Source organism: Canis lupus, chromosome 3 (assembly GCF_048164855.1).
Source record: "Canis lupus baileyi chromosome 3, mCanLup2.hap1, whole genome shotgun sequence".
Taxonomy (NCBI): domain Eukaryota; kingdom Metazoa; phylum Chordata; class Mammalia; order Carnivora; family Canidae; genus Canis; species Canis lupus.
The window spans coordinates 37,741,823-37,856,880 of NC_132840.1; the positions used below are offsets into that span (position 1 = coordinate 37,741,823).

The 115,058-nt window shown below is 38.2% G+C and overlaps 1 protein-coding gene and 1 long non-coding RNA gene across 4 annotated transcripts; both read right to left on the minus strand.

The window, feature by feature from the left end:
- Nucleotides 1–21,929: 21,929 nt before the first annotated feature.
- On the minus strand, nt 21,930–24,937 carry LOC140630381 (uncharacterized). The gene is made up of 2 exons (XR_012028148.1): nt 24,797–24,937; nt 21,930–22,954 (listed from the first exon to the last, which is right to left on the minus strand). It is a non-coding gene; the product is annotated as an uncharacterized lncRNA (long non-coding RNA).
- Nucleotides 24,938–35,158: 10,221 nt separating this feature from the next.
- On the minus strand, nt 35,159–107,008 carry OMA1 (OMA1 zinc metallopeptidase). Of its 3 annotated transcripts, XM_072820426.1 has the most exons (10): nt 106,905–106,962; nt 105,590–105,681; nt 97,139–97,657; nt 93,464–93,692; nt 90,581–90,754; nt 90,373–90,480; nt 87,362–87,490; nt 82,466–82,540; nt 53,716–53,865; nt 35,159–35,611 (listed from the first exon to the last, which is right to left on the minus strand). In XM_072820426.1, the coding sequence occupies exons 3-10, from the start codon at nt 97,636–97,638 to the stop codon at nt 35,399–35,401; spliced, it is 1,578 nt and encodes a 525-aa protein (XP_072676527.1). In that variant the 5' UTR covers nt 97,639–97,657; nt 105,590–105,681; nt 106,905–106,962; the 3' UTR covers nt 35,159–35,398. The 3 variants fall into 3 exon arrangements, with proteins under 3 accessions (XP_072676527.1, XP_072676526.1, XP_072676528.1); XM_072820425.1 differs by lacking the exon at nt 105,590–105,681 and having other exon boundaries at nt 106,905–107,008; XM_072820427.1 differs by lacking the exon at nt 105,590–105,681 and having other exon boundaries at nt 97,380–97,657; nt 106,905–106,963.
- Between the last annotated feature and the right edge of the window lie 8,050 nt (nt 107,009–115,058).

Consider the following 115,058-nt stretch of genomic DNA (forward strand, 5'->3'; position numbering starts at 1 on the left):
CTTATTCCCTAAGTAAACAAACTTTTCCATCATTGGCAAGGCTTTCCTTTACCTAAAATTCAGTTAAACCTGGACTGTATCCTAGAATAAAGGACATTAGTGGAAAAAACTGGTGAGACCTGAAAAAAGTCTAGAGTTTAGTTAACAGTGATGTTCCAATAGTTTTGTCAAACATACCATGGTAATGTAAGATGTTAACATTAGGGAGAGCTAGTAAAGGTATATGAAGACTCCCTGTACTGTCTTTGCAACTTCTCTGTAAACCTAAAGATGTTCTAAAATAAAACGTTTATTTTTTAAAAATTCAAAGTATAGAATAGTGGATGTGGTATGAAACACTTGTATAAATAAATGTTTCCTCTTCTAAAAAATTTGTAACCACCATTTTCCATTGTTTAAAGATAGTAATCATAGTTATTTTCCATTGCAAAATATTTCATCCTGAAATATCTCATTTTTGTTTCCTTCTGACTCTGCTACCACTTACTGCTTGTGAAGTTTTATTTCACCTCTTTTGTTTGCCTCTATTTCCACATCTGTATAATCAAGATTATCATAATTTCCAGATGTATTGTGAAGAGTAATAAGTAAGATAATGCAATGCCAGGCAACAGTAAGTGCTGACTTAGTGTTGTTATCATTCTTCTGTATTAGCTTTTACTCCAGCTCCTAAACTGAATCCCCATGGAATCTGAAAAACCTGTGAAGTATCTCTGGACTTTGTTTCCTGTCACTCTATTGTGACAGCATTAGCGCCCTTGATAATGGGTTGTCATACTCCCAATTGAGGCAGGGTAAAGCAGGAGACATAAAAATAAATGTTTTTTTAAAAGCCCACTTAACCATGTGCCAAACTGTTACAAGAGCTTTACAAGCATTATGCATTTAATCCTCACATTAATACTATGAGGTAGGCTTATCCTTTTTAAAGATGAGGGAACTAAGACTCAGAGAGGTTAAATAACTCATTCAGGATCACACAGTCATTCATGGCAGAGTTGGGCTTGGCCAAGTGGGCTGGCATCAAATTTTGTGCTCTTAGCCCTGCTAGGTAGGGACAGCTGTGAGCTATTAGCACTCCAGCTGTCACAGCAGCTGCAGGGTGAGCATACCAGCCAGAAAAAAAAAGGGACCTGGGAAAAACCCTACCAGCATCTACTGCAAGGAATGTGGAGGGCTGCTTACTGATCCTTACATTTCTTCCCTGAAGTGATGTGTATCACTTCCAATCACATTCCATTGGTCAAAACAAGTCATTTGGTCACATCTATCATCAAAGGTTCTGGGTCCAGAAGAAAGAAGACTACAAATACTGGTGAGTAGCACTAATGTCTGGAGAGCATTATTAATATGATGGGAAAACAGTCTTTTTAAAAGTCTAGTAGGACTTGGTTCATATTGAAAAGGAAATTGATAGAATAATTAATATATGATTATATTAAAATATAAAAATTATCATAGCAATAACTACATGAATATCCAGTAGGAAAAAGACAGTCTTTTCAATAAATAATGTTGGGGAAACTGGACAGCAACATGCAGAAGAATGAAACTGGGCCACTTTCTTACACCACACACAAAAATAAACTCAAAATGGATCAAAGACCTAAATGTGAAATCTGAAACCGTAAAAATCCTAGAAGAGAGCACAGGCAGTAATTTCTCTGACATTGGCTGTGGCAATATTCCTCTAGAAATGTCTTCTGAAGCAAGGGAAATAAAAGCAAAAATAAACTATTGGGACTACATCAAAATAAAAAGCTTCTGCACAGCAAAGAAAACAACAAAACTAAAAGGCAACCTACTGAATGGGAGAAGATATTTGCAAATGACATATCTTATAAAGGGTTAGTATCCAAAATATATAAAGAACTGATAGAACTGAATACCCAAAACAACCCAATTTAAAAATAGACAGAAGACATGAACAGACATTTCTCCAAAGAAGACATGCAGATGGCCAATCGACACATGAAAAGATGTTCAACATCAGTTATCATTGGGGAAATGCAAATCAAAACCACAACGAGATATCACCTCATACCTGTCAGAATGGCTAAAACCAAAACACAAGAAATAAGTGTTAGCAAGGATGTGGAGAAAAAGGAACCCTCATGCACTGTTGGTGGGAATGTCAAGTGGTGCATCTACTGTGAAAAACAGTAGGGGAATTCCTCAAAAAACTAAAAACAGAACTACCCTATGATCCAGAAATCACACTACTCAGTATTTAATCCAAGAATACAAAAACGCTAATTGAAAGGGATACATGCACCCCTATGTTTATAGCAGCATTGTTTATAATAGCCAAATGATGGAAGCAGTCCAAGTGTCCATCAATAGATGAAAAGATAAAGAAGTGATATATATATATATATATCACTTTTATGTGATATATATATATATCACTTTTATGTGATGTGATAAATATATATATATTATAATGGAATACTATTCAGCTGTAAAAAGAATGAAATCTTGCCATTTAAAACAACATGGATGGATCTAGAAAATATAATGCTAAGTCATATAAGTCAGAGAAAGACAAATACCATATGTCTCACTCATATGTGGAATTTAAGAAACAAAACAAACCAACAAAGAAAAAAAAAGAGAGAAACAAGAAACAGACTCAACTTTAGATAACAAACTGATGGTTACCAGAGGGGAGGGGGTGAGGAGGGTGGAGAAATAGGGGATGGAGATTAAAGAGTACACTTATCATGATAAAAAATAAATAAAATGAAACGAAAATGCCTAGGGAAGGCTGGGTGGCTCAGTGGTTTAGCATCTGCCTTCGACTCAGGTCATGATCCTGGAGTCCTGGGATCGAGTCCCACATCCAGCTCCCTGCAGGGAGACTGCTTTTCCCTCTGCCTGTGTTTCTGCCTCTCCCTCTGTTTCTTATGAATAAATAAATAAAATCCTAAAAAACAAAAGTCTAGAAGTACTTGGTTTATATTGAGATGGAGGTTGATATAATAATGATTATATGATTATATAAAAAACAAATAATAACTATATCAATAATTTTTGCTATAATTTTTAACAGTCTTAACAATTCTCTTCCCTGAAATATCTTAAAGTTCCATCACTTATTAGTTGTGTGACTGTCTAACATGACAACTATTCCAAGTTTCCCAGGACTGAGAGTTTCCAAAGAGAGGGGACTTGGCATGCTGAAATTAGAAAAGTCCTGGGCAAACCAGGACACTTAGTCATCCTACCTTGGACAAGTCTCTTAACCTCTCTAAGCCCACTTTTTACATTTGTATTATGGAAGACAATAATCAAGCCTATATATGTAAAGACATAGCACAATTCCTTGGCATGGTAAATTCATTACATTCCAGCAATATTATTTGTTGTCGTTGTTATTAAATTCCCAATAGCTAGTTGAAATAAACATCATTATTTCTGCTTTATAGATGAAGACACTGAACTCCCCCAGCAGGCAATGAGTCACTCATGGTGCACAAGTGCATATGCAAGATAGTTCTTTAGGGTGCAGGACTCCGCACTGCCCTCCAGCCCTCCTCAGGGTCCTGCCAGGGGGAAGATGCTGTTGGGCTCAAGCCCCTCCCAGACCCTGGGGTGAAGCGTTTTCCTGGGCATCATTATGGTCTCCCCCTCACCCTCTGTGATTCATGCCTCCCACACACGCTCCTGTTTTTGCATCTGTGGGAAATGCCTCTTGCTGTTGGATTTAGAAACTTGGATGTGTGGCTAGTGGCATTCTCTGAAAACCTTCCCCAAGAGGAATCACTACCTTCAGGTAGGGATGATTATAGTTCCCCTGGAAGGAAGAGTCACCCCTGACTCTTAGGAAGCCCAAGTGCCTGGCACAGGCCTTCCATTGTAATTATTCCACTGTTACTCCCAACAACCCATGAAGAGCAGAAGAGTCACACCCCCATCCCCTTCATTCCAGATAGGGAAGCTCAGGCCCAGGGAGTGAGGCAACTCCAGAAAAGACGTCTCCACCCTACCAGAGTTCTCTCAAAGTCAGATCGACAGAGTGTACCTCAGAAATCACATTCTGTTAGGGGGACCAACCACCCTGATTTGCCTGACACTGTGTCCCAGTTTGGGAAGTTAAAATCATGAATCACAGTTCACCTCCTGTCCTGGGCAAACCAGGATGGTTGGTCCACAGCTTCTCTGAGAGCTCCAAACTACCTTCCTTATCCTGTTAATGTAAATTTGTATGCATCCGGTGTTTCCCTTTTGTAGCACTCATCACGGCTGTAATTAAGCAATCAATCGGGAAATTTGTTATTTAATTTTGTCTTGTCCACTGAACTATAGCTTTAGGCAGGCATCGATCAAATCTGCACCCCTTGCTCCTAACCCATTAGATTATGCAGAATAGTCTCTCAATGGATCTTTCTCAAATAAATGAATGATTACACGAATAAATGAATTCATGAATTAATTAATTAATTAATTACTCAGTAAATATTATGTAAGAATAACTAGTAACCACCCTTGCTCAGATTAGCATTTCCCAAAATGTCTACCTTCTAGGAGTTGTTAAGAATAGTCACAAAAAAATAATGGTTTCCTGGATGAAATAAGCACCAGAATTGTGGGTTAATCAAAATTAATAAGGTTTTCTTATTTTTCAGGGACCTTTGTATTTACTGAGTGAAGTACATACTATGTTTTCCAAATAGTTTAACCATGAATGAACCCTTTTAGCAAAAAGCATTCAGGGGACTTAGGCTCTGCAGAACCTCTTTTGAGAAATGCTGGACTAGATAACTAAGCACAGATACTTGCCGCCAGCTCCAGTTCTAATATCCTCTGAGACTCCAGTTATTACTGTTGTCATTAATGACATTGTCGTTCCTTGTTCATGGTTAAGAGAAAGTGGAGGATAAGCCCTGCCTCTCTCATTACGAGCTTTCATTCTCCAAACGCCCATACTTTCACTCTACAAGGCAAACTAATACTTCATAAAAATAAATCACTATGCTGTGCTAGCTTGTTTCCCCAAAATACTCGTGAGGGTTGGCAAAGCTATTCCAGCTTTCTTTTCCCAAAGCCCCCATATCTCTCTCCAATCACAAGCCCCATGATCCTTACTGGATCATGGAAGGCAACTCTTTGGATATCCTGTTAGGGTGGTGTTGGTGACAAAACTAGCTAAGAGCTGAGCGCTCAGTGCAAGGCAGCCAGATTCCTACATGGATCAGCAGCCTCCCGGGCCATTATTCACAAGTAATGACTGCTCAGTCTCCTGGAGCCTACAGAGAAAAATCAAAGAAGGGGTTTGCTTAGCTATCATGAATACTAAAAATCCAGTATCAAGAAGGGAGATTGGGGTGCTTCTGAGGGGGTGAAATAAAGATGTATTTCAAAGTATATTTAAAATTGTTTTGAAATACATCAACCAATGATTGGGTACGAAGTTATTTGTTAAAATGAAAAATAAGGAGTTAATCAACTTTTCAATCTCAGAACAGGCATGAAGGTAGACTTTCCTGCTACATGCCAGTTCTGTTCTACATATGTTCATATGTTAATTTCTTCTTTCATTCGACAGATATTTATTGAGGATTGATTATATGTTGGGCACTATGCTAGCCATAGGCGACACAATGATCAAAAAAAAGGAACAGCATCTCTGCCTTCACAAAGCCCAGAGAGTAGTGAAGGATAGTGTAAATAATCAAGTAAACAGAGACTTTGTCATGAAGAAAAATAAGAAAAGATACATGCTGCTAGTGACTAATGTATGAGAGAGTGATATGACTTATGACAAGCAATCAGGGAAGGCTTTCTTGAGGAGGTGACATTTGGGCTGAGACCTAAAGGGTGAGCAAAAGTTTTCTCATTTAAACCTTAGAAGATAGGAATTACAATACCACATATCAGGATGATTTGGGCTGTGAGTAGCAAAACTCAACTAAAAATGACAAGTGAAGGGGAATTTATCTTGAACAATAAATAAACTGAAGGAAGCACACTTTCTGGGTTGCTCGATGAAGTGGCTAAACCATATCATCCAGAACTAGGCTTTCCTATCTTTCTGCCCTGCCATCTTCCTCAGGGTGTGGGTTTGTCCTTTTGTATACTATACAGTCTCCTACAATGGCCATCTCAGCTCCAAGCATCACATGAGAGACAACATTTTGAGGCAGAAATGTGAGTATTACTTTCTCTGATGCTCTTTTTCCATTGAAGAAATCCATTCCCAAAGCCCCCAGAAGACATCCCCCTTATACCTCATTGACCAGAATTTCATCCCATGCCCTCTCCTAAAACAATTGCTGGCAAGAGGAAAGGAATTACCCCCATCAGCTTCAACCAACCTTAACCCACTGAAGGTTTTAGTTTCCTCCCTAGAAATTTGTGATTGCTTAACATCTGAACAAAACCGGTATTCTATTAGCAAGGTGGTAGGTAGGAATTTTGCCCATAATCAATTTTACAACTAGAAAATTGATATTGAAGAGTTAAACAACTTGTCTAACAATATTTTATTTTGAAGCACAGGTAAATCTGATCCCAAATTCATGTTTTATTTTGTTTTATGTTTTTTTTTTCCTCCATCTTAAAAGGCACAATGAGGAGCAGACCAGATAGATCCAGGTCAGAGGTGATAGGAGGTTTGATACTGTGCCCAAGTCGTGGGGCTGGTCCTGGTGTTAAGTCTATAGATGAAGGATCCCCAATTATGAGAAAGGACAAGCAACTGGGAACAGGAGGGCCAGACACATTTCAATGGGAGAAACTTGGGGACAGAAAACATGAACAGAAGAAATTACTATAACAGGGTCTCAGAAATGAGGTCAAGTCACAGCTATTAGAATGGAGGCACTAGCAGCCAAGCTAGGTGTCTGAGTAGAACCCCATGTAATTACCCCATCTCAGTGTTGGACTGCATGGCTGCCTCAGCTGTGAGGACAAGAGGGCTAAAAGAGGAGGGAGCAGAACAGACCATGAGAACAGTTCAAAGGTGAATCATACACACACTAAAGAGAAAGAGAATCCATCCAAAGAAAACAGAAAAGGAGGGGCACCTATGTGGCTCAGTCTGTTAAGAATCTGCCGTTGGCTCAGGTCATGATCCCAGGGTCCTGAGACTAAGCTCATCATCAGGCTCCCTGCTCAGTAGGGTGTCTGCGTCTCCCTCTCCCCCTTCCCTTGCTTGTTCTCTTTTTCTCAATCTCTCTCTGTCGAATGAATAAAATCTTAAAAACTAAAACAAAAAACAGAAGGCAATGCTTAGGTTGAAAAAGAATATGAATAGTGTAGGGAGCAAAGCAAGACTTTCATAGGAAAGCAACAGTCAAATCAAGGCCCAGCATTAAGTATGAGTAGAATACACATGGATGTATCCATGCATGCATGAATGAATAAACGACTAACTGAATGAATGATCAAATATAGGAAAAAGGCCAGATAAAATGTAAGATCTGTATGTATCAGAGGATGAATACAGAGGCTCTGAGTTCCCAGGGGTTGGGATCCAAAGGAGATGGAATATCATTGAAGATGAATGATAAATCTCAGCACTTTGTTCCTCTTGAATATAAACATCAGGAATCAGGAATCTAGGAATCAGGTTACTCCCCTACTCCCACCCCATTTTCCAGATACAACTGCAGAGGCAGGTTCTGTTGCCTTCCAATCCTTTACAGATGGCAGGTGAGCCCTGTGACAGACTAGCCAGGCTCCTTGGAGCAAAGCCAACATTTTTTAAAATGATAGAACAGCAAGCAGACAGAACCCACCAGGATGAGTAAGAATCAGATAGAAGAGACCATCAAATATCAATTTTCTAAACTAAGGCGTTATCTTGGAGGAGTCTTATGTTCCATCCTAGGATTGTTTTCAGTCACATGCCTGTCCTGAAATCCTAGGAATGCCAAGGTTGAAGACAAAGGACTTCACTTCTTCAAACATGCTCCCTTCATCTCCCAATCTCATGCTTTAGTTTATGCTGTCCTTTTAAAGTGAAATGTTTGCAGACCTCAGACTCATCTAGCTCCAAATAAGATAACTTCCCGAAGCCATGCTGTCTTCTTTTTTTTTTAAGATTTTATTCATTTATTCATGAGAGACAGAGAAAGAGAGAGAGGCAGAGACATAGACACAGGGAGAAGTGGTTCCCTGTGGGGAGGCCAATGTGGGACTGATCCCAGACCCCAGGATCACGACCTGGGCCAAAGGCAGATGCTCAACCACTGAACCACCCAGGTGCCCCCAGGCTGTCTTCTTTTAGATTCCCTCATTTAAGGCAGTTGTTGTTCCCACAACTCATCCCACTCTAATTGTATTTATTTGGTAATCTACTTTCTCTCTAGCCCAAGATTATTTTCAGACAGAAACTATATTTCATATCTGTGCCTGCAGTGACTTGCATAGCACTTGAGTAAAATAAGTGCTTAAAACAGGTGTATTGATTGAAATGTATATGACTTATGAACAAATAAGTAATAATGAAAGAATTAACAAATGAGGGATAAGCAAATGAGTGAATGGGAGTGAGTGAAGGAATTATTGAATAAAAAGTAAATGAGTGGTTTCTGGTTCCCATCAAAATGAAGCATGCACCCTCTACTCAGCCTCACTCCTGGTGAAAGTAACAGAAACACTAGAAAGCAAGCATGGAGCAGCTCTCTTGAGAACTCTGAAAAGTAAATGGTAGTAGGCAAATCTGCAAAGGAACACCAAACTGGTGCTGAATTGATTTCTCCTCCAGTCTTTCCCTGCTCAGACTAAAAGGCAGTCCAAAATTTAGAACCATGCATTGGATAAACATAGAAGCAGCTCCTTCTAATTCTGGTTCAAAGAGTGGTTTCCCACTGCAGGAGCTAGAGTTTAATTCCTCTCCCCTAGAGGATGGGCTGGCTTTAGTGACTCATTTCCAAAGAACAGAGTATAGAAAGGAAAGCAAACAAGAAAACTTGACAGTGGAGGAATCTGGCAGACAATACTGTAACTAAGTGATCAAGGCTGACATGGGCAGTAAACCCAGAAAAAAGAAAGTCAGTTTGACTGCATGTAAACTTCTATAATAATAGTAATAAATGTATTCATATTTCCAAGTGCTCCCCTCTCAGACTTTTTCCTTCCTCCAAGCCTATCTGAATCTACAGCCATTTCCTCTGGTTACCTTGGATCTCACCGCTCAAGATTCCTGACCTTGTGCATCTCAGCTGTCCCTGCAACCAGAGGCACACTGCAGAGACTTTAGGAAGACTGGGTATAATTGGCCACCCTGGAGCCAGCCTCTTCTCAACTCCCTCAGGTGGCTCTCCAAGGCTACTATGTGTCAGTATGGCAGCTCTCCTCATGCTCTGTTTTCATCAAGACTCTTGATGATGGGAAAGAGAAATGCACTGGAGCCAGCCAGGCTAAAAGGGTCTGGAGGATTGTTCTCAGAGGTCTCAGAGAACCTGACAGGAAATCAAGCAGTCCTCAGGGAAACCGAGGTGTGGCCTCCAGTTCATGGGGCCTACAAGACTCTGCTTTCCTAAGTGGGTCTGTCCCCGTATCCACACCCTTCCTGCTTTCTTCTGCTTACACATCAGCTGGTATGTGCTCCCTTAATCCTCCAGCTGTAGGTCCATAGGACCTTCCAGCTCCAAGGCCTGCCACATACTAGCAGCAGTCTCTTTAAGTTTCCAACTCCAAACTTGGGTGAAATGAATCAATTGGCTCCACTCTTTAAGTCGGCCACACAATTCTAGGCTGGGATTACGCTCCCCCCACTGGCTCAGGAAGCAGTTGGGTGAAGTACAGGGTCAAATGAACCATGAGCTACTCCTTCCAAGGGCAGACACTTTGAAAAGTGCCACTTGAAGTCATGGGCAATGATGTCGAGCTGTTAATATGCGACAGCCTCGCAGACACAAAGTCAAAAACCCATGCATCCAGTAGTTTAGGGACAGCCAAGGAAGCCTCAGTATTTAGACACATTGTCTAGCTGCCTGACTGGTGACCAGAAATACCTTTCAGGTCAGAGCCAGAGGAAGATTCAGGGAGGGGTAGCCCAGGAGGCCTGCTGGTGCCAAAGGAGACCTGGAAGAGTCGCTGACCCAGACTTGAAGTTCACCTTGAGCAAAGGCCTCCAGGGCAACAACAACACAGAACAGCTTTGCTGACAGATGAAGGGGCAGGTTAGGGGAGGGAGCAGGAGGGTGCATCTGTGAAGGGCAAGCAGGCGCTGGGGCAGGAAAGGAGAGGAAACCAGAGTTTGAGGGGCACATCTCCTGCCTTCTGGGTGTCAGCCTCCTCCTCCCCACTACCTCAGGACCCTCCCTCCTCACCCAAGTCCTGATGGAGAGGCTGCTGCCTTTCATGTCTGGTACAGACCTGTCTGAGACTTCCTTCTTTCTGCTCTCAGACACAGCAATCCTCCAGACCCAGTTTGTGACAATAAAGTGCTGTCCTCCTTTCTGAGGATAGGAGATATTTTATCATACACTCTTCCTACCTTCAAATATTAGTTTATTCTGTAAAACTCAAATTCCTCTCTTTCTTTAAACCACCTCACTATTGATATCCAAAAGTGGGAATGAATGCTTTTATATTTAATTCTTCATCAGTTTGCTGGGAAATCTCAGGCTGGTCACTCGACCATTCTATTCCCTCCTACCTGTCTTTCCAAAAAAAAAAAAAAAAAAAGCCACAGATATATCCCCTAATTTGATATCTGTCACCAAACAAAGCTGGCTCAGAAGCTGTGGTTAAACAAGTGGGTGGATGTGGGTATCTCCTTTCTCCCTGCTCCACACCATAGGTATCCCTCCCAGAGCTGTGAGGTCGATCAAAGCAGAAGAACGTCCCCAAAGCGACGGCCCTTGTTCTTACATCAGAAGCCCACAGCATGGATTCTGGAGTCAGACAGACCCTGACTACTCACTACATGATTTTGGTCAGGTTAAATAACTTTTCTGTGCCTTGCATCTGTCTTCTGCAAAATAGGCATATGTATCTTGCTTGCTTTGGGGGAGACAAAATGACATAGGCATGGAAAATATTCCACATTATGGTTAGTATTTATATTGTTCAATTTTCTTTCCTTCTCCTCAAAAGGGCAACACTGTAAGAGGGTTGTGCAGAGGAGAAAAACTGATTTCAAACAAAGATTGGGATCCTTGGGTCCCTAGTAATCAGATGAAGGAAGTGAACACAGAAAGGTTTAAGAAATCATCCAAGGCCACAGTTTATAAATAGCTCAGCTGGGATTAGAACCCAGTGTGGCACCAGAGTCTATGTTCATAATCATAGTGTCTTCCTGATTCATCTAAGAATGAATCCTGGAAGTGGGAAGATAATTTAAGAGGCTCCTAAAGAATCCAGAAGTGCACTAATGATGGTCCAGAGCACTCCAGCTGTGGGGATGGAGGGTCCTGAGGACTAGGGAAAAGGGAGGAAGGATGGGAGAAGGAGGTATTGATGGGGATTTGTATTTCACATGCCTGGGGCTAGTTTTTGGCATTGTAATTTAGGGCCAGACAGCCAGGTTTGGAGAAAGAGGTGACACAAGTGATCTTACAAATATCCACTGAATCACCAAATACTAAGCTTCTGCTTTCTACGAACCCCCTCCCCCAATTAGGCCATAAGTATGATTTAAGTATGATTCAGAAGCACCTGAGCAGCCAATTTTTTTCAACCCCAGCACTTCAGACCTCACCACAGACAATTAAGTCATATCTCTGGGGGTGAGGCTGTAGACGCTGTTATTTTTTAAAAGCACCCCAGGTGATTCTATTATGCAGCCAGGGTTGAGACCACTAGAATTCATTACCTCATCTAATCCTCACAGCATTCCTTTCAGATTCTATTATTATTGTCCCAGAGAGGCTAAGTAACAGCTAAGGAGCAGAGCCAGGGTTCAAACCTTAGTTTATGTAGCTTCAAAGTCCAAACTTTTAGCTACTATGTAAACTTAGAGCTTAGAGAGATTGTCAGGATTGCCACGTCCAATCCTCTCCCATTTTGCAGAGTGGAAAATTGAGGTTCAGGGATGGGAAGTGAATTGCCGGAGGTCAGCCACACTAGTGCTATCAGAGTCCAGACTAGCTATGTTTCCAGACCCCTGGCCCAGAGCTCACTGTGCTCCCAGCCATGCCTCATTCTGTTTTACACCTAGAATATTGATCTAGAGAAGAAGTAGCAAGGAGGGGGAAAAAAACAACAACAATAACCCAGTGCTGGGTCAGAGTGTCAGACGGTGCTCTCTCGCTCCCAAGACTGGAAAGACAGATGCTGCATTACAGAGAGGTAACCAGGAAGGGAGTCCCACCAGGCCACTCTCACCCCACCATCTCTTCACGTCTGCACAACAGCTCCTTCTCAGTGACAGCCAAACCCCTTATTAAGCGGCCTGTGCATCTTGTCTCCTGCCCTTGCTGAACTTACACCACTCATGTTGTAGGGATTAGGGGAAAAAATCCCTCCACCCTGAGGCAGAACAGTAACAACATGGGAGCTGACTGGGAAGGCAGTTCATCGTGTTGGCTTGAAAAATAACGAAGGTGACATTTAGGGGGCTGCTCTGGCCTCCCTGTCACTGAGCCTCATCATTAATTTAACCATCTCTGTTACAGACAAACTTTCTAGTCAGCCTTGGAGGGATGAGGAGAGGGCTTCCTGTCCTCTGTGGCCCATTAGAGATGTAGGGGCCTTCTCTCCCTCAGCCCCCTCAGTCACCTGAAATCTAGTCTCTGTCCAATTCCTGGCTCAAATGACATTTCTGCAGGAGAGCATAATTGGCTGCTGTTGATGAGGGGAGAAAAAGGTGAGAAGCACACAGGCAGGAGGGGTCTGCTAAACATCAATGTTCTGCCCAGCTGATAGATACTATTTATCAAATGCCCGCAATGGACTATTCACTCATTTGTTCATCCATTTTTTCATTCAACAATTAACTACAGGTGCCTCTTTGTGTCAGACACTGTGATAAGTGCTGAATATGCTATGGTGAGCCAAATAGGCATGGTCCCCACCTTTCTAGAGATTACAGTTTGGTACTATGCTGTCCAGTATGGTGGCCACTTACCATAGCGGCTACTTGAATATAAACCATATTAATTAAATACAATGAAAAATAGAATACCTCATTTCTATTAGCCAGATTTCAAGTGCTCAACAGATGCATGTGGCTAGTGGCTACCATAATGGATAGACAGGGAACACTTTCAGACAGTTCTATTGGACAGCACTGGTTTAGTGGAACAGGTGGACGCTTTGCATATATTCTTGCATCTAGCCCCCATAGAACCTTTTGAGGTGGATGTTCTTTCCCCTATTTTAGAGAAGAGGAAACAGTGATCACCTGGTGAGTTATGGAATCAGGGACTCTCCTCCCCTAAAATCTGTAAGTAAGTGAAAGGAACCAGGATCAAAGTTGTGTATAGAAAGGCAAAGTAGTTTAGAGCATATGGCTTGTAGTGTGACCTGTCAGTGTTTAAATACTAATGTGGGCCAGGTTTTTTGTTTTTTTTTTAACCTCCCTGAGCTTTGGTTTACTCATCATGTGGGAATAGTCAAATGGCCACTTTATATGCTAGTAGAGATGAATGGCAGGATAATAGAGGTATGCACATCCTTAGAATGGGATGGATGCTCAATATTTGGTAGCTGTTGTTGTTTTAGATGAGGAAACTGAGCTCTATAAACATGAGAGGAAATAATAATGGTTTGGCACCAGAAATGGGAAATAAATTCAGAAATCATTTGTTTTCAAAAACTCAAGAAAGCAAAAATTAAAGTCAGTGAGGAACAAAGGAAGTGGGCCCAGGATTTTGAATATTTTATTATTTACCTTTTTCTGTGTAACAGATTACCCAAAAACTTGGTGCCTTAAAACAACAAATATTATTATCTTCTAGTTTTTGAGTGTCATGAATGTGGAAGCAGTTGAGCTAGATGGCTCTGGCTCAGGATCTCTTACAAGATTGCAGCCAAGCTATTGGCTGAAGGCTTGACCAGGACAGGAGAATCAACTTGTAAAAAGATTTAGTCACAAGGCTGTTGGCAGAAGGCCTTGGTTTCTCTCTGGCTGTTGACTGGTCATATTGGATATTTACCACATGGGCCTCTACACAAGGCTCCCTCAGTGCTCTTAAGACATGGAAGCTAGTTTTCCTCATGGCAATTACCCTAAAGAGAGAGATACTAAATGAGGGAGAATCACAGTTTTTTAAATAATCCAATCCCATGAATGACAAACCGTCACTCTTCCATATTGTATCTTATTAAAATCAAGTCTCTAGATCCAGCCCACACTGGACCAAGAGATGAACTAAGCTCCACAACTTAAAGAGAAATATCAAAGAATTTGTGGATATATGTTAAAACTACCACAAATGTGAACTGGGCTTAGTATCCAGAGCTCCTTTCAAGCAGAATGCATGGATAGATCAACCAGAGTTAAAGACACAAAATCTATATACACAAATACCACTTTACCATCCAGGAGCTTGAGTCAGGTCAAGGAGGGTAGCAAAAGCCTAACATTATATGTATATATTTGGGGCAAGGACAGGAAGGGCACATCATCTGTATTAGAATATGAACTTATTGTTCAGGTCTTTCTCCTAATTGGGACATTGTGTATGGACAGCACCAGAAACACCCACACAGAAACACTTCCAAAATTGCATTGTTTTATTTCTGGCCAAAATATCTTCCCTGAATCCATCTCCTTTCTTTCATTTGGCCTCAAACTGAGTAGCAGAGAAGGAGAAGGAAGGAATTAATATTCATTGAACATCTACTATGCCATTTTATTTATTTCTCACAACTATCCCAGCAGATAGGTGTCAAAGATAGATTATTAAAATATGGTGCCCTCCCACTTGAGTGTGTAGCTGTCCATAGTCCTCAATCTCATTGTTCTCTAGCCCAGTGGTCTCCAAAATGAGGTTGACCTACACAGGCAGCATGCACAATGATTCATGGAAGCTTTGGAGGAAAACATATTAGCCCTCTATTTATATATTTAAATGTAAAATAAGTAAAACATTAAGGTTTACTAAGATGTAACATACAGATGGACACTGAAGCTCTGATACTCTATTTGTTACCTACTCTTTGTGAGGGATCCTGAGGAAACTGTGTCTTACAATGCAGAAGAGCTACCATGGAGTCATTCAGTTTTTGGTTTTCAATATTTCATAGTTTATTATATTTGGCAAATGTACAGTTAAGTGGATTTACAGAGTATATTATCTGAAATGCTAGATCTGAGTGAAGATAATGAAAATCTTCTATACCAAATAGAGATTCACTAGTCATCACAAAGCTAAGTATTTAAAAGAGTTGTCTAAAGTAAAGATGAGATATGCAATGGTTTTTCAAAAATTCAAGAGTTCGCAACATTTTTGCAAACATCTTCTGTGATGAAACCAGCTGTTGGTAGTCTCTTACAACTAATACGATCAAATTCAACCTCTGATATAAATTGAACATTGGACTTTGATATAACTATCTCAGAAAGTGTTAAACCAAGATTTTCAAAAACGTATTATTTTAGTGTGAGCAAATATTTTTGTCTCGTTAATAAATCATTTTAAAATTATTGTTTATTTTTATTTCACACTTTTTTTTTAAAGCACTGTCTTAGAAATCTCCATTTGTTGGGACGCCTGAATGGCGGTTGAGTGCTCAGCACTCAGCAGTTGAGTGCTTGCCTTTGGCTCAGGGCATGATCTCGGATTCCCAGGTTCGAGTCTCACATCGGGCTCCTTGCATGGAGCCTCTTCTCCTTCTGCCTGTGTCTCTGCCTCTCTCTCTCTGTGTGTCTCTCATGAATAAATAAATAAAATCTTAAAAAAAGAAACCTCCATTTGTGTATATCTTATCCATAAAATGCTAGTAGGGAAGTAACAATATACTTTATAAACAGATAAATATGCATACATTGGTACTAGATGTACCAATGTATCAAAATTCCAAGACCAATAGAGACTCAAGATCAAAAAAGATTAACCTAGAAACCAGTTATTTCTCCTGACATGGTTGAGACTTGCACTTATCCTTCTGAAACAATTCTAAGTAAGAAAAAGGCAAGATGGGTGAGAAAGAAGAGAGCAAGGATGGAGACACACCACCGATGGAGGCTTTGGAAAGCCAGAGCTACTCAGGGATTGGCAAGGAGAAAGTAAGATTTACTCTAAAGTTGTTTTCACGTAAGCACAATAACTTGAGGATGAAAACCACAACTGACTCTTGTTAAACTACTAAATAGCTGAAAGAGTCGAAGGTGTCCATCAAGGGACACAGAGGCAGGCAATTATCGATGAAACAATGGGAGCCTCAACAGAGTGCTTGTGAAGAGAATGAAGTCTCTCTGCAGCTGAGTTATTCCAAAGAGCTCCTGGTTTTTCTCTGTTCTTATTTTCCATCTTGTGAGAAATGTGCTGATTTCCACAGTGTCTCAGGACAAATAGAGTTTTGATATACAGTTTGCAATTTATGTAACTGATTTCATATACTTCTGCTGGCTGTATCATGTTTCTGACAATTACAAATACTGCTTTCCTCACATGGAGGTGTCATAGGGCTTCTGTGATCACTCTGCTATGCTACAGTGATGGGTGCTATCGTACCCATCTGACACTGCAGCAAAGTGAACCAAAACTCAGACAAGTATGTTACTTGCCCAAGGACACACAAGGGGTAAATGGCAGAGGCAGAATTTGAACCCAAGTCAATCCTAGGAAGGAAGTACCTGAACTAAATTCTCTCCCATATCTCAGGTGTCTCCAGCCTGGACCTGACCCCCCTCAATCCCCAGGCATCTTAATCAGTAGCAATGTTTTGGAGGTTCAGGGTATCCCCAAGCTATTTTCAAAACTTCAAAAGTCTCAGAGAAATGGCATAAGATAAGCTATTTCTTAATGACTACAGAGTTTTGTAATGAATAAGATCTTTTAAGGGTGGAGTTGGGGATGTATGAAAATTCTATATATGGTCTTTGGTGGTCGGAGCACAGGAGGTCATTGCTTTAGATTTTTACCCAAAAGACAAATACCCTGTGCCAAGTCCCTTTAACTGCATACAGCATCTGATGGAGCCAGACTGCTTACCAAGTTGGTGACCTCAGTCTGTTCATATGACCTTCCTGTGCTTTAACTTCTTCTCTGTAAAATAGGGATGAAGACAGACCTACCTCTTAGTATTATTGTAAGAATTTTTAAAAATTGAAACATACAAAATATTTAGAACAAGGTCCTGACACACAATAGTAGGAAGTCAGTGGTAGCTGTTGTTGCTGCTTTGGCCTCACTGTCCTCATCTATAAAATGGACTTAACCATTTTTTACCACCTTTCCCATAGGCTTATCGTGAGACTCAAATGAAATTGTACACAAGTGCCTTACAAGCCATCACACTCTCAGAAGATAGGAGCATGTGTTGTAATTTTTACTTATGACTCACACATGAAACAAGTCTAAGAACAGCATATCCCAGCCAGGAAATTAAAAGCTTTGTTCCTTCAGAGTCAGAATGTGTCCCTGTATAGATCAATGTTGCTGAAGCGAAGTGAGAGATTTAATTACCTCAAGCCTTAGCACCTTCCCCGCTGAGAGCAGAAGAGTGCCTGGTGAGAGGAGTGGCTGAATGTGGAGGTGACAGGCCAGTGTGTGGCCCCTGGGGAATCCCGGACCACAAGTTCTGGCTCTGTTCCTAAGGCCAGACAACCTGGCAAAGGCAGAGCTGGCCCCAAGAAGGAGGTGTGAGCCTGTATCTTCCATGCTGTGATGGAATCTTCCTTGGGGGGAGGAGGCTAAGGCTGCCTTCCTTGTCCTTCCATGCATGTGTGTCTCCACATACATGGAGCTGTATCTGCATACACTGGTGTTCACATACTGAGGGGCATGTGTGCCACAGACTCGGTCTCAAATGCACATGGTTATGTGAACACCTGTGTACACTTGCATCTGGTGGGTTTGTACATGGGCTCTTTGCCCCCAAGGGCACAAGTGCACGCCTCTGTCTCTGCTCTTGGCCCAGTGGACATGAATATGTGTGGCCGGGTGGACCCATCTGTGTAAGTCCCTGGCTTCACAGATATAAATGAGTCTCAGTAGTGTCCAAGAATCTGAAACAGGGCAGACTGTGGGGTTGCCCATGGGACATCTGAGGAACTGGCTCTGGGAGATTCTGGGTGAATGCCTCCAAAGCTGGGAAGAGGAAAGTTTAGAAGAAAGAAACTGGGTCCCCAGCTGGAGGGGTCAAGGAAGTTGTGGATACTAAGTGAGAGGAGATGCAGAGCCTGGGCTGTGGAGAGGGGAGAATGGGAAAGAACGCTATGCAGAAACGGGGAAGCAGAGCACCTGGCTAACAAATCCATAGCCCCTGGCAGGCACAGACAGGAGAACTGGGTTTTGTTTTTATAAACAGAGTTGTCTCCTTAAAAGTGTCATACCAGCTGCACCATGCATATGCATAGAAGGTATCAGATTGAGTGCTGTCACACCCACATGGGGTCTGTATCTGCACAGGGCTTTTCTAGTTTGACATATGATGGGATTGCATCTCAAGTATGTTGGCTTTTACTCAGACAGCACTTAGACAGTGCCTACTGTGTACATGAGGTGTTTGGGAGGAACTAGAATGAAGTGGAATCATGTTCTTATATTACAAATGGAGGAATGAAATATGCAATGCAGAGAAAAGAATACAAGCAGTATAAGGAAAGTGGGTAGGAATTCCACTTTCTAGATTTGTGTTCAAGTCTGAACTCTGTGGTCTTGGGAAAGTTATTAACCTCTCTGAGTTTCATTTCCCTCATTGATAAGATGAGATGATAACACGAACATCACTAGGTAGTTGGGAGAGTTACAGGAAATAAGGTATATAAAGGCAACTATAAAGCATGAAACAAATGTGGTATGTGGGCTTGGTCAGGCAGCCTCCCTGGCAGAGGAGGGAGCTGACCAGGGGGATGAACAAGGCTCACCTTTGCCCAGGAGAGGACATGAGTGGTCCTAAATTCCACCTGGGGCAGCTCCTGTTCTCACACCTTAATAAGATCCAAACACCTGCTCCCACAAATCCTTAAATGTCAGAGCAGAAGAGTTCCTTAGAAGAACACAAATGAAACCCCTCATATTACACAGGCAGAAATAGACTCAGAAGGGCTTATCCAGAAGTTTCTAGAAGGAGAGCTGACACGTTGTGAGGCACTGCACCATACTCTTGTACACATTCTGAGCCCTACTGATTGGCAGAGCTTCTGTTAGTTGACACAGAACCTTTTTCAAACAAGAAAAGGGCTGTCCTCTGGGTAGGTGCAGCTCAATGATGCCCAGCTTAGTGATCTGTCAGCAACTCTGTGTGAATGCAAATTAGAACACCGTGCCCCCTTTGGGCAGACACAGCACCCCTGAGCACTGAGCTCAGCATCTAGAGCATGAGCAGGATGGCAGCCTGGCTCCCCTCTCAGGTAGATGTCCTGGGAGACCAGGCCGTATGGCCTGTGTCTGAGCCGGGCAAGGGCTGGGACCAGCCAGCATGCCAAGCTCTGAAGATGCAGCAGCAGGCAGGACACTGTCCCCACCCCATAGGAACTCTCAGTGTAGCAGAGGAAATGACAGAAATGACAAAACTGCAACCAGACATTGTGAAAAGTTCCATGGGAGAGGAGGCTTCAGGATCAGAGGACCCCAAACTGAGCCTCATGGTCAGGAGAGCTTTGCAGATATATGGGCAAAGAGCTAAGGACAGAGTGAAGCTCCAGTGTGTCTGGCACACAGCATTTGTAGGGGTACTTGGGTTTTTACATTTTGAGGCAGCCCTGTCAAACTGATGCACTGAAACACCCTCTGAATCAAAATGGCTCCACTCAAATAATGGATAATGCTTATTAAGCACTTAGCATGTATTTTAATTCATCTACTCCTACAACAATCCTATGAGATAGGAAGTGCTATCATCCACAGTTTCAGATGAGGTAACTGGGGGGCTGAGGTACCCAGATGGTAAGTGGCAGAGCTGGGGGTGGCTCCAAGCGACACTCCTCAGCACCACCTTACACCACCTCTGGTCAGATGTGTTTTCCCTGCTGCAATTCAGAAATAGGAGGCCAAGGGACGAGCCAGGCTTTGGGATGAAAAACCTAGGACCGCAAGGCGGGTGGCCTCAAGACATGCCTCTTGGATGTCCAACCTCAGAGTGTGTAACTGACCATTGGTCCCACCAACTGCTCTCTGAAACCCAGCACCACCTTTGTGCCATGCTGGCCCCTGACCTCTCCCAACCAGGGGCAGAGCCAGGCAGGGCCACTCACGTTGGGGTAGCTCCTGGGGGACTCGGGTCTCTCATGGGAACCTTTATCTCAAGAACTCCAGGGAGCCTTGTCAAACCTAGCACTGTCTAAGACATTCCCAGCCAACCTTCCTTCCCTCTCTCCCTCCCTCGGGATCAGACTGACATCACGGACTACAGCTCCCCCAGCCACACAGGCAGTAACCTTCTGCGCGTGTAATCCAGTCTCAGTTTCTGCTCTCTGCTATCTCGGAGGACCTGGCCTAACACAGTTGGGGTGGGTAGGTCTTAGTAGAAGCAAAGTGGGTGCCCAGGGAAGGTCCCTGAAGCCCAGGATCCTGCCCCTGGAGGGCAGACAAAAGGGATACTCAGGGAGGATTCCCAGATGGTTGTCATTTAAAGTTGTCATTTACTTTATTTTCCTATCTTCAGACCTTAGAGAGGCTATTCTTTCTTGAAGGAATAATTTCCCTCCCCTGTCACACACTCTCTCTTGCCTTCACCTGACTCTTCCTGGGTCTTATCCGGAGGTCATTTTTCTAGGAAGACTTGACACCTTCTCTGGGTGATGCACCACTGCCCCCTAACCTTCCCCTATCATGCAACACCCCCTACGGCACCGGCAACCTGATTATGCCTCTGTATGCCCCGCTGGGTGGGGGGCTTTTTGAGGGGCAGTCTGAGGCTGTGCCGTTTATCACTGTATTCTGGTGCCTGGTGCAGCGCTGCCTGCAAGGTAGGAGAGTTGAATAAATGAACCCATTAATAAATGGAAGACTTGGCATGCCTTGTGCAAAACAAACACATTACCAGGATGCAGAGTCCCACGGTGGACAACTGAGATCACAAAGGTTTTTGTATGAAGCCAGTTCTGCTAATTAGCAGCTGGGAGGCTCTGGAGGGTCTCAGTTTCACCAAGCTTCAGTTTCTTTATCTGTAAAAAGGGGTGATGATTCCCAACTCTCCAAGGGGGGGCAGATTAAGAATAAAACCCATGAAGACTTTAATAAAGTGGCCGGAGTAGAGTAGTAGGAACTCAAATATGTCAGGCCCTCCAACCCGGCCCCTGAGACACCTCACTGCACACCTGCTGCACACATGTGGTGGTGCTCAGACGGAGGTGCAAGCTCTGCCTCCCTGGCTATGCTGAAGCACTTAGTTCTTTATGCTCTGCCGTCTGCTCTCCCCGCCTTCTCTTTTTACAATCCCATTTTCTTATCTCTTGATTATTAAAAACTGAGTGGGAAAAATTAGAGAGGGAGACAAATCATGAGAGACTCCTAACTCTGGGAAACTAACAAAGGGTTGCGGAAGGGGAGCATGGTGGGGGGATGGAGTAACTGGGTGACGGGCACTGAGGAAGGCACTTGATGGGATGAGCACTGGGTGTTACACTCTATGTTGGCAAATTCAATTTAAATTTTAAAAATGTAAAAAAAAATCTAAAAAAAAAAATGAAAACGTACACATATTGCTCCCCTGCTACTGTCATAGCCACTGGGGATTCAGAACTAAGGATTTGAGAGTCTTCTTTCTTAGAGCTCATGGTCCAGCAAGAGTCTGGGAAAGGGAGAGAGTAGACACAAGCACAAAAATAACTAACTACTGCTCACACAAGGAACAGACACAATAGACTAAGACCCAGCTGCTGGCATGTGACAACACAGATCCAAGATTTTCCACTAAAGCCAGTTCCAAATCATTTTAACATTTTTTTTAAAAGAGGCACTTTGTTGGGTATGATTCAATATGTATTAATTTTTTATGGAATACTTCAGGCATATAAAAAGCATAAGTACAATGCACAACTGTGTACCAACTCTCCAGCTCAAAATAGAAAACCTGGTTGCATTCTCCTTTCTTTTCTATCCCCAGTGGTAACCTCTCTCCTGAATTTGATGCTTACCATTCCCTGGTGTGTTTTTATACTTTTATTACATGTATGTGTATCTACAAACAATGTATCACATTGCTTTACGCATTTTCTTCTTTGCCCTCCAGGTATTTATTTCCATCATTTGCCTTTTTTTCAAATGAAGTTCTCCCACACATTTTAAAACTTTGTATATAAATGTTACATACTGTACGTATCACTCTGTGCCATTTTTTGGTTTTTGCTCAACATTATATTTTTGAGCTGTCTCCATGTTGATACCTATATCTCTAATTCATTCACTTTCACTCCTCTATAGTATTCCATTCTATAACAATATCACCATATTGATCTGTTTCCTGGCAGTAAACAGTGAGTTGGGGAAATAGTATCACTAAGTCTGTCCCTTAGAGTCCTCCAAGAAGCAGACATGAAGACGGCATTAGATGTACAAGAGAGTCATTGGAAAAACACATGAGTGATGGGGGGGGCAGGAGTAGGCAGGAGAGCCTTGAGACCACCGTGAAGGTCTGACACATACATGTGCAAAGGGAGTGGGGAGGAAGGAGGATTGAATCAGAAGAGCTTCTGACTGTAGCACAGTTCTAAGAGACTCAGTAAGGCCAACAGGAAGCCCCTGAGCAAAAGTCATCCTCATGTGAGGCAGGAGTGGCTCAACCCAGCCCTGGCACCCCTGCTGTGCTCAGACACTGGCTGAGGTAGTCCATGGTGGATCTGGTGGTATGACGGCCGGAGCATTGGTCACCGATGTTCTCCACAGGTTTTCTTGAAGCAGGGAGGGGGGTTCTGAATGGTGCCACATTTTGTGTGACTGCCATACTATAAATAAACGAGAGAAGGTAAGTTCTTACTCTGTCTGGCAGACTTTAGTTCATTCATTCATTCATTCATCCTCTACCTCTGGGGAAAAAAAAATGAGATGTTTGAGAAGGCCATCATAGAAAGAGTGATTAAAGATGGGTCCTAAGGGACTGTTTCAAGCATCACTGCTGGAGCCAGAAGTCTCAGTAACCCAGTTCCATTTATTTTTTGGTGGCTACGCAGAGCTCAGCTGTCAGGAATCTACAGTTAAGGTTCCAAGAGGCTCTGTGTTAAGGTTCTAGAGACAAAGAGACCTGCATTTCATTCTTCCCTCTGCCATTTATACAAGTCATCTCACTGCTATAGGTCTCTCACATTTTTCTTCTGTAAAATGAGGATAACCAGACCTATCTCACAGAATTGTTATGGGACTAAAAGAGATAATATAAGCATAATGTTTGATACACATAGTAGGTGTTTTCAAAACCATTAGTTTCTTCCTCTGTCCCTCTAGATCATTGTTAGGGATCATTTTTGGATGCAATATTTTTTCTTGAACTGAGAAATGTTTAAAAACTTAGAACCCTAGTTCTGTAAACTGCAGCTATCTATAGCAATTGGGGTAAATCGAAATGATGTCCACTGAACCTTCTTATTCATACCCATCACTCTTTCTAAAGCAGCATTTGTGATTAATCTCACTCTAGGGCTAAATCGGTCCCAAGCGTTTCCAAGGCACTTGATAAAGAAGCTCTCTGATTTATAGCAAACACCATTATTGAGCGGTGGCAGAGAGAGGCCATTGGGGGATTTGTCTTGCTGGAAACTCTGTCTGTTGGAGTCATTTCTTCTATTTTCCTGGATAAGAGCTCAATTTATTTCAAAATAGATGAATGAGGTCCTTTTTTTGTTCCTTTGGTGGGGTACGAAGGAGAGAGAAGTTGCACATATTTTAAAAATAAAGAAGAATACTTAATATTTAAATTTGGAAAGTTCTTTACAGCTTACACAGACATCAGGATTCAATAGAAGGCTAAGCACATAGTAGGTCCTCAATAAATGTTTGTGGAAGTGTATGGTCATCTCCTTTAATCCTCATAGTGGCCCTGTGAAGTACACCAAGTCCATTCTTCCTGTTCAGCAAAGGAGGAAGCTGAAGTTCACAGCTAAGAAACAGCACAACTAGGACTCTGATGTAGACTCACCTGAGCTTTACCCCTCACCCACCCACTCATGACACCGTGACCCCCCACGGCCCAGGAGCAGAGCTATCTATCATGCCCATTCTTTGAGCACAAATGCCTGACAAGCCACTTCCTCAGAGAGAAAACCTGGTCAGCCAAGGCTGCAACTTATTTTTCACCTGGTTTTTGGGTTCATTTGGTTCTATTCCAGAACACATTTATGGAACATTTGCCTCTTACTGAGAGTCCATCTTCCTTACTTTGTCTGCTCAGAGCCTGACTCTCCTCCCCAACAACCCTTATAGATGGTCATCTTGGCTTGAACATTTCCAGGGACAGAGACCTCCCTACCCAGTGGAGCTGTCTGCTGTTGAGAGCTCTTCTTATTTGATTAGGCCAGCATATTGCTCTGGAATGTAATTCCCTAGACCTTAGTCTTGGCTCCAGGCAGAAGAGTAGCAGAAAGAAAAAGCTTAGGCTCAGGCAGACATGGCTTAAAGCATAGCCAGGCCACTTACTATCTCTGTGACATTGATATTTAACTTGCAAAATGTATTATTTAACTGATAAAATGGAAAGTGGAACCAGTAATATTTTATCAGCAGGAATTCTTCTGAGTGCAAGTAAAAGAAGACTCAATTAATAGTGGCATAAACAATAAAGACAATTATCTCACTTCACAAAGAGTTTCAAGGGAGGCAGTGCCAATGTTGGCTCAGCAACAAGGTAATATTAGGGTTCTTGGTTGGCATCTTCATGATTCTCAGGTTCATGAGAAGGCCACAGCAGTAACACACATCATATCTTAACACAGCACCTGCAAAGCAGAAATAGAAGTCAGAAGTTACAAAAAAAAAAAAAAAAAGAGTTTTATATAGGGAGGGACGTACTTGCCATCTCTGGAAAATATTACATGTTCCTTTATGCCTCATTGACCAGATCTGGTCACATGCCTAACTCCTATATCAATCACTGTCTTTGATGGATAACGTTGCCTTGGTTGCCTTAAATGGGCAGGACACAGCCACCTAAACAGAACAAAGTTTTGCTGGAAAAGAAGAGGAATAATGGCTATTGGCTGGGCAGCAACGGTATTGTAGTTGAGGGTAAAAGGGAACATATGCAAAGTGTTTAGTAGAGTCTCTGACACGTTTTACTCTGTGTTGACTATTACAATTGCCTCTTATTGTTATAAAAGCTAATAAAAGTATCCAACTTCTCTCTGACCATCTCCTCTCCCGGCAAGAACTTGAGTTCATTGTTAAATTATGCTCTACCTTGATGATCATGCTCCCTGGCAGAAAGGATAAAGGGGTCATAGGTAGGGCTGCCTTGTTACACAACTATCCTGGGTGTTATCTACATTGTTATGCCAGTGAATGGTGCCCCCTGGAGGGTGCAGTTTATACCTTGTGTGACCATTAAACTTGGTCCTAATAGGAGTAAAATAATTATTTCTGTGTCATCTGTCTTCACCATACTATCTTCTCCCAGAAGTGTTTCCCTCCTGTCCTTGGAATATTTGGTCCCAACATAATCTTTAGATTCAGGGTTTGTCCTTTTAATTTTAACTTTTAGCTTTTTTAGTTTTTTTATATTTATCATTATTACTTTTCCTAAATCTCACTTTGAAAATTAGCCTGAATCAATAACTTACCAACAAAAAGAGGGAGAAAGTCAGTGGCCAGTCATGAGCTTGACCATGGGAGCTCTGTCTGCCCTCTTTGTATGTCAGTGACGCCTAGCCTAGGGTGAGGAGGGCTTTCTGGCTCTGCTGGGACATTTGAAATAGTTCAAGGAGAGAGATGTCACCAGCAGAGGGCAGAGAAACCAGAGCAGGTAATGTCTGATTAATACCCAATGTTACCTTGAGTAGAAAACAAATGATTTTGTTGAAAAATATTCTTATGTTTGTTTCTTGACATACTCTGACTTACCAAAACAACAACAACAACAACAACAACAAAAATCTCCTAATTTGAGGCCTGGCCTCAAAGAAATGAATCTCCTCCTCTCAGATTTTGGTCCCAAACTTTCCTTTGAAAATCATCTTTGAGGGTAGCCTGGGTGGCTCAGCGGTTTAGTGCCGACTTCAGCCCAGGGCATGATCCTGGAGACCTGGAATTGAGTCCCACGTCAGGCTCTGCATGGAGCCTGCTTCTCCCTCTGCCTGTGTCTCTGCCTCTCCCTCTCTGTGTGTGTGTGTGTGTGTGTCTCTCATGAATAAATAAATAAATAAAATCTTTAAAAAAAAATGAACATCATCTTTGGAAGTGGACTACAAGCCACAAAGTTGAGAGGGAAAAATACTACATGCATAAACCCACTGCCTTCTTACAGGTGCTCTGGAGGTAGATATTACCAAATATTTGGGAGGAGTGAAATTAGTCCTGGGAAAGTAAAATAATTAATCTAAGGTCATCTGATTTGAAAGATATTTTTCTACATTACACTGTGTGTTCATGCATTATATACCAACCAACCAACCAACCAACCAACCAAAAAGCCAATATACTGACACCTAACACCTCCAGGTAGCATTAATCTGGGGCCCAAAAGCTCAGGTAGTCCAAACCATGATGTCTGCACCAGGTCACTGAGGCTCCCTGGGCTCTGATTTCTTCATTCATATATAAAGCGGGGCAATCATAGCCACCTCACAGAACTGTTGCAGGAATCAAATAAATATGTCAAGTGCTTTTGGGGCCTGGTTTGTATGAGGTCTCAGTAATGAATGGTGACTCTTATTATTGCTCTGATTACTGATCTTATTGTCAGTAACTTGATCTTGCTGAGCCCTAGTGACCACATCTCCAGAACAATCCAACCCAAATGTCCTCTCCAGAATAAGTTTGAATGCTGCTAAGCAGGCTCCTCAAGACTGGTTTGTCTTCCCAGCCTGCCTTTCCTTCACGTTTCGACTCCTGACAGATTTCTGTGCTCTGGACGAGGCCATTGAGTGGTGACTCTGCAATCTGTTCCGGCTGTTAAATAAACTTCTCCTGCTCCCAGACGAGCTGTCACATTTGTGTAAATACCACTTTTTGCTTGGACTATGATTTCCAAGTCAAAACTCCCACTGCATGGGTGGCTATTAGGGTCACTCTAGATCCAGAGCCCATGAATCACAGATAATAGGTTCAAACTGAGAGGCTGCTCTGGGAATTGACTGTGTGGCCTGAAGGAGAGATGATTAGCTATTGTACTTAGGCATGTTTATGGCTACTCTGGGTATCTGAGCATCACTGTCCATGTCACTACCATTAGAAGAGGTAGCACTATGAAGGGACAATAAGCAACTCATGCCAATACTACTGTTTACAAGGCCGATTTATATCTCATAGACTTTTGACTTCCCCAAAACAATCCCCAGAGATAGGGATTATTAGAACTATTTGCAGTGAAGACACCTGGGTGACTCAGCAGTTGAGTGTCTGCCTTCAGCTGGGGGGCGTGATCCCAGAGTCTCAGGATCGAGTCCCGCATTGGGCTCCCTGTATGGAGACTGCTTCTCCCTCTGCCTGTGTCTCTGCCTCTCTCTCTATCTCTCTGTCTCTCTCTCTCTCTCTCTCTCTCTCATGAATAAATAATTTTTTTTTGAAAGAACTATTTGCAGTGGAACTATGGGCCAGTTACTTCACCTCTCTGAACTTGAGTTTCTCTTCTGTTAAGTGGAGTTGTTATGGGGATTCAATAATAACAAGTTTGATAGTGACCTTCACAGTTTGGTTTCCCTTCAAAGCAGGCCCTGAGGTAGGCACTAAGGTAGGGTAGGTGGGCACCAGGTCATTTGGTAGCGATTGCTGGGAAGCACATGTGGAGAAGTAAATGAAGAGAGTGGTAAGGAAGAGAAGCTTATACAGAGTATGTATCAATGAGCAGGTTAAAGTTCTGGGTAACGGGGGTCCCAGTCCCACCTACTGGCAAACTGTGGAACATACCCTAGAATCATCCCAAAGTATGAGACATTTATCCACTGACACTGATCCCCTGGATGTGAGACATTCTGCAGGAGTTAAATGCCCTGTTCTTCTGAGATGCCCCTGCTGGTGGCTGAACAAAATCAGGAGGTGCCAGAGAAACCCCTCAGCAGAGAAGGAAGCAGCAGGGTGAGAAAGGTACTGGAAACTCTCCACCCCAGCTGCAGATGATCTTGGGTGGCCTGAGGGCCCTCACAGGTGGTCCTATGTACTCTTGATGCACATATCCTCTACATGCTGAGGAAATGGCTGAGCTCCAAGCATATGTTTAGGCCTCCCACCCACCACCATGAAACCCCAACTATTACCACCTCCAGTTTCCAGAGGAAGAAAATTGAGTCTTACAGAATAAAGTAATTCACTTAGAATGAGCCAGCCTCATCTGGCTTTCATTGTAGATGCTGAGCTCTTAAGGGCAAGCCTAAGGAGAATATTAGCCTGCTTGATAGAATGGGGAGACTCACAGTGAAGAGTTTGCTCAACAACTTTGAAAAGCAATGCTAGCCACTATTATATTCTTAAATTGATTGAAGAGATGCATCTTGAGCAGTGCTTTGGATCAAGAGTAAGAAAAAAAAAAAAAAAGAGTAAGTAAGAAAGATGACTGCAACAGAGCTCCAACCCCCAGGTGGCTCCCAGGTGGAGGGTGGGCTTGCCGTGCAATGTGGCAGACATGATCTGTCTCCACGACATTCCAGTGAGGATGAGCAGAGGCTCTGAGAGGCATAGTGGCTTATTCCATCATAGAGCTTGTAAGGAAGACAGGCTCTGAAGCCCAATCTTCAGACCTCAAATGCTCAGTGGTTTCCTAAACTAGTTCCTTTGACAAGAAAGAGTTGGGTATTTGTGATCAGCTCAGATCAAAGCTAGCGACCCAAATAACTTTGGGTAGTTGTTGAGTCAAATAAGTCTATGATTTCAGACAGGGATAAGTGCTATGAAGATAAATAAAGCAGAGAATAGGGTTAGTGAATGAGTGAGTGGAAGGTAGAGAACTGGTAGGATTTTTCTTTTTTTTTTTAAAGATTTTATTTATTTATTCATGAGAAACAGAGAGGAGAGAGAGAGAGGCAGAGGGAGAAGCAGCCTCCATGCAGGGAGCCTGACGTGGGACTCGATCCTAGGTCTCCAGGATCATACCCTGGGCTGAAGGCAGCACTAAACCTCTGAGCCACCCGGGCTGCCCTGGTAGGATTTTTCTGCACCTGCTATGGAGTGTTTGTGGGAAGCTGGGTTCTGGGAGGAGGTGATATACCCTGGCACATGGGTGAGGCTTTCCCCTCACTGCCTTATAAAGTTCACCCCAAAACTGCCTCAAGCATTCAGATAACCCCTATTGCTCACTTGTCTGTATTCATTCATATGTATCCATTCATTCTTTCTTTCGGTCTTTGGACTTGTCAGTGAGCACTTACTATGTGCTGATTTGCATTCCTGAGGGCTTCTGTGCCCTTGTAATGAACTTGTTTCATTCAGCTGGTTGGCTCACTGCACGCGTTGAAAGATGGTGTTGAGAGGGGAGACCATGGAAAGTGTCAGGGATTATGGAGCAAGAGAAAAGATTTGGGCCCTAGAACAAAGGAGGACCCCAAATAAATGTTTCCTGCATTGCCCTAACAGTCGCTCTCATTTACTTTGTGCGAGACAAAGCAAGTCAAAGTCAGTAAAAGCTTCTGTGTATCATAAACCTAGTTAAATTCCTAGGCTATCTGTGTGACCTTGGCCAAGTTACACAGTCCTGTGAGCTTCCATTTCCCTGTTAATTGGTAAAATAACCCATGCCTTGAAGAGGTGCTGTGAGGATTAAAGGGAGAGAAAGGATATGGGGTCTTGTCCTTAGCAGGACTCGCCAAACATGAATCCTCATTCTCTCAGTTCATCATCTGAAGAGTGGGCTGGCCAGAAAGACGTTGACTTAAGCATCAGAAAGTAGAAATTGATGGAAACCAGTTACACTCTCTAGACAAAGATCATTATAGGATTAATAGAATAACTGGGTTAAATACACACACACACACACACACACTCATAAGTTGGACTAAAACAAAACATGGTATAAATAGGCTTCCCTTTGTCTTACATATCTTCAATTTTGTGTTGTACTAGATCAGGCCAATGGCCATCCTTTTGGAAATGATCTCTCCTAACTAATAATCTTACAGCCCAGACTAAAACAATGTTAGAATATAAGAATCAGCAGAAGTATAGCAGTTTGGATACTGTACAAAGTATACACACATAACTATATTCAAAATCCATAATAATCCTGGGAAGTAATCAGGGCAGATGTTACTATCTCATGTCCTCCCCCCTCCCCCAATCCCTGCAGAAACAAGACTAGTCATATTGTCCTTGATTCTCTCAAGGCTACTATAGCATCAGAGGAATAGTTGTAGAAAAAATAAAATTCAACTTGTTGGTTTCTGTACAAAAACAGTAATTACTTTAAAGACATCCTTAAATATAGACCTTTAGGTAGATCATCCATTATTCCTAACCCACAAAAATATAGTTCTACTTTAATATATTGGTCAAAATTAATACATGTCAATTTTACTTTCTTTTATAGTCTAAAGAAAAAAAAAGCAATCGGACTTTAGATCCCTGTTGACCAGGATGAGGTCCCAGGCCCCTTGTGGTCCTCACTGATGGCACTGGGACTCTGCCAGCTATGCTTAATATTTCAGAGAGCCTAACTAAAAATTTTATATTTTCTCTCACATAATTAGGCCACCCAGACTAATTAAAATCACAAATTTTTCTTTTGGCTGGAATTTTGATAATACCAGAGATCACATGACAATCAGAGGTCCTGATTGGTCTTTGATGATATCACAGAAATTCTGAGACACGGGGGCAGGACCACACTGTGACTTACACCCCATGCCCAACTAACTCAACCCCTAAACAGCTGGCACCCCAAGAAGCCTTGGTCTTGAATCTAGACTCTCCACCTCTTCAAGACAGAACTCTGTGCTGTCAAAATCCATGCAGTCAGGTCAGGTGAAAGGAGTCCTTGATGATTGAAACGCTGGGAGTCACTGGCCTACCTCTGAAGGCTACTGGTTTTCTGTTAGAAGTTAGGGGCTCTACACTGACATAGTTCTTTCCAGTAATAAAGTGAGAGGTATTTCTCGGCACAGATTAAGGAGCTCTCCAGACCCTAATAAAAACATGTCATAAGATGATTCACAGGAATTGTATCCCTCATATATATCAATACTCTTAAAATGAATATTTTTACCACCTGTCATAGAGTATTAAAATGAATGCTTTTAAGAGAAAGGAGGGTATTGGCCCTACGGTTCACAAGTGAGGGGTGAAGGGAAATGAGCAGTTTTCATTGCCACTTCCTTTATGAGATCTGCCAACTAAAGTGGTAGTAACTGGATGTAGAGCACAGGTTTGGGGGTCAGAAGATGAGGGTTTGAATCTCAGTTCTGCCATTATGAGCTGAGTAGTGCTGGGCACACAGTTGCTTAGTATCTCTGAGCTTCCAGATAAAAAATGTAGGTAATACCTCCCTCTCCAAAGAATTTGGTATTGCTCAAGGAGCACTGGATTACAAATCAAGAATCCTTTCCTTCTCATCCCAGTCCAGCCATCGACTTGAGGTGCATCTTGGATAACTTGCATAATCCTTCCAAGCTTGAGTCTTCTCCTTCCTAAGTAAATACCACCACTAATCCTTCCAGTTTCATAGGGTGGTTTGGAGGGTAGGAGATACTTCAGGTTGTAAATGATAAAGCCCATATTCTAATGCAGATTTACTACCATGTCAACATAAAACTTATGTTACCTTGTTTTTGCTCAGATTAAATATGATTTTGGACCAAATCTACAAAGAATGATCTTGTTTCTGTGCCTGCTGAAAAAGGATAAATGTTGGCACTGACTGTAACCATCCTCAGCTCCAGCCAGGCAGGATCACCCCATCCCCTGTGGTTGCTTCTGAGTTGCTCTTTAGAGGGTGCAGTTAGTATTGAGGGTTCTGTTTCAGTATTTGCAAGGTGAGCCACTCTTCTCAACGGGATGTGAATGAAGCATGTAACTCTGGCAGCTGCACAGCTATCTTGACACCAGCAGAGAAGAGTGAAGCCAGAGCTGAGAAAAATTGCAGAGGAAAAGAACCATTGCTCTGATATCATGATCCTTTGGACTAAATCATGTCCAAAGCTAGTGTACTTCTGGGCTTTTTTGTTAGGTAAGGCAATAAATTTTCTTGAGTTTCTTGAGTTGGTTTTTTTTTTTTTTTTTTTTCTGTTCTTGGAAGTAAAATAATCTTAAATACATCGAGTAACATTGAACAAATTTCATTAACCCTCTAAACTTCAGATTCCTGGAGTATAATGGGGGGTAATAGACTACCTATCACAAATAGGGCTGCAGTGAGGTTCAACAGTGTTTGAAAAATGCTTAGCACCGTGCTTGGTACAAAATAAGCATTCAATAAATCATGGCTATTTTTATTGTTTGGAGCTCTACACATTATGCTAAATGCTTTCAGTACATCATTTGCCTTCATCATTTCAGTCTATGAGGTAAGATTTCTTATCCCCATTTACAAATGAATAAGTGAGGGTCAGAGGTGAAATGTTTTGCCCAGGGTCCCATGGCTACAAAGAGACAGATTTCATAAGGTGTCTTTTCTTTCCTTTTCTCTTTCTTCTTTCTTTTTTCTTTCTTTTCTTTCTTTTTTCTTTCTTTCTTCTTTCTTTCTTTCTTTCTTTCTTTCTTTCTTTCTTTCTTTCTCTTCTTTCTTTCTCTTTCTTTCTTTCTTTCTTTTTCTTTCTTTCTTTTTCTTTTCTTTCTTTCTTTCTTTCTTTTTCTTTCTTTCTTTCTTTCTTTTTCTTTTCTTTCTTTCTTTCTTTCTTTCTTTCTTTCCTTTCTTTCTTTCTTTCTTTTCTTTCTTCTTTCTTCTTCTTTCCTTCTTCTTTCTTTTCTTGTTTTTCACTATTCTTTGACCAGATGATGTTGAGTGTACAGTATCAGTAAAATACTAATTGAATACCCACAGTGCGCCAAAAATTATTAGGTATTAGGGACATAGCAGTAAATATATATATTGTTCTTTCGTTTGGTTTCAGAGGACAGTTGTACAACTGCCCAGGTTCTAGAGAGATTAGATTGAATTTGTGCCCTGTATTTATTGGCATCATGCTCCTAACAACTGAGCAACTAGCCAATGACACCTAAATCCTCTGGGTATATGAAAAGCCCTGACAGTAATGGTATGCAACTAAATGCAGAACTTAGGTCTTTTCCATATACAACTTAGACCTTGCGTATACATATTATATTACATTTCAACTGCTATTTAAGTTCTCCTAAAACCCTGAGCTGAAATGTAACATTTCTTTTACATTTATTGATCCCATGGGTTAAAAAAATATATCTTTTTTATATTCCCTATAAGGTATTCTCTATATATTTTGTGCTCTGTCAACTTGTATATGTTTCCTGGAAAGTCTGAACAGTACAATTAGATGTGATAATGGGATGGAAGGAAAAATAGACTAGGGCCTCCACTACACTATTTTCTTAGGAAATCTACAGGGAAATCTAACGGTGTGTTTTACTGTTTACCTCTAGGTGACATTCTCCAAATGACTTTACATGTTATGGAGAGCCTCTGACAGAACTGCAATCATGGTCAGAGTGTGAACAACGACCAGAAGAACAGTTAATCTGAATCTCCTCCTTGCAAGTGTTGTCTTATGTACAGATCAAGACATTCCTTACCAGGAATCTCTGGTAATTTAAAGAGCCCCTGAAATTCTCTTAACAGCTAGGTACCTATTTTGTCTAAGGAAATGTGTCAGGACACATCCCAAATGAGGAGTCACCAGCTTCTACAGGCAGAGGGAGAGATTCTTATCTGCTAACCTGCCTCACCCAGGCTCTTCATGTACAGTTTTTGGTAGAAGGGTCTGAGAAGGAACACCTGAAATGACATCTTGCAGAGAAGTGATCCTGATTTTATAATTAGATTTTTACCTGACTGAAGCCATACATGAGGAAGCTAACACACACCTGGAGATGGTGCCTGTTTCTCTGATAGCTTAGTTTTAGGTACCTGCGAGTTGTGAAGATGGACAGATGTGCAGTCAGATAATCTAGGTTTGCTCTTTCTAGGTGAGAGACACCGGGTATACTACATAACCTCTCCAAGCCTGGTTCTCACCGTGAAAGGAGACCGCTGCAACCTCCTTCATGGGTCCCAGCTCATAGTACACAGTCAATAAAAGATAGTTTCTTTCCCTTTTAATTCTCCAATAAACTACTTAATATAACGTGTTTCAAGAATAATGTCCCTCTTGTGAATAGAAACTTAACATCACTAGACTTCACCAGTTTGGGAGTACAGATAATTTTATACAAATAATAATACATTTTAGAAACTTATTTCCAGACTTCTGTAACAGTAATTTCTGAGCACTGCTAGGGCTGTGCCTTGTGCTCCCTGCCCCATCTTCTTCCAGCCCTTAGGTGATGTCTGCTGCCCAGGGAGATCAACTTGGGGGCTGCACCTTCTCCTGCCCCTCCTGGGTATTCCCTCAATGAGAACGGGGTCACTGGCTTCTCTGAGAACCCCTGAGATTCCCAAATCATACTATTGTAAAGGAGCCAAGATGATACAACTTTCTGTTAGGACTTTGGACTGTCAGTGGCACACTATGTTTGCAAGGAAGCGACCCTCTCTTGCCATTTTGTTTCTCACTCTGTCACTTGGACCACAAAGGTCACTACTTTTCCCTCCTGTGGAAACAGTTTAGCTTCTGCCTAGATAGCCCTTTTCCCCTCAGAGTCCATAAGCGAGGGCCAGGAAATTCTCCATCCCAAGGTCCCCTATTCCACATAATCCTATCCTAGTGCAAGTCAATTTCTGCAAACGGATACTTCAGATGGTCAGTTTCCCAGTTCATCATAACCACCCAGACTCTGAATCCCAGTTTATGCTCGGCCATAACTCTCTCTACATTAAGAATTACTGCACATTCTGATTTTTCATCCACTAGAGGTCTGCCTTCCAAATGAAAAGCAAGTATGAGACAGAGTAAAATGTGGAATATAAATTTATTCTGTGACATTTTCCTCATTGAAGATATTTTAAAATAGATTAAAATACATCAATATTTCATGAAAATACCTTGAAGAATTTAGATAATACTTGTAATATACATGATTTGACCCTGAATATACATTTTTTTATCTCAAACATCATTTTTTAAAAAGTAACATAAAAATGGTAAGAGTTGATACATTCTTCATATATCCTGTGTCTCATAAATTTTAATTCAACTGCCAGTTCTTTTCTCAACTATGTATGTTAAGGGTATTTGCTTCTGTTGTTGAATGGTAAGAGTATCCATTTTCTGTTTCTCAGCAGTGATTTTTAGGTTTTCTTTCTCCGATTCTTCCAGAAAATGCTTCATGCTGAGTTTGAATAGTAATCGAGGGTCTGGTCCTGAAAGTGGTGGGCAATTACAGATCTCTCTAATTTTAAGAGCCTAGAAATAATACAAAAATATACATACATAAATGTATTAAAATTTTTCCAGTAATTCCTAATATGCTCTTTGTAATACAATGAAATATAAGAAAACATTCTGTATTTTTTGGAATAAAAGGTGTCTTAATTACAATACATGAAAGAGAACCATACAGAAATTCAAGAAACATAGTTACATTTTCATTATTTGTTCACACAGTAATGAATATCTGAAGTGACTGACTGATGTCCTATTGGAATAAACAAGACTTCTTATGTGTCTATGATTTTAGTCAAGCTAGGCCTGATCGTAAGAACATCCATCCAGATTTTAAAAGAGCTGAAGACTCAGAAAAGAAAACAATGCATGTAGAAATGTGAACATACTCAAAGAAGATACACATAACTAGGGCAGTCGAGGGAGCACTGATGCTAATAACCTAGGAAAGTAAACAAATCAAAATAATGATAGTTTTTAATTCCAGGAAAAATAAAATGCTATAGGAAAAGTAGTCACAGTATACAACATGGCTCAGCTGTGAGGGGCGTTTAACAGTTTTAAAAACACCGAAGCTTGACCTATCCAAAATCACAACTAAATACTGGGAAGAGGGAAAGCTGACAGCTGACCATGTGTGTATGTGCATGGGGTATGCCCCAATGGTAAGGGGAAGCTTAGTTCTCATCCCCTACAGAGTAAGTAAACTGGTAATGCCTAAAACTGAAAAGTTAGGAAGTAGCAATATAAGTATGTTTGTTATATAGTTATGGTGGGAAATACCAAAAGTATCATTTAAGAGAGCTGAAAATGGTTACCCTTAAAAAATTTAGGGCAAGGTAGAGGGACTGCAGCTTTAAATAACTAGACTTGGAGATCTATGTGATTCTTTAAAGTGGATACATAAATGACCTTAAGATATAAAAACTCTGGTTTCATTCATACAGGGAATATAAAAAATAGTGAAAGGGATTATAGGGGAAAGGAGAGAAAATGAGTGGGAAATATCAGAGAGGGTGACAACATGAGAGGCTCCTAACTCTGGGAAACAAACAAGGGGTAGTGAAGGGGAGGTGGGCAGGGGAATGGGGTGACTGGGTGATGGGCACTGAGGGCAGCACTTGATGGGATGAGCACTTGGGTGTTATACTATATATTGGCAAATCGAACTCCAATAAAAAAAATATACCAAAAAAGACATAAAAACTAAAATAGAATTTTTTTTTTCTAAAATAGAAAATTTTTAAGGAAAAAACATTTTATATCTAATGGGGGTTAAAAGAAAGATATTTAGGGGAGGGACCTAGTTTAGTTTTTTATTCTAACTTTTTATAGTGATGCATGTTAAGGGAAGTAAGTAAAGCAGGGAAGGAGACAGTCAGTATTTGGGGGTTAGTAAAATTTTGGAAAGATTAGCCCGGTGAGGTTTCACTGATAAAATAATGATGGCAGTGGGGAGGGGGTGCTGCTTGTAGGGGTGGTGCAGCGAGGAGGGAGGGAGACCTGAAGGACATGAGGGAAGAGGTCACATGGGTACTTGGAAGAAGAGCATTCCAAGAGGCAGCAGCAGGAAGTGTGAAGATCTGAAATGGGAGCATGCCTGGACTGTTCTGGAACAATGAGGAAGCCAGCGCAGCTGCAGTGAGCAGGGTAGGGGCAAGAGCAGATTATGTATGATCTCATGTGTCATGGTAAGGATTCTAGGTTTTACTATGAGTGGGCCTGCCCCTGATATCTGTGGGATTCATGGCAAGAATGTAACTGGACGCTCAAATATCATGCTTAAATATTGAAAGCGGTAAGTCAAGCTAATAAACTACTACAAAAAATATGTTCTATTCTCCTACTTTGAAGAATATACATTGAAAGTAACCCTGAAAAGCAGGGTTGAATTCTGCAACATATAAGGTTGCAGGGAGCCTGGCCATCCTCCTGCCACTGACCTGCCATCCATTCCCTTCTTCTCCCATCCCTGGTTTAGCAGGCACTGTGAGGGGTCTTGTGTACATGTATCCAAGGGAAGAGAGCCTAGGAGCAAGCTCAAAAGGGTTTGAGTGAGGAATTCCATCATCCCAAACACCCAGAGTGCCACGTGGTAGGAGCACAGGTTCTTAAAAGAGTATTCCTTTAAGTTCCAAGGGAGAGAAAGGCATGAAGCCAGAGGCAAACCAAAAAAAAATTGATGAGGCCAGGGCAGAAGCTTGGACCTAGGAACACTTCTGATTCCAAAGGACTATGAGTTACCAAAATAAACTAAAGAGGAAAAAGCATTAAAGTGAAATTCTGTGGTGACTGGGCCTTATCTGAATTTTCTTTGTATCTCACAATCATATACTGAGCATTAAAAAAAAAAAATGTTTATTAAAGTAAACCGAACTGAAAAATTAAGCAAATGTTTCACAACAAAAAGACAGACCCTCAGCTAAATGGTGCCCTGCTGTCTGAACCCAGCCACCTGTAAGAGTGGAAGATTCTATTACGATTTGCAGTGAGACCTCAAGCACAGACTGAGACTGCCCTGGCAAAATGGGGACACACGGTCTACTCCTTTCCAACCACGGTGATGTCCTTTTCCAAGTGAGAAGCCACTACATTATGGCTGCTATATCACATGCCTAAGACATTCACTGGGGTCAGTAAAGGGGCAAGTATGGAGTCCAGCAGGTAAGAGCTGGTAACAGCTGAGTGAAGCCATGAGAGAGGTGAAGCAGCAAATGAAAGGAAAAGCAGAATGCCATATAATCTTTTATATTCAGTGAAAGGTCTTCTCTCTCCCCTAAGTTCTTTTTCAGCATTTTCACATTCAGCCAATATTTGGAACACCACATTGAGTGAGGTGCTAAGCACATATCAGTCTGAATAGTCATGGCCCCTGCCCTCACACAATTTACCCTGCATTTCCCCATTACAGGGTACTTGAATTGTTTCCATAGGTTTTTTTGTTTTGTTTTGTTTAATAAATTACCCTATGGGGGTGCCTGGGTAGCTCAGTCGGTTAAGCAGCTGCCTAAGCTCAGGTCAGGATCTCAGGTCCTGAGATCAAGCCCTGCATAGGGCTCCCTGCTCAGTGGGGAGTTGACTTCACCCTCTCCCTGTATCCCACCCCCCTACTTGTGTGCACATGCATGCATTCTCTTTCTAAATAAATACAGTATTTAAAAATAAATAACAAATTACCCTATGAAAATCTTTGCTTAAAGAAAAAATGTTATTTTATAACCTCCATTTGGGTTTACTTGAAGTATACCCCCAAAACAGAATGATCAGAACAGAGTATAATTTTAGTTTATACAGGACCAGATTGCTTTCTACCAGGAAGGCTTTGCCAACTTATAATGTTTTCAGCATAAAGGCCTACAAAAGTTATTCATAATCAGTATAACATAGTATTTCATGATTTTTATCCAGATAACTGTATCATCTCAAACCTCAGAATCCTTAGAAATCATCAAGTACAGTTTACAGATTGAGGAAACTGAACCCCAAAGAGGTTAAGTGACTGGCAGGGAACAAAAAATTGCTTGGCAAATGTTTATTGCAGCTTTATTCATAACTGCTCAAACTTGGAGAAACCAAATGTCCTTAGAATTTGGTTACCTTAGTAGGTAAATGGAGAAATAATGATCTGTATTACATCTAGATAGTGGAATATTACTGAGCACTAAGAAGGAATGATCTATCAAGCCAGGAAAACTCAGGAAGGAAACTTAAATTTTTTAAGCCAAAAAAATCTATCTAAAAAGGCTGTATAACATATGATTCCTGCTACACACGTAACATTTTGGAAAAGGCAAACTATGGAGATACTAAAAAGACCCATGGTTGTCGAGGCTGAGCAGGGAGAGAGGGTATTTTTAGAGCAATGAAACTACTGTGTGACACTGTAATGGTGAATACAAGTCATTGTATTTGTCACAACCCACAGAATATACACCAAGAGTGAACCCTCATATAAATGGACTTTGGGTCCTGAAGATGGGCCAGTGTAGATTCATCTTTTGTAATAAATGTACCACTCTGGTGCAGGACTTTGATAGTGGGGGAACCTAGCAGAGGCAAGGAGTATATGGGAAATCTCTCCTGTACCTCCATGACATTTTGCTGTGAACCTAAAACTGCTCTTAAAAACAGTCTAATAAAAAAAAATTAAGAGGGGCATAAAAGTGAAAGGGCTTAGAAAAAAAGGGATTAAAACCCACTTTTGTTGTTTTTGCTTTTGATGCTTTTATACAATGCTTTTGTACTAGTTTTTTTTGCACCATATTTTGTTTCTTAAATACATTTTTTACTAAATAAATGTCCTTTTGAGATGTATAAGCTATGCTTAATTGCTAGAAAAACTATGTATTTTTCTTTTTTTATTTTTCATAAAGGTTTTCTCTTAATATTTCTACATGTGTGATTTGTTTCTCTCCTCCATCTAACAAAACCCTATTACAAACCACATACATTTCTATCAAATTTCATCTATTTTGCATAGTAAGATTTTATCACCTATGTTGGTGAAATATTTTTATTTCTTACTTTCCTTTTTTTCCACATTTATTTTACCAAATTTCAGGGTGTCAACATATTTTATTTTTATAAATTCAAATCTGTCTTATTAAATACATTTATTAAATATCTCTTTAAAAGTGAGCAATATTTTCCCACTATACACAACTAGAAGGATATGCCCTTCCATTGCCTTTACTTTGTTTTCTACATTTAACTTTATGCACTGCACATAACAGGCACTTAATAAATGCATGCTGAATTTTAAAGAAACACCTATAGAACACAAGCTATGAATAAATCATTATGATAAATGTCATAGGGAAGACACTCTCAAGAGTTGAGAGTCTAAGAGAAAGCAAGAATGTACTCTAATAATAAAAATATACAGTTCTGGGACACCTGGGTGGCTCAGTGATTAAGCGTCTGTCCCTCTTTGGCTCAGGTCGTGATCCCAGTGTCCTAGGATTGAGTCCCATATCAGGTTCCCCATGAAGAGTCTGCTTCTCCTTCTGCCTAATGTCTCTGCCTCTCTCTCTCAATCTCTCTCTCTTTCATGAATAAATAGATAAAATCTTAAAAAAAAAAAATATACACACACACACACACACACAAATTCTAAGAATCCCAAGGAAGACTGGAGTTAACTACAGAATCGGTTAGCCTACAGATTCCCACTAGAGGTGGAAGAAACTACCATACTGTTCATCTCCTATGTGCCCTGAACTGTGCCAGGTATTTTACTTACGTTATCTCAACTGGTGCTATGGTATGAAGCACTTTTGAAATCTTGGTCCCAATGGAGTATGTTTATTATTGAAGTGCCTTATAAGAGAGGGAGGGAAGGAAAGAGGGAAGGAAGCAGGACCTTACCCCCACACACACACTCAAGTACGTACATCAGCCAAGAGATAATGTTATTGCAATTTTACAGATGAAGAACCTGAAGGTTGGATTAGATAACTTCTGCAAAATTAGGTAGGCAGGTCAGAATTAAAACCCAAAGCTCCCAAGACCACTGCTATTTTTATACTACTTAAGCATCCTTTTCCCATTATCAATTCTTAGTTTTCTATATGCTAAACTCCCATGAGGGAATGTAACTGCTACTCAACTGCACTGCCCTATTTTTCTATTTTCAACCCAATATTATTTTAGTTATCTTGCCTATAATGACCTATCATGCAATCATGTAACAAATATTCATTAAGCATCTCAGACACTGTCAAGGGCACTAAGGATATAGCAGTGAGTAAGGGCCTTACATTCTTAAGAGGAGGAGTCAGACAATAAGCAAGTCAACAAGAGCATTTTAGTTAAGTGTGTGAAGAGACAAAACCGAGAACTTTGTTAGAGAATGCACAGAGGAAGGGCTATTTGAAACTGGGGGAATCAAGGAAAATTTCTGAAGGGAGATGGCATTTGTGTAAGGAGCTGAGGGAAGAATATTTCAGGCTGCAGAGTCAGCAGGGGAGCAGTGAGGAGGAAACAAGCTCAGTATGAAAGAACTGGAATCCAGGACAATCTGGGGGAGAGGAGCATGTGAAAAAGCTGAAGAAGGAAGCAGCAGCCAAATTACCTGACTTAAAGGCTGAGCAAGGAGTCGGGATTTTTATTCTAAATTCAAGAGATGCTGCTAAAAGGTTTTATGTAGGGAAATGACATTTAAAAGATCATTCTGGCTACTGTACTGCAAACAGGCTGTTGGGGGATGAGGTGGAAAATGGAAAAGATTAAAATAGGATATGACTGCAGTCAAACCAGGTAAGGGATGATGGTGATGGAGAAGGGGCAGTAGACAAGATATAGAGAAGGAATAAAAAATGAGTCCTGAGTTCCTTCCTCTGTGTTAACAGCACTGCTTTTATTATGCTACCCATGTATTTGAGGATAATTTACTTGCTCCAAGTAAATAATTATTGTCACCTAGTACTGTACTGTTTGCTGGTTAATGACCCCAGTCCATAAATTCTTTTAAAGGTGGTATTTTTATCAATTTGTCAAAACAAAATGTTCATAAAATGAATCAGATAATTAACAATGCCCCTTTCTATATTTTGAAGCTAGAGTTAATTATTCACTGAATAACTGTTCTTTAAACTTTCAAAAATTCTCCAAAGTAAATCCCCATCAGGGCTAGGTGCTCTTTCCTTTGCTAATTTGTTATGACTCTGGGTTTCTGATACAGTTGTTTTTATTTATTTGATTTAATTATACCTTACCTCTTTCTTCAAAAATTAATTTGAGGAGGTACATTCTAGTTACAATTTCTACTTCTAGCTATATCCACTCTGGCAGTTCTCTCTCTCTCACACATACATGCTCATGCATGCACACACTTTAATTACTTCTGATTTTGACCTGAGCCATTAATTAACATCATCTACCTAAAAATAACATTCTCTCAAGTATTTTGGTTTTCCTGTATGTTAATTATCGTAGCTCTTCTCCTGATCCTCTTTGTCTAACTGATTTAGTAATTTTCACTTTGACAAAATTTCTGAAACAATCAACTATTATAATTTTGTTTATTTCTGCTTAATTTTATTTTCCCTGTCTGAGGTACACTATATTTCTTGATTTCCTTTCTCTTTTTCTCTTTTACTAATACAGACATAAAATTGATAATTTTTTTCTTTACATATAGGTTTGACAGCAATCCATGAAAATATAACTACAACCATTACAATTTTCTTTGATTCTAAGGCATGCTCTTCTTGTCTATGCATTTCTTTCTTGTCTTATACACACAAGAATTTTATTTTAATTTTCATGTGGGTGACCATATTTTAATTTTTGTTATATTAATTTTAATGTACTATGTTCTGATAATTTTAACCATAATATTTTCATATTAAGTATATGTATTTTTGTCCAATTTAAGACCAGTATTTTTCTGAAGATGTATGTACATTTGGGGAAAAAAATACATCTTTTTCGTAGCATTTAGTTTTTTGTGTCAGTTGAATCTTATTTTTTCATACTTTCAATTCAATTCTTTATTAACTACTTACTCTATCTGTGGTTTTCTAAGAATAGCCCGGGGCAAGCTAGAATCATAATCATTTGTAAACAGATTAAACTATAAATTCTATTTTTTATCATCATAGATTCTGCAAAGAGAATTGCTAGCTACTAAGTACTTCACTGTTTTATGTGTTCCATGTATTAAGGGATCTTCTATCTTAAAGAAGGAAAAGTTGGTTTGGCTAGATAGCATACCAAAGTGTATTACTGCCACTATTTTTTTTTGGCTTTATTTCTTTTCCCGTAAATGCTTAGACTTCTCCAAAGTCTAAAAGGTAAGATGTAAAGTCATTCTTACTCATATGTGACTATATTTTCTCTTTATACTTGGCAACTTATAAAATCCTATCTTTGTGATGAAGATTAAACACTTGACAATTTAAATGTCTAGGCATTGTCATTTCAGGGCATCTCAGGCATGATGCTCTGGGGTTCTAAAAATCCATCTTAAGAAATGTTATCTAAATCTATAACACATCTAAATGAGATGTGTTATAGAAAACACAGTCAACGAAATTAAGACATAAATGAAGGTACTGGTCGTCTTTTCCACAGTTTTATGTAGCTTGATTTCCTGTGTCTTTTCAGTGTTCCTTCATTTTTTTAGACTTATTTTTTAGCTTTGGGTGTTTTAATTTGGTTGTGCTATGTTCCTTTATACCTAGCATCAACGAGCCTTTGCTTGGGGCATCAGTTCTGCTCTTTACAGCCTTCACTGAAAGTTTTACAGCTTGTTTGTTGTATTCATAAGTTTAGCAATTTTCCAGAACAGATGTATCTTAGAAGTCATTCTTTCTTCTTCTGTCACTTTCAATGTAGTTAAATCAGCCTTCTCATGCCAGCTTCAGGGGGGCACCTAGGCTATCCTCTCCTAAGCAGGAAAACTTTTAAATTATACCTGAAATTTGTTTTTGTTTTTGTTTTAGATTTTTCTACTCTTTGAAGCTTACCTTACAGGAAGGAAATGGGCATTTCAGAGGCTTTCTGTTGTTATTCTTAGATTTAGTTTAGATGAGGGTCCTTGTGATATTATTAGTTAAGGACACTCACACACAAAATATCTTTTAAATACAATAACCTACAATCATCTTTCTTTTCAACCTTTATGTACTCACTGTCATTCTTATTTTTTTTTAAATCTCTTATCTATCTCTTAAATCTATTCTTGAATAGGAGAAAAATGTGGCTGTAACATCTTTTCTTCCATTAGATTTGATTTGGCTGTTCTGATTCCCTTCTTTCTTTTTTTACATAGATTCCTCCTGAAGACACACATGCAGGTTAGCCTTTTGAGACAGAGGACAATGACAGTTCCCCTCAATCAAAAAAACTTCTCAGGTTGCTGAAAAACTGGATATTTACAGAGCGCTAAATCATTAACCTACAATCACTTGCTGGCCATACAAGGGAAAATCATGTTGACAAGAGAAGGACCAGGCAGGCTATCACCATCCAACCCCTAGGTAAATGTAGCATCATTAAATGTGGAGTAGCCAAATTAAAAGAATCCTGATGTGAAACAATATAAAGCATAGCTACACTGCCTATAAAATATTCCTGCCAAAATTTAACTTCTGTTTACAGGTATACAGAGAAACAAGTGTTAAAAAAAGAAGAGAGGAGCAACAGTCCCAAAACAGACTCATTTGTGGTAAGCCCCACATTAGCAAACCAAGACTTAATAGCTAACCTAACTGCAGTTTGAACCTCTTCCAGAAATGGAATCTTAAACCAGTAAATCTAGAATTTCCCAGTCAGCATTTAGTAAGGTAATCTTCCAGTAGATCCCTTTCAACCCCCAAAGAAATATGGGTAACCCCTCTTTCCTTGTCCCTGTCCTCTTCTGCTTATAGAAGTCTCCCATTTTGTTCAGTTATTTGGAGCTCCTTTCTATTGCTAGACCAGCTGCTGCCTAATTCACAAATCACTGAATAAAGCCAATCTGGTCTTTAAATTTACTCAGTTGAACTTTGTTTTTTAACAGCAGTTAAACGATATCACAAAAAAGTAATCACATAAATAAAGAATGTTGAAACTAGATTTATTCAACAAGTCAATGGTATGTTTAAAAACAAAACAAAAGGGAGGGGGGCACTGTTCTGAAGTCAGAGATGTAAGGGACAAAACAACTAAATGCAACACATGGACTTGGTGGATTCGAATTTGAATAAACCAATGGTAAAACTGTATTTTGAGACAAAAAATTTGCATATGGACAGGATATTTATTTTTAATAAGGAATTACTATAAATTCTCTTAAGAATGATAATAGTATAATTGTGGATGAAAATGATACTACTTTCTAAAATGTATTTTGGAGTAATTGGGGAGAAAGCATCATGTCAAGCATTTATTAAAATACTAATGGGAAAAAATAAGAAGATTCAAATGAAGTAAAAGTATAAAAAGACTGATACTAACAAAGATAAGGGGGAAATGGAGATTCATTAATTATTCAAATTATTCTCTATCTTTACATGTGTTTTTAAGATTTATAATAAAAAAATTTTTAAAGATGTTTTTCCTCTCTATCCTCCATTCACCTGTCATTTCTTCATTTCTGTGACTTCATTCTTGATTTTACATCTACACCTTGAGTTTGAAATAACTCATGAGAGGTTTAAATGTTTTTCCTTGAAGGGGCGCAGAAAAAGTCTCCCTAAAATGTGCCATTTTAGTATGTGGACTATTTTGAGTTGAAGGCATTCAACAACCCCTGTGGGCTCAAGAGAAGATTCTGCTCCTCTCTTAACTACCTAAAAGAATATAAATTGGGGGTGTTTCCCAGAGTAAGAGTTATTACTGGAAATAAATTTTATCTGAGTGACCCATCTATATGGCAGGGCAAACACCTCATTACCAAACATCTGCTCTTCTAACTGCCCTGTGAAATGCTCTCCTCCCCTTTGAAGCCCAGGGTGCTTATCCCATTCCTTAGCTCAGAATGGCATATGTACTTCATTTTACCTGTCTTTGAACATCTCATGAATGTGGGGTTTCCATATGTACAAAATTAAACCTGTTTTTCTCCTGTTAGTCTATCTCATGTCAATTTAATTTAGACCAGCCAGAAGAATCTTTGAAGGGTAGATACAATTTTTTTCTCCCCAACATCCTGAAAAATGAAACCAATCTCTTTGTACTGCACTTCAAGCTCTCTCCCTTAATTTCTGTAGGCAAGCATGTACTTTTTTTAAAAAAAGCCTAGGATTTTAAAATGCATCAATAACCTCAATCAAAAACTCAACAGAAACAAATTTAACAGAAATGAATGAGAATAGTAGGTTGTTACTTTAAGAGACAGAATAGTAATACAGCCAGGAAAACGCTATGTGGCTACTTACAAATAACAAAACAAAAACTTCTGTTTATATATTGGCCTGTCAGGATGATTTGATTTAATGTCTTTACTTAAAAGCAAATGGATGACAAAAGAAAATAAAAACAGAAGAAACTGTAAAAGACTTTGAAATGGGCAAAAAGGATCACTGGATATCCTATCAAGTGTCACCTCTGCCTTTCAAGGCCTTAGAGCTGTTTTACAACTCCCTAAGTTGTAGAAAACTAATAACGATGCAAATAATACTTGTCTTTAGAAATGTAAGTGAACTGTCTGGTGGAATGCAATTGATCATTGCCTCATGAATACATCAGTTTTGCATCTATCTGTAAAGCTGGTTCATCATTCCTGATTGTCTATATACCTATGGTTCTGAAATTCTCCTGTGAGCTGGCTATAACATATTACTGGCTGTCTCAGGATTAATAGGTAAAGAAAATCTCAGATTTTGTTCATCTTATTTTTTTTTTAATTTTTATTTATTTATGATAGTCACACAGAGAGAGAGAGAGAGAGAGAGGCAGAGACATAGGCAGAGGGAGAAGCAGGCTCCATGCACCGGGAGCCTGACGTGGGATTCAATCCCGGGTCTCCAGGATCGCGCCCTGGGCCAAAGGCAGGCGCCAAACCGCTGCGCCACCCAGGGATCCCTCATCTTATTTTTGTGTAAGTCATGATTTTACCAAAAAAAAGTCATGATTTTACCTTAAAAATTTTTTTTCGGGAACACTTGGGTGGCTCAGTGGTTGAGCATCTGCCTTCAGCTCAGGGAGTGATCTGGGGGTTTAGGGATCAAATCTTGCATTGGGCTCCCTGAGGGAAGCCTGTTACTCCTTCTGCTTATGTCTCTGCCTCTCTGTGTCTTTCATGAATAAATAATTAAAATCCTAAAAAAAAAAATTGCCTTCTAATATATTTCAGTTCCTTTCATAAACTGCAATGGATATTGGAGTCTGACTAGTTTTTGAAGTGGTCTAAAATTAATTATAAATAATGAAAAATTTTAATAAATAGAAAAATTTTTAAATTAAGGCCACCTTGACACAGGTCAATTTTCCTCTTGAATGATAAATAAGAAGAAGTTTTCAAATAAATCTTATAATCAACCACTCCTGGCATAGGAGAATGATATATTATGAAATGGCTGTATTTATTCCCAATAACAACTGAAGTATTTATAAAAACAACTGATAGTACACATCAGGATTCTTCTAGGCACTAAATATCAAGTAAAACAGCAATTACTTATTCATAAAAAATAAGCCATATTAATTAGGTTTTAAAAAAGAAAAGAGGAGAAAAAAATTAATGGCCAGAGAAGCTTTATAATTAGATTAAAAGCTTCCTTTGAAAGTAGAAAACAAGTCATTTCAAGAGAAAAAAAAAATCACCTCTATTTTTTAACACATTTTTCTAAAAATATCATACTTTTTTCCCCCTAAAAGCATTTTTTTCTAATAGCCCATTCACTTCAGCCTCAAGTAGATACACATCACATGCACCATAATATTTTTTTAAGGTTTTAGACAATGTTACTGTCAGGCTTCCTGGCTTTATATGATTCAGAGGCCAATTCAATTACAGTAGCTGCTAAGATATTTGCCTTTTCCTCAACACTCTCCATGTCAGACAAAATGAAATTCTGTAAGGTGAACAGTGTATGTTTGTGTACACTGGCCAACAACATTTCACTTCAATGTTAAACACTCCTATTTTCTACTCATGAGATGTATGATATTAATGATTTATGCATTTACTTTGTCCAATTATAAATGCATAAGAATGATTTACAAGAGTTCAACCTCCAGCTTCCTGAAAGTTTAAAGAATTCAAGATAAAATGAGATTAAAATGAATGCATTTACAGCCTGCCAGTATCTATAAAAACTGAATGCAGTAAATTTGAACATCAAAATTTAAACACGAGTTTACAAATAAGGCTAACATTGAAAGTTCTAAGAGTTATTAAAAAATAAATCCTATTAAAAATTATTATAACATAACCCTAAGGAACAGTAAGGCCAAATTAAATGTTTTTCTTATACATTCTATCATTCTCTATCTCCTTCCCCCAACCAAGAAAAAGATGGCAGAGAGTAAGGCAATGAGAAACAGAAAAATTCAGTCTAAATGCTTTCGGTTGTGAAATAAATCTTTCAAGTAAATCTCTATCCTGGGTTATCATACCATTTCCTTTATTCACATCTATTCATCCATATTTTATAACAATCTTTATAGAAAGAAAGTTAAATAAGGGATTTCTTTCAAGGACAACTTATGTTATACATAAATTTAAAATCTGAACAGTGTTAAGTGTAATTTTAAAACTGTCATACCATTAAACATCAACAGGTTGATATAACATCTGTTCTTCAATTTTTCACCTAAGTTGTTATGGTAACCAAAATGCGTGGTATATTTGTTTCCTAAATTTAACTGATTATTTCAAGTAAATAAAATTACAGCATATCATCTTATTAACCACAAATATTATTAATACTATAACCCTATATTTATCATTTTTAAATGTTAGTGGATCACAGGATTATATTTAACTAGGAATTTACAAATGCTTTATCTCAGAATACACATTAAAAAAATAGCAAGGGTATACTTCTTTCTAACTTGGGGGGATTTTCTTGATTTTCAAAGCAAAACAAAATGAGGAACTAGTCTATTTTCTGAAAAACATACTATATTAAAACACTTCAAAATTATATGATATTAGGGATCCCTGGGTGGCGCAGCGGTTTGGCGCCTGCCTTTGGCCCAGGGCGCGATCCTGGAGACCCGGGATCGAATCCCGCACGGGCTCCCGGTGCATGGAGCCTGCTTCTCCCTCTGCCTGTGTCTCTGCCTCTCTCTCTCTCTCTGTGACTATAATAAAAAAAAAAAAAAAAAAATATATATATATATATATATATATATGATTTTAGTGTTTTGTAGGAGCTAGAGATTACATTCTTTCCAAACATTAAGTCAATCCCATTACTCCTTTAGTGTTCTTCTCAAAACTTTCCACTGGTGTCCCATCTGTGAGCAAAAGCCAAAGTCCTTACACTGGCTACAAAACCCATACTCTCCACTTTCCCTTGTTTACTGCATCCAACTACATTGGTCTCCTTGCTGTCCCTGTCCCTCAAATACACCAGGCTCACTCCTACCTCAAGGTCTGGTACTATTTCTTCTGCTTGGAAGGGTGTTCTCCTAGGAAGCCACAGGGCTCATTCTTTATTACATTTTTTCCTTCAAATACCATCTTCTCAGTGAAACCTTCTCTGACGAACCCCATTTCAAACAGCTATTCCAGGACCTCGACCACCTCTGCTCACAATTTACCTATCCATTAGGGACTGAATGGTTCCCCCTTGCCCCAAATTCTTATGTTGAAGCCTTAACCTCCAATGTCATGACAGTATTTGGAGATAGGGCGTTGGGAGGTAATTAGGTTTAGATGAAGTCATGAGGGTGGAGCCCTCATGAAGGGATTAGCATGCCCTTATAAGAAAAGGAAGTGACACCAAAACACTCACTCTCCACCAGGTGAGGGCACAATGTTCTAGAAGGCAACCATCTGCAAGCCAGAAAGATCTCACCAGAAACTGAATCTGCTGGAAAATTATTGGACTTCCAACCTTCAGAATTGTGAAAAAATTAATTGCTATTGCTTAAGACAGAACCTGATCTTGGACTTCTACCCTTAAGAACTATGAAGAAATAAATTTCTGTTGCTTAAGCCACCCAGTCTCTGGTATTTTGTTATGGCAGCCTAAGTTGACTAAATATATCGTTCTTACATTATTTTCCTTATTAACATTCATTACTAACTAGTACACAATATATCAGTGATTCATTCTATACATTACTAATTAATGCTATTTATTGTCTGTCTCCCTTTACTACATAAGCTTCACAAGGGCGGGGTTTTTTGTGTTTTTTCTTCATGATACCTGTAACAACTATGGTCTGGCATAACACATAACCAATAAATATTTGTGGAATGCATAAAGTATAGATTTAAAATATCTTAAATGTTGATATACTATGGCAGGAAAGAATGCATTTCTTTGATTACATTCAAGGAATCCAATAAAAAGTAGTAAATACACAATCTTTAATAAATTAAACTTTTTAAAAAATCAAAATCATCTCTGTTCTCATAGAACTAAAGAATCTTACATTCCTGATTTTCTTGATCTTTTCTCCTTCTATAAATCTGATTTACTACAGGCTCAATCTTCTTCCTACCAGTTAAATATGCAAACTACTTTATACTGCTAACTCTGTCCAGGATTTTTTCTCTGTTTACTTCCTAAGTGAACTCATCTACTCTGCTTCAACTATCACCTTTTTCAGGTGACTCTGAAATCCTCGTCTCTCACTTAGATTTCTCTGTGCTCTGGTGCTGTATTCCTAACTACCTTTGAGATGTACAACACTTCAGGCATATGGTCAGCAACACAAAGGACAGGAACTTTAGGCAGAATAGAACACTGTACTTACAGAAGTAAAAACAACAACGATGACAAAAAAAAAAAAAAAAACCTTAAATAAAATTTAGCTACAACAACAAAAGCTATAGACTCACATAATTCTATATACTGCCTGAGAAATCACTTTCTCTCATTACAGAAATTAGACTGTTGATGATAGGGAATTCCAACCTCTGAATTATGACTATGTATTCTAATTAACAATATACTCTTGCACTATCAGCTTCACTTCAACCACTGAATTATTCCCAATATTGTAGTAGAGTCTTATTACTTTCAAATTGAATTTAATCACTTGGGGGGAAAATATAAGAAATGATATGAGGTTTTCAAATTAAGTTTCTGAACTAGGATAGTTTATTTTTAGAAGAAAAAAAATCTCCCAGTGTTTTTCATCATTGGTTCCCAAATAACATATTTGTTTCTCTAACCACTTTTCCTCGTCCTTACTAATCAATTCATTATTATTCTGAAGATTTCTCTAAACCACATTTTTTACAGAATTTAGGACAGGCTTCAGATGAAGAAAGTTGGCTAGAATTCATTATTCAATTTAAGTAAATCATATATTTTTAGAAGTTCACTGAGCAAAAATGCAAAGAAAGGAAATTCTAAAAGAAAACCATGTGGTTATTATGACTTTAGAGATAGGCTAAAGTTCCCAGAGTAGTACAATGTCTCTGGGTCTTAGGTAGCACTAAGAAGACTGACTCTCAGAGCCAGTGAGCTTCAGTACACATCATTACTAATGAAATACATATGATCCCAGTCCTATGTTGCCCTTTAAGATGAATGATTACTATATATTATATCAGGTAAATTTCACTGCTATTTCTTTCTCAAATATTTTTTCTCCAAATAAGGAGTATAAATCGAAATATATTTAGGAAAGGTCTTAAGAGCCCATGTCTGGCTATCCTCAATGCTCATGAAAGGTACAAAGTATGCCCAAACTGTAGAGAAGTTGTCATCATTCCTTTCAAAATATATTCAAAATCTGACCACTTCTTTCGCTCTCTTCTGCCTCTCTAATGTCTTACTAGGATTATTGCAAGAGCCTCCTTAAATAGTCTCCCTGATTGCACCCTTGACGCACTATAGTCCACTCTCCACACAGGAGCCCCAGTGATCACTAAAAAACACAAGAGTCAGGTTGAATTCGAATACTCCTCTGTTGAAAACCCTCTACTAGCCTTCCTCACCACTTGAAACAAAAGTTAAGTCTTTACAATGGTTTAGAAGACCCTTAATGGTCTGGTCCCCCTACATCTCAGCCACTCTCCTCACCTCCTTTACTCCATTCAGCCTCCATGTCTTCCTGGCTATTCCCTGGACACACCAAACATACTCTCATTTTAGGTCCTGTGCACTTGTTACTTCCTTAGCCTAAAAGACTCCCTCCATATATTTACAGGATTTGCTCCCTGGCTTTTCCAGATTCTATTCAGTGAGGACACCCTTGACACATGAACACAGACTAGTAAACCTTCTCTGCTGCCCAGCCCTCTCTATTACCTTTCGCCTGCTTTATATTTCTCCTTCATGCTTATCACTACTTGATATACTACAAGTATGTTTGCTTGTTTATTATCTGAATTATCTAATTAAAATGTTAGCTCCAAGAAAGCAAAGACTGTTTTGTTTTGTCCTTGCTCATTCTCTGGCAATAGAACACAAAGTAGAAGATTAGAAGTGAGTATTAACAAATACTGATTATATGAATGAATGAATCTTGTGACTGTTTCTCATTCCAAAAAATTGCATTCCACTACATTTCTACTTTTCTTATGATGTCACATTCCCTGTTATATTAAGAATCAATTTGTACTTATCTTAGCATGAAAATATCGAGAACCATGTCTTATTCCTCTTTGTGTCCCCTGTACCTACTAGCATCATTTCTTTCTTATGGTAGGTACCCAATATTTCTTAAGCTGAATTTGAAGTCATACTGAAAGATACTTTTATAATACACCTGCATCTGTTTTTATCCCTTAGCAAACAGACCAATACCAATTCTTAAAATCCTAAAGAATATTCTGCTTTTAAAACCAACCAGCAAATTTAATTCAAGTGAAATGGAAGAGAGATGTAGCCTGGCTTAAAGATATCTGACGTCCATTTTGTACTGATAACTACATAAAACATTTTGAATGATGCTAAGTCAAAAAGATTTTCAGAAGATAGTAACAACTAATTCAGAGAAAACTGCTTCAACTTGATCCATTCAGGAGTTCTACCAAAAAAGAAAGAGTGCCAAATAGCACATGCTTTAGTGTATCTTCTCAAACAAATAAATAACCAAAGAGCAAATGAATACAAAGAGATTTTTTTCTAAGAAAACAAATTCTAGCATCACTATCAAAATTAATAATTAATTGATCCCAAAATTCTGCACAATTCTTTAACTGGTATTTTTAACAAGCTTTTTAACAAAGCTTAAATCACCAAGAAAAGACTAAATTATGATCAATATGTTGAGTTATAGAGTTTCCCCAAATCAGTTTAAAATTGAAAGGTATGATTCTAAAAAGATTAAATCTTCACCACCAAGAAGTCAACTGAACTGCAATTTATTCTCCAATACTTGTGGACAAGCAGGATTTTTACTCATCAGTCAAAGCCTTTGAAAAGTGATAATCCATAATTATAGTGATCAAAATATTTGACAGGCTAGAGTAGAACTCAATTTTTCTAAGTACAAGAAGCAACTGCATTAAAAATAAATGATATAGTAAAAACAAGGTCTTGCCTTATACAGGGTTAGCTCACCTGAGGTATGAGTCTATCCAAGCGCTCAGCTCGATTTCCATGAGAAGGATGTGTGGATAACCATTCTGGCAACTTGGGATAGCCTTGAAGGCTATCTGCAAATTCCATCTGCTGCCAAAACACAGAACTGGCTCTGACATCAACACAAGCCTAAAACCAGAATTAATTTTTAAAAATTAGTTATAAGAATTTTTTTGAGAACATTTTTTAAATTTATCTTTATATCACTGTGTTTTAAAAATATTTTCTATTAAACTATAATGCCCCATTCTCCTCTCACTCCTGTCCTGGGTGAAGGCCATTATAGATTCTGTCTTTATGATTCTAACTACTCTAAGTACCTCATCAAGTGGAAATCATACTGTATTTGTCTTGTTGTGACTAGCTTACTCGTTTAGCATGATATCCTCAAGATTCATCCAGTATTATAGCATACTGCAGAATTTCCTTCCTTTTTAAGAATGAACAATATCTCATATGTACATACCATATTTTGCTTATCCATTCATTGGTCCATGGACACGGGTTGCTTTCACATTTTAGCTACTGTGAATAATGCTGCTATGGGTATACAAATATCTTTTTAAGGCCCTGATTTCAATTCTTTGAGAAATATATCCAGAAGGGGAGCTGCTGGATTGTACGGTAATTGAATTTGTCTGTGTGTGTGTGTGTGTGTGTGTGTGTGTGTGAGAGAGAGAGAGAGAGAGAGAGAGAGAGAGAGAAACTACCGTATCATTTTCACAGTGGCTTACCATTTTATATTTCTACAAACAATGTACAAGAGTTCCAATTTCTTCACATTTTCACCAACATTTGTTAATTTCTGTCATTTTGATAGTAGGCATCCTAATGAGTATGAAGTAGTATCTCATTATAGTTTTTATTTGCATTATCTAATGATCAATGATGTTGAGCATCTTTTATGTGCTTAGTGGCATTCATATATCTTCTTTGAAGAAATGTCTACTCAAGTCTTCTGTCCATTTTGCAATCAGATCTTTTGTGTTGTTAAGTTTTAAAAGTTCTCTGTATTCTGGATATTAATTCCTTATCAGATATATGATTTGCAAATATTTTCTCCCAGTCTGTGGGTTATCTTTTTACTGTGGATGGTGTCTTTTGATGCAAAATTATTTTTTAAATTTTCATAGAGTCCAATTTGCCTATTTTTTTCTTTTGTTACCGGTCCCTCTGGTGTCATATCCAAGAAATCATGACCAAACCCAATGTGTAAAGCTTTGGTCCTACATTTTTTTTCCCAAAAGTCTTATTGTTTTAGGTCTTACACTTAAGATTCTTGACCCATTTTGAGTTAATTTTTGTTTACAGTATTATGTAAGGGTCCAATTTAATTCCTTTTGAGAATATCCAGTTTTCCAGCACCATTTGTTGAAAAGACTTTTACCCACTTTCCATCCTTGACAAAAAATTATTTGATCATATATGTGAGGGTTCATTTCTGGGCACTCTATTCTATTCCATTGGTCTATACATCTTTCATGCCAATGCCACAGTTTTGATTACTGTAGCTGTGTAGTAAGTTTTGAAATCTAAAGTGTGAGTCCTCCAGTTTCTTTTTCAAGATTATTTTGGCTAGGGGATGCCCAGGTGGCTCAGCGGTTGAGATTCTGCCTTCGGCCCAGGGCATGATCCTAGAGTCCTGGGATCGAGTCCCACATCGGGTTTCCTGCATGGAGCCTGCTTCTCTCTCTGCCTGTATCTCTGTCTCTCTCTCTCTGTGTCTCTCATGAATAAATAAATAAATAAAAATCTTAAAAAAAAAAAAAAGGTTATTTTGGCTATTCAGGTCCTTTAAGATTGCATATGAATTTTAGGTTTGGTTTTGGTTTCTCTATTTCTACCAAAAAAAAAAAGTCACCAGGATTTTGATAGGGATTGCGTGGAATCTATAGATCACTTTGGGTACTACTAACATTTTTAAAATACTAAGTTTCCAGTCAATGAACTCAGGATGTCTATTTCTTTATGTTTTATTTCAGCAATGAATTTTTAGTTGTCACTACATAAGTGTTTCACCTACTTAATTCCTAAATCTTTTATTCTTGCCTAGGCTATCGTAAATGAAATTGCTTTTATAATTTCCTTTTCAGATTGTTCATTGTTCGTATATAGAAATGAATTTTTGAGTGCTGACACCTATCCTGATACTTTGCTGAATTAATTTATTAAACAGCTTTTTTTGGAGTCTTTAGGCTTTCCTACCTATAAGATCATATCATCTGCAAACAAAGATAATTTTACTGCTACCTTTCCAATTTGGATACCTATCACTTCTTTTTCTTGCTCTAACTACAAACTTCCAGTACCATGTTGAATAGAAGTGAAAGTGGGCATCCTTGTCTTCTTGCCCCCGACATACAGAAAAAGTTTTCAGTATTTTACCACTGAGTGTGATGTTTGTTGTAGGTTTTTCATATTACGTTGATGTAGTTTCCTTCCATTCCTATGTTGTTGAGTTTTAATCATGAAAAAGTGTTAAATATTCTCAATTTTTTTCCTACATCAATTGAAACGATCATGTGAAGCTTCTTTTTCCCTTCCTTTTGTTAGATGTGGCATATTATATTGATCAAGTTTTATATGCTGAACCATTCTTGCATTCCAGGAATAAATCTCCCTTTGGCATGGAGCATATTCTTTTAAAATGCTACTGAATTGTTTGCTAGTATTTGTTGGGGATTTCTGCATCAATGTTTTTAAGGGATATTGGTCTATAGTTTGCTTGGAGTGTCTGTCTTTGTATCAGGGTTATGCTGACTTTAAAGAACAGCTTAGGAAGTATACCCTCCTCTTCAATCTTTTGGGAAAGTTTGAGAATTAATATTAATTCATCTTTACATACTTAGTAGAATCCACCAGGAATGCTATCAGACTTTATTCTTAGATTTTGATAACTGATTCAATCTCATTACTAGTTATAGGTCTATTCAAATTTTCTATTTCTTCATGATTTAGGATTGGTAAGGTTTTGATTCTAGGAATTTGTTAATTTCTAGGTTATCCAATGTCTGGCATGCAACTTTCATCGTGCTTTCTTATAAACCTTTTATTTCTATAGAATCATTAGTAATCTCTATACTTTCATTTCTGACTTCAGTAATTTGAGTCTTCTTTACTTTTTTCTTAGTTCAGCTGGCTAAAGCTTTGGCAATTTTGTTGACCTTTTAAAAAAACAAATTTTGATCTTAACGATTCTCCTCTAATTGTTTTTCTATTCTCTATTTCTTATTTATCTCTGCTCTCATCTTTACTATTTCCTTCTTTTTCTAATTCACTAATTTGTAAGTTAGGCTCTCTATATGAAATCTTTCTTGTTTTTTAATGTAAGCATTTATAGCTATAAATTTCATACTCAGCACTGCTTTCACTGCATCCCGTAACTTTCTGTATGTTGTTTTGTTGTTTTGTTTTTGTCTAGTTTTTATTAAATTCCTTGTGATTTTTTCCTCAATCCATTGGTTATTTAAAAGTGTACTGTTTTGGGGTACCTGGCTGGCTCAGTCAAAAAGCATGAGACTCCTGATCTTGGGAGTTGTAGGTTTGAGCCCCATGTTAGGTGTAGAGATTATACTTAAAAAGATAAAAATCTTTTTTTTTTAAAGTGTACTGTTTAATTTCCAGAATTTTCTGAGTTTTCCAGTTTTGTTATTTATTTCTAACTTCATCCCACTGTGATCTGAGAAGACACACTCAATGATATATACCTGAATCAATGAGAATTTGTAGCCTAACATATGATCCATCCTAGAAAATATCCCATATGACCTTGAGATGAATGTGTACATTCTGTTATTTTGGAATAAAGAATCTCTTAGTCGTTTTCCTGCATTAAGTCCTTTATTTATCTTCTATCTAGTTGTTCTATCCATTATTCTGAGTAAGCTACTGAAGTCTCCAACTCTTATTATAACTATTGCTTCCTTTAGTCTTGTCTTTGCTTCATATGTTTTGACAGTATGTAATTAGGTACATAAATCTTTATGTTATATCTTCTTGTTGTTTGAAACTTTTATTACTATATAATGCCATTCTTTGTCTCTTGTAATCTTTCTTAATAAAAGTTTATTTTGTCTGATATTGGTATAGCCACCCCTACTCTCTATTGGTTAGTATTTGTATGGAATATCTTTTTCAGTCCTTTCACTCTCAACCTGTTTATGTCCTTGAATCACATATTAGTCTACTATAGACAGCATATACTTGGATCATGTATTTTTATCCATTCTAGCAATCTGTTTCTTGACTAGAAAGTTAATCTATTTACATTTAAAGTAATTAGTGATAAAGAGGGACTTACTTCTAACACTGTGCTATTTGTTTTCTATATGTCCTCTACTTTTTTTGCCCTCATTTCCTACAATACTATATTCTTTGTTTAGTTCTTTTTTTTTTTGTAGTGAAATGTTTAAATTCCTTTCTCATATCCTTGGTGCATATTCTATAGCTATTTTCTCTGTAATTACCATGGGGATTACATTTAACATCCTCTAAGTTTATAAGTCGAATTTGAATTTATATCAGTTCAACTTCAGTAACATATAAAAACTCTTCTTCACAGCTCTGTCCCCATTCTCTTCAGTCTCTAATGTAACAAAAGTACATCTTTATACATTGTATAACCAAAATAATAATAATAATAAATACTTATTTTAAATGTGTTAATCTCCCAAATTATACAGAAAACAAGATTTGGAGTTACAAACTAACCTTACAGTAAAAAAGCTTACAAGCTTTTATACTACTGTTTTTTTTTTTCTTTAAAGGTATTTTCTTTATTGTATAGAATACAATAAAGAAATTATTTTACAATATACAATTGTATAGAAACAAAAAAGCATAGTTACAAACAACTGTTACAATAATACTAGCTTTTGAAATTGTCCATATATTTACCTTTACTAAGATCTTTATTTCTCCATAAAGTTTTGAGTTACTGTCTCCTATCCATTCATTTCACCTGACTCCTTGGAGCATTTCTTCTTTTTTTTTTTTTTTTTTTAAGATTTTATTTATTTATTCATGAGAGATACATAGAGAGAGAGAGAGAGAGAGAGAGAGAGAGAGGGGAGGGGGGGCACAGACACAGGCAGAGGGAGAGCAGGCTCCATGCAAGGAGCCCAATGCAGGACTCAATCCTGGATCTCCAGGATCACACCCTGGGCTGAAGGCGGCGCTAAACCACTGAGCCATCTGGGGTACCCCGTGGAGCATTTCTTACAAAGCAGTTCTGGTGGTCATGAACTCCCTCAACTTTTTTTTACTGAGAGTATCTTAATTTCTCCCTTTTGAAAAACAGTTTTGCTGGACATAGGATTCTTGGTGACAGTTATATTCTTTTATAGCACTTTGGATATAGCAAACAGTGTCTTCTGGACCACAAAGTTTCTGATAAGAAATCTACTGATAATCTTAGTGTGGCTCCCTTAAATGTGATTCATTTCTCTCTTGCTATTTCAGGATTTGCTCTATGTCTTTGGCTTTTTAAAGTCTAATTATAAAATATCTCAGTGTGGGTCTCCCTGGTTCATCTCTCTTGAAGTTCACTGAGCTTCCTGGACATTTATATTCATGTCTTTCATCAAATTTGGGAAGTTTTCACCTATTATTTCTTAAAATATTCTCTCTGCCTCTTTCTCTCTCTGTCTCTCTTTCTCCTTCTCCTGGGACTCCCACATTGTATATGTTGGTCCTCCTAATCATGTCCTCCAGGTCTCTTAAATCAATCTTTTTTTTTTTTCTTTTTTCTGTTTCTTAGCTTTGGTAATTTCCATTGTCTTATCTTCAGGTTCACTGATTCTTCTGCCTGTCAAATCTCCCTTTTAATAATCTGTCCAGTGAATTTTACATCTTTGTTGTATTTTTCAGCTCCAAAATCTCTTGTTAGTTTTTTTGGGGTTTCTATCTCTATGCTGATATTTACACTTTGCTCGTTTTCTTGACTTATGCCTTCCTTTAGTTCTTTAAGCATCTTTAAGACAATTGTTTTAAGTCTAATTGTTTTAATAATGTAACACTGGATATCAGATTCCACTCTTTCCTCAAAGTTTGTTATTTTTGTTATTGTTTTGTTATTACTTTTTTTTTTCTTTTTGACTACTGCTGTCTCTGTGCCTAGGGTTTGCCTGTGGCATAAATCTGTCTCCTCAGGATTTTTCTAAGCATGTGCAGTCACTTTCTAATTTTCCCCAAATACGCAGTTGTTTTAGAAAGTTCTAGTCTTTAGTATCTGGCTCCCCTCACCAAAAAGTGGAAAAAAAAATGAAGTGGGAAAGCTGGGGGGAGGAATGTTACCAGATGATTAAGTCCCCTGGAAGTCACTTTGGCCAGAGGGGCAGGGCTTGCTATAATGGGAAGCAGTAAAAACTATGGCTGCATATATTGGTCTACTGGGGAATTTTGGCATTCACTGCTCTGTGTTGAGCTATGGGAGGGGCTACTACAACTCTTTGTGTGCTACTTCAGATTGCTATCCTTACTCTCACCAGCCTCCAGGCCTAGCTTATATTGCATCTTGTCAGTGCTCTGAAAAAAGAAGCCAGTTCCTTGGACAGCCCTGGAAAAGTTGGAATGTTGGACACACGGTCCAATTCTTCCTTCACTAGGGAGAAGCTGGGAACTGAGGTTTCCTTCAAATTGTATGGCACTGTGTTGAGGGTAGGGATTATAAATTCCCTTCCTGAGAAATTCAGAAACTAGTTCAGAGGCTCCTGCACCTTGGGCCACCATAAACCAGACATATCAAAGCCAGTAGGACAATTTGGAACAGCTCCTTGCCACAATCCCTCAACACAGACTGAGAGGCAAAATTCCCCAGAACTGAGCTTCTCCTCCCTGGGAAAGAGAGAAAGTGAACCATTGGTCTAATGTTCCAACATTTCTGGATGATGCCTGAGAAACTGCCTACTATCTCACCTATCTCAGAGTACTGATGGGACCTGGTATACTTTATTTATTTTGGAGGGGAAAAGGCAGAGAGAGAGAGAGGGAGATAGAGAATCTTCAGCAGGCTCCAACACCCAGCACAGAGGCCCAATGTAGGGTTCAAACGCATCACCTTGAGATCATGACCTGAGCCAAAATCAAGAGCTGGACACTGACCTGACTGAGCAACCCAGGCTCCTCAGAGACTGGCAAACTTTAGATGTCTGGGTTCCACTAAGAACAAAGACAGGGGGTTGGACTGGTATGAAGATTTGAAGTCCACAAAATACCTGGCTGGGCTAATTGGTAAGGACCTTCTCCTGTACAAGGCCAGTCCATGAAAACTGAAAAGTTTTTCTAATGTAAAGATACCAACTCAGGGTCAAGAAAAATGAATAACCAGGGAAATATGTCCCAAAGGAAAAACTTAAATCTCTAGAAACTAACCCTAATGAAACATATATATGATTTGTCTGAGAGATTCAAAGTAACCCTCATAAAGATAGTCACCCAGGTCGGAAGAAATACATAAACAATAGTGAGAACTATCACAGAGATAGGAATATTTTAAGGAGGAGGGCGGGGGGTGGGAGTGAATGGGTGATGGGCACTGGGGGTTATTCTGTATGTTGGTAAATTGAACACCAATAAAAAATAAATTAAAAAAAAAGAAATATTTTAAAATACTAAAGAGAAATCTTAGAACTGAAAAATAAATGAACTGAAAAATTTACTGCTAGAAGATTTCAATAGCAGACTTAGATCCAGAAAGGCTCAGTGAACTCAAAGACAAGTCACCAGAAATTATCCAGAAAAGGAAAAAGAAAAATAAATAAAAGACTGAAGAAAACTTAAGCAGTTATAGAACACTATCCAGTAGACCAATATATGCATTACAGAATTCCAAAAAAGGAAATAGAGAGAAAGGGGCAGAAAGTTTATTCAAAGAAATAATAGGTGAAAACTTCTCACTTCAGGGGAAGGAAATGAATAACCAGATGCAGGAAACCCAATGCATTCCATGAAAGACAAACTCAAAGAAATCAATAACCTAGATAAATTACAAGCAAATTTTAAAAAGTCAAAGACAAAGAAAGAATTTTGGAAAAAAAAAAGAAAAGTGAATCAATATGTACATCCATAAAAATATCAATGGTTTCCTCAGGAGGTACCTTGGAGGCCAGATAGGATTGGAATATCATATTCAAAGTGCTGAAAGAAAAAAATTGCTGACCACGAATAGTGTGTCAAAACTGTCCTTCAAAAATGAAAAACAGACTTTCTCAAATAAAATCTAAGGGATTTTATTGCCACTAGACTTGCCTTACAAGAAACATTTTATAAGGAAAACTCTTCAAAGTAAAGAACTATAAACAGCAATATGAAAGCACTGAGAGTATTAAACTCAGTGGTAAAAGTAAATATGTATACAAGTACAGAATACTATAATATTCTAATAGTAGTAGGCAAATCACTTTAATTCTAGTTTAAAGTCAGTAGTATTAAAAATAACTACATGAATATGTTAGTGGATATGCAATATAAAAATATGTAAACTGAAATCAATAACAAAGTGGGGGGGATAAAAAGTAAAAGTATAGAATTTTTGTATGTAACTGAAGTTATTATAAGCTTAAAATAGAATAACTACAGAACATTTGAGCCCCTGGGTGGCTCAGTGGTTGAGCATCTGCCTTTGGCTCAGGTCATGATCCCGGAGTTCTGGGATCAAGTCCTGCATCAGGCTCCCCACAAGGAGACTGCCTACATCTCTGCCTCTCTCCCTGTGTCCCTCATGAATAAATAAATAAAATCTAAAAAAAAAAAAAAGTTATATAAAGTTAGTAGAAGGAAGGAAATACCAAGACTATATAGTAGAAATAAACAAAAAAGAGAATAGAAAAGGAATAGGAAAAAACTGATGAACTAATAAGAGCTGACTTTTTGAAATGCCTATAGCAGAAATAAAAAAGAGAATAGAAAAGGAATAGGAAAAAACTGATGAACTAATAAGAGCTTACTTTTTGAAATGACTATAGCAGAAATAAACAAAAAAGAGAATAGAAAAAGGAATAGGAAAAAACTGATGAATTAATAAGCTGACTTTCTGAAAGATAAATTAACAAACCTTTAGCAAGACAAAAAGAATGAGAAAAAACTCAAACAAAATCAGAAATGAATGAGGAGACATTACAACCAAAGTCACAGAAATAAAGAAGATCCTAAGAGACCATTACAAAGTTACATGCCCTAACACTGGATAATCTAGAAGAAATGGGATAAATTCTTGAAACATATAATCTACTGAGACCAAATCATAAAGAAACAGAAAATCTGACAAGACCTAAAACAAGAAAGAAGATTGAATCAGGAATAAAACATCTACCAAAAAAGAAAAGCCCAGAACCAGATGGCTTCACAAATGAATTCCATCAGACATTTAAAGAAGAATTAACACCAATTCTTGTTAAATTCACACAAAAAAGTTGACAAGGAGGGAATACTTCCAAAATCATTTTGCAAAGTCAGCATTATCCTGCTACCAAAGCCAGACAAAGACACTAAGAAAACTATAGATCCAATATCTTGATAAGCACAGATTCAAAACCCCTCAGCAAACTAACAGCAAACCAAATCCAACAGCACATTGAAAGAACTGTACAACAGAAGAGTGGTAGGGGGGGTGGTGGCAGAGGAGGAAGATCCTAAGATTATTTCCTGCCATGGATATATCAAGGCAACAACTTCATGTATTGCTACTAACTGTGAAAATGACCTGACGACTGGCAGAACAGATCTTCCGCAGCTAAAAACATAAAAAGAAGGCTACAACAAGAAGTGAAGGAGGGGCATAGACACTGTAGTGAACCAAACCTCTGGCACAGCAACCAGTAAAGAGGAGAAATAACAAATATGGAAAAGGAAGAATTGGGATTAGGCCCAACCCTGGGCACTTCAAGCCATAAGGACCTAAACCAAGAAGACAAATCCCCATAATATCTACCTTTAAAAATCAACAGGGGTTGGGGCACCTGGGTGGCTCAGTCAACTAAGCATTTGCCTTCAGCTTGGGTCATGATCCCAGGGTCCCATCAGGCTCTCGGCTCAGCAGGAATCCTGCTTCTCTCTCTGCCCTTCCAGCTGCTTGTGCTTGCTCTCTCACACGCGCGCACACGCGCGCGCGCTCTCTCTCTCTCTCTCTCTCTCTCTCATGCGAGAGGGAGGGAGGGAGGGAGGGAGGGAGGGAGGGAGGGAGGAAGGAAGGAAGGAAGGAAGGAAGGAAGGAAGGAAGGAAGGAAGGAAGGAAGGAAGGAAAAAGAAGAAAAAAGAAAACAAGAAAAAAGAAAATCAACAAGGCTTAACTCCAAGGGTACCAGAAGGCTATAGGAAACCACGTCACTGAGCTTAAAAGGCCAGTTGCACTATATTACTCAGAGACCCAGCACAGAAGCACCCATTTGAAAAGTGTCTTTGTTACACATGAAGGAGATTTACAGTCTAATTTTAGGATTTTTGCCACAGAGGCAGAAGTCTGCAGAATTCTCTGGGAACAGAAGTGACGACAGGCTCCATTTTCTTGCCCTCTTTTTAGCCTTGCTATCTGGATGCTTGCAGGAGCCAGTTCTGACACTTTCTATCACCTTGCTGGTATCACTTGCCCCATTGCAGCACTCCCCTACAGATTTATCCCAGTAGTCACTCCTCCAAAGCAGCACTTGCCCTGCCATACAGTAAGCAGCCTGGTCAGGAGCAGTGCTCCTCTAATGTGACTCCTGTCCAGGGGAGGGTAGAAGCAAATGCCACTCTCTAGCATACCTACAGTATCTACTGCCAGGTTTCTCAGTCAGCTATGCCAGTGGCAATCCCTACCCACCAAGGCATCCAAGCAATCACAGTAGACAGCAAGGTTTAGGGCTGGCCCCATCCACCAGCATACCCATGGTGACTACAGCCAATCCTCAGCCAGCTGTATCAGAGGCAAGCCATGTCCATCAGTGTGCCCACAGTAGTTTCAGTCAGTCATTGCTGACAGGCAGGCTTAAGGCCAGCTCCAGCCACCAACACATCATCAGTACTCACAGTTTAGCCATAATAGCAGAATAGATGCAGCACACACAGATGATACCCATAGAACACCTGGTTCTGGTAACCAAGGGAATTGAGCTACTGGGCACTACATGATACCTTTTACGTAATGCCACTACTTTCAAGACCAAGAGACATATCTGACTAGTTAATACAAAGAAACCAAACAGAGAATAAGACAAAATAAGATGACAGAGGAATATGTTCCAAACAAAAGAACAAAACAAAACCCCAGAAAAAGAACTAAATCAAATGGAGATAAGTAATCTATCTGATATGAGAAAGTTCAGAGTAATGGTCATAAAGATATTCACCACACTATGAGAAAAGTGGATAAACTCAGTGAGAACTTCAATAAGAAATAGAAAATATAAAAAAAAAAAAAAAAAAAAAAAAAAAAGAAATAGAAAATATAAAAAAAAAGAGCCAATCAGAGCTGAAGCATACAGTAACTGAAATGAAAAATACACTAGGGGGAATAAAAAGCAGATTAGAGGATATAAAAGAACAGATCAGAGATCTGAAAGACTGGAAAATTGAGAGCAACCAAGCTGAAGAGGAAAAAGAAAAAAGAATTTAAAAATGAAGATATGGCACAAAAATAGACATATAGATCAATGGAAAAGAATAGAAAAGTCCAGAAATAAACCCGTGGATATATGGTCAATTAATCTATGACAAAGGAGGAAAAAATATACAATATAGAAAAGATAGTCTCTTCAATAAATGGTGCTGAGAAAACTAGATAGCAAGATGCAAAAGAATAAAACCAGACCACTTTCTAATATCATATGCAAAAGTAAACTCAAAATGGATTAAAGACCTAAGCATGAGACCTGAAAACATAAAAACCCTAGAAGAGAACACAGGCAGTAATTTCTTTAACACTGGCCACGGCAATATTTCTCTAGATATGTCTCCTAAGGCAAAGGAAACAAAAGCAAAAATAAACAATTGGGACTACATTAAAACAGAAAGCTTTTGAACAGAGAAGGAAACTCTTAACAAAACAAAAAGTCAATCTACTGAATGGGAGAAGATACTTACAAATGATATATCTGATAAGGAGTTAATAACCAAAATACATAACTTATATACCTCAACACCAAAAAAACTCCAAATAATCCAATTTAAAAATGGGCAGAGGACACGAATAGACCTTTATCCAAAGAAGACATACAAATAGACACATGAAAAAAATGCTCAACATTGCTAATCATCAGGGAAACACAAATAGAAAGCACAATGAAAATATCACCTTATACCTATAAGAAGGGCTAAAATAAAATATCAAGAAATAACTAGTATTGTGAGGATATGGGGTAAAACCAACCCTCATGCACTGTTGGTAGGAATGCAAATTGGTACAATAGCATTGACTGTATTTCATATGCTATGCCTTTTTTCCCTCTGGCTCATTCATTCCATAATTGGAAGTTTATATCCTTCCTTTTCCTTTATTTAGAATAAATAAAATCTTAAAAAAAAAAAAAAAAAGACTGACAATGAGGGATGGAAGAAGATACTCCATGCAAAGATAAGCCAAAAAAAAAAAAAAAAAAAAAAAAAAGCTGGTTACCAGTACTTGTATCAGACAAAACAGACTTTAAAACAGAGACTATAATAAGAGATAAAGAAGGGCATTACATAACAATAAAGGGATAAATCCAATAAGAGGATGTAACAATTGTAAATAGCTATGCACTCAACATAGGAGCACCTAAATATATAAAGCAAATATTAACAGATATAAAGAGAGAAGTCGACTATAATATAATGATACTAGGGGGTTTTAATACCCAACTTACATCAATGGACAGATCATCCAGACAGAAAATCAATAAAGAAACAATAACTCTAAAGACACATTACCAGATGGATCTAACAGGTAGATAGAGAACATTCCATCCAAAAACAGCTGAATACGCATTGTTTTCAGGTGCACATGGAACATTTTCCAGCATAGATCACATGTTACACTATAAAACAAGTCTCAAAAAATTTAATAAGGTTGAAATTTTATTAAGCATCTTTTCAATCACAACAATATGAAACTAGTAATCGATTACAAGAAAAATACTGAAAAAAAAACACAAACAGGTGGAGGCTAAACAACATGCTACAACAGAACCAATGAATGGGTCAATGAAGAAATCAAAGAGGAAACTTAAAAATACTTGAAAACAAATGAAAACAAAAACACAATCAGTTCATAATCTTTAGGTCACAAAAAAATCAGTTCTAAGCCAGAAATTTATAGTGATACAGGCCTACTTCAAGAAATGAGAAAAATAGCAAATAATTAATCTAACTTTACAACTAAAGGCACTAGAAAAAGAACAAAGCAAGTCCAAAATTAGAAGAAAGGAAACAATAAAGATCAGAGCAGAAATAAATGGAATAAAGACTAAAATAATAGTAATAATAATAATAATCATAGGAAGATAAAAAAACTAAGAGCTGGTTTTTTGTTTTTTGGGTTTTTTAAAAATTTTATTTATTCATCCATGAGAGACACAGAAAGAGAGAGGCAGAGACACAGGCAGAGGGAGAAGCCCCACAGGGAGCCCGATGCAGGACTCGATCCTGGTACCCCAGGACCATGCGCTGAGACAAAGGCAAACGGGCTTAACTGCTCAACAAGAACCCACTTCTCCCTCTCTCTCTGCCCTGGCTCATGCTCTCTCTATATCTCAAATAAAAAAATAAAATAAAATATTTTTAAAAATCCTAAAATTCACAAAGTACCACAAAAGACCCCAAAAAAGGCAAAATAATCTTAAGAAAGAAGAACAACGGTAAAAGCTTCATACTTCCTAATTTCAAAATATATTACAAAGCTACAGTAATTAAAACAGAATGATACTGGCATAAAGACAGACATACAGACCATTTGAACAGAATAGAGAGCCCAGAAATAAACTTAAGCATATCCAGTCAAGCCATCTTTGACAAAAGTGCCAAAAATATACAATGGGCAAGAGACAGTCTCCTCATTAAGTGGAAAACTGGATATCCACATGTAAAACAATGAAACTGGACCCTCACTTTACACCACAGACAAAAATCAAACCAAATGGATTAAAACCTTAAACACAGAACTTGAAACATATGAAACTCCTCAAAGAAAACATAGGGGGGAAACTTCATGACACTGGTCTTGGCAATGACTCCTTTAATATGACACCGTAGCACAAGCAACAAAAGCAAAAACTGATGCAGGAGACTACATCAAATGGAAATGCTTCTGTACAACAAAGGAAATAACAGAGTGAAAAGGCAACCTACAGAATGGGAGAAAAGATTTGCAGATGATACACCTAATAAATGGTTAATATTTAATATAAGGAAGTCCTAGAACTCAATAACAACAACAACAAAAAACAAAATAATTAAAATTGGGCAAAAATCTTGGATAGTCCTTCAAAAACAATGTACAAATGACCAATAGGTATATCTAAAAATCATCAATATCAGTAACTATGAGAGTAAAGGAAATCAAAACCATAATGAGAGATCACCACACATCTGTTAGGATGGCTATGATTTAAAAAAAAGGGGGAGGGTGTTGGTGAGAACACAGAGAAAGTGGAGCCCTAGCACACTGTCAGTGGGAAATGTAAAATAGTATTGCCACTACAGAAAAGAGTATGTAGGTTTCTCAAAAAATTAAAAATAGAACTTTTATATGATCCAGCAATCCCACTGATGAGTACTTATATAAAAGAACTGACATCTCAAAGAAATATCAACACTCTTCTGTTCACTGTAGCATTACTCATAACAATCAAGATACAGAAACAATCTAAACACCCATCAGTGGAAAAATGGATAAAGAAAAGTGACATACACATATAATGAAATATTATTCAGTTTTTAAGAAGGAAATTCTGCTATATGCAAATACATGGATGAACTTTGAGGTATTATGCTAAGTGAAATAAACCTGTCACAAAAGGACAAATACTGCATGGTCCCACTTATGTGAGGTATTTAAAATAGTCAAACTCACAGAAGCAGAGTATAGATGGTATTGCCACAGGCTGGGAATAGGGAGAAAAAGAAAGTTGCCATTCAAAAGGCAGAAAGCGTCCGTTATACAAGATGAATAAATTCTAGAGATCTGCTGTACAACACAGCCTATAGTTAATAGTACTGTATTACACACTTAAAAATTTGTTAAGATGGTAGATCTCATGTTAAATATTCTTGCCACAATAAAAAAAAGATAATGATAATTATATATCAAAACAGAAATATTAAAAAAATATTCAGCCTATCACAAACCTAATTCATTTTTCTCAATAAAAATTACAGCAGGGCGCCTGGGTGACTCGGTTGAGTGTCCAACTCTTGATTTCGGCTCAGGTTGTGATCTCAAGATCGAGCCCTGTATCAGGCTCCAAGCTTAGCATGGAGTATGCTTGAGATTCTCTCCCTTTCCCCCTGCCCCTCCCCCTACTTGGGTGCTCTCTCTCCCCCTCTCTCTCTAAAATAAACTTTTAAAAATTATCACAAAGTAAGGAACTTGCATTTACAAAGTGTCTGAAAGTACATTAAGAAAAGATGGGATAATTCCTAGACAAGGTTTCCTTCTTAAAATAGAACTAGAAATGGTTACAGTTGGCCAAGGGAAATATAAGAAAATACGTTAAGTAAAATACATTGGTCCTGGAACACTTTTTGAGGCATTATACTGGGACAATGGGAAGAGCACAGATTTTAGAAACAGAAAGACTGGGTTCAAAATACCACTTATTTATTTTGTTTAATTAATAACGACTTACGTGGCACTAAATGCCAGGTATTATTCCAAGCGTATGACAAATGTTAACCCATTGAATCATTATAACAAACCTTTGAGAGTAAGTACTATTATTACACTCATTTTACAGATCAGAGGAAGAAACCAGGGCCTACAGAGATCAAGTAATTTGTTGAAAGTAACATAACTAGTAAGTGACAGGGTCACAATTTGAACAGAAGTAGAATGGTTGAAGTGTTTGTGACCTTGGGCCAATAACTTAGTCTCCAGGAATCTCAGATTCATTTTTCAAAATGAAATGAAAGCAGTAGATCATTAGGATTAAATGTGGTAACTCTTCTAAAGTAGTCAGTCTAACCCGGAACACAGTAGATACTATTTCTACTCTTACTTTCCCCCGGTGAGCAACCAATTTTGCAAGATGTTAGGTCTGGTCATAAGTGATGATATCACAAATTTACAATTAAAGAAGGATTTAGTTTAATTCAGCCTATAACATCAGCATGCATGAATATGCATTAAGGGACATATTAATGCAAAAAGAATTTGCTACTATTCAATTAGAAACTCAGTGGGATATGATATTCATAGGAGTAGAATAGTAGAAGAGCTATTCTTATATTTGAATATTTTCCAATGTCAAAACAATACCAGAAAAAATACGTATAAATAAATCCAGACCTAGTATATCCTACCTGTAGCCAAAATTTTCATTAGAAATGTAACAATAAAGGTAGCTCTGAATTTTGATTTCTATTCACCCAGATAGACTCTAGATAGACTCTACAACAAAACTCCTGCCAGCCATAACCCTAAGGGGTAAAATCTGACATTAGCAGTTCTGAGTCATTTTTCAGAATGCCGTTAACAGCCTACACTTGTGTCAGTCCTTGTGACATCCTCTCCTGTATTTCACACAGACATGCGGTGGGTAAAATAGTCACCTGAGATAATACTACAAAGGACTGTGGCAGAAGGGTAGCTGGACTCCTAGAGATAGAAGAATATACTGAGGCTATTTAGAGAGACCAAACACTTTTTCAAACGATTATCTTTGGGGCAGTGCTGCAGAAAACCAAAATTGTTCCTGGTGCATTACAATATCATAGAAAGTTCCATTTCAGAAACATGTATTTTTATCCTAGGAGGGAAAAATCTTACTGAGAGATCTTTGTCAGGTTACTTAACTTCTCTGTCCCTCAGTTTCATCTATAAGATGAGGATGATAACAGCACCTATAGTTCACAGGGCTGTTAGGAAAATTACAGAGTTAACACACGCAAACAAAACAGGGCCCCTCACGTACAGGGACGTTAGTTAACAGTATTGCTGTTGTTGTGAATAGCATCATCAGTGTTACCAGCACTGCTGTCATCACTATCACCACCATCTACCAGGAAACCAGCTCTCCCAGTCTCTCACTTTCATACTATCATTTTCCCAATACCTCTGAAGACATCACTCACTAAAGCTCACTTTATGGTAGAACCCATTTCTTGTCCAAACAACATTTTCCAGTCAATACTTAAAAATTGCTCTTTTCCAAATGAATGTGACATAGCATCAAGATGGTTTCAGCTAAACCATTCTCAATACCTCATTAAAAACAAAACAAAAAAACCTGGACTTACCAAAGCTATTTTATATGCCCTAATAAAGAGAAATAAGAAGACTTCAATCATTTTGTAAATTCATTTCATTTTAAAGTTTTTTGCATCTTTTGATTGTCAACATGTCAGTTCATCAATACAATAAAGTTTTAACAAACTTTCATGTACATATTTTCCCTATCCTAAAGTTCTATCATAAGATTCAACAGAGTTAAAATCATTGCAACTAAAAAATTAAGTGAATACACAAAGCTTGTCTCATTTGTCTACATGATATAATGAAGTTCAAATAATATGTAACACATGATGTATGCTTTATGAAAATTTACATTATAACACACCTAGTAAATGAGATGTTCTCCTCATTTCCTGTTTTTTAATCTTTAATCACTAAGCAAAGCACCTAAGATATTAACCCAAACTGAATACAAAAATAGTCAGTATGCTATGACAAAGGCTCAGATTACCAACCTGGAAAACTCTGAGACCTGCATCCTAGCATGGGTTCTTCCTAACTAGGTGCATGTTATGGGACAAATCACTTCACCTCTTTGGACCCTAATTTCCTTATCTGTAAAAAGAGAAGGTTGATTAGATTATCTCCAGCTTTCCTTCCTGCTCCAAAAGTCTATGATTTTTACCTATTATTTACAGAAAGTTTAGAATTTTGATTTTATTTCTGCCATGAAAATAGATTTTGTTTATTACCTGTTTCCATCACTAGATGGTGCTCTCTGCATAGTTATGCAGGCTACTTGAAAAATCCATCTGGCATCTCACAACAGGAACACTTACAAATTTGGGGGGCTGGACAACTCTACCATTTGGAAGGCTCTCCAGGCCATTACAGGGTATTGAAGATCCCTGCTTCCAGTGCCTATCCCATGCCAATTAAACACCAGAAATCTCTACTACCCTAAACATTGTGACAATCACAAGAAGTGCCCTACTAAAAAAGACTGCTCCTGCATTAAAACCACTGAAACAAAATCAGTTTCCTTTTTCATATTTAAGAAACAGATACTAAAAAATAAAAATGATTTAGCTGCTGGTGAAATCAGCCATTTATGTAAATGACTGTGAAGTGTCAAATTATCTTTATAATGACACAGAATACAGACACATACAAAATCAAATATGTAATTTGATTGCCAGCTAGTAAGGACATCTACTAGTAATTACTCTGTGAGTCACCAGTTTTTACCAACCTTGTATTAGTCTTTCTGATAATTTATATAATGATAAATTAAATGTTTTATAAATGAAAAATTAAAACTATAAAAATATAAAACACAAAATAAAACTATAAAAACACAAAATAAACTCACACCCAATAACAAAGAGCAACTAGAGAGCACTCTAAAGGCAGCAAGCTGCCTATTTTCAAAGAGGCATCCTGAGTAACTTGATTTTAATGAATTTTCCATATTCTGTTTAGTCCTTGGCCATAAAATCTCATAAATCTAATGGGATAGATAGCACATGACTGACCAATAGTTCAATCTCACAGAAACAGTTCCTATTAACCAAGTTCACAAGGCTGATATAAAAGCAGAATATCAACTTATTAATATGTGCCAATAACTATAATTGCCAAAACTACGAAGGGTACAGGGCATCTGTGTCCTCTAGTCATCATGTTCTCTCCCTTTTAGGCATGGTACAAAGGAAGTCAGGCTATAATGAGGAGGTTGACTAATAAGGACAGAATTAGGAATAAGATTATTATGCTCTGTGATTTGAATATTAAATGGCAAGAAGTTAAGAAAGTTTGATGCATCAATGTCCAAAAAGAGGATACAAGACACAAGTAAGAATCAAGTAACCACGAGAGGTAGGTACTATCATTATTCCCATTTTTCAGACTAGAAAAGAGACTTAGAAGGGTTAAGTGATTTGCTGACAATCATGGGAAAGAGACAAGAGGTCAAACACAGGTCAGTATGACTCTGGAGTTCAAGGTGTCAACCACTATGCTGGGTAAGATATAAAATTCTGAAAATTGCTAACAAGTCTCTAACTTTCAGTTTTATCTCTTGACATTGGTGCTCTTGAACTCCACATTTTAGCACACTGCATTTTTAACTACTAGACTAAGCAATTATTTTTGCCATTGAACATGCTGTCCACCATGCCACAAATATCCCCATCGACATCTTCACCAGCATAATTACCACCTAGCTTTCAGATGTCTGCTAGAAGCATCTCTTTCTCAGTCTAATCTCTAGGCCAAGTTCTCATCCCTAGTTACGTTACATCTCTGCTCTACTTTTTCAGGGGATCCTATGTATTTCTATCACAATACTTTAAACTACAAAATTGCTTATTGAATGTCTCTGCTTTTTACTCAAATTCTGACCTCCATAAAGGTATTATATAATCCCTACATCCTGGAAAATGATACATACACATTAAGTACACACTGAATTAATAAACAGAAATCAACATAATAGACTGAAGAAGGGCTATGTATATCAATTTAAAGAGTGTCACCTAGGTCTCAAAGATGTCTTCTAGGAACCCTGGGTGGCGCAGCGGTTTAGCGCCTGCCTTTCGCCCGGGGCATGATCCTGGAGACCCGGGATCGAATCCCACTTCGGGCTCCCAGTGCTTGGAGCCTGCTTCTCCCTCTGCCTGTGTCTCTGCCTCTCTCTCTCTCTCTGTGTGTGTGTGTGTGTGTGTGACTATCATAAATAAATAAAAATTTAAAAAAAAAGATGTCTTCTAATAGCATATATTAACAAATATGGGAAAAAAAGTGCCAATCAAATAGAATCTGAAAAATCTCATGGCAAATGCTGGCCAGTGTCCTCTTAGGTCTTACCTTGAGAAAGTAAATATCCTAGCTGACTGGACCTAATTATAATTTATGGCAAAGTAGAGGAAAATGTGATTGGAGCCAATGAAAGCTGGCATGAGGTTGGCACAGTTCAGGTAAAATGCTAATGGTGGAGATAGAAACACTGAGATATATTTTATAGACATGACTACCAACACGTGGTAATAGATTCAATGTGAATGATAAAGAAGGAAGTATTAAGGACTCCAGATGTTTTTCAAAAACAATTGAATAGAAGGTGGATATTTATTGGGGAAAGGATGACTAGAAGTAGATGTGAAGGAAAATCAAGGATATTTTGAATATATTAGGTTTAGGATACTTGTGAAATAGAAAGAGGAAGTAACAGGCAGTTATATGTTTGTTTTGTTTTTAATTTTTTGACTACAGCTGAAACACAGGCATACATTTAAATATAAATGATTAGAAGATAGATTAGTGCTCTTGGGACTTTAATTATATTAATTCTATAACATAGGTCTTATTACTATTCCTGTCCTATAGATGAGAACTGAGGTATAGAAATTCTAGGATAAAAAAATTCACCCAGGATCACACAGCTAATACTCTAGAGCTGGCAAAGCAGATTCTCAAACTGAGGCAGTCAAGTTTCTGAGCTCGCTCATTATCACTATACATATTGCTTCTTTGGCAGCTGACAGCCCCACATCATGGGGACTCCAGAAAGGTTCCATATTTGGTACTCAAGAGAAAGTGGCTGAGGTGTAAGATTCACAAAGAGAATAAGGAAGAGTCTCACCAATAAAAGGATAACCCCACCTCCCTCTCCCTTTCTATCCCCTAAATAACAACAGCCAATTTTATAGGATTCTTCCGCAAAGACACTTGAACAGCCACAGAGAAAGGGCCTACATATATTCCATGTAGAAATTCCCAAAGATAGAGCTAGCTCACTGTCTTTTCATCTTACAGTGGAGTCCACTATCCCAACCTATGTATGCAGAGCTTCTGAGAAGTTTCTTAGTGTATTTGTGTAAAATATGGACAATCATGAGCTACGAATGTGGGGGTGTATACACTTCCATTCATGAGAATAACTGGCACTGGACTTGTCCTCCCACCACAAATAACCATAAAAATGGACAGATTACATGAAGCAAACATTTTCAGGTACTGGACAAAAGGCAAGACAAGACTGTCATTCTTGAAAAAAAGAGAAACACTGAGTACTGAGATCCCCAGATTTGCTCCTGCTCTCTGCCTAGAGGCAGTTTCCTGATCTCAATATAAAGGGGTGAAACCCAAGCAGAACATGGTAAGTTTGGCTAAGCTAAGGAGTTAGAAGACAAGAGTTTAGGGCTACAGGAGTAGTTGGAATTTGTGGGTTAAGGTTTCAGAAAGAAGTTCGCCTGAGAAATTAGCAGAGTTTCCTTGGGGGTATCTTAAACTAGATTTCATCAAAATTAAAAATGTTTTCTCTGGAAAAAAATAGAAAAGAAAGCACACATAACTTTGTTTAAAAAGATGAACCACAGATAAGGAATAAACAATTTCAAATCACACATACAACTAATGACTGTATCCAGAATACGTAAAGAACACTCCAAAGTCAACAGTAAGAAAACACAATCCTAGTAGAGTATGAAGAAAAAAAAAAAACTGAAAAATACTTAACCATGGAGGAATAGGCACAGATAGCAAATAAACACATAAAAACATTAACTGGGTTATAAAAGATTAAATCTTCCATAACAAGAAATGAATTGTCTAAACCTAATCAGTCAAGAAATTAAATTAATAAACACATTATGTGAAAACATAAAGGTAAACAGCTAAAGTTAAGGTGACTTTCACTTCAGGGTATAAGGTAGAGGGGCAGTAAAGGCTGTTATTTCCCATTATGAGTTTACAATATTAATATTAAACTACTTTCTATACAATACTGAAATGTGTAGCTAAAAACACAAATACATACATATTTTTAAAGGGGAGTATGGTTAATAGTGTCAAATGCTACTAAAAGAACAACATAAAGATGGAAAAGCATGCATGGGATATAATAACATGGAAACAAGATGAGCTTGAGAAATGTAATTGTGGTAAAGGGATAACACCAGAAACAAAACTGGAGCACAGACTTTGAAATCATACACACTTGGGTTTGTCATGGCTTTACCGTTTTGTACTTGTAAGAAGGTAACACAGCCTATCTGGGCTTCAGTTCCTTTATCAGTAAGATGGAGATAATGATACTAATCACTATTTCACAGAGTTACTAAAGGATTAGATCAGACAATATATATAGCATACTAAACATGGTATTAGAATATGGTGTTAAATCACAGATAATGACATTATCATCAAAACAGGTGATATTACAGAATAAATGGTAGTATCAATATAATATCTGAGGTTCTTACACTGTTCCTTCCTTTTGATAGGAAATGAATACTTATACTCAGACATGGCGTTTTTTATATCCTAAGGGCTCCATAACAAAGATATTACTGGTATCACTATGGATTCATAACTTAACATCTGTAAGCAGTATCATTTTCTCCTTTGAACTAAGTATGATGTCACAACTGGCAAAAGTCACCTTGTCCATAATATTTAAATGTGCTTTAGAAAATGAATCATAGTTTTATCTACCCAGATATATTCTCTTAAAAAATATATAGCTTATATATTTTAAAGTAATCAAAGGAATATCAATATTTACTAAATTTTCTAATTTCATTCTTCTTTCTCAAATAAAACAGAAAATTTAATTTACCGAGTCATCCAAAAACATAAAATTGACATTTGATCACTCAAAGTAGTAATTTCCAAACCTGTCTAGAGAGCACAATCACTTGGAAGTTCCTAAACATATTGAGATTCAGGGTTTCATCATCTAGTTACTGATTCAGAATTTCCAAGTGTAGGGCCTAGAATATGTATTTTAAAAATCTATGCAGAAAAAACTTTTTAAAAAAGGCAATCTACAAAAGAAGAAATAAAATAGTCAATAAAAATGAAGCAATAAAAAAAAAAAAAAAAAAAAAATGAAGCAATATTCTCAACTTTACTACTAGGCAAGAAAATGCAAATTTTTTAAAGCAACAAGATTCCATTTTTTGTCCAAATTAACAAAAATTAAAGATATTTAAAATGGTGCTGATGTGGGTATTAGAAAAATGGTATTCTGATATGTCACTATTAAGATTTGCCATAATGTTCTATAATAATTGAGAATATCTTTTAAAAATAAAAATGGCATGTCAGCAATGCCACCCTGCTATAAAAAGCTCAAGGAACATAAGGATATGTGTACAAGGATGCCAATTTGCAATTTAAACAATGACAAAAGACCTGGAAATAATCCAAAAGCACATGAATAGATACATAACTAAATTACTTACTGATATTACAGAATATTAGGTAGCTATTAAAAAGACTAAGTTAGGGACTGCCTCTTCTAGCAGTGACAGAGTAAATAAATTATAGCAGAACAATGTTACTATCAAACATAATTAGAAAATCTAATAGGTGAAGGGGATTAAGAGGTAAAAACTAACAGTTATACAATAAATAAGTCATGGGGATATAATGTACAGCATAGGGAATACAGCCAATAATATTGTAATAACTTTGGTGATGGATGGTAATCACACTTCTCATGGGTATTATTTTGTAATGTATAAAAATACTGAATCAATATGATGTACACCTGAAATCAAAAGGATGTTCCATACCAATTATACTTCAACAAAAAATTTTTTAAATCTGGATAAAGTATAAATAATATTTGTTCAAAGGTATTGGAAAGTTACCAAGTCAGCCAAGACTAGAAAAGCAAAAATCCCAGAAGGAAAGCTCAGGGAGGAGAGTCTTATCTATGAGTTGCTCTTGCTTTCAAAGAAATTTGTTAAATTCTAAGCAGTAAAGAGCCAGAGGCTGAGAATATAAGCAGAACTCTAAAGAAATTCATGCAGAAAGAGGTGACTAAGGAGATTTTTCAGCTGTCTAGGAGGGCTAGAGAGCCAAAACTTCAGGCTTAACAAGGTAGCCAAACTTGAGAAGCTAAGATCTGAAACATAGGAAGGCAAACACACCACCTGATGTCAGTTCACCAAGGTGTCCTATCAATTTTTAAGCTGCAAAGGACACTTAAAATGGATGAAAACTGAGTAGACATTTCAACAGTCTCATGGTGCTGGCAAATGAAAAACTGAAGTGCAAAAACCACTACACAGAAGGAACTTAGCAAATACTACATGCCTCAGTAGACTTCCCTGAACAGCAACACCTTTATGAATGAAGGTGAAGTAGAGGTAAATTTAAACTTATGAAGTCTCAGCTCAGGCTCTGACTGACTGAAATACTCTGGACTATTCTAGTCCTCCAGGCTAAAGGGAGAATCCCCATTATCAGAAGAAATTATCATTCAGAGCCAATAGTACTATTTATATGAAATGTCCAGGATTCAATCAAAAATGAGCAAGCATATCAAGAACAAGACCAAAGGCAAAAAACAAACAATAGAAACAGACCCAGAGAGAATGCAAATAGTTAATAAACATGAATGTTTAAAAAAAAGCTACAATTAACATATTCAAAAAAATATGAATAAAATTATGACAAAATAGAGAATTTCCCCAGAGAATTGTAATTTATAAGAGAATCAGAGAGAAATTCTAGCATGGAATAGTATAATAACTAAAATTTAAAAGTCAGGTTTAATGGCAGAATGGACACAAGTGAAAGTAAGATCAGTGAGCTCACAAGACGTGACAGAAAATATACATGCTGAAACGTGAGTTATCTGTGGGAAAGAACCACAAGACAGATCTGCTAATACTATGAAAGAACTAACAAATTATTTTAATCTTAGATATTGGCATATCCCAACAATCTTTACTATTCTAGAGTGTGACAGTTTAGGAGTGAATACAGTTTGAACTTATTCACGTTTAGAGGGTGTCTGAAATGGAGAACTAGGCAGATCCATCTACTCAGACCCTAACTGTGGCCCTAAAGGAAACTGCTTGAAGACACTGGATCCCAAAAATTACAGCTGGTGAATTTCTGAAGCACGTGCATATTCAAGTGGAGATCAAAGAAGCCCAACTAAAAGAACTGTGGACTGAGCAAAGCATCTTTTTAAAGATTCATTTACTTACTTTTAGAGAGAGAGAAAGAGTGTGTGAGCAAAGAGTAGGAAGGGCAGAAGGAGAGGGAACAAGAATCTCAAGCAAACTCTCTATTGAGCCTGACGCAGAGTCTGATCCCACAACCCTGAGATCATGACCTAAGCCTAAGTTAAGAGTTCTACACTTAACTGACTGAGCCACCCAGGCACACCACATGACTTTAGAAAAGGGCTACCTTGAAGATTATGACTTAAACTCTGGAAGAACTAAAGTGATTGACAGTGGAAGGAATCACAACATGTGAAACTCCTTAAATAAAACTGAATTAGATTTTCAATAAATAAATAAAATACATATATAGAATGCAATATCCTTCAGACATTAAAAATATACTAAAGGTAACAAACTGAAGGTTGCCAAAAGAGAGGGGCATGAGGGACAGGCAAAGTAGATGAAGGTGTGGGAGATACAGGCTTCTAGTTATGGGATAAATAAGCCACAGGATGAAAGGTACAGCATAGGAAATACAGTCAATGGTACTGTCACAGCATTGCATGGTGACAGACGGTAGCTACACTTACGGTGAGTATAACATATGGAGTTGTCGAATCCCTGTTTTATACACATGGAACTAATGCAATATTGTGTGTCAACTATACTTCAATAAAAAATATATAAAATACAAATATGGATATATATGCATATTGACAAATGTTATGCCAATAATGTTGAGAACTTAAATAAAACCTAAGTTTCTATAAAAAACAAAACTTATAAAAACTGACACAAAACTGGGGCACCTCAGTGCTCTGTTGGTTAAGCCTCCAACTCTCTATTTCAGCTCAGGTCATGGTCTCAGGGTCATGAGATCAAACTCTGCGATGGACTCAGTGCAGAGTGTGCTTCTTTCCCTCTCACTCCCTTTGCCCCTTCCCTTGCTCATTCTCTCTCTCTCTAAGTAAATATTTTTTTTAAAAAGCTAGCACAACACAGAAAAATGTGAATAGTTCTGTATCTGTTAGAGAGATTAGCCATAACTAAAGACCATTCCACAAAGAAATGTGTAGGTCCATATGGCTTTACTCATGAAATCTCCAAACATTTAAAAAATAAATGTCACTAATATTATACAAACTGTTCCAGAGAAAAGAAAAACAACCCTTCCCAACTCATTTTATGAGGCCAACATAATCCTGATACCAAAACATGACAGGACATTACAAGAAAAGAAAATTCTAAGCCAGTATCTCTTATGAATGGAGATACAAACATTCTAATAAGCAAAACATTAGCAAACCGACTTCAGTAATATACTGAAAGGATAATATAATTGATAAAATCGGTTTATTTCAAAAATAGCAAGTTGTCCTAATGTGTAAAATAAAAATAAATGTAGTTTTCCAGATTTACTGGTTAAAGAAGAAAAATTATATACTCAATACAAAAAAATGAATTTGATAAAATTTAACAGCTACTCATAATTTTAAAAAATTCTCTTAGCATATTAGAAATAGAAGGGCAACTCTTCTAAAAAGTCAGATTACAAAAAAAAAAAACTTATATCAGATATCAGAATGGTGAAATATTGAATGCTCTCCCCCTAAGGGCATGAAGAAATAAAAGTCTCACCATCAACTGAAGTTGAAGTACTGAAGTTTCTGGCCATTGCAATAAGGTAAAAAAAGAAAGTACACAGACTGGAAAGGAAGAACTAAAGTTGTCATTACTCACAGGTAACACAAACATGTATGTAAAAAAATCTAAAAGAATCTACACACTATTAGAATTAAGTGACTTTAGCAAGGTTGCCAGATACAAGTTTATAAAAAATAAATTGCACTTCTATACATAGGAAGTTTATTTTTTAAGTTATACTTGACGATAACATCAAAAAATGTCAAACACTTAGCAGTACATTTAACAAAAGATGTGTAAGTCCTATAAACACACACACACACACACCATCTGAAAACAGCGCTGAAACATCTAAGAACATCTATGTAAATGGAGAAATATATTCCTCATGGGCTGGAAGACTCAATATTATTAACAGTACTCAACCATCCCCAAATTCACACAATTCCAATCAATATCCCAAGCATGTTTTTGTAGAAGTGTGTAATTTGATAAGCTGATTCTGACATTTACATGGAAAGGAAAAGGACTAAGAATAGCCAAGTCAATCTTGCAGAACCACACTGGAGGACAGAAGTTATCAAATATCACATCTTACTACAAAGCTACAGTGACAGTGTGGTATTGGCTCAAAGACAACAGAACACAATAGGGAGTCCAGAAATGGACTTCTCTATAGCCTCCCACATTTACAACAGAGGGCACTGAAGTATAGTGGGGAAAAGATAACTCTTCAATAAACAGTGCTGAGGCTATTAGATATCTACATGGGAAAAAAAAAACAATTTAGATTTCTTCCTAATATTATATTTTAAAAAGATAATAAAATAAGCTTCTTGGAAGTAAAACAGTAACAATTTATTGAAATAGGCAAAGGTTTCTTAACCAGAACATAAAACATACCTTAAAGAGAAAATTCCATAGACTATAGTACATTAAAGTTAGGAAACTCTTGTTATAGCCAATCTGTGGCCCACTATTCAGGAACTTCTTAATCTAAACAGCGAGATAATTCACTTAACTTTCATTATATAACATTCAAATAACTACTTTTGCTTTTGTGAATGAGCAGTATCTTCATTTATGAAATTAAATCCATAAAACTCATAATAAGAACTTCAAATAATAGTGATTTTTAATAGCTAGGACTTTTAATAACTACTGGAAACAACAAAGAATCAAGTACAATTTGAATTTAATGTACAAAGTGGCATTGTTTTTTAACCATTTTAAAAAATGCAGTTTTACTTCCAATATTAAATTCTACTAACAATGCTCAGTTATCACAAATGATAAAAATAGCAGGCAGGCATGCAGTGCCCTTATAAAGGAGACATGAACAAAGCCATCTTAAATCATAGTAAAGGCCTAGAGTTGCTTTCTGTGGCTAGCAAAGGTCAGTCATTTGCTGCAACAAAAGCAGTCTTAAAGATACAGAGTAATAAGCCTGTCCTTCTACTGTTTATTTAAATGGTAAAAATTCAATTTGTTCATCTAGGATCATAGCGATAAACCTTTCTCAGGGGGTCGGGGGGGGGAACATTATACAGGACTTTACTCGAAAAGTACCCTTAGATCAGTGAAACAAAGGAGAGGAGTAAAATAAAGATAGTCTATCAGTGTACAGTGTGCACAAATTTAAAAAGGTATTAATGACAAATTTCATACAGCCCAACTCTCATTCTTGGCTCATGCCACAGCTCATTAAGATGACGTACATTTATCTTGTACTGTGTGAAGGACATTCTGTTTTCTCAACTACTGAGCATTTTACCTTTGCAGCTAGCTGTAGTCCAATTTTGTCAGCTTCAGCCTCCAATGTTCTACTGTACGGTCTATCAAACATATACTAAGAAGAGATAAGAAAGAGAAGCTCTATTAAGGATATTTATCTTACAACAAAAGGAGTGCCAAAGTGAGATTTTTAAAATTAATTTCATGGAACATTTAGGATAGAGTTTTTACACTCTCCATGATTAACATTCAAAGGGCAGCCTTTATTTCCTTCCATCAGATTAATATTTTAAAAACATGAAAAGAATATTTAAAAAATTATGCCTACAGACTACAGAAGAGTCTATAGTATCACAGAGAGTATGGTAGTCCCCTTTATCCAGTTTCACTTTCCATGGTTTGAGTCACCCACAGTTAACAGGGGTCTGGAAGCACAAGGTCCTTCTGACACACTGGCAGGTTTAGAGCAGCCTAATGCTACGCCACAATGCCTACATCATTTACCTCACTTCACCATTCATCTCATGTCATCACAAGCAGGTGAGTACAGTAAGATATTTTGAAAGAGGCCATATTTACATAACTTTTTTTACAGTGTGTGGTTAATAACTTGTATTTTATTATTAGTTATTGTTGTTAATCTCTTACTGTGTTTAACTTTAAAACTTTATCACTGATATGTATTTATAGGGAAAAACATAGTATATATAGGATTGGATACTATCTGAGGCTTTAAGCCTATCCACTAGGGGTCTTAAATATATCCCACCATCCCCTCACCCCATGGATAATGGGAGAGGAATACTACAGTACAAGTATCCCCCACTTTCCAAAAGTTTGCCTCACTCTACTTTGCTTTTACTAAAGACCTACATTAGTACCTGTTTTCACTAACCAAAAGAATCCAAAGAGTATGTTTGCTTTTATGAAAAAAGCCTGAAAGTGACATAACAAGAACTTTCAGAAAGCAGGGGATCCCTGTACTTCTATTTTCCCAATTACAACCTCTACCTACTGTGTAGAGGATCCTCTAAGAAAGCTTATTAATGCAAGCTTTTAATATGGCCAAGGAACATTCTGATCTTATCGTTTTTGTTTTTTGTTTTTTTAAGATTTTACTTATTTATTCATGAGAGACACAGAGAAGCAGAGACATAGGCAGAGGGAGAAGCAGGCTTCCTGCAGGGTGCCTGATGTGGGACTCAATCTCAGGACTCCGGGATCAGGACCTGAGCCAAAGGCAGACACTCAACCACTAAGCCACCAGGTGCCCCTGATCGTGCAGTTTTAAAAGAAAATTGAAAAAATATAGCTATATAATAACCACTGACACCACTAGAGAATTTATTTCAGTTAGGAAATTAACCAAATAGCAGAATTTTCTTTCCTTGATAAATTATCTTAATTCCATCTTTCTTTTTGAGGTATTGGTTAGGGAAACAAAATTTTCTTCCAACTTCAATAAAAAAATATAAATAGCTATCGTATTTTTAACTTTCCTAATTACTTGTATTTATGTGAATGCTTTCCAGTTAAATTCTTATTTTCAGTAAGTACTAAAATTTGTAGGAGAGGGATCAATAGTCAGAACTTTTGAGAACAGAGTTATTAATAGAGGAAATACTTTTTCAGAGGTAGCTACACGTCAATGATGTCCAGAAATAATATAATCAATCTGATCCACAGTATATGACTACCAGATATGACTTTCTTCCTTCATGATCAGGTCTTTTCTAGGTTGATGAACTATGTATCAGTCTTCACTTTCAACGAGCAATCTGCAGGTTTCCATCAAATCTACTGATAGTGTAACTGGTTAAAAACATTGTCTTTAAAAGGACAGAATCTTACACTCAAGTCGAAATGCTGACACTTATTAACTGTGAACCCTTGGCTAATTGTTTAACCCCTCTAAGCCCAGTAGTATCATATGTAAAATGGAGTAGCAACAGCACCAACCTCCAGGGGTTACAGACAGGATAAAATGAGCAAATAATGATAACAGCTCCTATTTATTGAGTCCGTACTTTGTACTAAGGCCTGTGCTAACCGTTCTATAATCACTGGTTCTCAACTGGATATGATTCTGCCCCCGGGGACATTTGGAAATGTTTGAAGACATTTTTTTTTTCTTTAGAAAGAGAGAGTACACACAGGTGGTGCAGGGGCAGAGGGAGAGAGAGCATCTTAGGCAGGCTTCATACCCAGCACAGAGCCTGATGTGGGGCTCAGTCTCACAACTCTGAGATCATGACCTAAGCCAAGATCAAGAGTCAGACACTTAACTGACTGAGCCACCCAGGTGCCCCTGGAGACAGTTTTGATTGTCACTACTGTAGGGGAGGAAGGATGGCGGTTAAAAGTGCTTCTGGGATCTAGTGGGTAGAGGTCAGATGTTTAGAGGCTAACTAAACATCCTGCAATGCACAGGACAATTCCCCACAACAAAGAATTATCTAGCCCAACATGTCAATAGTGCTTAGGTTGAGGGATCTTACTTTAAAATGCATCACTAAACCCATAACAGTGCTTTGAGTTTAGCCAGTATTATGCCAATTTACAGACCAAGAAACTGAGGCCTACAATTGGTAAAGTAATCTACCCAAGTTATATAGAATTTAGGTCTACTTTCACTCATACGGGGAATATAAAAAATAGTAAAAGGGATTATAGAGGAAAGGAGAGAAAATGAGTGGGAAAAATTAGAGAGGGAGACAAAACATGAGAGACTCCTAACTCTGGGAAACGAACAAGGGATAGCAGAAGGGGAGGCAGGAAGGCCAATGGGGTGACTAGATGACGGGCACTGAGGGGGGCACTTGATGGGATAAGCACTGGGTGTTATACTATATGTTGGCAAATCGAACTCCAATAAAATATGTATTTTTTTAAAAAAGAATTTAGGACTAACAGAGCCTAAATTCAAAAACAGGTCTATCTGTTCACAGTTTATATTCTTAACCCCTGTACATAATTAATCTACAGTGTGTACCTACTGCCTAACATATGATAAGCACTCCATAAACAGCTACCATAATTATTACTAATAGTTTTCAAAACTCTACCTGGTAGCACTCTATAAGGACTGCTACCTTATACCCAAATCTTTTAATGTTACAAAAATAGGACCCCCCAATGGTTATGTAAAGTCCCCTGTTTCTTCCTTTTTCTGGCAAATGAATGTCAGCCAATTCCCCTCCCTTTATGACTTCACTATCAGCATCTCCTTGGAGCAAGGCTTCTAGAGAAACATATCCTTATCACCAAAATAACTGGAGGAGCCTTGATTTAGGGAAAAAACATTCAAAGAGAAGTGATCTCTACTTTTAGTTTAATTATTAAAGAATTACACGAAGTGGCAGGATTCATCAAATATTTCAAGAGAGAAACAGCTACAAGTTATCTTTCTTAGGACAGAATCTTCAGATTACATCACAGAAAAAAAAATCTACATACTAATTAATGGGGAGAAAACTACACAAACTCCTATGACTTACCCAGCATATCAATAACAGAAATAAAATTCAAAATACGAGATCCTGTAACCTAAACAATAACCATTCTTTTTTTTTTCCTTTTAAGAACCTTTATTTCAATATAAATTGAAGCAGCCAAACAATATGGTAACGCTGGATAAAAGGCTTAGTTATCCGATTTCAAAAGCAATTTGTCTCAAAGAATTTTACACATTAGATTTAAACAGCACCCAAATGGCACAATGATGGGTGCTCCACAAATCATTAAATAAACAAATAACAGATTGTTCCTGAATAACCAAACCTCCTAGGACAGGAGGAAATATGTGAAGAAAGATGTGAAATAAAATAATTAATTATAGTTAAAGCAATTATCAAGATTGCAAGACCTACTTTCAGTTGTGAAGTGTGCTGAACAAAATGACCTCAATAAATTTTGCAACGATTATCATTATACATAAGCACTAAAAATAAAGTTAACAAACACCTAATATAACTACCCTTTTGGTATTTTCCAGGTAATTCTAGTTTAACTGGGAGGAAGGAGATGAGGGCAGCTTCAGCAACATCATGCCCATAAAAGTTTACAGGTTTTAAAAGTTCCCCATCAGAATGTAAATATTTGGGGAAGGAAGTTATCTAATAAGTACACCACAGTCACTATGAGAGACAAAAATGAAAAGTCTGAACGCAAAGTGACAGAAGTAGGGAAAGGATTTGTGACAAGGCTTTTTTCTCCTTAAGACCAATAACTAGGGGGATCCCTGAGTGGCTCAGTGGTTTAGCACCTGCCTTCGGCCCAGGGGGTGATCCTGGAGTCCCGGGATCGAGTCCCACATTGGGCTCCCTGCGTGGAGCCTGCTTTTCCTTCTGCCTGTGTCTCTGCCTCTCTCTCTCTCTCTCTCTCTCTCTCTGTGTCTCTCATGAATAAATAAATAAAATCTTAAAAAAAAAAAAGACCAATAACTATATCCCCTCCATATCATGTTAGCCAAAAGTTGCTAAGCCTTTGTAACCCTCTATCCCACATCATTTAAAAGATGTTGTATTTTCTAATTTGAATGCTCATTAATAAGAATATCCCCTAAAGGGACACCCTGGTGGCTCAGTCAACTAAGCCTCTGATTCTTGGTTTCAGCTCAGGTCATGGTCTTGTGGGTAGTGAGGTCAAACCCCATCGGCTGCACACTCAATGGGGAATCTGATTCTCTTTCTAACACTTCTCCTGCTACCCCTCACCCTGTTCATGTGTGTGTGTGTGCATGGCGACCATGCTCACTCTCTAGAATAAATAGATCTTTAAAAAATATAGACCTATTAAAAATGAGAAAACATAAGACACTAAAATTTAGTAGCTATGTTTCATGGTATGTGAAAATAGGTATCTGTTACTTTAGAGTAATATTTAAAATATCCTCATCACAGGCCATTACAAATTCAACTTACTGTCTCATACTTACCTCCTGTAGTTTAGACTGTATCCACTGGCCCAAAAGTGCCAAACTATCTCGAGGACAAATGGCCCAAATCATTGTGAGAAAAATCAGACCTAGGAAATCCAATAAATGAACCAAGCTAGCCTTTTCTGCCTGAGAATAATCAAAATAATGAAAATTACATTTAATAAATTGAGAATATGTACAAAAAAAGACAGCATATACCTACATCTTCTAGTTCATCATGTATAATCACACTAAATAATTACATTTAACTGACCTTCACCAACTAAGATCACATGTTCTTTTTCTTCATGTGCTTTATTTATTCCATCCCTTGCTTACATACTTGCTTACATGTTTATATATATTCACTCATTCAGCTAACATTTACTGAGCCACCTACATCATATAGATGAAACTGAACAATGACAGGTTCAAAGATATGAACATAAGTTCATTAACCTATGGTTCTTATATTAATAAGTATAATAAGATCTTGTGAAATAGGTTCAATTATCCCTATTTGATAAAGAAACTAAGATGGAGAGAAACTAAAAGAATTGTCAAAATTCCCAAAGCTATTAGTAAAAGGACTAGAAATCAAACCCCAGGAAGTTTTAGTTTCTAATGTAGTCATTAAATTGTTTTTAAAGCGAACAAATGTGCTCATTATGATTATACCTTTGGACAGACTAAACACTACCTAACATATGAAATAGTTAAAACAAGGAAAATTCAGAAGAAGATTGGAAATTTATTTTAAATAAAAGTCTTTTGGATTTTAAGACCAAATGTTTCATTTAGGCAAGTCTGCAAAATTATCACTCTGATATTTCTCACTAGGAAATCAACTTCTGTGAAGTTTTATATTTATTTACAGTAATAACCAATTTTAGTTAAAATAGTTGTTTTGAGTAGTAATTTCCAATTACAAGTTTAACATACTGAATTGTTCACTGTTCCCTATTTAAGTTGATAAATAAATGTTAATATAATGCTGACATTGTTCATACAGGAATCATTACTTGAATGTATGAAACATGGCTGACAACTTAAAATAATCACATAGAACACTTCTCTTAATATAATCTGCCTTCACAAAGCATTCTTTGCTTCATTATACAAACTGTGTGTCATGAAAAACAATTATGGAATTATTTTAGCACAAAAGAGTAAAACTACAAAAGATAAAGTTATTATTGAAGATAAAATCCTTGTTATTAATTATTAAAGAATATAATTCCTATTAGTTTTAGAAAACTAAAAATCTTTTTTAAATATGTATTTGTGGAATGAAGAAAAAAAACACTGAAGGCTATAATGAATCAAACTGGAGACTGCTAAAAGAGAAAATATAGTGCTGATAAGGGCTAAGATCTCTACAAAGAAATACTAATAACTATTTTCAATTTTTAAGGCCGCTATTTTCTTTTTATATCTTATCTAATTAGCGTTCCTCCACTGATAGGAATGACAACAGTGTGCTGAATGAGGCACTGAGATAGAGGCCAGAAAAGTAAAGATACAGAATATGAACATCTCTTAAATGTTTTTTAAAGTGACCAAAATTGATTGATTTTGCAGCGATGAAGCCCTTTCTTGAAAGACCATTTATTTTGATTTATTCTTCTGCATATCTGTTTACGGAAAATGTTTTTTACATTTTTCTGTACCACAGAAGAAATGAAGGAGATAACTCCTATTTATGCTTCAGAAAAGTAAAATCGTGGCCCACTTCAATTTACTAATTCTTTAAGGAATAGACAGGATTTGAGATGATTTTTACAGCAATTCATAACATTATCATTTTCATTTAAAATTAATGTTACTTGCATTTCCAACATAATATTTCATGATCCTTTCACTATTTATCTTCATGTTTTCAATCAGGAAATATTTCTAATTAATTTCTCTAATTAATGTGGACAAAAGAGACATGCTTATTTTTAATGAATACTAATATATGAGTAAACAAATACATTGGTTTTTTTGGACCCATCAAGTCAAACAGATGTGTATTCACAGGAAAATAAATCAACCTGAATTCTATGATCCATTAAAAAAAAAAAAGGTGCTGCCAATATCCAGGTAACTTCAGTAAAAGCAAGCAGTGCTGGATTTGCAAACAGAAGAACTGGATTAAAGTCCCAATTCGCCAGTTGGACACATTACTCCAGTTATCTAGAATCTTTTTAAACATGAGTTTCCTCATATGTAATATAGGGATGTTAAATACGTAGTTAATGAGGATGGTATTAAAATTATAATTGAGAAGGTTTGTATTTAAAAGCTCAGCAAACTGTAAAATGCCAAGGTATCATTATTATTACTCTGCATTAATTATATATGACATATCATTCCAGAGATTTTCAGAAATGCTCCAAGCCATCCTCTGAGAATGAATAAAAAAGCAAGAAAAAGGATTTAACCACTTAAATAGTCATATCACTTTCATATAGTTAATTTTCTCAACAGACTACAAGTATGTTAATAATTATGGGAAGTTTAAAATCTAATTTAAAATAATTAGAGGTTGAGAATAATTACTTCTTTGCAAAAGACACAGGTGATAAAAATAGTATTTAAGAGAAACACTAATTGGGATCCCTGGGTGGCGCAGCGGTTTGGCGCCTGCCTTTGGCCCAGGGCGCGATCCTGGAGACCCAGGATCGAATCCCACATCGGGCTCCCGGTGCATGGAGCCTGCTTCTCCCTCTGCCTGTATCTCTGCCTCTCTCTCTCTCTGTGACTATCATAAATAAATAAAAATTGAAAAAAAAAATAAAAAAATAAAATATTTAAAAAAAAAAAAAAAATAAGAGAAACACTAATTATCCAGGTATCAAATACTAGACTATAAAAATTCTCAAAATTAGCCAATCTTATTTTTTGAGATAACATAGTCAATGACTAAAAACTAAAACTCCATCTTTTAAAGAAAAACAAAACTGAAAAGATTCAGTTTTAAAAGATTTGACTTGCTAACTTCAAAGCAGTATTTCAAGAACTAAACATTCATTCTAGGTACTTACAGCATGCCCAAGTATTGCATGTGCTATTTCATGGCCCAGAAGGAAGGAAAGTTGATGGCTATCAGTCACACTATTTAAAAGTCCAGTGAAGATAAACACTTGTCCATTCTGTACCATAAAGAAAATAATGTAAGCAACTGGAACACCTTAAAAAAACAAGGACATTAAATTTAACAATTAAAAATTTAGTGTGAGTACTTTTACTTACTGGAAGCACAAAGGCATTTACATCTGGAGAATTGACCACATGGATAATCCAATTGATCTCAGAGACCCCTGGAATATCTTTATTGCATTCAATCAAATGATTAACTACTTCTTTAACCATTAGGTATCTGGCATCCTTCTCAGTGAGCATATCATTTTTAAATTCTTCCATCCACTGAAAGATTAAAAAGTCATCTTTATTTTAAGGAGTTTTAGCTCCACAAAATGTTTATATTGCTTTATGAAGAGTTATATAGCTACTTACTGTTGAACATTTTAATTTTTAATTATGTAAAATCTACATATTCTAAACACTCAAATCCTTAAATTGAATTATTCATGCAAAGGCAATGCAAATGGAATAAATTCTATTAACCAATATTTTTCATATAAATTGGTTGAAATAAAACTTTCATCTTTTTCTATTAGTCTATAAAGAAAGAAAATGCTTAAGTATGATTTCTACTTTCCTAAATATTTCAGAAAACAAAACATTGCCTGGGGAACAGAGATTTCACATAAGGAAGTGTAATACAAAAGAAAATTACTTTCATAACCCACTGAATAGAAAAACACCCTATATACTTACTGAAAAACTTAAACTTCTACCAAAAAAAAAAAAAAGACATTTCATTAATTTTAAAGTGTTTCATTCACACAGAATGAAAGGAAATTACTGAAATTTTAAAACTAATGGGCATGCAATTTCCTCTATACGATGTTGAGTAAGACTAGCCACCAAATGAAGACACTTTTTCTGAAGCTATATTCCATAAGAAACCCTTTCAAGTCTAGGAAAATTAAAGATGTTTTGAAAATATTACTTTAATTTCCATAAAATGTAAAACTTCTTTTACATGCGGATCAAGAACTTGATAACCTTCCCTGAGATGTATTTAAAAAAAAGATGATTTTGTAGAATTGGGATCTGAAACAGTCTTTTTATCAATAGCATTTTTAAAAAGCGTAAGTCACCAATGTAAACTGAAACAACAAAAAAACATTATATATTAACCCTTCTGAAGTGGATGAAACAAAATTATATAGAATTATAGTGCTTTATAATATCTGTATAAAAATGTGTGCTTGAATTTTTTTTTTAATGATTTTATTTATTTATTCATGAGAGACACAGAGAGAGAGAGGCAGAGACATAGGCAGAGGGACAGTCAGGCTCCATACAGGGAGCCCGATGTGGGACTTGATCCCTGGTCTCCAGGATCACACCCTCAGCCAAAGGCAGAGCTCAACTGCTGAGCCAACCAGGCATCCCTGAATTTTCATATCAAGCAAGTTATTACATTTGTAGATTAAAAAATAAAAAGAATAGGGGTACCTGGGTGGTTCAGTGGTTGAGCGTCTGCCTTTGGCTCAGATCACAATCCCAGCATCCTGGGATCAAGTCCTGTATCAGGCTCCCTGCAGGGAAGCCTGCTTCTCCCTCTGCCTATTTCTCTGCCTCTCTCTCTCTTTCTCTCTCTGTATCTCATGAATAAATAAATAAAATCTTTTAAAAAAGAACACATACAAACATATATATAATTTTTTAAAGCTTCTAAATGATATAAATGGTAGAAGACATACTGATTTAACACTAGGCCTATCTCACTCAATCCTTCCACAACATTTTCCTCAAACTTGCTTCAGACAAGACTACTCTAAGAAACATCTCCAATCTCTGTATAAACTCAACTAGAAGAGATGCATCTTATCTTTACTGAGAACAATCTTTTTAGTGAAAACACATTGTTATTTCTTTTTTAATGGTAACTTTCCACGGACAAACTCAAGTTGAACTGAAATTTAAAAATACAAAGATTTAGCCACACCAAAGCTGTCAAGTGAGACTACGAGACTTTAATTCAACAAATACTAATTGAGCACATACTATGTGTGCACTAAGAACTGGTCAAAGAGGATCTATCCTCAAGAAACTCACTAGTGGTATAAAATGCTTAACTTGTATTTGCTAAGGAGTTAAGACTTCTGAATTACAACTTTAATTTGCATTCAAAAAATATAATAAATTGCCAAAAATGATGTTTTTGGGGAAAAAATCTTATTCTACATTACTTTCAAGGTATAAAAATTCTATTACATACCTACTTATCCAAAAAAATACATACTAAGTACTACTTTGTATGTTGTGCTAGTACTTAAGATAAAATGATAAAACAGACAGGGCCTCTGTTCCCAGAGCTTAGTCTAACAAAGGAGACAGATCAGCAAATAAATAATTATGCAAATAATTGTTGTTACCCTCATGATAAGTGATTTAAAAGAAAAGCACAGTATGCAAGGAAAATAAAAGTAGGTGGGACACCTGGGTGGCTCAGTGGTTGTGCGTCTGCCTTTGGCTCAGGGCATGATCCCGGAGTCCCAGGATTGAGTCCCACATCGGGCTGCCTGCATGTAGCCTGCTTCTCCCTCTGCCTATGTCTCTGCCCTCTCGCTGTGTCTCTTATGAATAAATAAGTAATCTTTAATAAAAAAAAAAAAAAAAAGCAAGAAAATAAAAGTAGGAGTCCTGACCCCAATATAGCCACCACTGGACACAATTACAAATGAGCTGATTTATAATTTAGTCTGTATGAAGTATACCCTCAAAGCCTACTGTAGCCAACCTGCCTAACCCAGTCTGGATAATCAAGGAAGGCTTTCCTGAGAAAGTGACATTCAAGGTGACATGTCATGAGAAGGAAGAAATGAGAAGAAAAGCAAGGTAGGCAGTTGGAATACTGAGTATGAAAGGTTGGAGGCCTTTCAGGAAAATGTTAATTTTCTATCAAAGACTAACAAAAAAGTAGTGCCTCTTTCATACTTAAGAAATTTTTCCCGCTTTGAGTATTATATTAAGCAATTACAAACAATTCATACTACTTACTGCTTCGTATTCCAATTCTGATAAAAGTCTGAAATGTTCTTTCCCCAATAATAGTAACTTGCTCCTTCCTGTGACAGGACTGACTTCCAGGTGAGTAAAATAAAACACTACAAAGAGCAATCCAAAACTACTGAAACAAAGGAGTAACTTCCATTTATTCTTTCTTAAACTTTCTTTAAATAGCTCCTTCTTGTTAGGAGGAAGTGCCTGCCACCATTTCCTTATGCCCCTAGAGCAAAAAAAAAATTCAAAGTTCTGACAATAGTATCAGCACATATCACCAAAACTTAATCTTATGCTAGGAGTTTACGTCATCAAACACTTGAATTTTTGTGATATATTTCTCCGTGTAGATGAATTTTTTTCAATTTATACAATTCTTGGCTAAATAATGAAAAAGTAATCAGTTATATAGAACTATAATTAAAAATTCTAATGTTAAAAAAAATTCTAATGTTCACTTAAATTTTAAGTTTTTTAAAGATGAACACTAAAGGAGTAGCAATTTTACACAACTACCATTAGTTTAACATTTATTGACTGTTTACCACATGCAAACTACTATTCTAGTCGTTATATACAGGTCATCTCATTTAACCTTCACATTAACCCTGTTTCAGAAGAGAATACTGAGCAAAGCAACTTGTCCAAGGTTGCAGACGTAACCAGCTAAGACAGTGTGACTCCAGAGTCAGAGTACTTAACCACTTAATAGGGATGAACTGCCCTAACACGCTTCTGAGGGGGTTATGGTACAATAATCTATACCTCTAACCATGATCCTCCCTACTAGTCATCAGAATTCTGGCACAATCTGCCAGGACTTCAAGCAAGGTACTAAGGAAACAACCTCAGCACTGAGTTTTAGAAATAACTATTGCTCACTAGCAAAAAAAACCCACTATTCTCCCAAGAACGCGACAAAGGAGAAGAGCATAAACACTGTAAATAAGGAAATAACAGGAACACCTGCGTGGCTCAGTAGTTGAGCATCTGCCTTTGGCTCAGGGCATGATCCCGGGGTCCTGGAATTGAGTTCAGCATCAGGCTCCCCGCAGGGAACCTGCTTCTGCCTCTGCCTATGTCTCTGCCTCTCTCTCTATGTGTCTCATGAATCAATAAATAAATAAAGTCTTTTTTAAAAATAAGGAAATAAGAGACTGTATAGCTAACACATGAGGAGGTCCACTTCCTACCAGGCAACAATACTCTCTGCTGGTTATCAGGGTTCGCAGACATTTTGACAAGCAATGTTTTCAACTCTGGGACAAACTTTTTCCTCATAAGTTCATCTGTGAAATCACAACAAAAACTTAAGATACATACATCATTCTCTTGACAAAATTCATCTTATAAAATAACTTCAAGTTATCTTAATTTTATTAAGTGATACACTTAAAATACCTCAAAGTGTTTCAAGCTGAAGAGACTTATTTCCTATTTAAAACTTACTATAGGGATGCCTGGGTGGGTCAGCAGTTGAGCATCCGTCTTCAGCCTACGGAGTGCTCTTGGAGACCCGGGATCAAGTCCCACATTGGGCTCCTGCATGGAGCCTGTTTCTCCCTCTACCTGTGTCTCTGCCTCTCTGTGTGTGTCTCTCATGAATAAATAAATAAAATCTTAAAAAAAAAAAAAAAACTAACTATATGTGACTTATTTTCTGCTTAAAATTAAGATGATAACACAGCTTTAAAAATGTCATTATAATAGTAAAAACAACAAAAAGTTAAAAATAATGATTAAAAAGGATGAAAAGAGCCATTGGCCTAAGAACCTGGGCTGAGTTGTGACAAAGATTCTCTCTTCCATCAGATTCTACTCAGGCTCCCCTGAACTTTTTTCAACTAGGCCTCACCTTTGGACTTCTGTATCTCATCTCTTCATTGTCCAGTTTTCAGCAAGAATCCCACTAAATCAGTTTAGCCAGAACCCCCACCCTTCATATCTGATTATCCGCAGAATCTGATCAGGTTCCTCATCATTCACCAGCCTCCAAGTGATGTCTGACCCTCACCTGCCTTCAGCAAAAAGCCTCGTAGGGTCAGGTCAGGGAGAACCACCCTGTACTCCTGATATTTTCTCTTACTAATTTTCCATCCACCAAACCTCACCTTGGCTATAAATTCCCACTTACCCATGCTGTATTCAAAATTAACTCTGGTTCTATACTTAGGTCTCTTCCCCTACTGCAACAGTCCTGCATAAAATGTTTACTGCTTTAACTGTAGGCTAGCTCTGATTTTCTTTGATAGCCATTACTTACATTCAGAGCTAACACAGGGGCAGCCCCAGTGGCTCAGCGGTTTAGCACCACCTTCAGCCCAGGGCCTGATCCTGGAGACCCAGTATCGAGTCCCACATGGGCTCCCTGCGTGGAGCCTGCTTCTCCCTCTGCCTGTGTTTCTGCCTCTCTCTGTCTCTCATGAATAAGTAAATAAAATCTTTAAAAAAAAAAAAAAAAAGAGCTAACACAGCTGTATTTTTTCTGAGTGCCAATGTCAAATCTTAGGAACACAATACATTAGAGAGTACAAGTTCTCAATTTCTGATAAAAAGAAAATTGGTTTGGTTAGTATGGGAGGAGGAAGGCACAGAAGGGCCCATAGAAAGGGCCTGTCTTCAAATATAAGAAAGCTTGATGAAGAAACAATGCTTAACTTTATCTTTCTTCAATCTTCATGGAGCAAATAAGAGAAAACAAGATTATTTAGGGGAGAAGGTTTAAATTAAAGTATTATTTAGCTATAAAAATGTAATTATTATGAAGGAGTACCCAAGAGAAAATAACAAAGATGTGCTGGAAATAGAAGAAATAAATAAATACTAATTAGGGACACCTGGGTGGCTCAGCGGTTAAGCATCTGCCTTTGGCTCAGGGTGTGATCCTGGAGACCCAGGATCAAGTCCCACATCAGGCTCCCCGCAGGAAGCCTGCTTCTCCCTCTGCCTATGTCTCTGCCTCTCTCTGTGTGTCTCTCATGAATAAATTAATTAAAAAATTTTAAATAAAAGAAAAATAAATAGCAATTAAGTGTTAACTTGGCTAGGAAGGAGCCCATTCTTAAATAAGTGAAGTTCTTCAGTTTCATGACCCATTGCCTCAGATTCCATAAACTTAACATGTTTGTTACTGTTCTTACACACAAGCCATAACCAACATTTCTCATTCTTATAATCATAAACATAAATCCTTTAAAAAGTGTCTATAAAATTTCTTAGAGATCATATTTTTATACTATAATATACAATAAATTAGGGCACCTGGGTGGCTCAGTCAGTTAAGCATTCTATTCTTGAATCTGGCTCAGTTCTTGATCTCAGGGTCATGGGATCGAACCCTGTGTCAGGCTCCATGCTCAGCACAGAGTATACTTAGGATTCTCTCTCTCTCTCTACCCCCTGCGCTGTCAATAAATAAATAAATAAATAAATAAATAAATAAATAAAATCTTTAAAAAAATAATATGCAGTAAATTATTTCAAGATTACTAAATCATAAAAAAAAGATTACTAAATCATACTTAACAAAACTGGGTAGAACCAATTGTTCAGAAACTTAATTTTGAGCTAAATATGGAAAATGGGAAATCTAACAAGTTTTCATTAAAAGTATAGTTTATAATAAAAAATATAGTTTTTAATATAAAAGTTTATTTTTTAAAAGCTTTTTACCTGCCTACAATGATTGCAAATAGTTTCTGCACTGGTTTAAGAATTATCAACAAGAGAGGAACTGGAGCAGCTTGAAACCGAGAAGAAGTGTGGAAACTCCTGGTGTCTCTTTTGGGAAGACAGTTTAAAGGATGCAATAGTGAAAGGGCAGGAACTCCTGCAACTTCTTTTATCAGTAGCTGTCTCGAAAAAGAGCCATTCCACGCAGTACAGTTTGGGGTAACCATCCCAAATTCCTTACATCTCGTGCTCAAGAGGCATTTCGGTCGTTTGTTATTAAAAGTCCTACAGAAATAAAAATTTTCAGGCAGAAAAGTCAACCTATCACACTGATTCACTTCCAGACCCTGACACTTATTAACTATCTGACTAATTTGTACTTGATGACAGTCTGGTGAGGTCACAGTTAGTGTGTTACATCTTCTCCAGTTGGTCAGCAAATGTATTCGGAAGAAAACACAGTTTCTAGTAGCAGATTGCAGTCCACAGATGAAGCTCATCTTTCTTCTCCTTGATTATCTGGAACACACACACAAAAAAAATAAGTTATAAATATCTCTGGAAAATACTTATTTACAAAGCCTGGAACATAACCCTTAAGAAACAGGTGTGTCGGGATCCCTGGGTGGCGCAGCGGTTTGGCGCCTGCCTTTGTCCCAGGGCACGATCCTGGAGACCCGGGATCGAATCCCACATCGGGCTCCCGGTGCATGGAGCCTGCTTCTCCCTCTGCCTGTGTCTCTGCGCCTCTCTCTCTCTCTGTGTGACTACCATAAATAAATAAAAATTAAAAAAAAAAAAAAAAGAAACAGGTGTGTCAATTGTTCTTTCCTTAACACATCTCAGACTGAATTACCTTAGGTTTCCACCACCATCCCTCAGTAATGCCTGTCAGCAATGCAAAACAAGCAGGTTTTACCCACTTTTTTTTACTCTGACACATACTCTAGAAACTTGGGATTTTTTTCTTTTCGTTTTTGAGTTTTAGTTGGGGGAAGTCTGTTTTTATTTTAACAGCTAAATTATAGGGGAATTAAGAAATGGATTAAGCAAAAATAACCACAGGTTTTAGGAACTGGCAGTAAGTAGGAGGAAAAAGCATGTAAAGGAATAGTAAAATCTAAGTTTTAAAATGTATTTTTTAAAATAGAAACCTGATCCTTTCAAATATAATCCTCACACTTCGGAATGGGGGCAAGATGGAATAAAAGGAACCAGACTTATCCTTCCACTGAACAAACAGAATAATAAAACAATGGTTTCAACACATTAGACGTTAGACAATGAAGACCAGTGACCCCTGAGTGATGGGAAACAAATGTGATGAGCCCTACAATTGCCCCTGCTTCCTGCCTGGAGAGTTTCCAGGCCACTATGTAGAGAGGGGAAGCCTAGCCCAGCCCAACAGCACTCCTAAATTGGAGAGATGAAGCTGGGAGTTCAAGCAGGCCACAGTAGCTAGACCCCACATAATGGAATACAAGAGAAGACTGTGCAGGGAAAGAACTCCAGAGGGTGTTGTGCAGGAAAATCTGCCTCCAGTACTCATCTCAGTTCTAAACAGGGCACTCATGTTAGGAAAGTCCCTGGAGATGGGAAAGAATCACCTGACAGGATTAGAGGAACAAAATTCAGGGCTCAAGGAGGGCAGAGTGTAGTGCCAATTTCTATCTTTCAAAGTGGAAAACCTTTGAATTCCTGGGGCACCAGACAGTGTACTCAGAAGGGTTTTACCTCATCAGAGAAAAATTAGTCCCAGACTAAAAGCTACTCTGACCCTACCTAACAAAGATTAAAAGAATACTCAAAATGATCAAACTGTTTCTAAGGAACTTCTCCACATCCTAGAAAAAAGCTCAAAATTAGTTACAAGTATAAAAAAAAAAAAAAAAAAAAAAAAAAACACCATTTAATAAGGTACAATTTATAATTAAAAATTACCAGGCAGCAAAGATATAGGATATGTGAACCATGATTATGAAAAATATTAATAAAAACTCACTCCTAAGTAACATGAATGACAGCATTGATAGGTAAGGATATTAGTTATTATAACTACATTCCATGTCTTTAAAAACTTAAAAGAAAAATCTGAGAATTTAAAGTAGAAACATGGAATATGTTTTTTTAATAGACCTACACTCAACTTCTAGACAAGAAAACTACAATGTCTTTGATGAAAATTATATTGGATGAGGGACGACTGGGTGACTTAGTGGCTGAGCATCTGCCTTTGGCTCAAGGCGTGATCCTGGGGTCCTGGGATTGAGTCCTGCATCAGATTCCTCCCTCAGGGAGCTGCTTCTCCCTCTGCCTATGTCTCTGCCTCTCTCTGTGTACCTCTCATGAATAAACAAAATCTAAAAAAAAAAAAAAAAAAAAAAAAAAATTTAAACAAGAAAATTACATTGGATGAGACTAACAGACTAGATACCAGATACCGTAACAATGAAATAAAGACTTGTAAACTTGACATATCAATAGAAACCAAGAAAACTAAGAGGGAAAAAAAAGGCACAGAGCATCAGTGAAGTATAGGATAACTCAAGTGGCCTAATGCATGTATAACTGGAGTCCCTGAAAAGAGGGGAGGGATGGTAAACAAAAAAACTTAAAAAAATAGTGGCCAACATTTTCCAACTTTGATGAAAACTATAAACCTACAAATCCATGAAATTTAAAAGCCACACAAACAATGAACACAAAGGAAACTTACTTCAAGGCATATCTTAATCAAATTTCTTAAAACCAGTGGAAGAGAAAATCTTAAATTTGACATCCTTGATGAAATGGACCAATTCCTTGAAAGACAAAAACTACCAAGCTAACTCAGAAAGAAATGGATACATCTGAAGAGCCCTATATCTATTTTTTTTAATTGAACTCATAGTTTAAAAACCTTCCCACAAAGAAAGCTCCAGGCCCAAACAGCTTCACTGGGCAACTCTATCAAACATTTAAGAATTAATAATAATTCTATTCAAACTCTTCCAGGAAACTGAAAAGAAAGGAATACTTTGCATTTTATTCCATAAGATCAGCATTACTATGATACTAAAGCCAGGAAAAAAATTACAAGAAGACGATAGAGTAGTATCTCTCATGAACACAGACACAAAACTTAAGATTTTAGGGCAGCCCTGGTGGCGCAGCTGTTTAGGGCCGCCTGCAGCCCGGGGCCTGGAGACACGGGATCAAGTCCCACGTCGGGCTCCCTGCATGGAGCCTGCTTCTCCCTCTGCCTGTGTCTCTGCCTCCCTCCCTCCCTCTCTCTCTCTCTGTCTCTATGAATCAATAAATAAAATCTTTAAAAAAAAAAAAAGATTTTAGAAAATTAAATTTAACAATACATAAAAAGACTACATCATGACCAGCTGAGATGTATTCCAGGAATGGAAATTTGAGTAAAAAATTCATAAATCAATGTAATCTACCCTATTTATTGAAAAAGAAACACATGATCATCTCAGTAGATACAGAAAAAGCATTTGATAAAATCGAACATTCAACCCTGATAAAAAAAAAAAAAAAAACCCTCTCAGTAAACTAAGACATCTACAGAAAACTATAACCAACAGCATATTTATTGGTTAAAGACTATACTTTTTGCCTAAGTTTAGGATCAAAGCAAGGATGTTTGCTCTCACCGCTTAAATGCAATATTGTACTGGAGATCCTCAACAATAGAACAGAATAAATGCATAACTAAATAAATGGCATCCAGACAAGAAACATAAAAGCTAAATGGTCTTTATGCCTATATATACTTATATAACATGACCATCTATATAAAAAATCCAAAGGAATCTACAGAAAAGTTATTACAAGGAGTTTAGCAAGGGGGTAGGATACAAAAGCAATATACAAAAGCAATTTTATCTCTATATACTATCAAGTGATAGAAGCCAGACCGTACTTCCTCCAAAAACATGCATAATTCTATGATTCCAGCTCTATAATAAGAACTGTATAAAACGCAAAATAATTTATAGTTACAGAGAGATCAATGATTGCTTGAGGACAGGAAGGTAAAGAAGATCAGGAAAGGAATTACAAAGTTTGGAGGTAATGAGTATGTTCATTATTTTGATTGTGGTGTTAGTTTCACAGGTGTACACATGTGACAAAACTTATAATACACAGCTTAAATACGTACAATTCATTTTACATCAATTATACATCACTTAAGCTATTTTTCAAAAGATACTAAAAAAAGAACAATCAAATGCAATGTATGGACTCTGAATAGATCTTGGTTTGAAGGAAAAAAAATCAGCTTTAGAGGACAACTGGTACTATTGGGGGAATTTGCACATGGATTTACTTTTAGGTTATTTTAGGTTAAGTACTGCTTATTAGGTGATAATGATGTGGTTATGTAGGTGAATATCTTACACTTGAGTACTTACTGAAGTATGTTTTTATGATGAATAAAATTTACTTCCAAATTGTATTAACAAATACACACACACACACAAACACACACCCCATAAAGCCAATGCAGTTAAATATTAACATCCATCTAAATTGTGGTTATGCATGTGTTCATTAAAATTTTTTTCGGGGAAAATAAATAAATAAATAAATAAATAAATAAATAAATAAATAATAAATAAATAAATATTTTTGGTTTTTCTGTTTCAAAATCTTCATAATAAAAGTTGGAGGAAAATATGTAAATCTAACTCAAACTAGACAATATTATCTAGAAAGATGCTTCAGAACACCAGTTTTTGTTTTGTTTTGTTTTTTTTAATTTATGATAGTCACAGAGAGAGAGAGGCAGAGACACAGGCAGAGGGAGAAGCAGGCTCCATGCACCGGGAGCCCGACGTGGGATTCGATCCCGGGTCTCCAGGATTGCGCCCCGGGCCAAAGGCAGGCGCCAAACCGCTGCGCCACCCAGGGATCCCAAGAACACCAGTTTTAAAAAACCGTATTAACTATACAGCAAACTATTTGAAAGTCACTCAAAACTTTTATATACTTTATACATTTCACCCTTGCATTATTAACATATAATGTGAATAAAGGGCATGCTAAGTAAACATTAACTCCAAGTTAACCTTTTGGAATTACTATCCATTTTAAATCAGAGTCCAAACTTGACACATAATAATCTGATGTCATTAACAAGATACTTTCTAGGTTTTTTCTTTTCTTTTTTTGAATCAAACCGAAGCCTAGAAATCATTTCAAAACTAAATTTTAGTAGCTAGTAAGGTTCTTCGTTGGCTAGGTGACTTGTGACTTACAGATACAGCATAAAATCCAATCCCTGCCCTCATGGATGTTATCTAATTGAGAAGGGCACAGGTACCTAAGAAGACTACTTAGTAGCAGACAATATAGTTCTTCATTAAGTGTTATGCACTATATAAATTTTTTAAAAAGAAAGGACATCCATGAATAGCAGAATAGTTCAAGGCAACTATTATTTTTTAGGCCATTTGGGCAGATGCAGAAAAAACGGTTTCAAATGGGAAAGTATACTGAAGGTTTAAAAACAGAAAGTCAGGGACGCCTGGGTGGCTCAGCGGTTGAGCGTCTGTCTGACTTTGACTCAGGGCATGACCCCAGGGTCTGGGATCCAGTCCCACATCGGGCTCCTGCGGGGAGCCTACTTCTCCATCTGCCTGTGTCTCTCTTTCTGTCTCATGAATAAATAAATAAAATCTTTTTTTTATAAAAAAAAAGTCACCTGCTAGAAGTCAAACTGCAAAAACAACACAAATCCACATTCTTTTACTATAGGAGGTAAGCTTCAGACACTTGCTCAATCGCACTCCCCTTTTATAAGGGCATCCTAAAACCTCAATTTAAGGGATAGGCCGACTGCCACTCTTCCCCAGTGACCCCTGCCATTGGCCACAGAGCTAGGATATCTGACGTAGAAAAGACTTTTGGTGAAGCAGTATCAGGCAAAGGAGTAAGGGCATGTATAAACTGGGGTTATAGTTGGTGTCATGGTAACACAAAGCAATCTGCAAGCAAGAACTGCAAACAAAAACCTTTGCAAAAGAGAAGTGGATCAACAAAAAGGACAATGGAATCAATGTGCATAAAATAAAAGATCATGAAGCCTCAGGGAAAGAAAGAGAGGGAGCAAGATTCATACTTTCCTAGTTCCCAAGAATCCATTGTACTTCCTAAATTTAACTGAGCTTTATGACCTTTTACTTTCTTCCTCAAACAATTCTCCCTCAAAGGGTTTCTGTATCTAAGAAACTTAAACTTAAGTTATAGGGCAGGGACGCCTGGGTGGCTCAGCTGTTGAGGGTCTGCCTTCAGATCACACCCCAGGGGTCTGGGGATCGAGTTCAGCATCCGGCTCCCCACAGAGAGTCTGCTTTTCCCTCTGCCTATGTCTCTGCCTCTCTCTGTGTGTCTCTCAAGAATAAATAAATAAAATCTTAAAAAAAAAATTACAGGGCATAAAAATTACACTTGTTTTACATGTAAGCTGATAACATTTTAATATTATACATGCTGCTTACTAGAACTAGCTAAGGGTTTCTTCTAGACTTTGCAAAGCTGAATTCCCACTTTTCAACACTGAATCAGTTCCAGATTAGTACTGGATTATCTCTGCAGTGACTTTACCATACAAAAGACCTCAATCCACATTAAATCAGTCATGTCAATTTATCTCAACCTAGCCCTTCCTGGGCTCTGTGGCTTTAGGCTGTAGATTACTACATACCCTCCAATGTCTCTGCCTATTAAACAACCAACTCCTCCTATCTGCCTAGTTCATTTCTCACCACCAAACAAGAACTAAAGCAGTCTTTCTAAAATGCAAAATCAGACAACAGAATCCTACTCCCACAACTCAGATGAAGTCCTACAATGCTAAATACTATGCAGCCATTTTTAAAAGGAGATTTGTGCAATGACAAAGAGACACAAACCTTAAAAATAACAACAAATGCTACTTGCAAGAATTCTGTAGGTCAGGAACGGCAAACTCAGATGTGTAAACCAGCCCTGCACAACAGAAATGTCTACAATTATGGAAATGTGTCTGTGTTGTCCAATATGGTATCTCCCACCTATGGCTACTGTACTATATCGCTTGAAATGCGGCTGGTGTGACTGAGCAACAGAATTTTTAATTAACTTTAGTTAATTTAAAACAAAATGGCCATCGGTGACTAGTGCTACTGTGGTCAACAGTGCACTGTTGGGTCCAGTCTGTAGGGTCCAGGCAAAGCCATACTGATATAAACGTAAATTCATGCCCATACAAGGAAGGTGCAATTGTAATGGAACTTGAGCTTAGTGTTACCAAACAGTTCAATATTTTCAAGAAAAGACAGTAATTCAAACTTTTTATTAAAGTTATCAGTTTTAAAATGCTGGCAACAAACTTCAAGAGAAAACAAAGTTTTTAAACACCTTGGCCAAACACATACACCAGATCCCACTCAGTTTTTGACCTCTGAATGATGTTATTCATTCATTAAATATTTAATGAGTGCCTCCTACATGCCATATCACATGCCATTCTGGATGCTGGAGATACCACAGGAAATAAAGAAGACAAAAATCTCTGCCCAATTTGCAAAAAATAGTAATGCTGAAATATGCTAGTATATACAAATAGAAATTAAAAATCTAAAGTAAAACGTAGCAAACCATTCATTGTGATTACTTTGAGTGGCAAAATGGCAGGTGTAAAGGATTTAGTATTCTCATCTCATGTATTTCTGTGCTGTTTAAATGTTTACTAGGATGTATTATTACTCTTATAAGCCCCAAAACCAAAAAGGCAACTATTTTTATAATTTCCAACAGTTTCTATTGGTTTCAGTAAACTCCTCTACATGGAAGACCAGGCCTCTCATGATGCCACCTCCCACTACTTCTCCAGGCACCTTCCCCCAGCTCCTACCCATTCCTAAGCTCCAGACCCACTGATTTACCGACACCCCTCAGAAAAGCTCTCATCTCTATTTCTATGCACATTTATTACACTGCTTAGCTCTGTAATTACAGCAAGCAACTCTTGATCATCCCTCAAGACTTATGTGGAATCTTTAAAAAAAAAAAAATAGTCTCTCCCAGAAGGTATAAGCAAAAGCTCCAAACATCACATGAACATAACTAAAAACATTTTCATTTGTATCACTGACAATCAAGCGTCATTTAGAACAGAAACAGTGCCTGATATTTTGCGATGCATGGTTTATCCTCAAGAAAGGGGAAAGAAATCTATTTATACACCTTCCAAGAGCCAACACCAGGCTATACCCAGCCTAAAAAAGAATCAGGGTTGACACATCCTCTTCAAAGAACCGTGGCAGGCCAACAAACATAGCTGGCAAACCTCTAAGACGGCAAAATTAACGAGGTGAGGAAAATTAAACAATCTGGATGGTTAGCCTAAGAACATGTCAGATCCTGAGTTCCTTTAAGTACCGTCTCAGAATGAGTGAGTACAGCACTCACTGGTGCTCACGGCTGAAGCCTGGAAGACGGTTTTCACAACTCTGCTGAAAATGACTATTTCTTCTCTAGTTTCTATGGAAACAGCTGTCAGACTGGCAAAAAAAAAAAAAAGGACATGTACTTTAATCATTCAAGCAAAGTGTACACATGATGGAAAGCCTTTAAATAAATAAATAAATAAATAAATAAATAAATAAATAAATAAGAGGGCGACAGACTTGGGTTTCAAGCTTTCAAATGTCAGACCGCACCCCTTCCCTGTGGCCGAGCTGATGCATGTTTTAAGTCTGCATCACGGGAGCGAGGGCCACACGGCATCGGTGGCAGTGGTGATAGTTGATCAATCCCTGAATTCTAAATGAGGGGTCTTCATCGCAACCCCCCCAACCCTGGACTAAAATTTCTCATTGAGGCTCCATGGTGCAGTTAAACTGCTGCTCTGTTCTACACAGGCCAGTGGCATTATTTAACAGCCATAAAAAGTGACTCTTTGGGGGGGGGGGGGGGGGGGGGGCGGGGCAGCCCAGGTGGCTCAGTGGTTGAGCACCTGCCTGCAGCCCAGATCGTGACCCCGGAGACCTGGGATCGAGTCCTGCGTCGCGCTCCCTGCGTGGAGCCTGCGTCTCCCTCTGCCTGTATCTCTCCTCTTTCTCTCTCTGTGTCTTTCATGAATGATAAATAAAATCTTTAAAAAAATAAAAAATAAAAAAATAAATCTTTTTAAAGTGACCTCTTGCAGACAGGTTCGTGAAGAAATTATCACAACTGCCTAGAACCGTTTAGAGACGCGGACGTGCTCAGCTCTTCGCTGCTCAGGGTTTAGGTAGGAGACTTTGCGAAGCTAAGGGAGGGGCAGGGGCAGGGGCAGGGCCCCCCCCCAACCGCCCCCCGAGTCGCTTTAGGCCGCTAGAAGCGGTTTTCCGCAGGTGAAGGTGTCGGTCCGAGGCACCCCACGCTGCGTCAATACTATTTAAAATTAAAAATAAAAAATACATAAAATTTTAAAAATTTTAAAAATAAAAAAGGAGCTGCAAAAGAGAAAGGAAGGCAGAGGGGAGAGGCTGGGCACCCCCCGACACCAAGTCCCCCTGCGCGCTTACACCTCCCAGGTTGGCAGCGCATCCCCGGGGGGGGGGGGGGGGGGGATGGGGGCGGCGAGGCTGGACCCTCCCCCCCTCCTCTTCCCCTCGCCCCCTGCCCCCTGCCCGCCCACGCCGGACGCCCCTGCCCCCAAGTGCCCCCCTCAGCCTCCCCCTGGAAGTTCTCCCACCCCAACTCCTAAACCAAGGGCGGAGGCGTCCCCGCCAGGACAGACCCCAGCAGCGGCGAACGCCGAGACTCCTCCGGCCGAGCTCCCGCGCAAGCGCACACCGCGCCCCAGAAGCCCCGCCCCCTCACTTCCTGCCCTCTGCCCGGGCCCGGGCGCCTTTGGCTCCGCCCACCGCGGGCAGTCGCCACACCCGCCCAGAGTGGCCCTCCCCGCAGCCGCGGACCGGGAGCCACTGTGGCGCGCTGGCGCCCCCGCGCGGCCGGAGGAGGGACGTGGCTGCGGGCTCGGCGGTCGGCGCTGGCTGGTCCTCACTCCTGTCCTGACTCTCAGGACCTCCAAAGAATGATCCTTGATGGGCTTGATGGGATGAGCACTGGGTGTTATGCTATATGTTGGCAAATTGAACTCCAACTATAAATAAATAAATAAATAAATAAATAAATAAATAAATAAATAAATAAATAAATAAATAAATAAGCATTATATATTGCCTTAAAAAAAAAAAAAAAGAATGATCCAGGCAAAGCTGCGACTGCTCAAGATTCTCAGGCAGTCCTGGCCAAAGCGAAGGAGACTCGAGGGCTGCCAAAGGACGAAAGCTTCTTGGTTGTGAAGTTGCAATGATAGAAGTAGTCTTTGGAGAGAGAATTCTCTGCTTTCGCGTGACCTCTGAAATGGCACATTTCGAGAACAATGAAGTATAACCTGAAGCATCTGGAAGTTACTGGAAACTAGCTAGCCACAAAACAATGTGTAGAGTATGTTTCATTTATGCCACCAAAAAATAGCCAGCACCAAGGGCGTTCTAGGTGCCAGGGGTACAGCAGGGAACCAGGTAGAGATGTGACGTTCTTGGAGCTTGTATCCCAGAGAGGAAATCTAGGCAGTCAGCAAGCAAACAGGTAAATAAACAAGGTATCAGATAGTGGTATGATGCTACAGCAGTTCGTTATATGTATTTTCAATGCATGATGAAAAACATCTTGATAAACACTATAAACAGTTTTAGAGGATTTACAAGATTATAAGCAATGTTTTCTTTGCCTCCCTTATTTGTGTTTTATAAACTTGTCTTTTACTTTGAAGGAACTATCCTGGCAGATCCCTGACCATTGGTTCCCTAAACATTGAAGCGGCAGGGACTCCTGGGTCGCTCGGTGGTTGAGCATCTGTCTTCAGCTCAGGTCGTGATCCTGGGGTCCTGGAATTGAGGCCTGCATCGGGCTCCCTACAGGGAGCCTGCTTCTCCCTCTGCCTATGTCTTTCCCTCTGTGTGTGTGTGTGTGTGTGTCTCTCATGAATAAATAAATCAAAAATCTAAAAAAACAAAAACAAAAAAAAATCTGAAGTGGCAGGTCCCTGAATCTTCATGGGTTTATCTGAAGTGCATGTGCCTCACCAAATGTTCCAATATACGAGCTATCTCTTGCTTAGGATACCTGGTTAGCATGTTGTTATCAGTATAACAGATGGGGTGCAGTTCTCTGGGATGTGCAAATGGTCCAGATCCCTTTGGACTGTATTAAGACAGATCACCAAGATGGTACAATGACTATGATCAGGTCTACTATGTAGTTAAATCCACAGTTGTCTATAAACTATTCTCCTGGTTTCTGAAGGGGCCAGACTGGCAAATTAAATGAAGATGTGAGAGGAACAACTACCCTGTATCCTTTAGGTCTTTAATGGTGGCATTAATCTCTACCATCATCATCCTTTCCCCTTGGATGAAATATTGCTTTGGCTGATTATCTCAACTCAGTAGGGAAGGGGCAGTTTTAGTGGCTTTCACTTGGTTTTCCCTACCATGAACTCAAGACCAGGGACATAATGTGAAACTTGCTCTCAATATATAGTCCCAATTATGCACTCAGGGGCTGAGGTAAGACCAGTGGATGGGTCTATGTTCCCATGGACTCAAGGTAAGCTGGATGTTATCCAGGACTCTGTTTATTACCTGACCTCCATAAGTCCCCACTCTTACAGAGGGGCCATGATAACACTTTAGGTTTCTGGGTAACAAGACTCATTCAAGTCCTGCAAAATTTCTGGGTGTTTGTTTCCCCAACATATAGTTAGCTGTGAAAATGGTCATAGGCCATAGAGTAATCACTGTAGTAAATGTTTGTTTCAGGGTTGCAGGGTTGCAGGTTGCCTAAGGACCCAACCCCCTCTTTAGTCAATGGATTCTGTGGTCTTGGTCTGAAGATTGACTCAGATCTGAGAACTCAGCAAGAAGCATGACCTTTTTATTAGAGCAACCACTGTCAGACTCCTGCTTCTCTATTCTTGCCTTCTTTTTGAATAGATATTAAGCAGCACCCTACTGGCTGCCTGTCTATTTTTCCCCTAGAGACACCTTGTACTATTAAATACCTTAAAAGCCTCTGAGGATCAGGTCCCCTGTGCAGCCCCTCTTAACTTGCCAGCTATTATAGTAATTACAGCCTCCAGGCTTCTCGTGTTAAAGCCACCACCTGGTTTCTATTGCTTCAGGATGCTGTCATTACCAACCAAGATATTACCAACCCAAGCCCTGTGATTGCTTCTCTTCCCATCATCCCAGGCCTGCAGAAGAGAGCCCCCTCTGAACTTCATAGGCATGATGATACCTCTCTCACGAGGACATTTCTCATTGCCATTGTGTATGGTCTGTCCTTTGGGACTCCTGTGGAGTATAACCCTCTGTCTGTCTTCTGGTTCCAGCAAGCCCACTTCCCTCAGGACATTGTTTTCTTCCCCAACAGTCTGCGAGGGCAATTCAGCTGCCTTCTTCCCTGGAGACTTCCCTTGGCTGAGGTTGATATAACCTGCTTCATCCAAGAATATGCCTTCTCCCCAGGGACAACATGCATCCGGTGACTGATGGATTTAGGAGATACAAAGGAGATACAAGCCCTTGTGCCTCAATTGAGGACAACCCAGCAAGGCAACTCCAGCTCCACAGCTCTCCATAGGATTGGCTGAGTAGCACCACTTCTCCCTCTGCCCAGTTCTCTGTCCTTTACTTATAGATGTCATCTCCGATGACCCCTCCATCGCATCCAAAAACCCTGCACACAGAGACTTAATCTCAGAGTCTGTTTCCAGGCAACCCAACCCAAGGTAACTCAGTTTTCTCCAGAAGTAGAAGATGCTTGGATACAGAAAGACTTTCATCAACACTTCCCAGAGGAAGTACCAGAAGCTGAATCCTGAGGTAAAGGGAGTGTAACTGAAGAATTGTGAAGCTCAAATTGTTTTAAAACCACGTGTAGACAGAAGCTCAACAGACCATGCAGCTCTCTGCTGATCTCGATTTGATTCAGGTTGCAAGCCAGGCAAAATGGCCACAGGATTTGGTAAGGGTCACAAATTTGGCTGCAATGGACAGGTGGTACCTTGACTAAAGTGACCTTTCATTTTTCTTGAACATGTGCCAGGCAGTTCCAAATGATGAAATTGACAGGTTCTGAATCTGAAATCACCCCAGTGTAGACAACTGTAGCTTCTTCCTTTCCCTGTTCTACTTCAACAAAACTAGCTCAGCATTTTCTTCATCCATGGGCTCCACTTACTTTATTTCTTCTCTGGCAACCCAGCTTTTCTTCCCACAGAACATGAACAGAGATGCCTTTAACTTTTTTTTTTTTTGGCTTGAAGAGAATAGTCACACCAAGTTCTAGAGTATTATTTTCATAAATTGCCTCCTGGATTGTTATGCTCCAGCTTACTGAGCGATTTCCCTGTCTTGGTCTCATGCCTCTTGTCCAAATGGCAGCCACCGGGCCCCAGGTCCTGAAGTTGGGGGCCAAGATGATGCTATATGGGTTGCCAACTGTAAGCCAGGCCCAAGAGGAAGGTCACTGCTTCGATGCATCCTTTGCTCACTCCCCAGAGATGAGTTCTCCAGAGATTTCAGTTGAGCATTTTTCTAAGAGTCAGCACAAACTATTATTCCTTTATTGCAAGCCAGACTAGTAATACCAAGAAAAAATAAAACAAAAAAGAGAAAAGCACCTTTAACTCACTACCCAAAGATAATTAATCACTGTTAACACTCTGGTATGCAACATCCTTGAAATGCAAGATTAAAATTACTTCCAATATTTAAAACTTTGCTAGGATGAACGATTTCTCACTGTCCTTTTGATGTGCATTCCATTGATTCCTAATGATGTAAACATTTTTTCCATGCTATATGCTATTTGGATTTCTTCTTTGGCAAATATTCTGTCCATGCCTTAACCCATTTTTGTATAAAGTATTCCTTTTCATCTTATTTGTGAAAGTACTTTATATGTTTAAGAATTGTCTGTCGTTTATGTAATAAACAACATGCTTGGTATTTGTCTTTCAACCTTGTTAATTTACATATGCAGATATACAAACTTAAAAAATTTTTTGATATAAACAAATCTATCCATCTTTTCATGGTGATTTCTGTCTTTGAGACTGTATTGATAGTCTATCTCAAGCCCAACATCATGTATTTACCAATATTTTCTTCTGGCATTTAATGACTTTGTTCTTTCTTAAATCTCTATCAGAAATTTATTTAAGTACAAGGTCAGGCAAGAAAATATAACTTAAAATATTTTCTGAATTATCAGGCCAGTGGAGCTTTTACGAAAGATACATGCAGGTGTCATGCCCATGGTGAGGACCACTAAGGCAACTGCTGTCCCAAGAGTTTATTGAAGAACCCATCTTTGTCTGACTGACTTGAAGCACCACTCTGGTATATGCTATATTCTCTGCTTCTGGGGTGTTCTCTTTTGTTCCTTTGTTCTGACATTAGTGCCTGATTCTAATCATTCTAAGTTTACAATATAAATTTCATTTTCAAATACTTTCTGGTTCTTCTTAATACCTTTGATTTTCATGATGGATTTTATTTATTTTTATTTTTTTTAATATTTTATTTATTTGTTCGAGAGAGAAAGAGAGAGAAAGAGAGAGAGGCAGAGGGAGAAGCAGGCTCCATGCAGGGAGCCCGACGTGGGACTCGATCCCTCGGATCCTCAGGACTCCAGGATCACGCCCTGGGCTGAAGGTGGCACTAAAGCCCTGAGCCACCTGGGCTGCCCATATGCATGATGGATTTTAGAACAACTTTTCAAGTCCTCTCCACCCAACAGTGCACTGGGATTTTAATTTTGTTATTTCTGTTTTTAAACTTAGATTAACTTTGAGGAATTTTATACTTTTGCAAGGTTGACTCTATCAATCCAGAAAACTTGACATGTGTCTCCATTTAGCCAGGTCTTCTTTTATGTCCCTCTGTAAAGTTTTACAGTTTTCTTATATGGGTCAAAGCAGCATTTTTTAAAAGGAACTATACATTTTTGACTTCATAGGATTACAGAATCTCAGGACTGGAAGGGACTTAAAAACCATCTTGTCACCCCACCCAGTCCGTTGCTAAGCCCACCTTTCAAACAACCAAAGATATAGGGGGTATTTTCATGTTTGTTTTAACATGATGACATCACGCTATGTGTATTTTCTGTGACTTCCAATTTTATCACTTGAACAGGTCTTGGAAAAAATTCTTTATCAGTGTATATAGATCAATTTAATCCATTTTGATCACTGCATGGTGTTCTATGAAGATGACATAGAATCATTTATCATCCCCCTGTTCCTGGACATGTAAGCCATTTCTGTCACTTTGCTGTTACAAGCAACTCAGCTTCCAACCTTGAGCCCTAACTAAAATCAAAGTCCCCAAATTCTAGATTACAAACCCAGTGCTGGCAAAACCCCCCTCCTCAGAATCACCACTAGGTGGCACAGTGCTTGTACAAAAAAGGTCTGACTTTCCAGTGTCCTTCAATTCTGTCCAACAAACATTTATTGAACATGTATTATATAATAGGCACTGGAATTTTTAATACACTAATTTCTTTTTTAATACACTAATTTCAATAAAATAAACAAGTTCGTCAATTCAAAAACACGGAGTGCACACTAAGTGTCCAGCTCTGTGTAGGTCCAAGGACTCCAGGGAAAATTAACAATTCCCCTGCTGTTCTAAACTCCAACAATTCCCAATATAAAACAGGGGTCATCACAACATGGTACCCACTGATTTCCAAGCCCCAGATGAGTCCACACAGTAGATCAAGAGACCAGGACGGCAGATTCTCAAATAATTTGGACAATCACTTAAATATGTCATGAAATTTCCATGCTTATGCTCCCAGGCTCTTGTACACGTCATTCTCTCTGCGTAGGATGCAGTGTAATTTGGTATTCCTTCAGAAGGATACCCTGAGACAAGGATTCAAATGCAAGTCATTCATTTGGGAGGTGATCCCAGGAAGCACCAGTTGGGGAGTGGGAAAGTGAGACAGGGAAGGAAAGGAAGCCAATATATGATGCATTAACAAACTAGTTACAAATGGGGGCAGATGGAGTGGAGTCCCTCTGATGAACGTGGGAAGACCATGTAACACACACCTCAGAGTTTCCAAACTGAAAGATGAAGTTACTGGTCTATTTATCCACTAATTGCAGCTAGTCATTGGTTGAGGGCTGTCCTGGGGATGATTAATTCTCTAGCACTTCCAGCCTCCCTCATGTGCTCCTGAGAGCCCAGAAAAAGCCTCAAGCGAAGGGATTCAGATGCTGGCAGTTGCCAGTTAGACCAGCATGTGCAGAAATATGGGCTAGGCACCAATATGCCGGGAGATATGAGTGGGCACTAGTGACATCTGCTACAAATGCCTAGTCTACTGTCACCTAACTAATTTATTCTTCAAAACACAGGGCAGAAATCACCCACATGGGCAAGGCTTGTATGTGTCTGCACCAGGCCTGTTGAGTTGCCCCACTTTTCTGTGCACCAGGAGTTTTGTGCTTAAGTCATCCCTACCAAGAGATTAGAAGTAGTAGCTCTGAGGCCCAGGTTGGCCTCACTCCAAACCCTAGGACAAAATTACTAACATGTTCACTACAAGTGAGCTCCTTGGCTTGTAGATGCATCCCTCCAATCTCTGCCTTTGCTTTTTTTTTTTTTTTTTTTTTTTTTTGCCTCTGCTTTCATGTCATAATCTGCTCTGTGTTTCTGTGTGTCCTCTCTTTTTAATAAGGACATCTGTCATTGGATTGCGGACCCACCCTACCTCCAGGATGATCTCCTGTCAAGATCCTTAGTTTGATTAACATCTACAATAAATATATCCAAAAGAAATTTAAAGGAGATAAAGTCCTTCTGTGGCCCTTAAATTAGAACATGGGATTGGAACTGCTCGTAGCCATTTTGCCCGTGGTGAGGAGAAAGCTGGCCTAAAAAATGAGACCAAGCCAAAAGCAGAATAAAGATATGAAGAGAGAAATAGAAACCCGACATTGTTTGAGCCCTTGGATCCAGCCATGTCTGAAGCTCACCTCTCCTCTACACTTTCCAGATACGAGTCAACAAATATCTTTTGCCTAAACTAGTTTGAGTTGAATTGTTAACACTTGGAATGGAAATCAGTTCTCTCTGACACACTCAAGTACTGCACATCTGCTTTCATCCTCAATCCCTTTCCCCTTCCTCTTCTTCTCCTACCTGACGAATCCTTATTTATCCTTGGGTCTCAGTTCAGATAAAACTTCCTGAAGCAGATCTTCCCTAAGCTGATACCCACCTGCACCTCAGAGTTCATCAGTTCTCCCTGGTGGATGTTATCAGAGCCCCTACTCCCTCACTATAATGATATGGAAATGTTGGGGTTTGGAGCTGACAGCGAAGAAAGAATTCTTGAGACATCTTTGGTGCAAAAAAAGTGGTTTTATGAAAGCACGGGGACAGGACCCACAGTCAGGAAGAGCTGCATTGGAGTCATGAAGAGTGGCCCATTATCGACTTTCAAGTTGGGAGTAGGTTAAAAAGAGCGGAGTTTTGGAAGTAAGGTTTCCAGGACTTTGAGGAGGCTAGCTATTGGTGGGAAAAGGTCATTTATTATCATCTAATAAAATTTTAGTCATGAGACCCTTCAGATGTATGTATAGGGTGGATCATATGCTTGGGGGATGATTATTAATATATATCTTGGGGGGTAGAGATAAAGGAAGTTTCCAAAGAAATTTTTATATATTAGAGTATACTCACAGGATCCTGGTGATGAAGGGGGTGGGAGGGGTAGGTGGTCAGGATAATGTTAAAGTAAGATTGCCTTTTGCCCTTAGCAAAGTGTCAACATCGAGGCAGCTGAGCTCCCAGGGGAA

Excerpts from the sequence above, each read along its gene's own strand:
- OMA1 (XM_072820425.1), bottom strand. The coding sequence starts at position 97,638 with ATGAGCTTCATCTGTGGACTGCAATCTGCTACTAGAAACTGTGTTTTC. Across the intron at positions 87,491-90,372 it reads ATGCAATACTTGGGCATGCT|GCAGAAAAGGCTAGCTTGGT; the intron begins GTAAGTACCTAG and ends GATTATTCTCAG. Across the intron at positions 82,541-87,361 it reads TACAGTCTAAACTACAGGAG|TATATGTTTGATAGACCGTA; the intron begins GTAAGTATGAGA and ends ATCTCTTCTTAG.